Genomic DNA, 121,896 nt, shown 5'->3' on the forward strand with positions numbered 1-121,896 from the left:
CCAATAAAAAACTTAGACAGATAAAAGTAGGTATATGCCACCTATCTATGAGTTTTTCTCTAACAAAGAAAAGAATATCATTTACCAGAAGACTATCTAAAAATCATTCATATTGCGCTTCATCTATGTGAGCTCACACAACACTATAAGTCACTTGAACTGCAAAGTTCGCTTCATGTGACTAAACATAAGTAAATCCCAAATGATAAATTATTTTCCTACTTCATTGATCAGATAAAGCGCAAATCAAAACTTGAGTCATGCATGAATAACTCGGACATACCATTGCTAGTTTCTCGATGACATGGAGAATGGAGCATGTGCCCTATGAGATTTTTTATTATATTAATCATTCATTTTATTTTATTTTGCTACATTATATTTTGAGTAGGGTTCTGCTAAAATTTACTATTCCTTGGAGAGAAGAAGAGGTGCTTCTAGGAGGTTTGCGACAATTCGAGCCTCATTCCCTCAAACCTGTTTAGATTGACAATTTCAACCACGAATTGTGGTTCTTATTGTATGCCCTGTAAGGCAATGCAGGAGATAAGGTCAGCCAATTTCACTAATCTAGACAGGCAATTATCAGCAAGACCAATACTAAAAAACCAAACTTGATATATTCACCTCCAATCCCAAATTAACCAAACCCCATTCAATCTAGTCGCTCACCAAGATAAACGAAATCACAAAGAAACAATAATGAAAACCCAGATGCCATATATATTCTCCACTAGAGCCTCTCCCCAAGAAAAAAAATTACAAAAAGAACGAAATAGAAAAAACGCAGAAACGATCTATATAACAGAAAAGAGACACAAAACATAGACCAACCCAAAAACAAGGGTTGGGTGGTGAGGAGGTTATTGTATAGGAAACCCACCCGAATCAATCAATCGGAATGCGAGTCGTAGCTGTAGTCGTCATAAAAGACGGCGGTTTCGTTGTTGCTGCCGTCGTTGTCGGAGTCGAAGGAGTAGTCGAAGACGTAGGAGTAATAGTTGGAGTCGGGTGGGGGCACACAGAGGAAGGTCTAGATGAAGAGGGCGACGCGACCCAACTAATGGAGAGGGAAGCAGCGAACAAGATCGAGCAGCTGGTTGCTGCTCACCCGCTCCGCAATCGGAATGCAAACCACACTTTGCCATGCACGGGCGGATTCATACACGACCCTCAGTATTTGGATGGGCAAATATGTGCAACATCATTACTGCCAAATACGTGCAACACCCTTTTATGGCAATAATAAAGGAAGAAAGAAACTCAACACTTACATTTAAAAGAAAATGATCTAGATGGGTTCATCATCGAGCTTGAAATAGTTGAGACCCTACTCACCACCCGCACCCGCCGAGCACAAAAGCCAGAGATTCAAGGCGGCGTGGTTCGTCGGACGGCGGCCTCCCTCGTCCGTCGAAGGAAGAGCAAAGAGCAAAGCGGCAATGGAGCGCACCGAGGATCTCGACAGGCTCACCACCGAGCTCGAAATAACCGAGACCACCCTCACACCCACACTCGCCGAGCACAAAAGCTAGAGATTCAAGGCAGCGTGGTTCATCAGCCGGTAGCCTCTCTCGTCCGTTGGAGGAAGAGCAAAGAGCAAAGCGGCAATGGAGCGCATCGAGGATCTCGATGGGCTCACCACCGAGCTCGAAATAGCCGAGACCACCCTCACCACCCGCACCTGCCGAGCACAAAAGCTAGAGATTCAAGGAGGCGTGGTTCATCGGACGACGGTCTCCCTCGTTCGTCAGAGGAAAAGCAAAGAACAGAGGAGTTCGGTTCAATGGAGAAAGGGAGAGAGAGTTCCTGATGGCATTCAAAATTTTCGTGGGAATGAGATGTGAAGGAAATATTTGGTGAGCTTCCTTGCAAAGGTGCAAGGAGTTCAATCAATTTATTGACCAAATAATGGGACAAGACAAGACCTCTCGTGCAGGAGGAGAGAGAACTCGAGTTTTCACCAATTTCATTGCACTCCTTTTTGAAAATAAAAAGGACGAGCTCGGACTCCAGTGTGGCTGTTGGGCAACACGTGTCGCCCGGTGAATGGACTCGAAGGAAGCCACGCTAGAGTCAGAGCTGTGCCTAATATTTTCTCACAATCAGGGGCTAGGCCGGCAGGGCAACTGGCGATGGCAGGGGCCATGTGCGCCTGTTGGCCAGGCTTAAAAGCGAGAGAGGAGCGAGTGAGAGGGGGGCCTTGGCTGGTTTTTCTCTTCTTAAAGGAGCTAGAGACCAAAGCTGGGAGTGAGAGACGAAGAGGATGAGAGTTCTGAGCAATTCAGGAAGAGCGAGAGAGCTTAAGCTGACGCCTCAGCTGTGCATGGGCTCACTTTAGAGAGTGAGACCAAGAGACCAGGGGAGTAAGAGAGAGAGAGAGAGAGAGTAGCCTGCTCCACCATAGCACCTTGCTGGCCTAGGTAAGCCTTTCTTCATCTGTGCATGCCTTATTTTGGCCACGTCGGTCCGAAGTTTGTGGTCATTCAGCTCATGTGAACTCTAGCCCTGTTGGCTCCTTGTTAACATTGCTATGCATTCTGGCATAGTTGTTGTGTGTCCTACTATGCCTATTAAGAGTCTTGGTTCGGGCTTAAGTCACGAACGAGCTAGAAGCCCCTTGTTTCTCTAGTGCATGCCAATTGTTCGATGAATTGCTTCACTGGAGAGTTAAACTCAAGTCTCCAAACCGAAGCCTAGATCTTTGATATCTATGTGACCCATTATGATGCTATTGTCCCAACACTATCGTCGATGTTTTACTTGATTTCCAATGGCATATCTCGCATTGCTCAAGTCGATCATTGTGGGCATGCCCCTCGCAGGAATAGATCCGGCGATACTATAAACCTTCGACCAACTAGTGGCCGGTGGTGACTGGCGTTGGTCGAACTGAATGATCGACGCTAGACGGTGGCCTAGTGGTAGCCTGAACGCCAGTCAGTGCTTGTCGGAATATGGGGAAGAAGTTTCAGCGAGGAGATTACGGGGTTGGAGTTGGCTTCGGGAAGGAGTCATGGAGAAAAAGAGGAGAATAAGACAAAACATATGTTACAAGTGGGTGTATAAAATCAAATATAAGGTAGATGACTCCATCGAACATTCTAAGGCGAGACTAGTAACCAAAGGCTTCATACAACGAGAAGGTTTTGATTAGTAGGAGGCATTTTCTCCGATAGCAAAGGAAGTTATTGTTCGATCTTTTGTCTCTATTACAACTCCTCGTGATGGCATTTACATCAAATGGATGTCCATAATGCCTTCCTTCATTGGGATTTAGAGAAACAAATATATATGGATCTTCCACGGAGATTACGTAGACAAGAGGAGAATCAAGTATGTCATCTCCGCAAATCCCTATATGGACTCAAATAGGTCTCCTGTCATTAGTATGCTAAATTCACCAGGGCACTCATAGCTACTGGATTCAAACAATCAAGACATGATTACACTATTTTCACATAGAATTGAGGTACCTCAACCATTTATTTACTAATATATATTGATGATATACTCATTATGAGAAATGATGAATCTGTCATCAAAGAGTTTGAGAAGTATTTGCATTTCAGTTTTCACATTGAAGATTTAAGACCCCAAAAATACTTTCTCGGGATAGAAATTGCCAACTCGTACAAAAGAATTTGTCTCAGTAAGAAAAAATTTATCCTAGAAATCATATTAGAAGCGGGACTATCAGGTTCCAAGCTAGCAGTCATCTCAATCAAGCAAAATATCAAGCTGACAACATCTAAATATGACAAAGGATTGTCACCATTGAATGAGAATCCTTACTCAAGGATCCTTCTATATATTAAAGACTTGTTGGGAAACTTATTTATCTTACCATAACCAAACCCAATATATGCTACATAATACGAATTCTTAGTCAATTCATGCACAATCCATAATAGTCTCATATGAATGCTACACTGAATGTAGTGAAGTACTTGAAAGGATGTCCTGGATTAGGAATACTATTATCTCGAGAGAACAACATGGAAATGACAGCATGTTACATTACAAATTAGACCATTTGTCCTATGACTAGAAAATTCATCATAGAATTCTGCATCAAATTGAGAAATTCACTACTCTCATGGAAAACAAAGAAACAATCAATTATTTTATTATCATCTGCTGAAGCAAAATATCGAGCAATAGTGAAGACCAGCTGTGAAATTGTTTTGATAAGAGGATTGCTTTGAGATCTCTAAGTATGGGTAAAGGAACCAACAACTTTGTTTTGTGACAACGATGTTGCCTTTAAATTCACAGTGAACCTAGTTTTTCATGAAAAGATGAAGCATACAAAAGTTGATTGTCGCTTTATTAGAGACAAGATACAAGATGGAGTGACCAAAACAAAGGGAACCTATAGATATTTTTATTAAACATTTATGTCAGAGACAACATAGGTATCTAATGAGTAAGCTAGGCATTCTCGATATGTATAGATCACTAGTTTGAGGGGGAGTGTTGGAGATACCGTTACCCATGATTTGATGTGATTAGGAGTTGATTAATATCGTATATTTGATATGATTCCCTTTGATCAATACTGTATATTAGGGAATCATCTTTTTCTATACATTTATTGCTTAAACTAGTCAGACCTTATGAATAGGCTTGTACACATTCATCTTCAATATGAGAAAGCAATATTCATATTCCTATTCCTGTCTTATTGAATAGTTTGAGAGTAGTAGTCCTAGTAGGCCCATAACCCATAGATCCTAGGTCTATATATTTTGATAACAAGTACTAGTATGATATAAAGAAAAAGCATATGTATGTATTAGACGCATGCAACTTTCTTGTATGATGTATGGTGACGTATTTCGTAGTGCTTCTGCAAGCGTAAAATTTAAATAAAAATGATGTGTGTAGCACGTGACTTACTTGGGGTGTCATATGTATAGACCACTAGCTTGAGGGGAAGTATAGGAATAATGTTGCTCATGATTTGATGTGATTAGGAGTTGATTGATATTATACATTTGATATAATTCTCTATGATTGATCCTGTATATTGGGGAATCATCTTCTTCTTTTTCTCTTTTTTGTGCATTCATTGCCTAATTGGAGCTTATATATTATAAATAGGCTTATACACGTTCCTCTTCAATATGAGAAAGCAATATATTCTTGTCTTCCTCCTTGTTTTCTATCACCTCGTATTCTTACGATAATGCCGCCCAAATCGAGATGGCCACCCAAGTTCCTGGTGATGGCGGTCTCTGAGCTCAAGGTGCGAAGAGGGATCGCCATGCCGCTGGTCGTGATGAACTTGACCTGGTTCGCCAAGATAGTCATCACGACAGCATTCCTGGGCCAGCTTGGGGAGCTCCAGCTGGCCGGCGGCATGCTCGGGTTCACATTCGCCAACATCACCGGGTTCACAGTTCTGAACGGGCTGTGCGGCGCCAAGGAACTGATCTGCGGGCAGGCTCATGGGGCTCGGAACTTCAAGCTTCTCCACAAGACCCTTTTCATGTCGGTTCTGTTTTTGCTAGCGGCATCATCGCCAATCTCTTTCTCGTGGCTTAATGTGGACAAAGTCCTGACCCGTTTTGGCCAGCAAGAGGACATTTCACTCGTTGCCAAGAGCTACCTCTTCTATCTCCTCCCTGATCAGGTGGTCACCTCCTTCCTATGTCCCCTCAAGACCTATTTGAGATCGCAGGGCGTGACCATCCTGATAATGTTCAGCTCAACCCTCGCCCTCGCTTTCCACGTCCCAATCAACATCCTGCTGGCGAAAGCAAAGGGCCTCGAGGGCATCTCGATGGCGGTCCGGATCACTGATTTGATGCTGGTGATTCTACTCGCTCTGGATGTGGCGATCACCGAACATGGCAAGGATCAGAATCGGAAAGATGTCGGGTGGTGGGAACACGGAGTTCATGATTGGATCCAACTGCTCAAACTCTGCGGGCCATTCTGCCTCACCACCTGCCTAAAATGGTGGTGCTACGAGATCTTGGTGCTGCTAACCAGGCGGCTAGAGAACACCAGGTGGGCGGTGGGAGTGCTCGCCATCGTGCTCAATTTCGACTATCTCCTCTACTCTGCGATGTTATCTCTAGCAACGTGTGCATCTGCACGTGTATCAAACGAACTCGGCGCGAATCGGCCCCATATCTCTTACCGGTCAGCCTATGTCTCTCTTTTAGTAAGTATCCTCCCGGGTTGCATCAGTGCGATGCTCATATAATCTGGTCAGCCACAACCGGGGCATCATGGTGAGCGTGAAGATGATGCTCCTGATGGCCCTGGTGGAGATGGTGAACTTCCCGCTGGCAGTTTGCGGGGAACAGCAAAGCCGTGGCTCACGTTGTACTTGAACCTCGGTGGGTTTTACCTCCTAGCCTTGCCCTTGGGCTTAGTCTTCGCTTTCAAGGCGGGACTCGGGCTAGAGGGGCTGTTGCTCGGGTTCTTGTTCGGCGTGGTTTCTTGCTTGATGCTGCTATTGGTGTTTGTTGCGAGGATAGACTGGGACGAGGAAGCTAGGAAGGCCCAGGTGTTAGCCTCTAGTGCCCAAGAAGAACAATTCGACGGAACTCCGCCTGCAGAAAGAGAAAACCGCATGGCGGCATGAAGTAGCCCGCGACGTTGCGTCTATCGTAGCATCGCATCAACCGCGCCACAGCCACCTAAGCCCCTCAATCTTTGTGAAGTTAGTTGCACAGTTAGGCTTGGCTTGCTTCGCTGATTTTGCGCATATAGTTCCTATTCCTACTGTTCTTTCTAGTGAAAATCACTTTGGAGTAGTCTCTCAACTAATATAGAGAGAAATCCGTGCATTCGAGTCGAAGGTAATAATCAACGACCAGACCCCCTTAACTAAGTTCGAGATGCGATGCCGAGGTGTTGACCTGATTTTGGATCGGACGTTGTCTATGCGCCTTTAGATCACATAATTCAGCTAAGTTTCGAACCGCATAGATGGACGGACAAGGGACTGATAGCAGCAAACTTCCCTTAATCTTCCAAGCGTGAGGAAATCCACCCATCTTTACAAGTACTTGCGCGGGACCAATTGGCCATCATCATATCCCAGTTCATGTATGTCTTGGACCTTAAAGTCGAGAAATGCCAGCACTCCGGCTGTCTCGCGACCCAGATTTAGCAGGTCGGAAATTCCATCTCTTCATCCAATTGCTCTTTTTAGCCGAACGGGAAAACGCCGCGCCCCCACCAATTCATTATTGAGTCGCATTGATTTATAGAGGAATGAAATGGCTTTAACAGCCTTCGGAACATGAGTTCGAGTACTCTGACACGACTGTTTCGCATGAACGCGACCTCACGAATCGAAAGGATTGGGAGTTCGCTGGAAAAAAGAAGTTTGCAGGGCGGGATTAACTTCTCTGGGGTTCCCATAGAATTGAAAAACAACAGCTCCATCACCTGAAATGTGAGGAATCTGAGCAGAGATCCATCACCTGAAATTTTGGGGGTAAAAGGCAGAGTAGACCGGATCATAGGCCTAATAGCTCCGGATTCACCCAAGCCCATCAAGTTTGAAACGAAAATGAGATTGCTGGATTCAGGCCTGCAAGGAGATTGAAGCCGGCCCACTCAGCCGGCCCAACATGAAATCTCCTCCAACCTATGCCCCCACTTTTTCTTGGTGGACCATCTATAGTTTCTCTAATTATGACAAGGAAGCCCTCCTTAGGTAAGTAAATCCCTGACCCATCAGATACCCACATTATCCTCAGACCTAATAAGATGCGAGTTTAAAATCCAAGTAAGTAACCGCTCGATTATATTTAGCCGCGACAAATAACTTTTGATATGTACAACCGCCTTGTATTTTGCTTGTGAGATAATGGGAGGCGAAGGAGAGATAAAAAAAAGTCACATTTATAACAAATGAAAATCCTTTGCCAGACAAAATATTTAAATCCAATTTTCTCGCTTAAACAACACAAGTGATGGTGGGATTTGATGTTGGACTGGGTTGCATGAAATCATGCGCCGTGGAATCAATATTTTTAGTAATTTGTACGGTGTTGAGCTGACTCCTTTTGCTATGTATTGCGTTGACAAAAATTTCATTGGTAGTTTAACTAGTCATTATCCAAAAGGGGAACATCTTGCACTATTCTTCCGTATTTCGTTTTGACATTGAAAATTTAAATTCTCAAAGTATTCTTCTCTCGTGAAAAAGTTTTTAAATTCTTAATATTGATTTTTTCCCTGGAATATTCCTTATATGTCTCTTGAAGATCCATTATTACATTAACATAAAACTATCTCAAGTCTATGCATGTTTGACGCGTGTGCCATGAAAAGTTTCCCCAAAAAAAAAAAAAGAAGTAAATTCCCAACCCATCACATACCCACATTAACTTTATAGACTGAATGAGATGTGAGCATAAATCTGAATAAGTAACTGCTCAAATAACTTTTGATATATATAATCATCTTGTACTTTGCTTGTGAGACATTGAAAGGCGAGGAGAACGAGAAAAGATTAACAAATGAAAATCCTTTACCAAACAAAAGTACAGCCCTTGATTAAAACAGGATTGGAAGAAAAATACATGACTCCAATTTTTTTGCTTTCGTCCTAAGCAATACGTTAAAAGGTTTTGACATCCTGAAAAGACAGGATAGAGGCCGGGATCCGGGCCTCCATCCACAACCCCCTTCGGGGGATGGAGAGCCCCCACCGGACTGCCGCGATGCCTTCCCCTAGGCTGCCAGATGCGGTACAGCAGAATGATGGTGCCAGCCACAAGGCTGGGTGGACGGACGAAACATGATTGGAAGAAAAATACATGACTCCAATTTTCTTGCTTAAATAGCACATGGGATTTGATGTTGGGCTGGGCTATTTTTCCTCCCTTTTTTTCCTCCTAAACAATTTATTTATTTTTAATCATTCCTAAATACAAAGAATATTATCTTCCATCCCTTTAGGGTGCATGAAATCATGCACCGTGGAATCAATATTTTTAGTAATTCGTTTGTAAGCTGTGGCGTTGACTTTTGCCCGGGGGGGCGGGGGGTTAATTGCGTTGACTTTAATTTTTTTATAGTTTAATCAGTCATTATCAAAAACGGAACCTTTTATGCTGTTCTTCCATACTTCGTTTTGACATTGATATTTAAGAATATTCTTTCTCTCGTCCAAAAGTTTTTAAGTCCTTAATAGCGACTTTTTCCCACAAATATCCCTCATACGGCTCTTGATGATCCACTCATTACGTTAACATAAAATCATCTCAAGGTCATGCGTATTTGACACATGTACAAAGAAAAGTTCCCGCCAAAATAAAAAAGTGGGCAGGTCAAAAAATGTTTGAACTAAAAGTAAAAATAATGCCGTGTAAGAACTTGTTCGAATTGTCGTCTATTTATTTGGCATTAATATGAACAAATAACTCATGCAATTAGACTTCGTCCCTTCCTAAGATCCATCTAAAGAAAATATGATCTTCTCGCATAAAATATATGAGTACAAATAATTGAAAAAAAAAAGTAACGGTTTAATGTGATTTTATAGATGCATCAATGTTGAGTGATTGATATTTATCATCAAGAATAAGATCTGATGGTGCACAATTTCTTAGTGCTAAAAATTCCAATGGGGTCCCGCTGAGATCAATTACACACCAGGATTTCTTCTGAGCAATGTGTAAAGGAAATGGCGAGCATATAATCAACAAACACATCTTCATCGTTAGAACTTGATTATCAACTTCAAACCAAGAACTGAGTGTTTTCTTTTATGAGTAAATGGAGATGATTAAGCTTCATTATTAATATTCAAACCGTGGTCTAACCCTAATGGAGCAAGATTAGACCCTGCCAACACCATCTCCTTGTGCTGTAGCTCTCGATGATCGTTAATGCCCCGGTCGTCGGGGCACCTAAAGCTTCCGCAAGCAAGAACATCACATGGTGACCCCGAGACGAGGGGATCTCTCTTCTCACGCTAGACAAAAGCATGTGTTTAGGCAGCCATCAAGACGACGACGAAGAAGAAGAAGCAGTAGAGATACTGCCATAGCTTTTCCCCGGTCGACAAGTCATTAAATTTTCCTTGACCTTTTCGGGGAATCTCCCCCCTCTCTTTTAGAGGGAAAAATTAGGTGTACCCAACAAAACGGAAGTGGGAAAAAAAACGAGGGAAAAAAGTCAACAAATGTCGCGTTTTAGGACACTGTGCGTGTGAGCTGTGGTTGCAGCGAGGGCTGGGAATCAGCTCCTTTCTGCTATTTTCTAGCATTGATTGAAGGGGGGACAGAGGAACTCCTCGAACGAAAGCGAATGGTCGAGAGGACTTTCGAGGGTTGGAATTCCCAACAACGGGTGTAAAGCATTAAGGAAATTTTAGTATTTTTAAAATTAGCTTTTCTTGGCGTGGGGGAGGGGACGAGTACACGATGCATATGCCTCAACAGGTACAGATCCGGGCCTGGTTCTCGCCCCCTTCCCTTTGTACTTTGCACCTTCCATGTGCAGAAACAGGAAGAGGATTCATCCAGACATTATTGACCCTTCTCTCTCGGGTAAAGCCTTCGTTTTCAAATTCTTTTCCCCCTTTTGTTGCTTTCATGATGATTCATGCTCGCCTAGACTGCTTGACTTGACCCGGTTCGATAAACTGAGTGCATTACAATCGTTGATCTTATGAGATTCTCGTGCATAGCTTACATGAGATCCACAAAATCAATAACTGTGATTTGCTCGATTCTATTAAGAAAATAAAAACATTTTTCATTATTTTTCCTTATTTTGAACTGTGATTCTTGGATCTTTTTTATCAAAACGAAGTAAATACGATCACGTTTATATGTTAAATGGGTTTCGGAAATGGATTAAAGTTAATTGCCAAAAATACATCTCCTGAGAGAACAAGACAAAAGCTTTGCCTCTGATCGACGTCACTCATATGCAAGTATAAGTGCCCATGTCTGGAACCCCACTAATTAAAGGCACGGTTAGGGTAATTTTCTCCAACTTGGAAAAGAAGTATAGCACGATCCCTTTGATAACGGAAATCAAGCCGTGTTCACTGGGAGCTAAGGTGATGTCCAGTTGTCCGAGTCCCATGTCTGCCCTAATATGTTGACTTGGCATGCACGAATGCAAGACACGTGCCAGGATCGAAGACCGCGACGAGCTAAAAAGAACATAACCAAGAAATGATAGGAACTCTCCCACGATCTTCTCTCTACGTACATTAGAACTCATGTGCAAAGTACAAATATTCATCAATACAATACGTGAAAAAATCTCTCGCTCAGTCGCTGGTATGGACTCAACGTTTGACCACGCTCACATGCCTTCCTGTCCTCTGATTTCAGATAACTTTGCCTTTGAGCTTATCCTTACTCAGGACCGCGACATTCTTCGCATACAGACGAGACCAACTTCCTCCTCTGTCGATGTCTCTTTCGATGTCGCGAGACCGTCCATGCACATAAATCGCACCTTTCTGCATATCTCGATCCCCTCGTGGATATAAAATTGTTGTCGAGACATTGTTCGAGCAAATCACCTTTGTGTGACTTCGTCCTGCTTGGTCCCGACGGCCCTTTCTTGTTCCTTGCAACTAAAGCTGTCCGATGCTGCAAGTATCCTTGACAAAAACGCCCAGCTAAACAAAGTCCACAAGTCCGAAACTTTGGTATAACTCGTCGAGAAATCAAGGGCGGATGCTTGTTGTATGGGGCATCGTGATGGTCAACAAGTAATTAAAAAGAGATTGGACAAGCGTGATGTCTCGGGGAATTTGAGTAAAGTTGGATGAGAGAATAACAATTTCTTAGAAATTGAAAAGGAAATATGGATATATTAATGGATCTTTTCCAATGCATTGGATGAGATCAGGAATATCCCCCCAGGTGTTGGAAATTTTCAAACTGGACTGTCCAATTGTTAATATTTGTTTCCACAGGCAATTTGGTGTGGAATTGAAGCATTTTGCTATCGTCAAGTGTCATGCTCGAGAACGAGAAGCGTTCTCTCTCACGGCAAGTGAAAAGGACGTGAAAGCACAATCCTGAATTAACATAAAAAAAAAATAAAAAAAAAATTTGCCCACAAGGATACTATTTTCGCCTGATGAAGCCCGTTGAATTGTGAGTGTACGACATCGGCATGGAACGAAGTTGTGCATGTAGAAATTTATTATCCAGATCGACCCACCTCAATTATTGACTCTGTAAGTCTCGCATATGTAAGTCTCACGTAAAACCCCTAGTCAGCAATTAGGATGTCCTTGATCTGATGGGCCTGAATCTCGACTAGTATTTTATGCTGATTTGCCGATCGAGTTTTTGTCCTTGAAGTAAAACAATCAAAGATATATGTCCTCACTCTAGGCATATATTCTAAGAATGGATAATAACACAAATGGTTCTGAAGTGTAATGTGATTATGGATATTTTAATTTATTTAATATAGTCCATGAATTTTAACTCAATTTGTAACGTCATCTATAAACTTTTAATTTGTTCAATATAGTCCATATTTTCAATGTTGCCCGTGAACTTAAATTAATGAAATGACAATATCGAACATTTTTATGTAGTTCATAGACTAAGTTGAACATAAACAAAAAGTCCATAAACTATGTTGGACAAATCGAAAGTTCAGAGACCAAATTGTACATTGAATTAGAGTTTATGAAACACGTTGAACAAATTAAAAGTTTTGGAACTACATTGCAAAATTCAAGAATCATTTTATGTCTTTATCTATTTTAAAAAATTGATTAACAATCATTGCGCATGCAGTCATGCCATTTTGTAATGAATATGTAGCAAATAGCAACGGGAATGAAGTGGATTGAGGAATGCATAATTGTTCTGATTTGTTATGTTTATTTTCCATTTTATAAATGAAGTAAAATCCGTCAATTTAATTTGACCTTGGTTTCATTGTTCACGAGGAACAAGAGGACTCAATATGGCTTCTTAATCTTAACCGAAACATCTATAGGATATGCACGAGTCCTCACTCCCGAAAGTTTATCCCTCATTAGACCTGTCAAAATAGGTGTTAAACTCATTTCTTCATCTCTATTCAATATAATGAATTTTTATATGATTTAGTTATATTCAAGAGTGAAGAAAAGAAGAGGATTTAAGAAAACAACGATTTGAAGATAAATTTCCTAGGAGAAGAATGTTCTTCACCGAAAGTCATAATACACACTGTTATTCTACAATACATAATGCTATTTATATTAAGAAGACAACTAGATTCCATATTCTATATTCCGAATATCTAATCTGATAGATTGATCGAATCAATTTATCTGCAATTGGAATAATCGGAATCAAATCATGTCTACCACTCTAATCTAATATTTCGATAGCATAATCAAATCATACTCTAATCTAATCTTCCGATGACAGAATCAAATCATAATCAAATTATACTCCAATCTAATCTTCCGATGATTTACCAATAATATTATCAATCTTATCAACCTCCCTCAAACTAGGATTTGGTGGAAAACCTAGTCCCGATTTGTATCGTAGCCTGCAATGATCAAAGCGCAGTAAAGCTTTTGTAAATATGTTAGCAAGTTGATGAGTAGTAGGAACATAGCAAACTTCAAGTAACTTGAGAGCGATTCTCTCTTGAACTAAATGAAAATCAATCTCCACATGCTTTGTCCTTGTATGAAGGATTGCATTCGCTGTCAATGAAATGGCTAAGCGATTATCATTATAAAGCAAAGTCAGCCCCTTGAACGGAATACCCAAATCTCTCAATACAAAAGAGACCCATGTAAGATCCGTTGTGGCAGAAGCCAAGGCCTTATATTCAACCTCCGTTGATGATCTTGACACTGTCGCTTGTCTTTTTGTGGACCATGAAATGATATTTGATCCCAAGAAAGTGCAAAACCCAATTGTTGACCTTCGAGTCTCAGAACAGCCAGCCCAATCAGAGTCCGCATACCATATAAATTTAGTGTGCTTTTAGAGTGAAGATAAAGCCCCAGTTGCTGAGTTTCTTTTACATACCGCAACACCCGTTTTAACAGTTTGAAATTTAGGTGAATGCATTTTTTTTTACAAATTTGATTTGCTGAATAAGAGATTTTCAGTCTTGTAATTGTCAGATATTGTAATCCACCCGCAAGACTTCGAAAAGAGTGAGGATCATGAAAATGTTCCATGTGTGTACCGTTGGATGAGTTTTGATAGGCAATGGGGTCTCAATCGGCTTACTATCTTGCATTTCTACTTTTTGCAACAAATCACTGGCAAATTTAGGTTGTGTTAAAAATAGATTTAGACTAGTAAACTTGGCTTCAATACCGAGAAAATGGTGAAGTCGCTCGAGATCTTTCATAAAAAAATTTCTGCTTAAAGCTTCTATTAATTCCTGAAGTAGAGATGATGAACTACTGGTCAAAATAGTATCATCAACGTATAATAATAATACCAAGATGTGCTGACCTGTGTGAAGAACAAATAGCGACGGATCGGTAGAGCTGCAATGAAATCCCCATTCCAATAAAAAGTTGCTGAATTTTTCAAACCAAGCTTGTGGAGTTTGTTTTAAGCCATATAATGCCTTCTTGAGTAAACACACCGAGTTAGGCATCGTAGAACTCAGAAAGCCTAGTGGTTGTTCCATAAACACTGTCTCATTTAATGACCTATGAAGAAACGCGTTCTTCACATCTAGTTGATCGATAAACCATCCTTTAACAATTGCCACGGAGAGAACAATTCTCATGGTTGCCTATTTAACCATGGGACTAAAAGTTTTGACGAAATCAACACCTTCCTCTTGATGGTACCCCTTCACCACTAATCGTGCTTTCAGTTTATCAAGGTTTCATTTCGCATCCAATTTGGCTTTGAACACCCACTTACATCCGACGATATTCATATCTGAAGATCTCGGTACTAGCTCCCATGTTTGATTTAATTCGAGAGCCTCCAATTCATCTATCATAGCTTTCTTCCAACCCGGATAACTTAGTGCTCCTTTAATTGTTTTCGACTCCTTTGGAATCTCATGGGCTATGGAGAGAACATACTTTGGATTGGGCTTCCTAATTCTCGATTTCAACCTTGTTTGCATTGGGTGAGTAAACTGTTGTTGAGTGGATGGAATTGGTAAATCACTTGAGAAAAAGACTAATGTTTCTTCGTGTGTTTAATAGTCTATGCATGGTTCTTGTGAACCCAACTATGGTTGCTGCACGTTTGTCTCATTAGGTGGTTCATAATCGTGTTGTCCAAAGTTGTTATCATCAAATAGAAATCCCACGCTCGGGTGTTGTGATGTTTGCCCTTCACTCATTGTTGTTCCAAATTGTCTAATAAAGAATTCAATCCCCTATAACCAAGTCTGATACAACTGTGAATGCCCAGGAAAAACGATCCCCAATTTATCAGAAAATGGGAATCTCGTCTCATCAAATATCACATGACGACTTACATATACCCTTCTTGTTGGCAGATAAAGACATCGATAACCTTTATGTCTCTGACTATACCCAAGAAAAACACATGGTAATGAGCGTGAATCAAAATTTGTTGCACCATACGGTCTAAGGAGTGGATAGCACTCACACCCAAAGACTCGAAGAACCCATAGTTAGGCTTTTTACCAAAGAGCTTACCAAACGGATTACGCATTCCTAACACCGGTGATGGCAACAGATTAATGAGAAATGTGGCAATTAGAAACACATCGACTCAATAAATCAACGGTACACCCAATAAATCAATGGTACTTGTGCATGGTATAGCATAGAAAGACCCAATTTAATGATGTGCCGATGTTTCCTTTCGACATTTCCATTCTGTTCCGGTGTATATGGGCAAGATTCTATGAAAACTACATAGAATTTAAATTGCTGAAAAGATTCTACTGGGGGCAAGCCCCCCCACACATCACAATAGATTTTTTCAAGTGGTTTACTAGCAAGAGACTCCGAGATATTGAAAGACAACTTGCTACTTTTTCCAATGTGGCAACTTTCACATATTCTCTGTCACATTTGTTGATTTGATCTGATTGTTGTTCTCCATAAACTTTATTATCTAAAAGTTTGAGTGCCCAAGCCGAAGGTGCCAAACTTCACTACTGGCGATCTACTGTCTTTGAGAGTACCCCACCTGTGTTTGTGCCTAATTTATCTTGTAAAGGCCCCACATTTCTTTCCAAGATTGATTATTAAATTTGTCAGGTGGTCTTTAATAGATACACCAAGTTTATCAAAGATTAGTGAGCAGGGATAATCATCAGTTAACTTAGACACTTAAATCAAGTTTTTCTTAATCTTTAGGACCACTAAAACCTCATTTAAAGGAAATGAACGTAGTTCAGTAGATAAAGATGTTGAGCCAATATGGGTAATGGCAAACAAATTCCATTCCCTACTATTACCTTGTTTGAACCATAGTAAGGAGAGAAAGAATTGAGATCACCAGTCGATGATGTGATATGGGTTGTTGCCCCAAAATTCAAGAACCAATCTCCTCCTTGATCATCCTCCAAGTGAAGAGCAACTAAGGCATTTGGTATCAGCTCACTTTGATAAGAATTATCAAAGCGATGCCAGCAACGTAGAGCGTCATGTCTCGGCCTCTTGCATATCTGACATTGAAGTTTCGTATTATTCACATAAAACTGTTTGTCCAAAGCAGAATTACCACCCACAAGCAAATACTCATTTGAATCAGCAACCTTGGTCGGAGTGTTTGTATAGGGTCGAAAGCCTTGATTCTAAGAAGGTGAATTTGATTTGTAATTTTCACCAAATTGATAACCACCAGATGAATCACTAAAAGTTACTAAGGGTCCATAGTTATGAGATATGGGATAATTTCTTAACCTCCTTCCACAAAAACCATAGCCTCTTCCTCTATTGTTAAACTTGTCATTCCTTCCTTCAAAACCTCTATTAAAATTTCTTTGGTTAGCAAAAGCAAATGTTGAATTAAATGAACCCGAATCAGCCTCACTACTCAATTTCGACTGATCAGTCTTTTCACCAGTTAATGCCAAAATAGGGTTTATTTGATTCAACAGATAATTTTTATGTCGCACTTCATATCTTTCGAGCTGAGCAATAACGTCTTCGTAGCTTGGCTCAGGTTTGAGACAATATGTAGTTGTCTTAAACGTCTCATAGTCACTTTCAAGACCCTCTAAAACACCAAAGACCTTTGTGATTTTATCGACCGGTTTCCCAGTCACGTTTAACTGGTCACAAATCAATTTGAACTCACGTAAATACTCGGTTAATGGCCTATTACACTTTTGACAAGATTGAAGCTTACCCCTTAATTCGAATTCTTTGGCCACAGATCTCTGAGTAAAACTATTACATAATGTATTTCATACCTCAAAAGCCGATTCAAGACCGATTATGATTCCCAGCACATCCTTAGACATGGATCTAGTGATCCATGACGACACAAGTTGGTCCATACAATACCATTGCTGATACTCTGGATTAAGGACATCTTCAAAATTTTCCCCTTCCGTGTGTAAGATTCTGAATGGTGGAGGTTGAATTTGACCATTGATGAAACCCAATAGATCCTGACTTCTAATGAAGTGAAGAAATTGTGTTTGCCATAGAAGAAAATTTCATTTAGAAAGTTTGATAGTCACAAAGTTTGAGAGATTTACGTGTATCGGATATGGGTATCTCCATTTTGGATTTTCCGCCGTGATTGTGTAGACGAAGAATAGATGAACTCAAGGAAAATGATGAAGACAAATATGATAAAACTGGCTCTCAGTATCAAGCTCTAATACCATGAAGAAAATAAGAGGATTCAAGAAAACAACGATTCAAAGCTAAATTTCCCAGGAGAAGAATATTTTCACTAAAAGCCATAATACACACTATTATTCTATAATACATAATGCTATTTATATTAAGAAGACAACTAAATTTCCTATTCTATATTCCGAATATCTAATCTGACAGATTGATCGGATTAATTTATTTGCAATTGGAATAATCGGAATCAAATCATATCTATCACTCTAATGTAATCTTTCGATAGCATAATCAAATCATACTCTAATCTAATTGTCCGATGGCATAATCAAAGCATACTCTAATATAATCTTCCGATGGTTTATCAATAATATTATCAATCTTATCAAATAGATGGATTTAAAATTGTAAAGCCTGAAATAGTATGAGCATGAGTTCACTTAAACTAAACTCACTTATATGACTTTTTATTCACTCTCTCCCTTCACTGGATCTCACATTTGCTCACCCCACACTCTTATCTCAGTTTGGGTATACATTTTGATAAGTTAGATTAAAAGATGGAAGTATAGGTGAGGTTTGGTAAGTGTTTATTTTTGTATTGCATAAAAATAAATCAAAACAGATTAAATGGGTCAATTAAAATTGGACCATTTTCGACTCGACTCAATCTATCATTTTGACAAGTCTACTCCTCATTAAGAGGTGCCTCATCACCATTTGAGATTTCATTATCAACCCATATATCTCGATGCACTACTATGTGCACGGTTTGGCTTATGGAACTTGGGAACTAGGTCGTACGGAAAATTGACTTGGATTTAACGCTACATATGGATCATCACATACATATTGATGAATCGGCTACTTCTGCCAGTCTAGCTCACGCCTTCATGTTCATACACTTATGAACTAGACTGTTTCACTTTTCTGGCTTCTATAGATCGAGAAGAATGGTCAGACATTACAATTGCTACCACGAGCAATCAACGACGATTCCGCGCATGATGACATAAACGTGAATGTGATCATGGCTAACAACACTTCATGTTCTTGTTCCTGTCCTATAAATTTGGCGCCAGATGTTTACGAAGATCCCGAGGTGAAGAGTGAGATCGATTCCCTATCACTTAAAGAACGTTCCAAAAAGCCAAATTCCCGCCAAGAGCCCCTCCAAGAAAATCCGTCGCAAAGCATCTGGCGCCAAGATTTTCGAAGCCCCGAGAGGCGGCTAAAAACAGAGAGGCCACGTATGGAGCGACACGAGAGATGTCATTGGACCACCTGGATCTTTCCTGAAAGGGCGCGGGGCCCACCTCCAACGTGGGGACCGAAAGGCGTCCTATTTCAAAAATCTCGGCCGACTGCATTCATTCTTCGGATTTTTTTTTCTCACTTTGCTACTCAACATGCGACACGTGAACCAGATTAATGTCCGATTCCGCGGTTCCAATTTGAAAGAGGCTTGCCCGAACGCATGAACACATTCATTTTTTTCTCGCTCAAAGCATCGAGTTTGAATCGCCGCTCTCGCGAGCACCGCAATCTTTTTAACGCGAGAGCTTGCCCCGCGTGGATGGTGTGATCGAGATGCCCCGCCCTCAATAAGTAATTTTCGAGCACTCGAAGCTGCAATGAAGGCTTAGTTAGCAAATGAAACATAGTGCATCGGAACGTGAATGAAATTGTTGTCTGAACTATGATGAGGTTTGATGGAGTCAAGTTCTTCTTGCAACTCTTTGTCCTCCTGTCTTGTCTTGGCAAGCTAGTAAAAGGGTCACTTGTCTTTTCACGAGATCATGTATTCAAATCAAATCTCGAATGAACCTTTGAATAAACTGCATTACTTTGCATAAAAACATCTCGTGTGGAGAGATTTTTGGCTATAAATATTTTGATGGAACCATGATGGCCCGCTAATCTCGAACTTTTGGATGTATACTCATATATATTTTATCTGAAAATATTTTTGACTGTTAGTATCTTGATAAAGTTACGGTGATTGATTCATCGAATTAAAATATTCAGTAACAGTATTAGGACTTTTACTTTAAGGCTCGGAGGAAACCGACGGTTTCTAATCACCTTTTCCGTTCCTTTCATTATGGTAAAAAAGAAAATATCAAGAGTGGGAAGAACGTAAAAGAAAATTTGAATATTCAAGATTCAAAAAGAGAATAAGGGGGAGAAAAATCAGTGTGCTATCCACGTCAATCGAGTGGGGGGACCACAAGCAAGTCAAATACCGATGGTTTGACTTCTCCTCGGATCCGGATGCTTCGGGGACCAACGACACCCCGTCCGATGGGGCGGGAACATCAACGGCTTCCCGCCATACGAAGGAAGGACGGGCAACGTCGAAAGGGCCGGAGCTGGACGGCGGTCGAGGCTACTGGCTATGGCTAATGGCTACGGCTAATGGCTAATGGCTAGGGCACGCTTTCAAACTTCAACGCTGGACGAACTATTCTCTCCTTTTGCTTTTTGCGATCGACACGTCGTTCGTGGAATTTGGAGCCGCTGCGTTGATCGCGCAACAACGAGTACGGTCCAAAGACGACGAGTGCGCACCGGTGCGCACGGGGGGCCGTATTTATACGTGCGTGTTGAATACGCAATATGCTACCACAAGTAGGTTCAAATTCGTGACCTTGCCTTACGTCCGGGAATTTTAGCTCATATTACCAGTGAAACTCCTACCGTACTCGTCAAGCCGCGGTACTGAAAAGGAGGTCCTATTATGAAGACGTTGAAATCGAGGAAAAAAAGAAGTGCAGCGATTTTGTACGTCATTAGAAATCTAAGGGCGTGCGTGCTTGCTTGCTTTTTTCCTTTGTTAAAAAAAGTAATCTTTTATTTTCCTGCAAGAATTTACTATTTTTTTCAAAGTTTAACGAGCTTGGAAGAAATCTTATGTGAATCCATGGATTTAAATCTCCATGTTGCGAAAACTTGTAGGTGTTCCGAGCTAAGAAAGCTCTATTCAAAAAAGGGAAAAGTAAACTTGAATCCAAACGCTCTCTCTTTTCACTTTTTGAAGTTGTTTGTTACCCTAAAACAAAGATTTCTGTAGATAGTACGACCGAAATACTCGTTCAAACGACTGGCATAAAAAAAGTTGTTAACTTTTCATAGTGCATGCATCCGAAGGTTTCTTTTTTTCAATATTTCGGACAGTACGGCACCCGACCTTATTCAAGCACATCACTTCAGAATAATTAAATTTTTTTCTTTTTTATAAAAATAACGAGTGACGAGTACGAAACTTAATTGACATTTCATCCGGAATCATACCTCCATCCGACACGTCCCGGACTCGAAAAGATTTCGAAGCTCCGCCTCCCTCGTCGTACCACGCGCACCACTTCCGGGTCGTGTCCCCTACCCGACCAATTAAATGCGACCCCGACGGGCAGCTTTCGCTTGCGCAATGACCAATCTGCCCTCCGCGCCGCCGGCCCCCACAAACCGCGGAGGCTAATCGATCCCAGCTTTTAAACAAATGATATAAAATAACAAAAAGCGGCGATTTACAAATAAAAAAACGAATCGGGAATCGGCGACGGGGCGGATAAGTTGGGCGGGGCGGTCGGGCGGGCGGGGAATAAAGATCGTCGCGATCGCGATCGGGCGTAAAGAATTCATTAAACATGATGGAATAATGACGCAATTAATGCCGACCGAGATAGGAATATAAAGGTGAACCGACCCATACGACGGAGCAGAGGAAAAAATAGGGGGGAGGGGGTACGAGATGCGGGGCGTTCGTCACCTGCGGACGTCACCATCTCCCTCCCCGGTCGGCGCGTCAAAGACTTGATCAGCAAGCCAGACCCGACTCCGGCGGGCCCCACCGTCGGGGGAACCATCCCTTTCAATCCTCCCGGAGCAATCGCAGCCGCAAATCATACTGATCTCTCGCGACATGAGACGTCCCTCTAGTGTCCGGCTTCATCGATCGCTCGAGCTCCTGCTGCCGCCGCAGCCCGGCGATGATGAGGGAAGCCGGATCGCCACGTCGAACGCCGACGATCACCGTGGAAAAACTTTTTTATCCCCGCGAAGAAAAAATTGTAAGAATAAAAATTGTTTGCCGGCTGGAAAATGGGCCCGCGGTATAAACTCCGGCCCCCGTGAAAATTGACTTTTCGCCTCCGCGAGTCCCCACGCGAGTGGATTCGCCCGGCTTCTGTTGAGTCGAGACCACGCAAAGGCGAAGGCGCAGGTGGCGTCCGAGCTGGACGATTCGAACCGGCCCCTAGAACGGAGGCCCCGCCACCGACACGTGGCGGCATGGACGGTTGACCTAACGACTCCGCCCCCCTTCCCCCTTCGCGTTTTGAATCTCGTAAAGAGGGAATTCCGAGCGGGTCAGCACGCCCGGGCAGTCTATTCGGGCAGTCTCTCTCTCTCTCTCTGGAGTTAACGCCTCTTTGCGTGTGGGCGTTTTTCTCTCTCCATTTTCCCTTTTTTTCTTTTCTTCTGTTGATGAAAACCGAAAGGGAAAAAGGTTAGATTATAAAAATAAAACGAATAGATAAATAAGTAAAAAGATAATAAATATATATATCGAGAGGGGGGCAGATGGGGAGCGAGCTAAGTTAAAGACCGAGGAGAGAGGGCACGCTTTATGCGCTTTCAAACCAGAGGGAGAAAGAGAAGAGTGAGGGGGATTGGCGAAGCGAAGCGGCCTACTTTCATGGCGATTCCACCCAAGGCATAAGCGCGGACCGGCGGGAGAAGAAAGGAGCTCGTCCGGCGTCGTTCGGAGCTGTCTCGAGTTCTTCTTTGTTGCGCTCCGGCTTTTTCCTTATTCGCCGCCGCCGCCGTTGCCGAGTCGCTCGTCGTTTCGGCCGGCGGTTCGTTTTGGGAGGGGGTCGCTCGCGTTGCGCCCGAGGTGCTGCGGAGGCTTAACGCGAAGGCTGTTGTGGTGGTGGGTGGCTAGCTAGCTTTGACCGTGCGAGATGGAGTGGCCTGTCTTGGACGAGTACGAGAAGCTCGTCTTCCGAATGAATACTCCGAGGTTGGGTTTCTTCCTCTTCGTTTCCCGCAAGCTCGAAAGCTGCGTCCTGTTTTTCGTGCCCAATTTTCCTCCCCCCCGCGGAAGCGCGGAGGCTCTGGTTTCGTTGTTCAGTTTATTTTTTGCCGTGAAGATTTCTCAGGGTCCGTCGCTTTCCCTTTTGCGTTTCCAAGTTCCGCCGCTCGGGTCCTTCTCTTCCGGACAAGTGACTTCGCTTCTGGTGTTCAACTGCCAAATTTCGTTTCCTTCGCCGTGATTTTTGTGGGTCTCTCTTCGTTTTTGCTTTCTCTGCATAATCTCGTTCTTTCCGTCCACGGTTGTGTGGACGAATTCCATCTTGCGCCATTTTCTCGCACCGTAATCCCCATTTTCCTTTTCTTACTTCGATATCCGGGCACTCGTTGTTCTTCCCTTAATTATTTCGCCTATTTCTTACCGATTTGAGCTCATCTCGATATCTTCTCTCGTTTGGAAACTCTTATGACACCACGAAATCTCGCAACAACTCATGACCCTCCATGTCCTAAGTTACAATCTCCCTTCATTAATTACCTTTAATATTTTCTCCCTTTTTCCCCTTTTTTTCTTTTCGTTTTTCGCGTGTAAACTTTTCGGCGACGTGCTTCTTCGTTTGGGAATTTTGAAGTTTCAAAAAGCAAATTTTCCGCGAATTGACCTCTCCCGTGTTTTTTCCTTGCTCACAGGGTCGTGATCGATAATAGCGTTTGCTCCAGGGCCACTGTTGTTAAGGTATGCTTCCACGAAACCATTTAGAGGAAAAAGAGGGGACTTTCGGACAAAATAGACCCGTCGAGAAATGATGAAATGCCCTTCTTTTTCGTTGTCCTTTTTCGTCGGCTCGAAAACAAAAGCAAAACAAAAAAAAAAAATTTGACTGTGGATCGTCTTTTCGCTGGGGTCGTTCAGGTCGATAGTGCCAGAAATCATGGGATTCTATTGGAGGCTGTTCAGGTCATCACGGATCTGAACCTTTCGATCAAGAAGGCTTACATCTCCTGTGATGGAAGATGGTTCATGGATGGTGAGTCAAACTTGCTCCTTTTTTTTCTTTTTCTTTTTCGCTTTAACAACAGTTCGTTATGGAGTTCATTCTTGCTAATGTGCGCCTCAAAGCGTGTGTACTATAGTTGGGTTATTTCCTCGCTCGATGCTGTCATGAGAAACTTCTCTGACCCTTCTTGCCCCTTGGATCTTCTTTGTGCCTGCAGTCTTCCACGTGACTGATCAGAACGGAAACAAATTAACTGACCAAAGCGAAATTAGCTACATCGAGCAGGTGATTTGCCGAATCAAGTCCTGTTTAAGACATTTATGTTGCTGCTGCTTGATTAATTGTGGGTTATCGATGTTTCGCAAACTTGTCTTGGAAGTTGATTATTTTCCTTGTACGTTTCAGTCGCTCGGCACCATTTATTATAGAAGGGCCAATGATAACAGAAGACTGACAGCACTCGAGCTGACCGGAACGGACCGCGTTGGTCTGCTCTCAGAGGTCTTTGCTGTTCTCGCCGACTTGCAGTGTAATGTCGTGGAAGCAAAGGTGTGGACTCACAATGGAAGGATAGCTTCGCTGATTTACGTGAAGGACTGTAATTCCGGTTCCCCCATCGAGGACTCTCAGCACATAAATAGGATCGAGGCAAGATTAAAACATGTCCTGAAAGGAGATAATGACATTAGGAGCGCCAAGACTACAGTGTCGATGGCAGTGACACACACCGAGAGGAGGTTACATCAAATGATGTTTGCAGACCGCGATTATGAGAGGAAGCCGATCTTGCAGCTCACTGCTGATTCTCCCATCGTAACTGTACAGAATTGGGCAGAAAGGGGTTACTCGGTAGTGAACGTTCAGTGTAAAGATAGGACGAAGCTTTTGTTTGATGTTGTTTGCACCCTTACGGACATGGAGTATGTTGTCTTCCATGCGACCGTGAATACTGCAGAAGACAAGGCAAATATGGTTGGTGCATGATTGTCAATCCTCTGATATAATTTCCTCGAAATTATGATTATGGGTAGGTTGTTTGACTCTGGTTTCACTGATTTGGTCTCAGGAATTCTTGATTAGGCACATGGATGGAACCCCAATTAGTTCTGAACCTGAAAGGCAGCGGGTAGTTCAATGTCTACAAGCATCAGTCGAGAGAAGAGCGTCAAAGGTATTGTTCTTATTTCTCTCGTTTGCCTGTCACATCGACTTTCTTATCACTCTCTTGACTCTGGTTGCCTAATAAGTGCGCTTGTTATGCTTGATTGTTTTGCAGGGTGTGAGATTAGAGCTATGTACAGCAGATAGGGTGGGTCTCTTGGCCGAAGTGACGCGAACATTCCGTGAAAACGGCCTCAATGTCACCAGGGCGGAAATCTCTACAACAATGGACACTGTACTCAACATCTTCTACGTGACTGATGCGCTGGGAAACCCTGCGGATCCAAAGATCATTGAAGCCGTGAGGCACAGGATTGGGTTCGCTGATTTGCAAGTCAAGGAACTGCCATTACTGTATGATGAGAAGGCGGAGCGGGAAGAGGAGGCGGTTGGGGTAGCCGGGGCGGTTCTGTGGTCACTTGGAAGCATGGTCAGAAGGAATCTGTACCATTTGGGCTTGATCAGGTCATATTCTTGAAGTGAGGAGCAGGGCATAAAGGGCGAATCTAGTGGCAGTGGCGCATATTCTTTGCTTCTGAACTTTGATTGGGTTGGGGAGTTGGGGGGTCCATGTGCAGCGTTGTAAATAGTTGGGGAGGTGGAATTTGGTGATATAGTATAGTCGTTAGTTAAGAGTTGGGTTGGGGTTGGTTCGAGGGTAGATAGAGACCGTCCCCCATAAATATGTACAGTTCCATAGGGACAGCTCCACCATCTTCGAAACGATGGCTTTGTAAATCTGTGGGATATTTGAATTCCTTGAGGAGGGAGGGAGGGACCAAAACGGGTGGTGGGAAAAGGGCTTTGTCCTTTGTAAATAGGTTGTAATTGCTGGCGGGCGGGCGGGAGGAAGAGTTGTTGGATACCAGAATGATTCGGTACAGTCCATAGTTTGTACAGTTTCCTACAGCAATTTAGCATTGTTGGGCTGTCTCTGTCTCTCTCCCTGTCTCTCTCTCTGTCATGCTATGATTATTATACATTACGAGGGGGTATTAAAAGATTTCGGAAATGGACGATGTTTTGGCGGAGAAGTAAAGTAAAAGTCACTGCTGTTGCCGCCTCCGTGTTATCTAGCTGGCACTAATCTTTTAGGCTTTAGGTGTAAACGCGAGAATGTACGAGAGACGCGGGCGAATGGGACGAGACCGCAATGGTGCGGTGGTCCAGCCGAGGCAACTGAAAATCCTTGGGGTCGCCTCGGTTGACCCGTGTCATTTAGGGGGGAGGATGACTTGGGGAAAAAGGCAAAAACTCCCATCTTATAACCTAATCTTGTACCTTACGTTCTCCGCTTTGTTTAAGCGAGGAGAAGTAGTTCGATCCCCTTTCGATCGAAATTCATCTCCCAAGTTTTGCTTTTGGATCGTTCCTTTTTGCGTTCGGCCGCATCGGGGGCATACACTTCACTTTCATGTCGCTTTTCGCAAGGCATCGGCTAGTGGGTTGCTTTCCTTTGGGAGTGCCCTTTGAGATGGATTAATAGAGAAGCTATATCTCGGGTCGTTTTTCCCTGTCCGTTAAGAAAAGGGTAGCCTTTTTGTCAGCGAGCCGCCGTAGGAAAGAAAGCGCCGCCACCCCTGCCGCGGTGGAGCCTCGCTAAATAACTATACCTCTTTAAAAGAAGGAGACATGTAATTCTCGACAAGCCCCATGAGACTGAAATTCGAAGCGACTTGTGTGTGAAAGAAAGACTTGGACTTTCAACAACCCGATGACCCCCTCCAACCAGGAGAAAAAAACGCAATTTTGCTTTGACTCGGTACAACCTAAGACCCCGACAATCCTTTCCCTTGTTCCGCAACCGGAACAGAAAGTCTTCTTTAAAGCCGGTCGCTGGGGCATGAACAAAGGGCTATAATTGCAAGTTCTTTCGGAGGCTGCCCTAAATTCAAACACGAAATCTTAGAAATTCCACTAAATTCTAGAAGTAGAACATCGCCTCATCTGACTTTTCTTCGGTGGCTCCACTTCGGTGCTTGCGAATTGAATCGATTTGGAAGAGTTAGGTGACCAAGAACCATCATCTAGCCAATTGAATGCGCACCTTTTCAAATCTCGCGAAAGCCAACCATCGCATTCGATGACAATTATCAAATTTCACAAGACATCTGCAAAACCGACACACGTGGACTTTCCTTTCCTCCCCTCTTCTTTTCTAATGTTTTCGAGTGGTGGTTTGATTCTCGATGCGCAAAGCACGAACGCGTGATGATACGATCCATCTCCAGACCCTCCTAAATTCTCGACTCGTGCAGATTGGAAAATCAAAGACAAGGAACGTGGAGACGACGGCTTATGTAAGATTCGGACATTGGGTCCCCCGGTGCACGATCCTCCCCGTCGATTATGGTAGATGAAAAGCTCTAAATCTTTTTACCTACTTGATTTCTTTCCCGTAGTGGGATTTGAAATGTAACAAAAAGACTAATTAAATGGTCTCGTGCTGAGGAAATACGTTGGTTGACAGTTCCCAAGATTGAAGATCTTTGGAGTTGAAAATTGGTTGGGATTTGGCCCTTTTGAGGTAATCCATCCAATTTTTTTTTTTTTTAAATGTGACCAGACGAAGTTGTGGATGGCGATCTTAGCTTCAATGGATTAATTAATAATTGCCGGTGCCCAGCAGCCCTTTTGGTTGAAGCTGACCAATCGATGGATTGCTTAGGATAAGAATTCTTTTTTTTTTAATCAACTGTTGTCTCCAGCGACTCTTTAAACATCTACTTAAAAAAAGATTTTCATTTTCAATAAACAGTCTCTCTCGTGTTATTTGCAGCCAACACATTTTTTTTTTATTAAGCATGATTAATGGAGTTCAAACGGATTTCTTTATAAGATTAATTAGCGAGTGCTCGGAGAGAAAGCGGGTTTTGAAACGATTGGGTTCACATCATAAGGTCGGCAACACCATTAGAATATGCTGGTTTTTTTGTGGAAAATCCACCACTTTTGATAGCGTTGATGAATCCGTTCCATGTCCAAGACTCTAGATTTTAGTCGAAAAGTCACCAAAATTAGGGTTGTTTTAATCGCACGTGACGAACCTCCATTCTAATTGTGTTCACTCTATGGCTCATAAATAAATTTTAAGCAATAGTATTAATTTGGAAAAAGCATGATCGACCATATTGACAATTGCTAATTTCAAATAATATTTAGATATCCTAGAATGGTGTATATGTGTTAGTCTGTGCAATGTCAGCTACAAAGTTATATCAAAAGTTATGGCAAACAGACTAAAGGTTTGGCTTCCAAAGATAATAGAACTTGAACAAAGCGCTTTTGTTCAAGGGAGGCAAATTCAAGACAATATTTTAATAGTTCAGGAAGTCTTGCATCAATTGAGAATAGCAAAAAGGAAGAAGAAGTTCAAGGCGATATTGAAACTGGATATGCAGAAAGCCTATGACAGAATCGAATGGGACTTTTTGAGGGATTGCATGTTGAAAATGGGTTTCTGTGAGCTGTGGGTATCTCTTATCATGAAATGTGTGTCAACAGTGTCTCTAAGTGTGAAGATAAATGGGGAGCCTACCCCATATTTCACCCCTTCAAGAGGAATTCGACAAGGCGACCTGCTCTCCCCATATTTATTTATCATAATGGCAAATGTTTTGACTGGGATGATGAACAAAGCCCTCGAAGATGGAAGCATTAAGGGAATAAAGCTAAATAGGTTCTGCCCTACACTATCTCATCTACTCTTTGCTAATGATGCCATATTTTTCTTAAACGGGACTATTGTGGAATGCCAAAATCTAGCCAATATTCTAAACCAGTATTGTTTTGCATCGGGCCAAGCAGTTAATTTAAACAAATCAGGGGTATGTTTCAGCAGCAATTGTCCATTATCTCTGAAAAGAAATCTAGCACAGCAACTCAGGGTTCCAATCATAGAAAAAACAGGAAAATATCTTGGCATACCAACAGAGTGGGGTCAGTCCAAGAAGGAGATGTTCACTTGGATCTTAGCAAGAGTAAACTCGAAGTTAGAAGAATGGAAAGAAAAATTACTCTCAAAAGCAGGAAAGGAAATTCTAATAAAAAGCGTTGTGCAAGCTCTCTCGCACTATGCAATAGGGGTGTTCAACCGGACCGGGTAAACCCGGTTCCCGAACCGCCCACCCGGAAAACAGGGTTGGGAACCGGTTCCCATTGAAACCAGTCCGGAACCGGTTCCCAAAAGTCGAACCGGTTTGAACCGGTCAGGGAACCGGTTCCGAGGGATTACCCACACGGGGAACCGGATCGACCGGACCGGTTCGGGAACCGGTTTGAGAACCGGATTGTACGCCTTCTTGTCGACCTTGCGGCTTCACTTGGTTGCTGGTGTCGCGAGGAGCCAAGCGGCGGTGCTGGTGCGGTGGCGGCTTCACGGGGGCAAGGGCGACGGCGAAGCCGGGCGGTCGAGGTGTCGGGTCGTCGCGGCCACAGCGGGGGCGACGAGTGGCGGTGCGAGCTCGCGGTGAGGGGCTCCGGCGGTGGCACGGTGGTGCGGCCGCGCGCGCAGCGCAGCGGTTGGTGGCTATGGCATGCGGAGGGAGCCCGTGAAGAAGATGAACAATACACTGTTCTATTTCTTCTTTTTCTTTTCTCCCCGCCGGCTTGTCACGTCTCCCTCACGTCCCTCTCCACGCTGCCCACATCTCCTCTGCCTCCTAACATTGACCTTGACTCTCAAGCTTTTCCTCCATTTTTTTTTTGTTTCTTTTTTCCAAGGACCGAAGAAGGCCCCTGCCGAGTGATCCACAAAGAAAAACCTCAGTAGAGTTGCTAAATTATCGCGACTTAATCTCGAGTGAACAACTTAGGATTTGATTAATATATACGAAATGAGGTAGAAATTTATTTATTAATAACGCTTAATATTTCAATATAAATTAAAAGAATTATGTTGTTTTTTCATGTATTAAAATAAAATTCGAAATCGTATAGATGGACGGTTGCAAAATAGGTTCCAATATAAACAGGGTCAACCCTGTTCCCGGACCGGAAAAACAGGGTGGGCCGGGAACAGGGTCCAATGAAAAGGGGTAGGGAACGGGGTCCAAAAAAGGAGAACCGGTTATAACAGGGTAGGGAACAGGGTCCAGGTCTAGACCTTACCCACCCTGGACCCGCTCACCCCTACTATGCAATGTCAATTTTTAAATCGCCAATATCCATTTGCAAAGCTATAGAAAAGAGAATTGCTTCTTTTTGGTGGCAGAAAAATGATTCAAAAAGGGGTTTGCATTGGAAGAATTGGGAAACACTGAAAACCAGAAAAGATGAGGGAGGTTTGGGGTTCAAAGATTTGAGAAATTTTAACTGAGCAATGCTCGGCAAGCAAGCTTGGCGACTAGCCAAAACACCCTCAACTTTGTGGAGTAGAATATTGAAAGGCATTTATTTTCCAAATGGCAATTTGTGGAAGGCAAGAAAAGGGCAGCGACTGTCTTGGGGATGGCAAAGCATTTTAACGGGGAGAGAAGCCATAGAATCAGAGGTTAAATGGTCCGTAGGGGATGGCAAATCTATCAACATCGAGAAAGATAAATGGCTAAAGTTTGGAGTACTCGGAGGCCCTCTTAACCAAAATGAACCAGATGATGGTGGCCGAACTCATCAATGAAGACTTGCGGGTATGGAAGGAAAATTTAATTCTGAATTTATTTGAAGAACAAGTAGCGAACGAGATACTTGCGACACCCATTAGCCCGACTCCAAAAGAAGACTGTTTAGTTTGGATCGGTAATAAATTAGGGACATACACTGTGAAGAGTGGGTACAACTTGAACCATTCAAATGCCACAAAAACATAACAAAACAGAGCAACTTGTTCTTTCAAGCCGCCAAGATCCCTCTGGACAAGGATATGGAGCTTAGATATTCCCCCAAAATTGCGAATTTTTCTATGGAGTCTATGTCAAGATGCCATACCGACAAGGGAGAACCTGTATAAAAGGAAAATGCTACCCAACCCCTATTGTACACTCTGCGCCAAACATATGGAGACAATAGAACATCTCTTCCTTCTTTGCAAATGGACCAAAAAAATCTGGACAGACCCTCGACTCCAGATCAACAGCAAACCAAGCAACATAACAAGATTTGATAGGTGGCTACTGGAAGTTTTCGAAAGGAGCGATATCTTACCTGAAAAAGAACAAATTGCTGAAGTGCTATGGAACATCTGGAAAGCACGGAATGATTCGATCTTTCGCGGTAAGCCCCCACAACCGACAACCATGGTAGATCTAGCACTAGCACAACAAGTAAAATTTAGCAGATGGCAGACCAAGAAAGGGCAAAAACCCACTAATCGAAACCTACCCACCAGATGGAAGCCACCGGAACAAGAAAAACTGAAGCTGAACATCGATGCCGCATGGGGTCTGGGCGATTTCTTAGGATCAGCTGTCGGTATACTGCGCGACTTGTCGGGGATGGTGGCCGACGGCTTTGCGGTGCAGATCCGGGCGCTCTCTCCCAAAGACGCGCGAAGCCCTAGCTCATTGCGGGGTTGAAGTTCTTGAACCGAAGTGAAGCTATGCACGTGGGACAAGGCTTCGTCCAAAGCAACGGATGGATAGTTGAAAATGACAGTTCAAACACGGTGGATGCTGTGATGGGCCGGGCCGAATCCTCCTGGGACATAAAAGAAATTATTGAACAGTGCAAAGAAGAGCTTCATTTTATTAAATCAGTCAGGGGCATAGCTGTAACGGTCGAGCATACTCTTCGCGAAGCAAATCGAGCTATGGATTGGCTCGCAAACTCCCACAGGTCCAAAAATCTTCCTACAAACTGGGTGAATTATCCTCCTCTTTTCCTTTTAGAAATTCTATGTTCAGAATTTTACCCATCGTTGACTTGTAAGGCTCGTTTAGTATAATGAATGAATGCAAAACTTTGTTTTCGACCAAAAAAAAAAACTATGGAGAAATGCAGTATTCATGTGCCATTGGCACAAGCTATGCTACAAATCTAGGAAATTAAATATTCACGATTAATTAGTTTATTGGGGGATATACCTCTAATTAGATTTTGACATCCACTACATATTATTTCTCTTCAGGTAAATAGATCTTTTAATAGCTTCTCTTTCTTCTTATTTTATTTAATAACCGATAAATTAGAAACAAGTCCTACAGAATAAATTAGACTGCCTCACGTGTTTGAGGAACAAAGGTAGAAATTGCTCCTTTTGTTCTATTTTTGCTCAAATTCAAGAGTCACTACGATAAATTAGGTACTCATCATTGTAATCATTTTTAGTATTTTAGAAATACGGATTTTATTAACAATGTCTAAGTAAAAAAGGTTATCATTTTTCATACATTATCTCTTACGTGTCATGTACAATCAATCTATCAAAATTAATTTTTTTATTAAAATGCGATCAACGAATACTCATTAACGAGAATCTAAAATAATTGCAACAACCGCTCTTTTCATGTCTTCCTATTTTGAAATGAATGGGTTATACAAAAAATGTTTTTTTATTAATGCTCTATTTATTTAGTAAAAAATGAATAATTCAAAAAAATATTTTAAAAAAATAATCATTTGTTTCCACCATCGATAATAATTTGTATTTAAATAATTTCTTAAATGATGAAAATGTTTTTCCTTGATTCATTTTCATAACTAATATAGGTAATTATTTTTAAGAATTAAGTATTTTTTACGAAATAGACCCATATTTAAGGGTATTATCGATTTGCGGTTAGCAAAGGCAGAAGATCTCGAAATGTGAAGAAAAAAGGAGGAACATTCCTTCGCTAGGACAACGTCCTAGGCTTTTGAGTCCGTGGAAAAGCCGCCAAGTGCGCCGGCTAACGGGGCGAGCTGAGCTGGCAATCCTGCCGAGCCGTACGGTGATCACGTGCGGCTCGGCGTGGCTCCCCCCACGGCTGGGGCTCTGCTTTTCAGGAACCCCCTTCGCGACTCATTTCCAGATGGGAGAATTCATCCCGTCTCGTCAATCCATGCACATGGAGCTCTGAATCAGTCGATTCTCGTTTGCTTTTTTTGTAATTTAATAAAGAAAATATCCAGAAGCTGGTAATTTAGAGCTTAATTTAATTTCATTTGCGTCAATCAATCCCTATTATTTAATATATCGATCGACAGTCATCTTTCAATAAATTTGAGCCGCATATAAAAGTCGCCGTCGCTTCGTCACGCTGAAGAACCGCTGTATGGTCATCGAATTGGTCGCCACATATCACGTGGTCTGAACGAGTCGTCGTCATCGGTGGTACGTCGTAATTCTGAACGCGCCGGGTTACAACCGTAAAAAGCTTAAAGAATTGCATGAAACGGAGCGAAAATCTTCGGCAAAGCAGGAAGCAAATGGGCAACGGCATCCTGCTGCGCCTACAGAATCGTGGATGAAAGGCATCGAATCTGTGGGAAGTATCTCAACTAATTCGTCCTATGCTTGGTTATCTAAGTTTTTTCGATCTTAGGTCTCCTTAGGGCGAACGGGAATGTAATAATGGGAAAAAAATAATGCAAAAAGGGAAAGGTAATTTATGGTGTGAATGCTGCGATTGTAATTTAACACTACTAGAATCACACGATCAAATAAAGCACGGAATGGACGAAGTGGACATTTTGTTTATCATATGGAGATAATTACATAAATGATCCCTAAATTTCAGCTCAATTTGTAAAATAGTCTATAAAACTTTTAATGTATTTAATATGATTCATAAAATTTAGCTTAATATACAATGTATTTCTTAATTTTTTAATTTGTTCAATATAATCCTTTAATATTTTATACATGTTCGATGTAGTCCCTAATTTATATAGAAACGTTTAATGCCGTCCTTCAGTTAATTCAAGCTCAAGAATAACATTGAACTTTATCATTGTAGTTCATAGATCAAATTGAACATGTATCAAAAGTCTAAGAACTATATTTTAAATTAAGCTAAAGTTTGGGAATCACATTCGAATTAAAAATTCATGAACCATATTACAAATCAAGTCAAAGTTCATGGATAATATTTGCCCTATTGTATGTGATTAGTCATATATATTCAAGCCCACGGAGTAGTAGGTGCGAATGCCCATCGCCTTCGCTTCTCAGACAAAATGGTTTGGCATAAACATAAACTAGTCAAGTGGGGCTTAGATATTGAAAGCTATCTCATAAAATTAAATTTTATGTCCTTAGCCAAAGCAAAAATAAACTAAAGATGTCAAACCCCAGGAGAAGGAAACACGATGTTCTAGAAGGGTGGGCTACTCCCTCTGGCAACTGCTGCATTGATCACGCTTAAAAGATCTAAATTATACACAAAAAGGTATTGGGTTCAAGGATTTCTATTCGATTATATACTCCAAAACTACCACTAATCGCAGAAAGACCCCTATAATCTCTTATATTCTCCACCCCATTACTAGAAATGCCGTCCCTTCTCCAGAACCTTAGGACCAAAGTGTTCATCAATTTATGTAATACAAGAGTTCTGCTTGTCAAGGTATGACGTGCAATTATAAGGAAATTGAATATAAAAAGCAAGAAAGAAACTTTGAGACATAAGGTTTTATTCTAATTTAACTTTAAATTAAAGTTTCGTCTACCACAAAATTCCACTATAACTACCATATAGCCTCTCTTTGTTATATCTTTCAATTATAAGAAAAATAGATTATACATATCCAATAATTATTTATGGGCTTGAATCCAAAATATCAAGAAAATATAAACTCATATTATAAAAGCCATCTAACAGTTCGGAGGCACTATTTCTGCGACCGCTGAACCCTTGTGTTATCCTGTTGATAGAAGAACGAACCACACCTCAACAATGCCCTCTGGCTGGTAGCTAGCATTCTTGTAAGAGATGTGCACATTTTTCACTCACATATGCTCATTCCTAGCTGAAGCAGAATCATTGGTCTCTAGCCTTTGCAAGATCGTTGTCAAGAAGTTGACTCGACACCATCTGCTGTTTGGCAGCCAAATGAATGCACAAAAGCATCTTCTTAAATTATACGACCCTAAGAATAACGCCAACCAAGAAAGGATCCTTCTTTAAGGTCGAGCGACATCTTCCAATTTGGAGCGCACTTGCATCGCGAGAATCGGACTTCAAGTCACCTGTAAAGATTCAATTTCCCAAGTATGCAATTCATATATCTCATGAGATCGACAATTCTTGCGTGGAGCATAAGACGGTATGACCTTGCTAATCCGATAACAGTAAAGATCCTGCAATGCAAATCGCGAGGGAACATATTCAGCAGTTGAAAAGTAAATAGTCTCTTGACAAAAGTAAAAGGTTTTCTTTCTAATAGAGTTTATAATAAAGCATTAAATCAAAACGGAATCTTCTTTGCTAGGTGTTCACACAGCTTTAACTTCCTAATGATCCACAAAGGCGAATCTTCCCAATCGCTAACTTCCCCCTTAAAGTTCGGATGATCCTCTGTGCATCCAACTCGAAGAAACATTATCTCCTATTTCGTGTTGGATTTCTGATTGAACCCATGCGATTTTTGTGTACGGAAGAATAATGTAATCTTTTTCTAGAAGAGAAGTATTTACGAGCCGACATTCTCAAGAGGGACAAGAGGGATCTACGTAGATATGTCGCCATGCAGGATTGTCTGGTTGAGGACGCGAAAGGTTCACCTTCCTCCAGCGTCCCATCAAGCATTAATAGATTTCACATTTCGATACTTTCCTATCCTTGCAAGCTACCCACTTCGCCCAAATAAATAAAATAAACACGAACTTTCGTGCCTTTTCTAGACCAAGTTGACAAATTTTTTTAATTTGTCTAATCAAATCGACCTATAACTTTAAAAAGTATAAGAACTCACTTATAAAAAATATGAAAGTGCGGGGACAAAAGGTGGAATTCCTTCTAATGATATAAAGCACTCCCATCATAAAGGATGCATATTTCTTGGGCTTGTTTTTTCCGTGGATTTCTCACAATCGAGTAATTTCTCGCCCCCTCATTTAAATAAAAGCTGTACTAGGATATTGTTAACAATATATACGTCAGATCAATAAATTTGCATGCAAATAATATAGTCCAATGATGTATCGTCCTTCGTGCGTCGCATTATTTCAAGGACTTTAGTGTGATACCGCTTCCAATATTGATATGCATAAATTTGACAATAAAAGATGAGAATAGTCAGATTGTAATATAATTGTTATAATAATTTTTGTACGACGTGGAAGTCAACTTGATTTTGATAAACCTACAAACTTTCAAACCTACCGGTGCAAACCCACAGAAGGCATCCAACTTCCATGAAAAGATGGCATTTTTTGTGCACTCAAAACTCTTCTTGAGGACAAGACATAAACATCGTTGCATCCGACAATGTCGAGTGTCTACTCCTCTGTCCGTCACGAAACCAACACTGCATTATTATCGTTGCGTCATGAATAAGACCTTAGCATTCAATGCAACCCTTGCACCATTACAATGAAATCATCAACAAATATTCCTTAAATGAGCAAGCACAAACCCTGACATCCCACGCGCGATTCTTTAGTTAGGTGGAAAGCTCTTTTTCGCATCATTTCCATCCGAGTCAGCCAGCACGTCTCCATAAAACCCTAGGCAAGCTTCACTATTCTTCCTTTTGTGCATGATTTAGACCTAATCTTCCTTACTTAAAACCCTTAAAAAACAACAAAATGTGGCCGGAGAGATTTGACCACGATTGAAAACACACACGATACAATCGACCCGATTTCTTTTTGATGCCGCCGAACCCCACCATCATCTTAATTTCCTATTCTACTGTGGAATTAGGCCATCTTGCTCGATGCACCATTTGGCCTCATCCACATTTCATTAGCTGAGTTGATGTGGACATGATTTCCAAGGCAGAAGATTCCGTGCCACTGGACAGACACAGAAAAAACTTGGTATTATTTAATGCTGAAAAAGGATCGAATTGTCGTCATTCGTATCGGTAGTACATTATACTTATCTTCGTCTCTCTGTCCCTACCTTGTCTGCGATCCCCTCGACACCAGCCACATCATGATAAGGCCCCATCGGATGTATCCCTTCTAACGTTAATCCCATCCTTCAGTCTTGCTTTCAGACTTTTAAGGCCCAAAAAATGATTACGACATTTAATTTTTCTCTTTGTCTAATCAAATAGAGTGTCGAATTCTCCAATTTTGATTTCAATCATAATCAGAATATTATATCGAGATTTGTTTGTCCCTCCGATTTTCACAGACACTCCTTACTCTTTTCATTAGATTCCATTATAATTCTAAGAAATTAGATATTTGCAAATCATGCATGATGTATATATCGAAAAGTGGGCGCATGAATTCTTGCTTTTCCGTAAGGAGATGAGAAATTAGTGTTCTGCACGATTAATTGCTAAATAAAGCGCTATCTGAGTTAATCCCGACACTTCATTTTGCTTTCTCCAAGTCCTTACATTTTCTCAACGAAACAAATGATAACATTTTCTTGTTTTCCTTTAGGTGTTAAGAGACAAGAGTAAAGTGATACCGACCCAAAATCTGGATTCACGCGAACTTTAGTCGGCCTTAAAAACATGGGCCGGAGTATGGTTTTGGGCTGCTTGTTGTGTTCCATGGGCCTCTTGTCCTAATCTATGATTTTGGGCCGCTTTAAGTCCAAATGTGAAGGCCCAACAAACATGGCCGAGTCATGGCCCAAAGTTGTAAGGGGGAGTGAAATATAATCGCGTTAAGTCGAGCCCATATAGAGTTACCACAGCTCGAATTCGTCTCCGACTCAAGTATCCAAGACTCTATACTCGATTCGAACTTGGTCGGGGTTAATTCAGCCGACTTAGAACTCGACTCACCCATGAAGTTCTCATGCCTTAACTAATGCCTCCCACCAACTAATTCTCTCCTTCCTTTCTTTATGTCCATGAGACACGAAAATTTTTCCGATCAAATAGCGATAATGTCCAGGGATGTACGGATGTTGGCCATCTACATGCATTGAATAACGCTTTACCCACAAAAAAATTGGGTAACTTTTAAGGTTACTCTTATTGAAAGATGCCGTGATTTGAACACAGATTCTGCTGCGTTTGAAAAAAGTGATTATCCATTCAATCAATTCTCGTAATATTTTTCTTTCAGCCTTTGGTCACTTATAAACAAAAGCCAACCAGGGACGCAGATCCAAATTCAAAATAGGATTTCGTATCAACAACACACCCCCCACAAATAGCACGCACGAGTCTTCATAGTCATCTTACCTTGGACCAAAGTTTTCTTCTTGTTTTTTTTTTTTAAAGGAACTTCTATAGTGCAATAATAGTATATTTGACACAATACCGCAGAGCAATTTTTCACCCTCAACAAGGTATTAACTATACACCATCTAACCAGAATGCAAGGAGCTACATTACATTCTCTTTAAATTTATTTAGTTGAAAGGCCAATCCTTCTAAGATTTTGATAGTGAAGTGCTCCCCCAGAAAATTCAAATGATAATATATATTGTGTAATCATAAAAAAAAAAAACCAGCAACTTGACATGGATGGGCAATATAAGGTCTCAACCTTATTTTATTTGAAGGTCAAGTGGGTGCCATTTGATTTGAAAAAGGCCGTTTCCCTCCTTCAATAACTTATTTGTAGATAACAAACCCAAACATAAGTTAGGTCTGCTGACCGACCGTGGAAAATTATAAAGCTTATTCCATGCCTGCTCTCCTTTCTTTTTTCCTTTTTTTTGCGTCTAGAGAATTGATATAAGGCGGAAAGCAAAATTATTATAATATGTAGAAGATAATGGGCATTGGATTTATCACCATAATAAATAAAAAAATAAACAGGATGGTATTAAAATAATAGTCCCCAAAATTTATATAGAAATTAATGGTCAAGCATCGCATGAATAAAAGATTGTAGTGGGAAGCCAAATGGCGCAAGGCACATGCGATTCACTAACTTCAAGTGTACTCATTCAAGCGCATGTCTTGCCCTCATGGTCCCTCTCCAAATTTTTATTAATTCTAGTAAATAAAAAATGAAAGATAATATAGACAAAGAGTACCCTTTTCTTTTAACTAATTACTATCTCGTTTGAATTAGTAAATTGTAAGCATACACGTGTCGCTTGTCAGTACAAAATTAAGGCTGTCCTCCGACAATTTATATTTGCTCTCATGAAAGATTCGTATGCAAGTAAAGATCCTGTTTATCTACTGAGTAGGTCTCATTAGATTGACACGAAGACCATCATTAGCCAATTGATACACGCAATTAGCTTGGAATTTGGTGGATCCTTAGAAAATATTATGCATAAACATTGTTTTATAACTTATGTAATACCCATCCATCAAGAAAATTATTTAAAGGGTCGACAAGGGCGACCTCACCTGTGGTCATTTGCCAGCCATAGCCAAGACTGGTCAAAGGTGGAAAAAAAATTAAAAAAATTAAAAATAATAATAAAAAATTTGAAAAAAAAAATACATCTCCATTAATGCTGGCTATGCCACGTAGATGGCTGACACCAATTGGATAGCCACGTCAATTATTTTTAGTCAAGATTGATTAATATAAATACATTGTAGAGTTATCAAAAGGTTTAAAATTAGAGCAACAAAATTGAAAAATTTTAGAATTGAATAGACTTTCGTACATTATACTTAGGATTCTTATAGAGTTTATTTTTTTGCAATGCCTAAAAAACTAATGAAATTGGGTCTTTATAATTATTGGGGACCATTATTCCATATGGGAACGGGGAGATGGAGAATTTGAAATTCTCCTCCTCCATAGAGAGCGGATTTATGGTTTCATGAAGTTTCCCCAAGTGGGCCCACTGGGAGCTCTCCGAGGTCCTTGTGGAAAAGCTCCAAAGTTTAGGAATGCACTCTAATTATAGGAAAAAATAAAATAAAAATCGAGTCCCTATAGTTCAACCGAAAGAGTCCACGGGTATTTAACTTATATAACCACCGATGATGCAGCAAGACAAAAGCCAAGATTAGAATTCCGAAAGAAAGAAATATCATTTCATTTGCAATTCCATAACATAAAACAAGTAAAAACGGATGGAAGCAACTTGATTCTAGGCTGGATGCCGAAAATGGGTAATCATCGTGTAAATATTTTACAAGATCATTACCAATTATTCTAAAAGTTCGGGCCATTAAATAAAAACGTGATAACTATATAAATAGTTAGCACTCCTCATCATGTGTATTTTGAAATTTTTTACCACTAAAGCATCAATCTACATACCAAAGACACAAATAGTTGAGAAAGCTTCTAATACAAAAATTCCTAGTTTGATGCCATAAGAAATTTTGTGGAACCATTACCAACTGCTATTAAAAAGTTGATAGCTATATTATAAGTTTTCATAAACTAAATATTATATAACAAAATACATATGCATGCGGAGTGAAAAGATTATTCCTATGTTAATATTTCTTTTGAAGTTGTAAGCATTATAGACTTGTTGTATAAGTTAATCCTTCTTTAATTATGTCACATGTAATTAAGTATATACAAGCAGGGCCACCCAATTATTTTAATGCCAAAATTTAAGAAATTTACAATTTAATAAGTATACTTTATCAAATTTTCTTAGAATCCCCTAGCCTTTTCTTTCCCTTAGTTCGAGTATAAGTGAAAGGATTTAACGTAGAACAAGACCCTATTAACGTCTTAATTCTTTTGCCAAAGACTAAAATAACATTAATTTTTGTTATTTCTATTTGAATAAAAACCACAAAAATTCCAAATTATATCCGCCTCGATATATTTATCCTAGACTTTTTTGTGATACTAAAAATTCTAAATTTATACTTGTGTGATGCATTTACCTTTCCATGGAGATTTTGTCAAGGGACACTATTAAAACCCATTTCTATGAACGCTAGAAAGCAAACGACATTATTATAGCATTCGTGCAGTTTAAGTAAAATAAAAATGACGTTATTTAAAAAAAAAAATATCTGACTGAGTATTAATGGAAGGTAAATGTGTTATAACAGTACAAATTTGAAGTTTTTTATGAAGATAAATGTGTTATAATGAGTATAATTTGAGAATTTTGGTGATCTTTTCTCTTTTTTATTTTTTATTTTTAAATACCTTTGTACGTAGCTTTCAAGTTTGCACCTTTTCTCTCACAGTTGAAAAGCATCCCAGCAATTTTTTTACTATTATCTTTTTGGGCGGAAGCATCATACGAAATTTAATGAGCCCAAATATGTCTAAAATCCCAGCCTTCACGACAACGTCGTCGGTCATTTCCTTTTCTTGTTTTCTGGTGCTCTCATTTCTATTTTATTCTTTTATTTTTTTTCCCCGGCGATCTGAAATTTGACAGGTAAGTTGACCAAGTCAACCTCTTGAGTCCCAGACAGGACAGTCACATTTCTCCAATCTCTGCAGCGTGTCTGTCCCCGCCCACCCAAAAAAAATAAAAAGTTAACATGGGAAATATGTGATTTTTATCTAGTTGTTCCTTTTTCTCTTTGGTTTTTCAATTTTATCTTTTTGTAAAGTGGAGGAGCAAAATATCACGAAATCATTGCTACTTTTTCACAAGTGGAGTCTGCATGGTTTAATTGAATATAACCAATGCTATGTTTGTTTCCCTGTAAATCAACAGATTTGGAAAATATTTTTTTAAATAATCATTTGAAATAATTAATATATAAAAAATTTTGCATTATTAAAAATAATTTAAAATTTGAAATTTTCGTGAATAATGAAAATATTTTTATTAACTTATTTTTATAAATGATACAAAGCAATCATTTTTTTGAGAAAATAACTTCCAAATTATTAATTTTTCGTGGAATAAGTGAACCTTACATTTTTGTTAGTGCAAAAATAATAATTATGCGTTTACAACTAGATGAGTGTATGCGTGTGTTTAGAGTTGCTTTATAACCTAAATTCTTTAACATGTGAAGGGTCCATGAGTGAATGCTTAACTTGTGCTTTACACTAACATAGGGATTTAATAGGAGCCTAGTTATTATTAGCCTTGTTTGTATTATGTATTTTTCTTACCCGACGGGGAAAAGGGGGTTGCTTTGCTTTAGCGACCTTCCTTTATCCTTTTCTAGATCAACATTATCTCTCCCTCTCCCTCTCTCTCTCTCCCTCTTTCCTTCCTCCCAACTAATTTTTTATAGTTGGTAAATAATTACAATCATAATTACTTTCGTATTAAATATTTGATTAGCTCGGCTCTCCCACCTCCCCAGCATGATCCCAAATTTAACACAAAAAAAAAGAACAAGAAATTATTATTATCACTACCCACTTTTGGTTCCTTTTTTTTTTTTTTTTTTTAAAAAAAATGGTCTTTTTCCCCCAATGGATTCAAACCAAAACGCACATATCAATGCCCCCTAATACTAAATTATTTAATTCCAAATTGCCATATAAATTCAATGATTCCGGCCGTTTCATTAATATATATATATTTTCCCTTCTCTTCCTTCTTTCCTTCCTTTACCCAAATAAAAAAATATATAATGTATTTTTTTTTCGTCTTAGGAAAGTTAGGAAGCTGCATTAGCCAATCAAGAAAAACCGAGTTAGCTTTTCTCCCATCTGCATTTTCTTCGTTCCCCTTTGAAATCAACACGACATAAGCCCCCAAAAGTGCCCCCAAGATCAAAGAATTTTTTTGTCAATCTTCTCTCCAAATCAAGATCCTCCCGTTCCCCTCCCTCCCACTATTCGAAATTCACATTTGAAATTTTTGTCAATCTTCGCCCCCAAAATTCAAGCTTTGTCCGAGCTGACCCGCCTGTCTGTGATCACAGAAACTTCCCACCATAATTATCCCTGTGAAAAATTTCATCTTTTTTTCTTGACTGCTTCAAAGTTTCGATTTTCCTTTCTTTTTTTTTTTTGGTTGGTCACTTTTGTTTCTGTGTTTTGGAGTTTTGGTTGGTTTTCCATTTGGCGAACTTTCTTCTTTTGTCCGAATTCGGAGCTGCCTGGGGAAATTTCTGGTGTAAAATGAAAATGGGTCTTTGATGTCTAGCTCGTAGAAATTCTTGCTTTTGTTTCTTCTTCTTTTTTCTCTTTTTGAAAGCTTTCGGTTATGGAGGGAAGAGATGGTGTGACTGCTAGTAGTGGCGGAGGTGTTACAGTGGTGGGATCAGACGCTCCGTCGGACTACCACGTCGCCCCAAGAGCCGAGAACCCCACCCCGGCGCCCGGATCGGCGCCGCCCCCGGCGGTGGCCACGGCGGCCCCCCCGCCGCCTCCGGCCGCCGCGGGGACTCTGGTGAAGAAGAAGAGGGGCCGTCCGAGGAAGTATGGGCCCGATGGGCCGGTCGGGGCGCCGCTGTCGCCGAGGCCGATATCGTCGGCGGCGCCGCCGCCGCCGGTGATCGACTTCTCCACCCCGAAGCGCGGCAAAGTGAAGCCGGCCGGGTCGGTCAGCAAGCCCAAGTTCGAAGTGGAGAATCTTGGTAAATGCTCAGAAATGTGGACTCTTGTTGCATGCTTCTATTGTTGATTGTGATTTCGAGCCTGCACTGAAGTGGCAGCTCGATGGTTTTTTCTTTTTCGGTTTGATGTTCAGTACTGCCATGCCAAGAGTTCCAAGAGATTAGCAGTGAGAACTTTTTCTGTGTGTCAGCTTCATGTTCAGAGGTGTTTTTTCCTGTAGAAGTGGGACCTGGGATTGTTTAGATATGGAGATTTTAATGGCTGTGGTTGTTCAGCAAGAACGGTGAGTAAATATCGTTTCTTTTTTCTGCCTTTTCCGTGAGTTGGGTTAATAGTGAAATGTGGAGAATTTTGAGCTCGAAGAGTGGGGAAAGATTCTGGACGTGCAGTTGTTTGGCTTATCTGAAGCTATTATGCTATAATGTTCTTCTTGTTGATCTCAAGTATAAGTGATGAGAATTGCTGATGTTCTTGCGCTCAGGTCTGCCAGAAGTTTTAGGTCGAATCTCTCTCTTCTTAATTGACCACATTGCACAGAGTGCAAGGCTTTTTAAAGACTCTTTTTACGTTTGTAAAGGCTTTATCTGTTCCTTGTATCACAAAACATCAAAATCATTTTATGAATCGGATTATGGTTGATCACATCAGAACTTGATTTTGCAGGTGAATGGGTTGCATGCTCTGTGGGTACCAATTTTACTCCCCATATTATCACCGTTAATACAGGAGAGGTACGTAATAGAGAACAGTAGGAATTTGATTTCTCTAGTATGACTATCGACTGTCTTCTTTAAGGAAAAAAAGAGCTTAATTATGCCAAGATTTATGAACTAATATCATTTACTATTAGTATAAAATAGAAACCTAGTCACTAATTCTGCCCCCATGTTGCTCACCCTTAGTATGGTTGAGATAGAAATACTTGATTCTGATGGCTCCAATAATTATGATATATTAAGTTTGGGCTTGGTTGATAATACCTCAAGCTAATAATTATGATTTATTAAGTTTGGGCTTGGTCGATAATACCTCAAGCTACTGAAGTTAGTTCAGATTTTGTTTTGGATGATGGAAACGAGACTATTTATTGGATGTACCCTTAATTTGGAGGTCTCAACACTGTCCACAGTTTTATCCAAGTAGTTCGGGATGATGTTATTAAAGAGCTCATTGCACATCTTAAAAAAGAGATTGTTCCATCTGTTGACTACATCATCTTCCTTATTTCTTCATGAAAGATGAAGTCAGAAATTTTCTTATATCACTCTACCGTAGTCATTAAACATCATAGCAAATATCTTAGCTAGGCTACCATGTTTAATGCCAATATGCTATGATTTAGCTGATATTCTCCTCACAATTGTTGCTTCGTAGATCATACCCTTCATTTGACTGTTATACAAGTAGAAGACTGAATTTTGAGCATCTCTTATTTGGTTTAGGACGTCATGATGAAAGTCATATCCTTTTCTCAACAAGGACCTAGAGCCATATGCGTTCTCTCTGCAAATGGTGTGATCTCAAGTGTTACGCTTCGTCAGCCTAATTCCTCCGGCGGTACCTTAACATACGAGGTGATTTATTTCTGGTTCATTCTTTTTTTTTCTGAGTATGTAAAGATAATGCTTTGAATGGCTTGCTTCAAATAAATGGATGCCCCAGGTGCGGTACTTATAATTAGATTGTGAATACTGTGCCGGTGTTTAAACAAGTCTCCATCATCCATTGGAAAAATTCATTTAGCAAGTTTGTTCCCACACTTGTCCATTTCGTAGCTTTAGTCCCTCAGTTTTCCTAGTCCACTTTTGCTCCAGGGTCGTTTTGAGATATTATCCTTATCCGGATCATTCATGCCCAATGACTCTGGAGGAACGAGGAGCAGATCTGGTGGGATGAGTGTCTCATTAGCAAGCCCAGACGGACGTGTTGTGGGTGGCGGCATCGCTGGTTTGCTCGTGGCAGCAAGTCCTTTGCAGGTATTTTCGACATTTATATGTTTCGGGCACTGTCAGTAAGAAGATTGAAGTCTTGTCCTGTCATTTAGGTGCTTTCACGGGCAATTCTCGGGCTGAAAATTCTGCTTCCATATTTGGTTCTTTCTGTGTGCTTGTCATTTAGAGATCTCCTATAATGTTCTCTTGGAAGTGTTCCTGAGAAATTTTTATATGTTTCTAAAAATTGGAAAACCGTGAAAGCTTGCTAACTAAATCATATTCAAGGTGTGAAATCTAGTTCTAGACAAGCTTGCCTCTGTAAATACCCACATGATGTTTCTGGCTATTCTCACCATCTATTAGTCGAGTGTTAATCTTCCCCTAAAGGAAACAAATGAATAACTATTGATGCGTCTCAGTATACACTAATATACCTTATAATAAATTCCAACATGGAGTTATAATCTCTGCAAATGTCTATAAGTGATCTCATATTCATTCTCACAAGCATCTTTTAAGAATAATTTTCTGGGAGCAAATTTCGAGTGTGTGTTGTTTCTGCACAACCAGGTTGTGGTGGGCAGTTTTCTTGCGGGAGATCAGCACGAGCAGAAGACGAAGAACCCAAAACATGACATTCTACCTACAACAAACCAATCTGGGGTTCATCCGATGCCTCTGTCAGACCCTAGCGTAATTCTCTCGACAAGTCCATCTTATAGAGGAGATAACTGGTCGTCGCTCCCATCGGATTCAAGAAGCAAGACGACTGACATTAATGTGTCTGTGCCCTGAGGGATGTCCTATATAATCATGGGACTTATGTTCCTAGATTGCATTTTTCTTTTTACTTTTTTTCTTCTTTTATTTTGCAACTTAGTGTAGACGTACTTCTACGTAGTCCTGTGCTGCTAGATCTTTCTGTCGCTCATTCCCAGATTGTATGTCTGCTTAGCGAGAAAGCTGCCTGGTGTCGTCGCCTTTCTTGTAAACCATGCGATATAATAGTCTTGCGTAGAGTTATTTTCCGACTGTTGCAAGTTTGAGTTATATGCTTCGCTTTTTGTATCATCTTCATCAAATAATTCAATGTCATGTCCCCTTGACGGATGTGTAATTTGCTTTCCTGTTGCAAAAGCTGAAAACGCCTCATTTGTTAGTTTCCTTAAAAGAAAATGACCCTTTTCCCCTTATCAGCTTTCTCTTCATATGCGCATCCGATAAAAAATTATTGATGCTGTCTCTTTCTGGTTCATGTTGATGCTTTGTCCGACTGTTCTCTGGGGGAGGAAACGAACCACTTTGGTCAACTCAAATCACCATCCACTGATCATCAGAGAGAGAGACGGAGAGAGCAATTGAATAATGTTAATGTTTGGATTCTGGCTGTTGTGACTAACCAAGGTTGTCAATTCTCTCATACGGGTTCGTTTTCAAAGATTTTGGCTGGTCTCCTGCATGGCGAAAGTCAATGATGGAGACCATTTACACAAATATGTTACGCTTTGACATGTTTGTCTGGAGTTCGTCTGTAAACCAAACTGAATACGTCGGGCGCCCACGACAGGGATTCCGTGCAGAAGCTCCGAAAATCTCTCGAAACTGAAAACATTATTTCGAAGGCGGCGTACTCTTGTAGGATTCAACCATGCAGAAACTGTACAGAAATGCCACGACCCCGAAAGAAGGGGAAAAAGAGAGAAATTTAGTGTCTTGTGTGCACTGCAAGGAACAAGAAAGAGCCTGCTTAATTGTCGCCTGATCATCAGGGTTATGTGCTTAACCCGTTGTATTATGGAGATTTAAATTTTGCAAGAATTTCAAACTATGGAGTGCTGAGCACTTACCTGGTAATCTTTCCGTACAAGGTTTTCATTACTTGAGAAGGTGGACTTGCTCGATTTTCCGTTGTTTGAAACAAATGAAGCTGCTCCATCTCTACACGTACAATACATTTAAGCTTCTAAGTAAACCCATTTGTTTATTGAGTGACCCAGATTTTCCTTGACAAAGCTATAAAAAAGGGTTGATTTTCTCAAGCAATCATGGGTTTAAAGCACTTTGAATTGCCAGCGAACGTCAGGATTTCCTCGCCAGGGCATGAAGTTTGTCTTGGTACCTATACTTGCATCTTTGTTGATATTTGTTGCCGTGCTTCTTCTGACCTTGCTGACGACTTCGAAACTCGAACGTACCAATTTTGTTGATCTGTCTTCGAGTCCTGTTTTCGTGTTCTTGGTGATAAATTTCATCGTTCTGGCGATCCTCCTCGGGAGCCTAAGCCCGACCGATCATGAAGTAGAGAGGCGCTTCTCTTTGCCTTTCAATGAAGAAGTTTGGATTAATGATGCTGAAGATGATGAAAATGAGGTTCACATTGACGACGGCGAAGATGAAGATGACGGTCATCCAGATAACGATGTCACTTCTGATGGTTACGAGGAGGATGATGATGACAGCGGAAGCGATGGCGAGATTGGATGGTACAATGATGAAGATGGTGACGAAGCTTCCGAAAAGGATGAAGACGGGGACAACAACTTGGAGAAGAGAAGTGAAGACTTCATTGCTAGGGTCATGAAAGGATGGTGGGAAGAGAGGATGAGAGAAGATTGAGATCAAGGCACAAGGTCAATGCATCAAAATTCTTTGATTCTTATAGCAACGCATTCTTAATTATTGTAAGGTGAAATAGCATGCCATGCCTCGAAGTTCGACGTTTCTAGTTTTGTTTTCATGGGAGATTTCCGGATGTAGTAATTTAGTTAATTCTGCTTCTTCTCCTTCCCTTTGATGCCCCACGACCCAACAGAATCAACGAAAAGTCCAAGGTTTGGAATCATTTATTTATTTGTTCAGGGGACACTACACTAATCATTGAAGAAAGAATTGCAGAGACAATCTCACCAAAAGAATCTCAAGCACCAGGCTCAATTTTACATCAACCAAAAGCAAGCATTTTCAAGAAACATTTGAAGATTACATATCTAACAGATGAGAGCCAATGAGCAAGCTTTGCCAAATCTGCTGTCCAAGCGCGCAGCTCCATTCAGTTTTTGTTGGGGCATTGGCCTTGCTATGTGACGGACTATGAGATCCATCAGACCGTATCCAAGCGGCTCTCAAGCATTGAAGCGTTTTACCAAAGTCTGCATAAATCTGCATAGAATAGCAGAACTCTTTATGACAGAATCCTCATATGGCTAAAGCAAACACTGCAAATGCAAGCTTGCGACAGGATAAGTCGACAAAAGGATTCGTAAGAAAAATGTAATGAGGGCTTGGTCCAGAAAATTCACCTTCTCAGCCGGTTGTCCAGTCTCTAGGCCAACTCGTTGAATAATGGCTCATTTGTTTTCTCATTAATATCATCAGCCTGAAAAGAATTACCAATTACCCATTATCACTTGATAACTTTAAGACGTGTGGAAGAGATTCAATAGTTATGTCTAACCATAACAAGCAGCTCCAAGTAGAGATTGAATGGCAATTCTTGAGAGCGAGACTGCAAAAGAATTGCCCTTATGCAGCAATTAATGGATAGAAGAGGGATATAAATAGGGAGGGATCTCAATTTCAATCTTTGGTTCAGGCGAACCTTCTGCCAGAAGAATTTTCATGACGCATTGCGATTGCAAGCTTTTGATGTCAACAAAGAATTATATCAAAACTAATCATTGAGATGCATTTAGATCAATGGCCCACGCAAACAACCTCTGTCAGAGGAAACCTAAAATTCCTTATACATATATCTTTTGCGTAATCCATTATTTATTCATGGCAAGAAAAGGACTATGAAAAAGTTCATCTTTAGCACACTCCAGATTTGCGAGCCAGGATCTGCTTGAAATATGAGAATCTCTTTTTGCTTGTAATCTGAGAACTCTCAAGACTACATGATTTGAGAACCCAATTTAATATTGAAAAACATTCAAAAGCAAAATCGTGCTTCATCTGATGGAGCAACAATGAATCCAAAAGTTGCTGTTGCTACCATTTGAGGATGAGCAAGTGCACGAGCAGCATTAAGCCCTAAAGAGAAACAAACTTTGCCTGTGAAATTAGCATACCTAGATGCCTTGGCATTCTGATGGGCATAAAGGTAAGGTGCTGATCCTTCAGTATTTTCAAGACCCAGAATCTGTTGCTCATAAAGCTTCTTAAGAATGCAATGCCAGAGTCTATTAGGATGACTCTTAAATATTTTCTAAAGACAACCCATGAAATTCCCATGACTCCATGCTGATAATTCACATCTATTCCTTGTACAAAACTTGCACTAAAGTCAGAGTCAAAACTCTGGCTTGGTTTGCTTAAGCTGACTTAGACTGGCTTCTGACTCGAACAATTCATAAACAAATCAAGTCATCATAAATGCCGGAAATCTGAGATATGTGAGACTCGTGATAAGAAAGATGGTGGACACCCAACAAGAGGTGCTATACTTGGAGTCGACGGCCTACAAGCCTCCAATGAGCAATACTTGAGGCATGGATGACCTAAGTGGACTCCACCCAACTATAGCCAGGAATTTTGGCTGATGCCTTCTCCTCCACAGCCTCTCTCATTTGCTTCACATCAGTCCACCTCCCAACGGATGCATAAATGTTGGAAAGCAGAGACTGATAACCAGCTCTATCTGGGTCCAATTTAAAGCAATGCCGAGCTGCAATCTCACCTATCTCTACATTGTTGTGTAATCTGCAAGCAAGAAGCAGAGCTCCCCAAACACCAGCATGGGGCTGCATAGGCATGGTCTTTATTAGATTATATGCATCTTCTAAATGCCCAGCCCGGCCCAGTAGATCAACCATCATTCCATAATGGTCAGCTGAAGGCACAAGACCATAGTTCTTCATGGAGTTGAAGGATCTGTATCCCTCTTCAACCAAACCGGTGTGGCTATAGGCAGTTAATAATCCAGTGAAAGTGACTGAATTAGGGCATATATGGGCATCCGCCATCTCTTCAAACAGTTGTATTGCATCAACTGCCTTACCATTTACAGCATATCCTAGAATCATTGCTGAATAAGCAACCACATCCTTCTTCTTTAAGCTGTTGAACAGCTCGTATGCCTTATGGATACTTCCACACTTAGCATGCAAGTCAATCAAAGCTGTAGCCAAATGGTCATCCTTCTCTATACCAAGCTTCTCCATCTGCAGTTCAATCCATGACCCAAGCTTCAAATCTCCCAGCTGTGAACAAGCTGATATAATGCTGGAAAACGTAATTTTATCAGGAACAATTTCCAAACCGCACTCAATCATGCCATTGAATATTTGAAGGGCTTCTGTGGGTCTGCCATTTTGAGCATAGCATGCTATCATGGCATTATATGAAAGCAGATTCTTCTTTCCCAATTGGTCAAAGAGAAGACAAGCTGACTCAACATCCCCACATTTCGAGTAGCCACCGATCATTGCAATCCAAGAAACCTTGCTTCTTTGGGGCATAGCATCAAAAAGTTCTCGAGCCAATTCAATGTTCCCACAATCAACATATCCACTAAGCATAGCATTCCAAGAAGCTGAATTTCTTTCGGGCATCTGCTGAAACAATTCTCCTGCGTGCTTCATATCCCCTGCTTTGGCATACCCAGAAATCATCGAGTTCCAAGATATAACATCCTTCTCCGGAATCTCACTAAAAAGGTTTCGTGCCATATCAAGATTTCGCAATCTCAAGTACCCAAACAAAATCGAATTCCAAGAAACAACATTTCTTTCGGGCATTTCATCAAATACCTTCTGGGCGGTTTGCATTTCGCCCAATCTCGAGTACAAATCCACAAGCGCTGTCTGCACGTAGACGCAGCCACTGAACCCATACTTATTGACCTGGGCATGAACCAACCTCCCCCCCACAATATCCTCAGTCCTAGCACATGCTCTCAGAGCAGAAGAAACGGCGAACGTGCTCGGGCACAACCCAAGCGCCTGCATTTCGCAATACGCAGAGCCGGCCTCTCTGAATTGGCCATGCTGAGATAGGAAGCGAATCAAACAACCCCACGAGAAGGAATCCGGGCTTCCCGCGTGACGAAGGATCGACTTCACGTATTGAAGCAAATCGAAAGAGTAACCTCGAGAAGAAACGAGAAGCTGATGCACCAAAAGAGGCTGGAGGTGATGAAACTTGCGGACGAGGACGGCGGCGTGAGTTTGTCGAGCTTGTTTTAGGGTCAAACGTTGATTCAACAAGAACTTCAGTTCGGACACGATCATCCGGTCGATCATCCGATGGACGCCCCTGAATGGCACAGCCTCTGCTTCTGACGTCTAGTGCAGATAAAAATGTGATTTTTTTACCGACAGAACCAAGCATGCCTTAATAAAGATTGCTGCCTAGAAGAACAAAAGTAACTTTGCAATGTTACAGTCGATTGGAGGATGTGTTGCTCGATTTTTGCTAATCAATTTCCTTGTAATTTGCCAAGCTCTTGATTTTTTATGTCGTCAAATAGTTGATCCACGAAAAATAGGCAGTGAATGCCCGACCGACTTGATCTGAGTTGTATAAGAATAAGGTTCAAGTCTATCGGTACGATAAAATGTCGCAGCTGCATGCATTGCTGCATTTTCATTTGACAATGATCAAACAGCTCATCTCGTGATTGAATTCTTGGAACTTATCCGTCTCCGTTGGGCCTAAGAACTCATCACTGATCTCCAAGCACATCGTAAATCATCATCGAATAAACTTACCTCGACCCATCCCGGTTAGTATTGTGACATGGCCCACGGACGAAGCATGATCCAAGACCGTCCGTGATGGGGCCATGTCACGCTCAAGGAATTGGCCACGAGCAGCCCACGACCGATCCAAGAAAAGAAAAAGAATAAAAAGAAGTGGAGTTGTCGTACGTGGTGTGTGCGTCCAAAGAGAGGAGAGAGAAAAACGAGAAAAGAAAAATTGCAGCAAGGGAGAAAGAGAAGAGAGGAAGAGCGCTGCAATTTTGCGGCTTTGATTCGAAGGCCAAATATTGTCGGAATTTGCTCAAATTTCAGTATGTTGTTCGTGAGACCGAGGGCTATGAGTTGATGGTTTTTGTCCGTCGAGAACCGTCTCCAAATTCTCCAGTTGCGGTTAAGGTTTTCTTGCTCCAAACTTGTTTGTCTACCTATGTGGTGAGAAGAAGATGATTTTAATGTTGATGTTGAGCCTCTAGTGTGTGACTAGAGAAGAATACTTTGTGTATCCTGCTATTCTTGGTGATTAGTGGATGTTTTTGGGCGGTCCGTGATTTTTCCCGCATCGGGTTTTCCACGTTAAATCCTTGGTGTCGTTATTTGCTTTGTCTACTTATCATTTCGGCGTTATATTTGCATTTTGTGAGGCTATACATTGCTGGTTGTTGCTGGGGGTTAAGAAATTTTAAGTTGATTTAGCTTCGGGGGAGAAATTAATCCTGGATTGTGTTTGGCCGTGGTGAATTGTTGTACCCGAGTTCTCCCCAACATAAACAACTCATGATTAGCGCACGACCAGCCCATGCGCAATGCTGACAAAAGTCCATGACCATTTACCTACTCCATGTCAGGCTGCCCTTAATTCTAACACAAACCCTTGGCTTTCCCAGGCTTAGAGCCATGGAGTGGCCTAATATACAGACTTGTAATGATGATGTACATTCAAACACAACCGTTGAATCCGAAGGAGGATCAATGAATGAGATGAGATCTGAACTTATATAAATAGGGGACCCTCCCCCTCATTGTATACAGCTCATTTACAAGCAAATACACTCGTCCATTTATTCATACAACCTTGTGTTTGTGCGCGTGAGGCTGACTTGGGAGTAAAATCCTAAGGCCACATGGATGTGTAATCGTTCAGAATCGACCGACCCTTGACAAATGGTATTAGAGTGTTCGTTCCAAGCGAATGGCTGGTCCTCATGCTGATGTGATGTCTTGGTCGTTCAAGGCAATGATCGAGAGGATTGTGGATGACCAGCCAAGAAGACCATCCAATCAAAGAAAAACTATGTTGTCTCGAGCTTGAGGGATCTAAAGGGGGATCTAGAGAATCGAATGATGGTCCTAAAGAAGATCGTCACAAACGTCCAGGCAATGGTGGACGACCTGAACCAGATTGTCGAAGGAGCGAAAGTCACTAGGGAGGAGTTCTTGGCTGAAGTGCAAGAACTCAAGGCTGGCATGGGAGAGCTTCGTGGCGAGGTACTGGGGTCCCTCATGCATGACCTATAGCAACGGGATGAGACTTGGGAGGCCGTGATGGCAACCATGCGCGCGGAAATGGCTGAGTTGAAATGCAAGCTCACCAAGCTTAAAGCTGCAAGCGTGAACGAGGTAGTCACTGTGCATGCAAATCCACGAACCAAAGCACCCAAGCCAATAGAGTTCAAGGGCTCGTGAGTGACCAAGGACGTGGACAACTTCCTGTGGTACGTGGAACGATACTTCTAGGCCATAGGAATCAACAACAACGCATTTCAAGTAGACAACACATTTGGGGTAAACACCGCATCAATATATTTAGTTGATTACGCTTTGTTGTGATGATGTCGTCGATCGGATGATAGGTGTGGCGACTCCTATCACAACATGGGCTTGATTCGTCAAGGAATTTCGACGGAACTACTATCCCACATACGCGGAGGAGGAAGCTCGTGATGAACTCAAGTGCCTAAAGCAAAAGGGCGGAGTCCGCAACTACGTGAAGCGATTCTCGAAACTGCTACTCCAAATCCGTCCATAAGCGAGACAAAGGCGTAACACCAGTTCTTGAGCGGACTCAAGTCATGGGTCAAGGAAGAGCTAAAGAGATGCCATGCAATGGATCTCGCAACATCAACATCCATGGCCGAGTCCCTTGTGGAGTACAAGTCGTCATCCACGACGAAATCTGACTCTCGTTCGAAGGACAAGGCCAATGGTGGGGGAGAACAGGGAAGATTTAATTAATTGAATTGAGGCAAACCACCAGTGGCTGCTCCTAGGACCCAACCCAAATCGAGTGGATGGGAACAACAAAAGGTATGTACATACAAAATGTTTCTTCTATGATGGTCCTTATATGGCCCGTGACTGTCCCAAAAGGGATAAGCTGGCAACCCTATGTAAAGAGGATGAACCATGAGAGTAGGCGCGGTTGGGTTCGTTGCATATTCTTTAGGGGTGAGCGTGGTTTCCGGGTAGAACCGAGAACCAGAAAACCGCACCGGAGGGTCCGGTTCGGTTCCCAATTCTAATGAGACCGGTTCTAGTTCTCGGTTCCCTTTTTCAAGGAACCGACAGTTCCCGTTACCGGGAACCGGAACCGGCGAAACCGGTTAGAGTAAATAAAAAAAAAAAAAAAAAAACCCTACCTTTTTGTTTCCCTCTCCCCCACATGATTCCCCCCTCTTTCCCTTTCTTTCTCTCTATCTCTTTCTTTTCTCCCTTTTTTCCTCCTCAAGTCACTTCCTACCCCCCAACTTTTTTCTTTTCTTCTCTCTCTCTCCTCTTTCCCCTTCTCTCAGCCAAACCCCCTTCTCTTCTTCTTCTTCTTCTTCTTCTTCTTCTTCTTCTTCTTCTTCTTCTTCTTCTTCCTTCCTTCCTTCCTCTTGTTGGTTGCTACTTCACCCACCACCACATCGCCGCTCCACGCTCTACTCACCACCACTTCTTGGCCACTGAACCACCACCACCCCGTCGCCCCACACTTGTCCGACGAGCTGTCTCGCCGTTGAGCCCGACGAGCTGTCGCGCTATTCGCGCCCCCTCACCGCCGTGAGCCACCACTGTCGTACCCAAGCCACTGTCACCACCTCTTGCCCGCTCGCTCGACCATCCGAGCCGCCGTTGCTCAGAACCGCCACTGCCTCCGCCAAAACCAAGCTCTTCCCCCTTGGCCGTGGGCTGAGCCACGACCGCCGTCGTCTTCGCCACGCCGTCCGTGCCGCCGTTGGTGCCGCGAGACTCGAGTCTTCTTCGCCGTCGCGCCACCGTCGCCATGTGCTCGCAGTCGTCGGACCTCCCTCGACACCCTCAAAGTTCTTGGGGTTCATGTGGAATCCCTTGTCCTGGGTCATGGAGCTTGCTACTATCATGGCCATTGCACTTACAAATGGAATGGTTGGTGAATTTTTCCTCTATTGTTCTATCTCTCTTTCTGTTTTAGGGTAAAATTTGAGTTTTTGTGAAAGATGGTATCCATTTGTTTCTGATTCTTCCTTTGCAGGGCAAGCCTCTAGATTGGCAAGATTTCATAGGCATCGTCACTCTTCTGTTTATAAACTCCACTATTAGCTTTATCGAGGAGAACAATCCTAATAACGCTGTGGTTTGAAGAGCTCGTTAAATCAATTCTAACCACTAAAGTCGAGGTTATCTAATGAACTCAGAGCATGTGCATTGCTTTTTTGGCTTCGATAGTTAGTTTAAAAATGGCTTATTTTGCTTCATGTTGCATTCTTTTTTTTTTATAGGAAACAGAGTGCTAATCATAATATAGAAGAAGCCAAGAAATTGACCCATTAACTTCATGCTTCAACTTCTAGGCATCCCTTAACCGAGTCGTTACTGTACTTTGGATTAATTGGTTAGTGCCGTGCTGGCGCACTTCATCTTGAAGGAGAAACTACACAAGTTGGGGATGTTGGGCTGTGTGATGTGCATTGTCGGTTCTGTCATAATTGTCATCCACGCACCACGAGAAAGTCCCTAGTCTGCATTTTGTGTATACCGGTTGATTCCTTAACCTCATGAGCTGTGCTTAGAACAATCAGGAACTGCAGAGGAATCTGCCTTTTTTTGCCCTTGGGTCTATGATAATTGAGGACTCCAAGTGTCTGAATCTTGCAATTCTTAACTAAATTTTCACCTGTAAACTTGAAAATCTATGTTCCTGTGACCTTTTGGCAAGGTTATTGCCCTCCTTTTCATTGCTAGATAGAGTGGTCTCCTTTTCATTTACCTATGTGGCAATTCTTTATGTCGGGATTGGGGAGTCAAATCTCTTGCTTCAGAAACTATTTACAATCGTTTTTTATTGCAAAAGGTTTCTTTGGGTTTTGTTTACCTATGATGATATAGTGTTTGATGAGAGCTTATCTTAAGAGCTTTTCTTAGTCTGCGTGGTTTCTCTTTGGTTTATCTCTTTCCTTCTTTGTTATAGTTCAAATCTGAAAAAGAAAAAAAAAAAAAAAAAAAACCTGTTAGAACCCGGAACCGACCCTGGAACCTGTGACAGGGTAGGTTCTAGATTCTTGGTTTTGACGAGTAGGTTCTAGGTTCCAAAAATTGAGGAACCTATACTCGAGGGTAGATTCCAGTTCTAGACGGAACCGAACCGGAACTGGGAACCGCTCACCCCTAGTATTCTTGACTCAATCAAGACCAAGAAGGCGAAGGAACCCAAAGGCATGATATTCGTGAATGTGAAGATCGGTGATACCACGATGGATGCACTCGTGGATACTAGGGCGTCCGACCTCTTCATATCTCAAGAGGCTGTGAAAAAGCTAAATCTTCCGGTCAAGAAAGGGAGAGCCGGCTGGCTCAAAACGATGAACTCCAAGGAAGTCTCGACTAGCAGCATGGCTAGGGACATGGAGCTCCACCTTGGCCTGTGGACCAACAAAGAGGACATCAAGGTAATCTCCCTTGATGATTATGATTTCGTGCTTGGTCTCGGATTCCTCGACAGCATCAACGCGAGTATTATACCCTTCACAGATTGCATATGTATCCTAGACAAGCGGTGCCAATGCATGGTCCTAATCTACCGCGAGTTGAGACGCGATAGGAAGATGTTATCGGCCATGCAGCTATCAAATGGAGCAAAGAAGAGCGATGTGACCTTATTAGCAGCGTTGAAGGAGGAGGGCATGAAAGAAAGTGAGGTACCGAAGGAGGTGACCCAAGTCCTTGACGCTTTTCAATATGTGATGCCGTCTGAGGTGCCTAAGAAGCTGCCCCCTTGGAGAGAAGTGGATCATCAGATCAAGTTTGTGCCCAATGCTCAACTGCCGGCCATGGCATTTTATCGCATGGCCCTGCCAAAGTTAGAGGAATTGTGGAAACAACTTAAAGAGTTGCTCAACATGGGATACATTCGGCTGTCCAAGGCCCCATTTGATGCCCGATCTTGTTCCAAAAGAAGCATGACGGATCCCTCCACATGTACATAGATTACTGGGCATTGAATAAGCTCACTGTCAAAAACAAGTATCCGATCCCCCTCATTGTAGACTTGTTCAATCAACTCAAGGAAGCTCAATGGTTCTCCAAACTTGATTTTCGATCAGGATACTATCAAGTTCGGATTATCGAAGGGGATGAGCTGAAAACCGCATGCGCGACCCGCTATGGATCATACAAGTTTCTCGTCATGCCTTTTGGCTTGACAAATGCGCCGGCATCGTTTTGCACTATTATGAATAAGGTACTCCATCCGTTCTTTGATCGGTTCGTTGTGGTTTACCTTCATGACATCGTCATGTATAGCCGGACGCTCGAGGAACACGTCGAGCATTTGAAACAATTTTTCCAAATCTTACGAGAGAATGACTTGTACATGAAGCGCGAGAAATGCGCTTTCGCACAAAATGAACCCCATTTTCTTGGGCACATTGTCAAGGGCAAATGTGTGTGGATGGACGCTGCTAAGATCCATGCCATCATTGAGTGGGAACTGCCAACCAGGATGATGGAATTGAGATCCTTCCTTGGTCTCATGAATTACTATCGGCGCTTCATCCGAGGATATTTGAGTCTCACCATATCTCTCACAAACATGCTGAAGAAAGAAAAGCCATGGGAGTGAACGGATCAGCGTCAAGAGTCGTTCAATCGGTTGAAGTGAGCCATGATCGGAGAGCCAGTGCTCGTGCTACCTGACCATGCCAAGCCATACGAGGTAGAAACCAATGCCTCTGATTTTGCTATCAATGGTGTCCTTATGTAGGATGGGCACCCAGTTGCCTTCGAGTCTTGGAAGTTAAACGATACTGAACAACGATACATGATTCAAGAGAAAGAGATGACCGCAGCGGTGCACTGCCTTCGTATGTGGAGACACTATCTCTTAGGATCTTGGTTCATTGTAAGGACCATGTGGCCACGAGTTATTTTCAAAACCAGAAGAAGCTCAACTCGAAGTAAGCTCGGTGGCAAAACTTCTTAGCTGAGTTTGATTATGTGTTAGAATACAAAGCTGGAAAGTCCAACTCCATGGACAATGCCTTAAGCCAAAAGTTGGAGTCTGCCAACATGATGAGTCGACCTGACCATCCATGGCTTGATCGTAACAAGGAGGGGCTGAATCACGACCGAACAGCCCAAGCCCTCCTTCGGTATGCCCAAGATGGCAAGACAAGGTGATTCTAGTGTAAGAATGACCTCATCTACACCAAAGGATGGCGACTTTACATGTTGCTCCACGGGAAACTCAGGAAGGAGGTAATGCACAAGTGCCACGATTCTAATAGGCGGGTCATCCAGGAATCCACCGCACCATGGCGCTCGCCAAGGATCAATATTATTGGCCACACATGCGGGACGACATCGAAGCCTACTTGCGGACATGTCTTGTGTGCTAGTACGACAATATAGCACAAGAATCACCGGCAGGGCCCCTTAAATAGTTGCCTATCCCAGAACGTCCATGGGAGAGCGTCACCATGGACTTCATCGTGAACCTACCAAAGTCGGAATGGTATCGGACCCTCATAGTCGTGGTAGATTATTTTTCCAAGTACATGACATTTGTGCGGGCCACAAAGGATTGCCTAGCTAAGGAAGCAGCCAAGCTATTTCTCAAACACGTCGTCAAGTACTGGGGCATACCACGATGATCGCGATCCTCGGTTCATCAGGCGGTTCTGGATGGAGCTCTTCAAGTTGCTGAGGATGAACCTCAACTTCTCCATGAGCTTGCATCCCCAAACCGATGGTCAAACGGAGCGGGTGAATGCGCTCTTAGAAATCTACCTCTAGCACTACGTGAGCAACACGCAAGTGAACTGGGCACGGCTGATCAACGTGACCCAGTTATCCTTCAACTTGTAGTGGAGCGAGTTCACGAACCAAAGCTCGTTCGAGATCGTGACCGGACAACAACCGCTTACACCAAGTGCGATTGCCTCGGGATATCGAGGAAGCAATCCCTCTGCGTACAAGTTCGCCAAAAAATGGGACGAACATGCGGACTTGGCGCGGGCATGCTTGCATAGGGTTGCAAAGCGCACAAAGAAATTGGCCAACAAGAAGCGACGGCATGTAGAATTTTAAGTCAGGGATTTGTTATTGGCCAAGCTATACTTGGTCTTTCGGTACCGTGACGTGCACAAAGGACTGGTCTGTCGTTATGAAGGCCCCTTTTGAGTGTTATAACGGATCGGGAAGGTTGCATGCAAGCCAGCCAAACTCAAGGTACACCCCGTGTTCCACATGAGCATGCTAAAACCTTTCCATGCAAACGAAAAAGACTCAGATCAAGGTGAATCACAATGAGTGCCCCTTGAGCGAAAACCTCCTATGATTGGGACGTTGACCGCATCATACAAAAGAAGTAGCATGCGCCAAAGAATGAATACCTCGTTCGATGGAAATGGCCTTCTTGAGAGTAAAACGAGTTGGGAACCATCCGAGACTCTGTGGCAATTCAAGAAACACATCAATACCTTCCATGCCATAGACGCGACGAGGGTGTCGCCTAATTAGGTGGGGAAAATTGACACGGCCCATGGACGAAGCATGATCTAAGACAGTCTGTGATGGGGCCATGTCACACACAAGGGCTTACCCATGAGCAGCCCACGACCGATCCGTGAATGACCCATGATTAGCGCATGAGCAGCTCATGCGTAATGCAGACAAAAGCTCATGACCGTTCACCTACTCCATGTCAGGCGGCCTTGCCCTTGCTTTTGACACACGCCCCTAGGCTTTCCCAAGCCTAGAGCCTTTGAATGGCTTAATGTATAGACTTGTAATGATGATATACATTCCATCACAACCGTTGGATCGGAGGGAGGATTAATAGAAAATATGAGACCCGAACTTGTATAAATAAGAGACCCTCCCCCTCATTATATTTAGCTTGTTCACTAGCATATACACTTGCCTCTTTATTCATACGACCCTTGTGTTCAAGCGTGTGTGCGTGAGGTTGATTTGGGAGTAAAATCCTAAGGCTGCATGGGTACATGATCATTCGAAATCAACTGACCCCTAACAATTGCGCAAACAACACATTGTACTTCGCTTCACCTTCTCTAATGTCGTAGGTTGTCTAGAGTAAAAAAGGACAGCAAAATGTTTTGATGGACCACTTCAGGGACGAATGATTCAACTCTTGGCCAAATAGTAAATTTTTCTAGAGCATCCATTCTCATTCCAAGTATGCACCTGAATTCCGTGTATAGGGCGGCAAAGATACAAAAGTCAGCAGTACAGTCCTACAGCCTGAAAAGGAGGAGGAAGAACTACCGCAACTTTCCTGGATATCTAACTTCATATATTTTAACAGAACACCCTAAAATCCTACAGAGTCCAAACTCCCCAAAAGTTCCAGCATCCGCAGTTCCCTGTAGTGATGTTAAAACAGTAACGCATGAGGATTGCCGACGCAAGCCCATTCGAAATCGAATAACTTCAGACAGCAAGTGATTTCCCAATCAATCATGTTCATTCAGTGCGCCCATGATCATCCTGAGGGAACAAACAACGAGTCCATTATTTCAATCTTATATTAAGTAAAGCAACTGTAAGTTCCTTTTGGTAAGGATAAAGGTGGAAGCTGGTGATGATACCAAAATATGGAGAGAAAGAGCAATATAATCAGATAAGCCAGTTTGAAAAGCCGCTGTTTCTTTTCCCACTTGAGCATGTTGTATATCTCTGTCACATCAACAAGGTGCTCCCTTCGCATGTATCTACAAGTGGAAAGGAATAAGATGAGAAGCTATTGCTTGAATCATATTGTAGCATCGAGAGATCTCACAACATTTGATACATTTAATTGGCAGTAGACTTGATAATGCAGAACAAGAGAGTGACATTTCCGAGCCTGATAATCCTTTTGGCAGCTAAGTTGCTTTTCGCAACTTCTTAAACCCCGTTCTGATAGTTAATAGCTTCACAAGAGAACTCTAGAGTTGGCACCTGAAACTCAGTAACATGTTCACAAATATCCTTGAAATCTTCCCTAATGTTCTGAGTTGCGAAAGAGGACATTTTAAACAAACAGAAGTCTCAGTCGTGTGCATAACTAAACATAGAACATCTCTCTCAGATGGAACATAATTCTCTGCAAGCGTCAAAGGTATTTATGTCTTGTTTATGCATGCAAACCTAATCATACCAGAGCGCTTGGAAGCCATCACAGAATTAAATAAATTTCTCAAACTGGTCTTGAAAGCAAGACCATGTATATATCCATTCATCAAACAAAAAGGACATGCACGCATTCTAACTAATTAGGAAGCCTATGGTGGAGTGGACTGTAGAAGAAAACTTACGATTGCACATTGTGGTATAGATACGGAACGCATAATAGGGACATAAACCAATGCCCTGTTACAAGATAGAAGAAGCATAACACTCCTTGTCCAATAAACTCTGGCATCACCACGCTGTTTATTCGCGATGAGGAGTCGTAAGGATTTATGTAATCAAACTCCAGATCTGCCAAGCACATGAGCTGCAGGCAATCCAATAAAAGATATGAATTTTAGAACATGAAAACACAGCCAAGCACGCACCGAGTAGCTGCACATGTAGCATCCAGATGGCATGAAGAAGATATGAGCAAGACTAAATATATGGACAGTAAGTTTCTATGCAGAGTAACTGTTTTGTAACCTCGACTCCACAATCTTGTACTGGACTGTCACGCAGGGTAAGCAAGCAAAGTGTATAACTAGTCTCGAGGAATTAAGGTGTATCGAATAGCTAAGAGCTGCTATCTTGACCTAATCCTCCTGCCACATAAGCATAACAACCCCAAATTTCCAAAGCCAAGAGTGCTTCATGAAGCAATGGACTTAAGGTCACCTTCTCCACCTTATGCAATTTGAAGGACTACTGCAATGTAATGACTGTAAAAGCCAGCACCCAACCCAGGATGCTCAAATTCACACTAATCAGATTTCAGTATACAGTCCTAACTCAACGATGCACAGAAACCTCGGAACAATCAAACCCACAACTCTGTAAAGCTTACAAATCTATTCTACCAATGCAGCAAGAATATACTAACGGTACCAATGTCCAATGCAATTCTCTCTGGGAATAAAAAAGGGCACTTTCTCGTGCTTTCTCTAGCAAAAACTTTCTGCTTTTCCATCGAATTTCAGCATTACTTCCTTAAAAGCTCCTAATTCATCTCTCCATTCACTAACACAGCTTCAAGGAGCTAAACCCATCTTAATTCCTTATCATATCCTTACATTTCTCAGTCTTTTTGATCCCCCCGGAGGAGGAAACACATATTCCAGATACTGTACAGCGTGTTAAGGTGTAATTAGGAGAAAATTCAATAGCCCCCAAACATGTTCTTCGCTCTTCATTACAGCTGGTGCAAAGTTCCCAGACACTTTCGATCAAAAATCGAAACTTTAGCACGGAGAAGGCCCAAAAAGGAAGCAGGGAAGGTAGGGTTTAAGGCTTTGACCTGGAAGACGATGACGATGAGCAGAGCTATGATGATGAAGAAGGCCCCGAGCCATGCGTAGAGATCCCACATTTCCCGCGCCGTCTTCCGCTCCCCGTCTCGAGCTCGATCGCTCCGTCTCTCTCTCTCTCTCTCTCTCTCTCTGCGCGAGAGACTCGAGAGAAAACCAGAGAACGAGGACGAGTGCGCAAGATAGCAATCCGAGCCCGGCAGAGGCCTGTCGATGCGCCGGGGTGTGGAGTGCGCCACTCGTCCTGTTCTTCGACGCCTCCGATGTGGAATGTCAAAGTCAAAGTCAACAGTTTCAGCGCAGAGACAGAGGAGCGGCGGGACTTTAAAGCCCTAGGGTTAGGTGGGCTTGGGGCCTTTTGATCTTGTTTGAAGTACTATGGAGTTGGTCATGAAAGAAGAGGCAAAGGAAGTAGTTTTCCTTTCATTGAGCTACCTAAATCACAAGATTTTTAAAGTGTGTTCTAAGTATATATCATTGATGCATGTTGTCATTTGCACACAAAAAAATAATGAAATTTCTCGATTTATGTAGATAGAAGAACCTAATGAACATAGGCTGCGTTTAATTCTCGAGATTATTAATCTAATATGATAAGGTAGGTAATGTGCATATAGTCTTGTCATCTTCACGTATGTAGATTGGGGCATGGTCTACGTCAATTCTAACATCTTATGATGGCATAGCCTTAGAGTGAAGGGCTCAAACTATTCTAAGGGGATCATACAATGGGAGTTCATCCCATTTTTTTATGAAATAGACATCTATAAGAATTAGCTTATCGACTCTTTGAACAGTACCATATCAATTGGCATTGAACATCCTCCCTCTTTTGCTTCTAGATGGTGAAGTAAGATCAAGTTATGAGCTTATTATCCTAGGTCGGAACAAATCGTTAGATGATGTGTATATAGTTTTGTAATCTTTAGATTTGTGCCTTATTAGATGCACGGGAAATTTCAAAGAAAGTGAAAAAAGAAGAAAATAGTAGATTCAAAATACTAAACGTTCATATACTTGTTAAGTATTCGATAATAGTGTAAAGAATCACATGATAAATTTCTAATATCTAATTGAAAGAGGAATATACTTTCCAATTGCCACGATATGTACATTTGATCAAATGGGATTTAAAGATCAGTATACACAAGCTGATGCAGGGATTTTTTTTTTTTTTTTTGGGTGGTGGGGGTCAGAATGCAGGGCAATTCAAAGAGGCGAAGGGCGAAATGAAGCAAACAGATGAATATTGCTGTCTTGTGCTCCAATAAATGTATCTCCATGACGCTCTTCATCATTGAAAACAAATGAAGAACCTCCAAAGCTTAGGCGTCCTCCGGATGATTTTCCCGATCCTTCGGGCGACGAAGGTCGGCGCTAGGAACAGAGAAGGTGGGATCGGCGGAGAGGCCGACTTCGCCAACGCAACTTCTGGGACCGAAGAAGAAGCGGAGGCTTCGCTCGTCCCGCGACCGTTGCCGCTCCTCCGCAGGTAGAAGCTTCTGCTGCCCACGTCTCCGATCAGTTCTGATCTGTCCAGACCTGTATAGAAGCAGCAGATCGACTTCATATTGCAAACGATTTCGAATTTCGCGGCTTCGAAGAACTATTTAGCTTAAAGTAAATTCTTTCGACGAGGGCTAGTTTCTCGAATGCAATTCGGTGGCGGCATACCGTGGAGGCTGAAGTGAGACGGATGCAGCTCGAAAGAAGCCAGGGCGTCATGGGGCAGCAGCCTGGGAGCCCGGCCTTCTTGGCCGTAGCGGTCCATGACGAGCCGGATGGTGTCCTCGACGCTGGACCCCAGCCGCACCATGGCCCGGATCGGCCCGGGGCTTCCTTCCACCGTCACGTTCACCACCACCTTCGCGTCTCCCTTCGGTCCCTACACTTCCCCACCACACGAATCGTCCGATCCAATTCAGTCCTCAGAATCAAAATCAGTCGTTTTCTACTGTTAGCATTAGTGCCTTATCAATTAGGTGGGCAATTCCGCTTTGAAAGCTATAGGCCCCTGCTTGGCACGGACCGCCTAAGTATGAATTTTGGCCCCATTACTCGGTATGGACCAGCCAAACTCATGACTAGGTCCGATCGAACGCTCGAGAACAATGGTAATTGCCCATTTTGTTGCCATTGCATGGAATGTTACCGTGTTCAAGATCTCGAAGGTCGAAATTTATAATGGTAAAAAAATAAAGAAACATAGAAGACCTCAAAAGGCACAAGTACCTACCTCGTAGCTCGGCGGAGGAGATGCCATGCCCGCTAGAGAAGAAGACGACAGCGACGGCGCCAAGGCCGCTGCATAGACGTCCGTGCACGTCTCGCGCCTGGACACGCTCCCTCCGCGGTTTGACCTCCTGATGATCCTCCTACCGACGCCATCCTCCGCCTGGGCGAATCTCCCCAGGCTTGGCTCCGAAGACGATCTCTTCAGGAGGCTCTGGGCAGCCGGCTTCGGTTGCCTGTTGACCGATGATCGGCGAGGCGGTGGGGTCCTCCGAGGGGAAGGCGACGAGGACGGCAGGCGGTGAGAATCGGGTTTCCGGGCACCGGACAATGGGGCTCGCCGCGGGTGCCTCGGAATCCTCTGCGACATGAGGTCGGAGACGAGATTTTGCCTAATGGAATGCGTCGAAAGATGTGGAGACGGAATAGAAGGAGGAGGAGGGAAGGAAGGAAGGGAGGGAGGAAAAGAGAAAGGTCGTTGGCGTGGAGCTTGCTTGTGAAAGCAAAGCAAGTCTCTCTGTCGTTTGCCTTATTGCTTTTGGAAGTTGCCTATCTACTGTTCTCCCTGCCTAAGTAGTCAACGAGTTTTTTTTAATTTCAAGAACCGAGTTTTTATCCCACAAGAAAAGAATTTCACTGCTTTATTCTCTAAAAAAAAATCTTGAATATATTCCTTTCCATCCCTTAACTTTTTTTTTTTTTTTTTGAGTTTAGAAACCCTTGCTATGGTCTCAAATCTGCCTCGGGTCAACAAATCACCACTAATTTTTACTATAAAGATTGGTTAAAGGTTTGTTGTTTGACTCTGAGTATTCATCTATACCCTCACTTTTGTATAAAATCATAGTATTCTATCATAGTTGATAATTTTTAAAAAATTAGTGGCGATTTTTTTAGGCAGGCTGGGTAAATTTCGAATTAGAGGAAAAAGTGGTGATTTTTAAAACTAAAAATGTTAGAAGCAGAATGAACTTGAATTTTGAGGTTATTTAGGAAATTAGGTTCAATAATCACGCGATTTAACTTATCAAATTCCGAGGGAAAAAAAAAAGCTATTGAGTTCGCAAAGCTTCCATCCGGAACCCACCCGCAGCCAGCATCCCCTCTCCTGCGTAAAGCAACATCAAATTATATATAAATAAATAAATAAATAAATATATAAATAAATATATATATATATATATATATATATACACATAGCGCAAACAATTGGAATTTCACTTCCTTAATGCGCGGCGTGACTCTTATGTCCCAAAATAAATAAAAAACGTGCGGCGTGACGTGGAGCATCGCAGTTTACTTACCGACATATTTTCTTTTTTTTTCCTTCTCCAGCCACAGCCACACATATTTATCAATTATCAAAAAAACTTGTCCTTCTTATTAATATTACTTTAGAAAGTCGGCCAGAGATGGGAATAGAATATCTTATTTTTTGGGCTTAATCACGTCATCCGACGTGGACTTGGAAAAACTAATTAAGAGGCCGATTCAAGGGATTAGGTGCATCTGCACAGGACTCCATGAATTTAAAGTGACCATAGTGCATATTGCTCTCGCTTTACTATTTATATATATATATATATATAGCAACAACGCTATAGAGAAATTGGAAGGTTCCGAAATTCTTTGTATCCCATTAGAAGATTTTTGCCGTTTGACCCATCATTTTTTCCCTAAAAATTTAATAAAATTTTAGGAAATAACCTTACTTTCTTTGTGATTTCATGAGGCAATACGTGGTACGTGCTTATTTAATATACATGTCTCGTCTCACATGTGAGATGCAAGATATAGAATCACATCAGATCTATGGTCGAAGGCGATGCAACGAGAGTTGGATAAAAATATACATAAAAGGACAGTGTCGAGACTAGAGTGCATAGCATGTCGTGTTCTATAAACTGTTTTTTTCTTATGAGTTTTTAAAAGGGTTAATATAACGAAAAATCTTAAATTAGTACAATTGTAAAGGAATTTACTCAAACTGACTTTTTAACTATAAAAAATAGTAAGTTGGTACATTTGTGACAAATTTACTTCAAATTAATTTTGTGATTGCAAAAAGCTTTAAAAGTGATATATTTGTGACAAATTTACCCTCAATTAGTTTATATTAAATTGGATTAATGTCATGAAAAATTATAAACTGAAACAGTGGGTTTAGTACACTCATTAACTATCACGTGTCATCTAATTCATCAATTTAATAGTAAAATTTAATAAAAACTAATATAAAGTAAATTTATTATAAGTGTACTAGTTTGAGATTTTTTTGTGATCAAAAAAATTATTTTTATATAAAATTATCATGATTAGATTAATTTAAGGCTTTTCGTGACGTTAACCGTTTTTTAAACCTTTGAGCACACGAATGGCGTTTCAGCACTTACGTCATCAAGATCGACCACAGATGATCGCGCAATAATCATGTTCGATCTTGGGGGCCCGCGTACGAGATGTAGGCCCAAGCCCAACAAGTGATTTTGTAGGATGGTCCTCGGCGTGGAGTGATGGGCCTCAAATACTATGTCCGGCCCAACCTCGAGTGTCCATAGCACCCCTCCGGAGTCCCCATCATAAATGATATATGTGCTAAGAAATCTAATTAAACTCGTTTTACTTGCTCCGTTGATTTCGTAAAATTTAATAATTTGAAACTTTTTCCTAGTTTCGATTATTGTTATCGCTCACAAAAACGAGTCAATTAAGAATATTTCCATTGTGGATAACAACCCGCGCATAAACATCCTCGTTGACAATGCTAATATGTTCGGTTAATCTTTTTTTAAGAAATAAAAGTAATCAAGGCTCCATTCGTTTCACAAAAAATAATTTCCAAGAAAAAGTTTTCTGGATTTTTCAATATTTGTTTTATGAAAAATAACTTAGTTGGGGAAAACATTTTCCATGAAAGGAAAATTTTTCATAAAATATGGGAAAATATTTTCCACTTTTGAGAAAGAAGAAAACATTTGCCAAACCTTTTTTTTACCTTTTTTTTTTTTTATCAAATACATTTTCCTTTTCCTTTTTAAAGTTTTCTAAAAAATCAATTTTAATTTTTTTTTCTTTTTCATAGTCCGACGACCGGCCACGGGCCGGTAAGGCTTGAGTTTGCCAAATTCAGGCAAAGTCGAGCTTCACTTGATCAAGCAAGGTCAAGCTCATTCGACACTAGCGAGCTTGAGCCTTGCTAGATCCAACCACCTAAGTGAGGATTATGGTTGACGATCGGCCACAAGCAAGCTCGAGTCTCACTGACCTATGGTGAAGTCAAGCCTCACTTGATTAGGTGAGGTCGAGCCCGCCCAACACTAGTAAGCTCAAGCACTACTAGATCCAGTCGCTTGGGCAAGGCTCATCGCCGACGACCAACGATCAACCACAAGCAAGTTAGAGTCTCGCCACTTGCTCAAAAAATTCGATCCCATAGGAATTTGGCGAGCTCTACCCTCACCAATTGCTACCATGGCCGGCAATGGGCCAATGAAGAAGAAAAAGAGAAAGAAAGAAAAAAAAAAAATAAAAATAAAAAATATCGATTTATAAAATATAATAAAAAAATTATAGAAATTGGTGCATGGAGGAAAATATTTTCCTAACTAAATAGCAAAAATATTTTCTAACTCATTTTTAAGTTTTAGCTGAATATCTAAGAATATGGTTATTTTCCTGAAAAATAGCTTTTTAGAAAACATTCTCAAAAATGCTATATTTTTCACAAAACAAATGAGACCTACGATTAGGAAAATATTTTCTAACTTATTATTTTTCACTAAATAGACGGAATAGGTGATGTGAGGATTTTCAATTGGCTGTTGATCGTTCAATGTACGGTGCCACTCGTTTGAACACATAATAAAAATTTGCTATGCCAATTAGTAATTTTTTTTTTTTTAATTTATTCAATGTGGCTTAATTCCTATACTATTTATAAATAAATATATAAGCCTCGGATGCATGATTTTCTTTGGCATTGCGACTCTTGCTTAAAATTTTTATTGGGCGTGAAAACAAGCAAGTCATAGTTGATATCAAATTATATAATTTTACCAATGATAGACTCACCAAAACACCATTATGGCCGGTCTCTTAATAATGCCGTGTTGGAAGATATGCTCGAGTATCTGTAAGATATGCCGAGAATTTGATTTGATTATAATCGTGTACTAAATCAATTAGGGATTAGATTGGGATATTAGATTGATTTGTAGAATATTTCATTGCATTTTCTTTTTATGTACATCTTGCATTATAATTACCGAGATCTGTACATTGAATACAATTGAAGAAATACAAAAAAATTCTCCCTAAACTTCTTTGCTTCTTGCTTCGCTTTCTTCGCTTTCTTTCATGGTATCAAAGCAATAGGCTCTTGATCCAGCTTCCGCACTGATTGCCTTCCAAAAACTCTGATCTACAAAACAGATTAACCTTTCTTGCGTAGGAATCAATTCCACTGAAGGAAGAAGAAGCAGACAAAAACCTTTACCATGACTCACCCAGAGAATGTGCCTTCTGTCACTAACGACTCACCTACAGGAGACGTCACACCACAGTCCTCAGAAAATCAAGGCCACCCTGGGACAATTCCCATGACCCAACAACAGTAAGCTCAGGCCTAAGGAGTGCAATGGCAGCTTTTCCCGGCTAAGTCAAATTTGGGGCAGCCCATTCTGAGCCATCCTTACTAGTGGGTACCCTATCCATGGTACGTTGGGCCAGGCCCAAATCCATCTAGGGATTACGGGCTACCAGAGCAATGCCCAACCTGACGGGAGCCCACCAGCCACGAGTGGGGCAAGCCCAATTGCTAGACCAGAATAGATTAGTGGGTCGGGCAAACTAGGTTTGGAGTCAAATCCCTACTCGGGAATTTTTAATGCGAGTCGTGGAACCGAGTCCAGCGAATCGGGTATATGGACAAATCCCTACTTGAATCTATCACCCAATTTTTTGCTTTTTCGATTGTGGCTGTTGACACCTAAATTTTGGCGACTTATTTAGTCATTTATCGTATTAAAAAATTATGGGTTAATTTTACCCCTAAAAAAATAGTTAATTGCATAGCATATAGTTTTTTAGGTGCATTTATTTTTTATTTGCATTTACATTGGGCCGGTGATGGATTGATTCGAATTGATGGTTCAAAAACTTTAAGTTGATAAGTCGGGCCAAGCCCACGAAAAAAACAAATCAGTCCAAGCCCGTATCCTCGGAGATATTTTACGGATTTATTTTTGTGAGATTTCAATTCAAAAGCAAATATTATGTTTGGAAAAAACAAATATTGCGTTTCGAAAAGAATTCTTCATGGGTATGGATTTGGAAAATTTAAAAACCTAGTCCATGCCCTATAAATAAGTAAACATACGTAGGGTTTAGGGTTTAGAGGGCCACATATTGAATATACGGCCGCACAAGAGGGGTTGTCACTTTTTAGGGGATCAGCAGAAGAAAAGCCAGCGACGTGAGGGTGCTTCGAAAAAAGAGGAATTGGCTGGAAGGAAAATAATCTGCGTTGGTCATTGGAGGTGGCTGCGACCTCGGATCTGGCCGCCGTTCGTCGTCTTTCATCGTTCCAAATTCAGCCCAGCGTCAAAAACATTGCGGGAACCACACACGAATAGCTAAAAGACAAGCCTCAGTCCGATCACGTTGCCGTCCAGTCCTTTGTTCATTATTTGCAGGTTTCTAGTGATCCCCAGCGCTTCTTAGTCCTTGCTGTGTCGAGCATCGCTGTCCTCGACCTAGATGATGCTGCTGCCCTAGTCTCACCTGTCGATCACCATGCCGGAAGCCACGAAATTCACATTTTTACGGCTACAAATTGAAGAATTCTTGGCAAGGAAGAACACGTGAACTTGGTCAAAAGCACCACGTCAGTTTGGAGTCTAGGAGTCTTCCTGAACCAACCCCATCTCTTGAAACTTTAGGCATCCAACAAAATTCATGCCTTGCACGCAAGCACGCCCTTGTTCATGTTTGGGTTTTGCTGCCACGCGTTGCCACTTTGCCCACTATTACGATTCAACGTCCCAAGCGAATCCCGGAGTTTCTTGGCCCTGAGTCATCGTAAGCAAACACCACCGCATGGAGCAATATTGACGAGCACAAATTTTCTCACATATATTGTCTAATATTGCCTGTTTTGTTTGAAGGAAAAATCCAGGGCAAGAGAAGGGCACACAATTTTTCGGTAAAAGAAAACATGGAGAGAGTTCTTGTCTTCTTTCTCTGCAGGTCTGCAGGTCAACAAAGGACATGCACAAAGGAGCTTGATACCCAAAGAGAGGAAGCAAAGCGGAGATTTTTGGCTTGGTCTGCTTAGTTCTCACAGTAAAATCAGAATCTCCAGCAAGCCTTGCGGTGACACCTTGCCATATGCTCCAGTCACGCCCAGATCAGCAAGGTCGATATCATCGCAGGTTCTTGTCTCTGTGCCAAACTGCTCTTTGACCGACGTTCAACTATTGCGACGAGCCCCTAGTTCCGAGTCACCATCGTACCGTCCTTAGCCGTGCCAAGCCCTAGGAAAAAAAAAAGGAAAGCAAAGTAGGTAGTTTTTCTTTCTATTTATTTATTTATTTATTATTTTGTTTTTTTAGTAGAATTATTCCTTAGTGTAAGGATGAGAATTCACGACATGAAATTGCCTCTTAAATTTGTGATTGACAGTTCGATTTTCGCGCCCAAAATCCGACTCACAATCTCTTGTATAATCGTCAATCCGATCTCATGTCCGGGATTCGATTCGCAATTTAATTTAAAATTGGTTAACCCGATCTCATGCGCGAGATATGGTTTGCCAATTTTTGAATATCAATCTTATCCTGCTTGGTTTGATGTCATGGCGTTTGAATCAATTTTATTTTCGTAAAAGGAAAAATCCAAAAAATATTTGAATTAGGATTAGGTTGGTTTTAGAATATCTCTTGTTATCTTGCATATTTAGAATAGGGATTTATTTCGAATTTGTTAAAAAATAAAAAATAAAAAATGCATTCATTTAGGATGTTAGTTTTAAATTTGAATTGCACGTTTAATTATTTGGTAGTTTTAATTTCGAATTTCATAAAAGAAAAAAAGAAGAAAAATTAGAATTAGGTTAATGAAATGCATGTCATTTAGTGAATGTTGTTAGGTTCATTAGAAATTACCCGTCATTAGATTATATCATTTAATAAATGTCGCGTGACATATAGCTCGCATATTAAATTGCATGTTGCATGTCATTTTAGTTGAAATAATTTTGTACGTCATTGCATTGCATTGCATGTCATTAGAATTAGGTCATTTTGGTTAATTTAGATTGCATATCTAATTGTTGCGTGTTCATTAAGAAATCATTAGTTTTTTTACTCATTCATATAGTTTAGGACATATTGCCATGTCGTATTATTTCATATTAGAGTAGAAGCATTGCATTGCATATGGACTATATTCTTGTTGAAAAAGAGAAAGCAAAAATTGAGTAATTGCTTGTTAGGTTGTTAATGTGGATTTTAATTTAACATTGCGGACGCTTTCGTTGCTATGAGATAAGTCCTGCAATTTATTTACTGCTTTACTTTGGTGTTAAATTGATGGTTTGCGCATCCGCATGATAATCTCACATGTTAGGGAAATAGTTCAAAATCAATTCAAGCTGCTTACAAAACCTTTTTTTCAAAATAAAAGAAATGGTACCGAAAGAACGTTAGAAAAATCTAGCGTAATCAAGTCCCCATACCCAAATCTCTGGTTCGTAGGAGTAAAGTGAATCTCCCGTTACTTTACTTGGGTTTCTAATCGACCCACAAAAAATAAATTAGTGGCGACTCCTAATTGAAAATCATTTGCATGTTAAGAATTTAAAGCTTAAGTCACGAATTGGTATGGGCTTGGGAGAGCCCGCGTTAAGTCTAGGCTTAACAATCCATTAGCCAAAACTCTAGGTGGTTCAAACCCCGAAAATTTTGGTCGCGACAGTGGCCGTCACCGGCCGACTGGAGCTCGGTGATCCTCTGTATGTGTCAATCGCCGATGGCCCAAAACTACGACTAATCAGCCTACAGCTGATCGGGCCGGAAAACTATTCCAGATGGTCATAGGATTTTCAGCGAGCCCTCGTGACGAAGGACAAAGATGATTTCCTCGACAAGATTGTATGCATCCCTTCGGACGAACAATTGGCCTGACATTGGAGAAAGTGCAATCACCTCATCCAAACGTGGATCGATAACTGCGTTTCTCTAGACATCGCAACCGATCTTCCACCAACGGAAGACTTGAAGAGAATGTGGGACAACATCAAAGAAATGTACGGGAACTAGATCGAGCCAAAATATTTTCTCTCAAGCAGGAACTCAACGAACTCAAACAAGGAAATATGACAATCATAGCTTGTTACAACAAGCTATTGTTGCTTTGGAACGAGCTCAAAGCCACGGAGGAAAAACTCAAGGGACCAGCAGAAATCCTCGAACAATATAGATCTATAAAGGAGAGGGAAAATGCCACTTGTTTTCTTTTGATTCTGAATGAGACATACCTAACCTTCCGTTCGCAGATTCTAGTGATGGATCCGGTGCCTCCCCTTGGGCCGATTTTCCAATTAGTTGTTCAGGAAGAGAGCCAACGGCTTGCGGCTCGGGAGCATGCGCGAGGAAGTGATAACATCACTCTCACATTCCGTGGCGAGCGGCAAGATTTGGGAGGAAAACCCTAGCCCGAGAGAGAGAGAGGGGGGCTAGGGTTTCACGGAAGCAACGAATGATACCTTAAAAGGGACAGGATCAACGGCCCAGATAATCCACGCCGATCCGACGATCTACAGGGGTTTATCTATCGGCTGAATCAAATGGTGGATATAATTCCATGACCAAAGCATTCGATGATCAGATTTTTTCCTCATCTTCAAAAAATTTTGGCCAAAATTCAAAAGGGAGAGGTAAATTATATTGCAAATATTGCAAACGTTCGCATCATACAATCAATAATTGTTGGAAATTACATGGCAAGCCAGGAGAAAAAGAAAAAAAAAAGAATATTATGCAACTTACCAAGTCATTGGGCCTACTGGTTTAAATAGTAATCGGCCCATTACCTATGGGCAATATCAACAGTTGATGTAGGCATTACAACAGGTTGACACCACAAACAAAGGAGGAAGTTTTTCAGGTAAATATCATTGCCTGATAAATTCTATTTCGAGAAAGGCTTGGATAATCGACTCAGGAGCAAGTAATCATATTATTTGTTATAAGGGATTTTTTTCTACTATGCATAAGAAATTGGATATCCCTATTTCTGTGCAACTGCCAAATGGGAATATTACTCATGTCACCTTATAGGCACTGTTAAACTGAGTCCTCAAGTTACCCTTCAAAATGTCCTTTATGTCCCACAATTTCAATTCTTTCAAAGTCTGCAAAGAAAATTCTTGTTGATTATTTTTCGATTCTGACACCTGTTTTTTTCAGACCCTTTCGACTGGCAAACTGATGGGCTTAGGTAATCTTTCCGAAGGATTATTTTTTTGGACCTGTTTTCCAAGTCATTTTGTCATCAATTCCCTTGATAAAATATCATTGTGTAATGTGACTGCCAATGATAATTTTCTTATACATTCAAGAATGGGTTATAGTGCTTTTTTTTCCTTACTATAAATGTCATATATGCCCTCTCGCAAAACAGTCACGTACTCCTGTTTCTTCCGGTAAGACTTGTTCTAGTCATATCTTTTTATTAATTCATGTAGATGTTTGGGGACCTTATCACACATCACATCGTGATGGTTCACGTTATTTTCTCATAATTGTGAATGATTACTCTTGTGCCACATGGGTTTTTCTGATGCAATCAAAGGCTCAAGTTCCCTCTCATCTAAAGATGTTTATTATTTTGTCAAAAAATCAGTTTGGGAAGTCAATTCAGCGAATCCACACTGATAATGGGAAAGAATTTTTCAATCATGACTGCAATTCCCTTTTTTTATCCCATGGCATCTACATGAAAGCTCCTGCAATTATACTCCACAATAGAATGGGGGTAGTGGAGTGTAAACATCGTTATCTTTTGGAAGTTGCACGAGCACTAAAGTTTTAGGAATCTATTTCAGAGAATTATTGGGGAGATTGTGTTATTATTGCAGCCTATCTCATCAATCGTATGCCCACTCGGATACTGAATGGCAAATTGCCCTTCGAATTACTTTATGGAAAGAAGCTAGCATCGGATCATCTAAGGATTTTCGAATGCTTGTGCTATACTACAACAATAGGCCCTCGGGACAAGATGAGTCCTCGTGCCAGGCGATGCATATTCATGGGCTATTCCAACTTACAGAAAGGATATTGTGTTCTTGATCCATTGATAGGAGAATTTTTTGTTAGCAGGGATGTTATTTTTCACGAAAATGTCTTTCCATTTCGTGAAGACATATCTTCTAACGAGGATTTGAGTGTTCCAACCAATTCCCATCGTTTCTTGAATGAGGAAGATACATCTCTGAATATGTTCTCACAGCACCTCCGAACAAGTTATTCATCCAGCTTCAACCTCACCTAACCATTTGCCCCTAGAGAATGTTATGGAAAGTGTGCCTACAGATACATCCAACATGGAGAATAGAGTATGTCATCTCCGCAAATCCTTTTATGGATTGAAACAAGCTTCCAGGCAATGGTACGCCAAGTTTGCTAATGCTCTCACAACTACAGACTTCAAGCAGTCCAAATATGATTACGCCTTGTTTACATGGACTAAAGGTATGTCATATATTTACTTAATAATATATGTTGATGACTTCCTCATCATGGGAAATGATAAAACTACCATAGAGAGCCTTAAGAAATATTTGCATACCACATTTTATATAAAAGACCTGGGAGCACTAAAAATATTTTCTTGAGATTGAGATTGCTCGATCCGACCAAGGAATTTACCTTAGTCAACAGAAATTTGGATTGGAGATTATATCAAAAGCCGGTTTATCAAGATGCAAGCCAGCAGTTATTCCAATCGAGCATAACACCAAATTAACTGTAGCAGATTGTGTTGGAGGAATATCTCAGGATGATGATCCCGTACTCAAACATCTAACGAGTTATCAGAAGCTCATTGGAAAAATCATATATCTGACTATGACCAGGCTTGATATATCATATGCGGTGCAAACTCTCATTCAATTCATGCATAGTCCTAAGGAATCTCACATGAATGCTGATTTGAAGGTTGTAAAGTATTTGAAGAAATGTCTAGGACTCGAAATACTTTTATCTAGAAGATGCAACATGGAAATGACGGCATATTGTGATGTGGATTATGCAACTTGCCCCATGAGTCGAAGATCTATTACTGGTTTTTGCATTAAACTGGGAGAATCTCTTCTTTCATGGAAAACCAAAAAGCAGGCAACGGTTTCATTGTCTTCAGCCGAAGCAGAATATTGAGCCATGGAAAAAACTACATGTGAGATTGTATGAAACAAGGTTTGCTTGGTGACCTTGGAATACAACTGAAAGGGCAAACAAAGTTATTTTATGATTATGATGCGGCCCTCAAACTTGCAGCAAATCCCATAGTACACGAAAGAACTAAGCATATAGAAATGGATTGTTACTTTACTCGAGAGAGAAGTCAAGAAGGGATAATCGAGACAAGAGAAATTGGGACCGTTGAACAACCTACAGATATCTTCACCAAATCTCTATGTCAAAGACAACACGCATATCTGTTAAGTAAGTTAGGCGTCTTGGATATCTATAACTTACCAGCTTGAGGGTGAGTGTTGGAAGATATGCTCGAGTATCCGGAAGATATGCTGAGAATCCGATTTGATTATAATTGTGTACTAAATCAATTAGGGATTAGATTGAGATATTAGATTGATTTGTAGAATATTTCATTGCCTTTTCTTTATGTACATCTTGTCTTTAATTACTGAGATCTATACATTGAATACAAATGAAGAAATACAAAAAGTTTCTCCCTGAACTTCTTCGCTTCTTGCTTCACTTTGCTTTCTTTCATGCTGAGGCCGCCATGGTTTGGCACAAGTGTTGTAGTAAATTTGACACTTATTTAGTGTCCGGACATCAATTAACTTATTCTTTGGACAGAGTTTTAGTATACTTCACCATTATTCTAAGTTCATGAGATCCGTTGGGGCCGCGCGGACCACGTCCGATCGAAGAAGTTTTGTCGTTGTCCTCCTTTAAAGAATTCAACGCCGTGCACCCTCACACCTCTGTTCTTCATCGGTACTTTGCTAGAAGAGTCCACCAGACTCCCTGCCAAAAAAACTAAAAAAATCGAAGCGTGCTTTATCGGGCGAAAGAGATCTGTGCAAAAATTTGGATAAAGCCGGAGATTCACTCATCTAATATTTCTGATTTTTTATTTTTTTAATAGTAGTTAATTACACCAATTATTGATCTGATTCCAGAAGATTCCCTCAAATTGATGACAGCATCTCAAGTGCTGTATTCTTTTGTCCAATTAACAAGATTTGTCAGAGATCTCACGAGACTAGATTCACGAGAGTGTGTAAGATTTTGATGGAATAGATTATTTTTAATTATTCTAAAAACTTAAATTGTTAGACGAAAATATGATTTAATATTTAATTATTCTAACATTCGCCATTACTCTTAGATGGGGCTTGAAAAAATTAAAGTTAGAATCTCTAAATTTGATACCATGTAATATTTTGGTGGAACCACAATAATTTATTCTAAAAGTTTAAGTTATTAAACAAATACGTGTTTAATATTTGATTATTGTAATAGTTTTCACATCGTAACTCCACAAAAGAGCAAATTTCGCGGCTATCGATTCGCATGACCGGACCCTTCTTCTTAGATTGTGTTTGTATTGCATGCTCGAGTATGAAAACCATCGCTTGATCGTCTACAACATAATGTAACTATGTAGATTATTCTGGGCAGGTGCTTACTGATTCACGTCATGCCAGGGCGAGTTGTTATGGAGGCTTCGACTCTTTTGATTCGAAAGGCGCAGCAGGAGATGCAAAATTCAAAGTTAGGCGAAGCGACTTAAGAGACCTTTCTGGCAAAATCACGAGCAAAAACCCCCTAAATTTCACCATAAAAATTCAAACGACGTCCGCACCTTGACAATATCAATCCTTATAAGGACTTTTGGAGTTAACGCGTTGATTTATAAGCAAAGCTTGTCATTCAATTTCTTTTCCCTTTTTCTGCCTCAGCTATAATTATGGGATTCGGAGAGAGAGAGGTATCTATAATGTTGTCTTGAAGAAGGTGAAAATGCCTTGTCACCTACCATTACGCTGTAGTGGCAATTAGAAAACTACGACATCTCAATTCTTAATTCTTAAGATTTATATTCTAATCCGATCAAATCAAATGAGATCATACAAAAAAAATTCCAAACACTTACCGTTTTTGCTGTTTTAGAAGTACTTAGCACGCTCTAGGTATAACAGCAAAGGTCATGAACCCTTTTCGAGAGAATAAAGTTGTATAAAGTACAATTAAATATCAGAAAATTATACTAAAATTCCTAAACGTTTTATCTAAATGGAATTGAATCTTAAACGTTTATTCGATCTAATGTGCTAAAATCTTTTCAATGACGTGTGAGTCAAATTTGCCAATTGTAGCATGATTGAAAGGTCCATGCGATGTTTTCCAATATATTTGAACACGAGTGACACGGATGTGACGTTGATGTGCCCCTACTTTCCAAATAGGCCAAATACAAAGCAACATGGCCCGCCCTCTCACGTTGCCCCCATGTTCACAAGCCCACGTTGGATGGATGCTAGTTGACCATGTTAGCTAAAATTGCTAGCCACCACTGCACGAGGGCTTGCAAAGATTGCCTAGTAACTTGATGAGACCACGACTGAAGGACCCAAACCAGTATCATTCTCTATTTTTCTCTCTTTCATTCCTTCTTTATTTTGGGTTCTCTTTTCTTATGTTTGAATTTTTGTTTTTACTTTTTTTTTTAACATAGCTCCACATCATTGTCTTATTTAAAAAAAAAAATGTGAAAAGAAGCATCACGCTGGATTCTTGTCATGTGACGTTGGTAAAAATGGATAGATTGTCATTGAAAGGACTCAATTGTATTAGATCAAAACGTTCTAGATTTTAAATTATTCATTTTTCACAAATATCTATGATGATGTTTCGTTGTTTGGATTTCTAATTATAATAGGACTATATATAATGAGATATGAAATATAAGGATTTTGTTATATTTTATTCATTGTTTGATAATTATATAATAAAGTTACATATATTCACACAATCTCATGTACATTATTTAGTATAATCGACATATTAGTATAAATAAAGCAAAAGTTTCACAAATAAAGATAATAAAAGTCTCTTGTGACACTGTTACCTTATTTGCTTTATTTTATGTTATTTTCCTCTCTTTTAAAATAATTTCTTTCTTTATTTCTTTCTTCCCCTTCCATTATTCTCTAGTTAAATTTTATTAAATAGTACACTGTACTTTTGACCAAAAAAATAGTAAATTGTGCTAATATACCTAAAATACTAAAATATATGAAACATGTAATAAATAAGTATATTGAATTTATATTGTAAGATATAATTAAATCTAAATATATAAATAACAAATAATATTAAGTTTTAACTTTTTTACTGTGAATATTAAAATCTCTATCTACCTTTATCTCACTATTTTTATGGGATATGTCTAACTTTACCCCGTATTAAATAAGCACTAAAAGTAGGGGTAGAATAAAATTTTATATTAACCGTCAAACGCACTGTCGAGATAATCTGAACAGCGACATAAAAAAAAAGGAAAAAAAAAAAGGAGAAATCGGACGGAGGACCTTGTCCGTATTTGCTGTGCGACCCCGTGGCGTAAGCCCCCATTAAAAAAAAACTCCCGCACGACCCGCCAGCTCATCAAATTCCACTTCCGCCCCTCCATTTCCATTTCTAGCGACCACCTCCTCGCGCCTCTCCTCCTCCTCTCTCTCTCCACCCCTCCCTCCCTCCCTCCGCCTCCGCCGCCGCCGCCGCCGCCGCCGCGCCGCCTCGGCCGTGCCTCCTCCGGCGAAGCAATGCTGCCCTACCGGACGACCGCGGAGGCCGAGGCGGCGCTCGGCCGGGGCCTCACGTACGCCGAGTCGCTCTGGTTCGACTACTCCGCCGCCAAGTCCGATTACTTCCTCTACGGCCACAACCTCCTCTTCCTCTTCCTCGTCTTCACCCTCGCCCCGCTCCCCACCGTGCTCCTCGACCTCGCCCGCCCCGCCGCCGCCGACCGCTTCAAGATCCAGCCCAAGGTCCGCCTCTCCCCCGCCGAGATCCTCAAGTGCTACAAGGACGTCATGAAGATGTTCTTCCTCGTCGTCGCCCCTTTGCAGCTCGTCTCGTACCCGGCCGTCAAGGTGAGGGGGCTTTCCCCCCGGCCTCGCGGTAGCCCGCCGGGCGTGCTTCCGTGAGGCTTCGTTTCTGGGAGTTGGATTGGTTGGGGGGATTGGGCGTGATTTACGTGGCATTGTAGAAATCTGGATTCCGATCGTTACTATTGCGGATATCGTCGCATTTTGGCCGCAAAGGCGATCGTCGCTTGCCCTGATTTTCAAAATTTTGACTTTATCCGTATGATGCGATTGATTTGTCTGACATGCAGTATTTACGCCGCCTGCCTCTTCGCTGACATTCGTGGGTGGTTCATTTCTGAGAAATTTTTGCTCCTTTTATTTTCCTTGCAGTTGCATTTGGCCAGGCATTTTCATGTTATGTCACCCGCGTCTGATTTTATTTGGACATTTTCAAGATTTCTGACCATTTTTTTTTATCATTTGCTCTGACTTTCTATGTCGTAATCAGTATCGATGGATACTCCGAGCGCCGAGTTCGTGTAATCGCGGATCGGTGTTCGATCTCTACGCTGGGCGTACGCACAGATTGAGATGTTCTTGATCGTCAATACGTTGCAAAATGAATTTTTTTATTCTCTTTTGTGTATGTATAGATGGTTGGGATCACGACGGGATTGCCATTGCCATCATTGTGGGAGATTCTGGCGCAGCTCCTGGTCTATTTCTTGATTGAAGACTACACCAACTACTGGTTGCACAGATTGTTGCACTGCAAATGGGGGTATGAAAAGATCCACAGCGTTCACCACGAGTACAGCGCTCCGATCGGTTTTGCGGCGCCATACGCGCACTGGGCTGAGGTTCTAATCCTGGGGATTCCTTCTTTTCTTGGGCCTGCGATTGTTCCTGGGCACATGATCACGTTGTGGTTGTGGATTGCTTTGCGGCAGATTGAGGCCATCGATACTCACAGCGGGTACCCATCCTTTTCTAGGCCATTTCACTATAATCATTGCGCTTTCACGGGTTGTCTTTTTAATCTTTTGCTGGTCAGTTTTCTTTATAACGTGATAAAGATATGAACAAGTGGGACGGAATGATGACAACTTTGAAAGTCCTTGGGTCCCTTTCTTGATTTTACAAGAATTCTCACTGAAGTGGTTAGATTTGGGGAATCTTCCCACGTAGGCAGCCTTTAATTGTTGGAAAATGATATCGACACGTCTCTTTTGGTAGGCTTTGCGATTCACGTCGCAGTACTCTAACCTTGTTGTTATTGAAATAGTGACTTTGGACCGACACCACAATAAATTGTTTCCATTAAATGGGGACACAAGTAAAAAAGTCTCCAAGTCTCAACTCATAGCAGTTTTCTAGTTATTCGTGTTCGTGTGGTGTCAAATTCTAGTTTCTCTAAATAAATTTATTTAGGCTCTAATCATGTTCTTTGTGTTGTGTCAAAATTGCCACCGTGAAATTCTACTGGGAATGTTGAGCTCCTTTTGCCTCCTAAGAGCTCTTTTTTTAAACTCTCTGTTTTAGATCTAACCTAGCTGATTATGTAATAATTTGGTTCCCTTGCTTTCGGTGAGTTTGGAATATTTTTAATATCGCATCGTTCATGCTTTATTAGTGCAGCTTCTGTGTGACGTTGGATAGGTTACTGGAAAAGCTTTAAAGTAGTTGTATAGAACTATAAGTTGCAGGTAAGGATGAAGAAATGGTAACTTAGAGAAAAGAAAGGATGTAGTCTATGGATGTTCTACAGGTGGATTTCCACTCTAAAGAAATGTTAGCGTGAGGGAACATGATCATCTGTCCATTTGCCAAAGCTTGGTCCATTCGAAAACTGTATGTCATGATGTTGAAGTCTGGTATACTTGATGAGTATGAGCGAAAGAGATTGAGCACCAAGTTCAGGATTAGCCTTAAGTGACACATTCTCTGACGGCATACCTAGTGGCCATTCTTCAATGACTTGTAGTATTATACATCTCGAGCAATATGAGCTATATGCACTAGAATGTGTCCAAATCAGAGCAAGCATCTGCTCAATGCTCTCCTTGTGAAATGTTCTGAAATTCAGGCCATATTTCTTAAAACTAGTTGCCTCATAAGTTTCTTTTTATTCTTAAAGAAAAAGTATTAGTACAAAGGTAGACAAGCTTTTCGTGAAATCTAGCAAGGTCTTGTATGTTGAACTTGAATGGTGCATAAGAATAACTGATTTGCTTATATTTTCTATTTTTGCCATAAAGAGGTTTTGCTATCTGATTGCTGCCTTTTTCTTGCTGAATCATGAATAAGGTCCAAGTGTTACTCATCTGCATGTTGCCATTTGATAAAGATATTGTCTCTGAAATTGTGTGTATGTGTTCTTTTTTGGGTAAATGCATCCACTTGTCTGATTATTGACCTTTGGTGGGACATCTGGGATGTTGCTTGAGTAGAGCTTTAGAGAAGTTATGTAGTCAGTGAAGATCTTCCTGACATTTGCTATATTTTAACCTCTAAACTATGAATGCCATGTATGAGTTATTTTCTTTTATTTTGCTCATACCTTTTTGGTCTTCCGTGCAATTTTTAGTGGATGTGGAACTTCATGCGCAGATTAGATTGTTCTAGTATTGTAAACAGCATAAAAGGTTTATGATGGTAGGTCGTAAGATAATTGCTGCTCTCTCTCTCTCTGTCTCTCTGTCTCTCTCTCCCACACGCAGTTAAACTACGTCTCTTACGAATTAAGATTTTATGCACCGATGAATTTAGCTATACCTTTATCTCATTACAGGAGACTGTCAAATAAGGGTTTCCATATTTAATTTAACCCTGCATGGAAATTTCTCTGATCATTGGAGACATTTGACTGCAATGCAGAAAACAAATTTCATTGTAACTTTTTGTGTCCCTGAGTTCTTCAGTGAGGAGCACTGGCCAATAACCACTCTAATTCATGGTTCTATTGTCTGAATTGAATTTTTCATGATACCCTTAGTGCTTAATTTGGCTAATATCCTGTTGCACAGGTACGAATTGCCTTGGAGTCTTACGAAGTACATTCCATTCTATGGTGGCGCAGAATATCATGATTACCATCACTATGTGGGCGGTTTAAGTCACAGCAACTTTGCTTCAGTGTTTACCTATTGTGACTTCATTTATGGAAGTGATAAGGTGAAGCATTTGTGGTTTGGTAATACCTGTTGTGCTGTCTGTTAAATGATTGATTTGCTGATTTCAATTCTGTCATGTTCGCCAGGGCTATCGGTATCAGAAGAAACTCCTCGCGAAGGTAAAACACTTATTTGCTGCTTCTTCAATAGCTTTATCTTCGGCAATAATATCATCTTCGTGAAGTATACATAAGTACATCTGGACATTAGGGGTAGATATTACCTGGTATTTTGGCAAGTGGTAAGTGATCCATTGCTTTGAAGCCCTCAGATTATTAGCTACCAAAAGATTGTATCATATGACACTCAAAATAGAGCTATTATTTAGATCTACGTAAATTTCTTTTAAATCCTTTTGGCATCCCTCATCTTCTGCCGGAATTTGCTTAATCAATCGAGCAAATGCATCTCTAACCTTTCCTGTATCATGTTTTTTGTACTTATCTTTTCTTTTTCTGGATCAGATGGAGGAATTGAGAAGTGGCGATTCTACTCGAGATCTTAAAGCTGAATAGCTTAGAGGAACCGCTGTATTCGTTCTTTGGTGGTGGTCCCTTATCGCGTTGACCGCTTATCATTTTCCCAAGACTACTGCAGTTGAGCCAGCATCTCATGCGAATCCGGCTATAAGTAGAGCCAATCATGGTTTAGGTGGTGATTAACTTGGTCTGTGTCTTAAAAAATGTGTTTATTATTGGGTAAGCTTCGAGAGGGGATGCCAAACTATCTGGGGACTGAAGAAGACTTGAGTTTCTGTCTGACATTAAGGAACAGAAACGGTTTTCATTAAGGGCATCGTTGTTACTTCAGGCTCGGAATTTTGGCCCTCGTGCACGCGAATTCTGCTTCTCGTGAATACACGAGGTTATGCCCCCCCTTTCCTTTCCTGTCTTCCTCGATGTACAGCCTCTAAATAAAAAGACAATCCCGTGTTTTGATGAGCCTGTATTGTGTTGCGGGCAACTTCTAATCCATATGGATGGTAAAGCTTTGTGGACTAAAGGTGAGATGGATTGTCTTTCTGTTTATGCAAAAAGATGCAACAAATGTACTGGCGAAATGATCGAAAACAAAGATCCCGATGAGCGACTTGAACTTTCGACCTGTTAATTGTGCTAGTCCATCTATGGGTTCGATGCAAGGAGGTCTTTTTGCCTGATCAGAATGTCAACCAACAAAATCGAAAGTTAGTGGGGGATCTTTGTGAGGATAAAGAATAAAGGTCCTGCACTAGCCGAAGGAAACGTGTCAAAATGCAGGAATTGAAAGCGAAGCTGAGTAGGAGAAGGCCGAACAGGTGGTCGCGGGCTGTCATTTCGCTGTTGAAAAGGATGGGTGGACGACCGGTTCCTATGTCTTTGGTCCGAGGAATCACGTCCATATCTTTTGAAATCATCGCTGTCGTCGTTTCGCTTTCGCACTTAATTTAGACACAGTCAAGTCAAAATCTGGCTAAGACGACACTTGCCAAGCAGCCCGTCTAGCTCAGTCGGTAGAGCGCAAGGCTCTTAACCTTGTGGTCGTGGGTTCGAGCCCCACGGTGGGCGTCTCTCCCTTTTTAATATTTTTTCCAACCCAATATATTAGAATCAGCCTTTTTGCTTGGGCTTCCACTTTCCAATTAGGGCCAAGCCCAACATGTTCATGCCAGCATTCCCATTTTCAGTCAATTGTCCTTTTCTTAACCATCATCATGTGACATTTCCTAGGGGGTTTTTCTGTTTACACTCTCTATTTTGTCATTCCGACTGGAATTTCTTGCTTCCTAATTCCCTCGAGCACGACCAAGTTCTAGGGACTTGACCCGATAGATCATGGGCCGGGCCGGGCCGGGCCCGGTATCTTTGGCACTGACCTAGTAAAAAACTAGATGCTGCCGAGGAAATATGCTATTTCCTTTCTCGTGCTAGGAGGACCGAGAGGGGTAAGCTCCACCCAAGATGTGCCCCCCACACACAATTACCTCATCCGTTCAAATTGGCTCGCGCATTGTACTGCCCAGATGCAACCATAATTTTGAAAGCGCCCCCTCTCTCGCGCTTTGAAAAGTCTTCGCCGCCTAGACTCAGGTGTTTGGTTGACTCGACATTAAAGCCACGTACCTATCCCCGATTCCTTCCCCTCGTTTGATGGCTCGACTCAGCTCGCGACTCGAACCAATCATCGAAAGAATCAAGAGTGTAAAAATCCCTGGAAAAAAAAAAAAAAAAGAGGCCAAAATTCGACACTGTGCTCTCCAGATGAACTCATGATTGGGGGCAATATCGTCATATAAGCCGAAATACAGCGTCCACGCTCTTTTTTCCACGAGGAAAAGTCCAGACACGGTCTTGATGCTGACGGAGAGCTAAAATTTCAGGCTCCCCTCGGTCGACCAATTAAAGTTTAAAAAATCCGAGGTGATTTCCTAGGTGGGAAAATACATGTAATAATTGAATATAAAAAAAATTGAAAAAGGGAAGGAAGAGGCCCTCGCTAATATTCTCCACCAAACGTGGGGTCAGCAATTATGGGACTTTTGATCTAAATTATGACCACCTGTTTTTCTTTTTTTTTTTGGGCTGAGGGTTTTTTTTCTCTTTAATCCACCGACGGCTAATATTTCCTCTTTCCCCCACTTTTTCCCCCCTACTTTTTCTAAAGGAGCGTTAAATAGCATAAAGTCATGGTCATTATTCCTTGGACGTATTTTTTACTTTGAGGGATTTTCTTCGATAGTTCGTAGAATAAACCGGAAAAGGAAAATTCGGGATTCTCCGATTGCCGCCACCGTGCGCCTTGGGCGGCGGCCGTCCGACGGTTATCTCCCTAGCCCAAGCCCCTAATGGGCCCGGCCACCCACCGTTGCCCGACCCTGATTTCATTGTATGTGTGCGATCTGCAAAAAGGGCGTTGGGACAAGCAGCCCAAGACAAATGGAAGTTGCTTGTACTATGGAAAAAGAAGAGGGAGATTTATATATTTTGTACAGTTTTTTCAAGATGTTTGGCGAAAATTATCTTATTGCTGCTAATACGAATAGCATGATCTGCCTTCTAGACGATATTGATGCTTTGAAGATAGCATGAATCCAAAAAGACTAATCGTCTCGTACGACCTACTATCAATTCGATTGAGATACAATGAATTTAATATACGATCTTGTTCTTTTACTTAATTAGGAAAAGTTATTTTCCTTGGATGACTCATATGAGATTGGCAAGGGCCTTTACTCTGCCCCACATGGGCACTGTGATTGGACCTAGTGTGAACATTTGATCGGAAAAAAGCGAGGATGTAGAACTTTCGAGTATTTCGATAATTGATAGCTTCTATTAAGGACGGGTTGTGCCGATGATCGAGTACAAACGAAGCAAATCTTAACAGCGTGCCTTATGTGAAGGCACAAATACGAACTCGAGATATGCCTAGCACCCACCATTTGAATATTTTGAAATCGAGTAGGTCAAAAAGGCTCTTTATGGTTTACCAAGATTTTGGGTTGGTATTGAATGCTACTTACTTTAATTCACAGGATTATTATGTGCTCTAGGTTTACCTTTATCCATTATTCTTTAAATTCCCTCTCCCCTCCTCCAAAAGTCACATATTTTCAATTTTCAGTTGCTTCTGTTTGCAAAGATAAAGAGTCAGACAAGTGACACTTGATAGGTGAATGGGTGACACATACAATCTATAGTATATTACGTGTTTCCTTGCTTCACTTTGATGATGCTTGCTCCCAAAATAGAAATCTCTCCGAACACCGAGTTTCGAAACCCTAGCTCCTTGAAATTCTTATTCCACGCATGACATATGTGGAAAACAAAAGGGTTGCATAGATTATGTACCGGAGATAGATCACCTCCTAATAAATGCGAGTGTTGAGTTTAAAGAGAGAGAAGAGTGAGTGAGAGAGATGGTTGATCTTTTGGGGGCGGGCGGTTGTATTAACTATGGCAAATCAAAAGGGTATTGCTTGAGGACAAAGACAAGGTTAGGAGCATCTCTTTTAAAGGGATAATAAGCAACAGCTAATAGCTAACTAATGTACTTTTGTCCTCCCAACCGTGTAGCTTCTCGTTGGTTTCGGCAGCCTCAAGCAATTCAATCCCACCATTTCCTCATATATATAATAAATAACACCACACAGCATTGATCATGCAGGGAAAAAAATGTCCCTTGGACTATTTTCGACTTGACGGATAATGGAAATTCTGGTTATATAATAGCTATCCTCTAGATTGCTTGAATTTCGAGTTGTATGAATTTCTAGGTCGCACTTCATGTTCGAACAATGGAAAGTTGCTCAAGTAGATCTGATGTTTAGCACAAGCCAAAAAAAGTCAGAGGAAGGTACTCATAAGAACGATGTGACTTGAAGGTGGAAAGCTTGGGATTGAATATAGCCGAATTTGTGCCCACTTTCATACCCGACCCGAAGGACAACGTTCGTGGGCGACGTGGGTTCGTGATGAACGAGCTTGAACTGTATGCAAGCAAAACATAAAGTAAGCCAACAATGAATTCCCGAGCCGGTTCAAGACCATAAGGTAATCTCTTCTCAGAGTCATTCTTTCTAAATTTGGAGCACCGGACTAATCCCAGATCTGTTACGACAGGCCCTCCATACCATATATACCATATAATTACTAGAGATATATAGACCTATTCTTCTGAGGTAGACCCTACAAGAATGTGCATATATGGTAATTCAAACCCGTCTTAACTGAGGAGGACAAATATGTTTATTACTTGAACAACTCCTTAGAATAAATTCCTTTTGTGACCCATTTTCCCGAGCTTTCCTAGTTTCTAATGTCCTAGGAATTTCATTTTATCCCGAACTTTGGTCCATACGCGTGCATACTTTTTTCCCATCATATAGTTTAAGGTTTTTTTTTTAAGACATATGGAGGAAATGCAATATGTGAAGTGAATTGAGCTTCTCCTTTCTCGCTTCCTTTTTCTTTTCTTTCCCAGATCATCCTTCGAAACCTTCAGAAAAGCTTGATCACTCTTATTCTCAATGTATGCAAACAACCAAAGATTCTTGGTAATCAATTCGTCCATGAATACTTCACGGGTCAGGCTTGAGAAATATTCCACCACGGAATCCTTGATGTCATTGAAATCGACCTTGCACAAAGTACCACTCGTGTATCTTTAAAAGAAGTCCAGAAAATAAGAAAAAGAAAAACGAAAAAAGAAGCTTGTGCCGTACATATTAGTTGCCCATAAAGCTTTCGAGTTGAGAAAAATATGCTCTATGACAAAAAGAAATTTTGTCCCATAAAGCTTTCGAGTTGAGAAAAATATACTCTATGATAAAAAGAAATTTTGTCCCATATTATTGGAAAGTAATCAACTGATTAGGTTACTCTTAATATAGTGAGTATCGATAATTTTTGGATATTAGATATTTAAAGTACTTTACGAGTTATAGGTAGAAGTCCACCTCTTATCAGTGGATAACATCGCATATAAGTACAGTACTCTCATATATCTGTAGTAGATAATTGAGTTATGATAGCTGAATCTATAAAGCATACTATGGAGCCAATGATACCAACTGAGCAAATGGCAGCAGTGGTTACTCTACGAAGGCCTTGATTCCAACGCTCTCGATATGATATCTCTACACTTGGTCAAAACCCTAGCTACCTGTGGACATGATCTGGTTCAAAGCGTGGTTTGAGGAGGTAGGGCGTTGCGACCCTTAACCCTATTCGTTCCCTCATGCTCACGCATGTGAAGTCATGGAGTTGGAGATGGTGGATTGTGGCATCCGAAGCTTCGACCGGTTTGAGATGAACAAAGGTCAGTCAATTAGTACGAATTCATGGTCATTTCGAAAACTCTAATTTACTTACACTGCTTGATTTGCAGCACTATAATGATGCAAGACACAGAATTAACATTTTAGTGTTCTTTGAGAGAGAGAGAAGTTGGTTGATTACATAGCTTTGGTTATGGAGAATATTTTATTTCTTTTTTGTGTAATTCGGCATCAAAAATTGATAGCGTGGAAGAGTAATAGTCAATTTTAGATGAAAGCCCAATTAGACATCTCCATTTAATAAGTTCTGTCTTATTAGAAAAAAGGACTCCTAGCATTTATGCTTTGAGCTCATTTAATATCATAAAACTAAAGAATCTAAGGTATGGAGTACATGCGATAAACTTATCAAATTCTAAGGACGACAAGACAAAGGAAAGTAAAAAAGGTAACAAGATAGTTTACTTTGTTTTACCCCCTGCTTGCTACGTGTCAAAATATGAGAGGGAAAACCAAAAACTATTATTTTATGTAGTTGGGTCATAATCAGGACATACCAAAAAAAAAAAAAAAAAAATCCCTCAGAAACCCTAATCTCCTTTGTGTACTCGGTTTTTCACAACTCACAATCTCTAAAAGAGCGAGGGCACACATTGCAAAACCCTAGGAATGAGGAATTCTTGTTGACCTCACCGTTCTACATTTGAGATTTTCTTTTGACATATTCAAATGTAGGCATTCACAATTGTATGTACTCTTTTTTCATAATTTTCCTAAAAAGAGGATAATATTATTATATCCGAATTATGGAAAAAGAGAAAGCGATAAGTAGAATTCAGAATAATGGATAAACGCAGGCAAACAGGCCATCAACCCTAATATCTGCATATAAAAGAGGGAAGCCCTTCTTCTCTATCTTCTTCTTTTTAAAATATCTTTTCCGGGTTTTTCTTTTTCATTGGAGCTCAATGCAAGACACGGGCGCTCTAGAAATTAGTTCTTTTTCCTGGCCTCCATGAAAACGTGATTCTCGATCCACCCAAGAAGGGAGAGGTGCGGTTTGTGGGTGTGGGGAACACAGGCCATGATGATACTGAATTTAGGGGACATTGCTTGAAACCGAGTTTATATCAGCAAAATCGAATATCTCCCCCCTTTTCGTGACTTTATTTGTTGCAAAGATTACGATGTTTTTCTTATGCTCTGCCCCCACCTAGAGAAGAGAATTCCTTCAATAGGGCAATGGCCTCTCACCCCCCCCTTCCTAATTCGATCAAGTTTCACACTCGCACATGTCACTTTCCAAGGCACTGTAGTTTTGGATCTATATCCGCACTTAGCCCGGGGATGAAAATGGTTGGTCCAGGAAAACGCTTCGCCTGTCGAAAACCTAATCTTTATTATTTTTCAGACGATACACATAGTATTATACCATATCATATTCGAAACCGATATCTTTATGGACCCGAAACTTTAAAAACAGTATTTCTTCCTGGACGTCCTTGTAGATTATTCGAGTGCCTTCTTGTGCATACAGCTGACTACATATTTTACTGCTAATCATTTTCAAGAACATGCATATTTCGCACCTTGGGTCAAAAGTGACCAACGGTGTTCTGTTCGCATAGATTTAGGAGGTAAAATATATACCATTGAGACTATAAAATCAGTCCTTTACTGTGAATTTAATACTATAGTTTCCCAACAGTATCACTTCAACATCCAATGGAATGGCTTCTTGATTCGGTTTTTATTCATGTGATGTCGATATGCGATTGACTGGGGCGAAATATTTTAAGAGATTAGGACACATAGGGAAGTATTAAAAGATGTGGCCGCGGTGTGTGTTATCAATAGTTTAGTGCTAAACGTCATTATGTACTCCACTTGATTGAAAATTAGAAAAAAGCTCGATTAGTTGGAATCCTAATTAGTCAAGCAAACCACCCAATTCGTTTGTGTTAACCCTCACAAAGATGGGAAATCATAAAAATAAATATATACATAAATATGTGTATATATTATATGGTTGTGATTTTATGCGCGTCGAAGTTTTTTCTTTTTCTTCCTAGGGTTTGTTGGTTCAGTTGAAAAGAGAAAGAACAACAACGGACAAAGGACTTTTCAAGCAAGTGCTTTAATTATGGGATTAGGAAAAAAGAAATCTAGAAAACCCTAAGTGTTTGTGTGTGCGTGGGCATAAAAGTAATCGAAAAGGACAAGAGCAAAGCTTTCCTTTGATTTGTCGATGTAGCTTCTAAGATCTGCCCAAACGATTTTCTATGCTATTTTCTGCTGGAGCAAAGAGCAAAGAGCAAAGAAGCTAATCCCTCCCCTTTTCTTTCTTCCCAATCCTGCTGGCGTACCTCTCCATCTTTTACAAAGATATGATGCCTCGTGGAACCGTTTTTCTCGGTGAATATAGCGAAGAGGAATGAGAAAGTTTGCATGCGATCAGCGATATAACGACAACCGTTAATGCAGGAAGATTATCCAAAAAATCCTAAGTTTATTGTATGGTTGCCAATTCAGTTCTAAACATTTTAACTGTGTCAATTTAGTCTTAAACATTTTGACAATTTGTCAATTCAGTTACAAAACCTTTTGATTGTACCAATTTTGTCATAAATCTTTTGATGTTTTGTTAATTTAATGGTAAATTTTTTAATGATTTTCCAATTACTCATTTCAACTAAACATCTGAATAATAAGTTTATGATTAAATGGACAAATTATCAAAAATTTTAGAAATAAGTTAATACAATAAAAGGTTTAGGACTAGAATTGTCAACATGTTTAAGAGTAAATTGACATAATTGGAAGGTCTGAGATTGACTTGGCCACCGTGTAATAGATTTAGGACTTTTTGAACAATTATCCTCTAGTTATGCTAATGTGACTTCATCAATTATCGGATCTCCTCAAATTCAAAATCCATTATCTTGATAGTTGTTGATCAAGTTTATATATATTTATGAAAACGAAGAGACACAATAGATCAAGCAGATTGAGCATCGTGTACATCATCACCTTGTACAAGGATTTTCTTTGCGCGTGCCTTATCATCGCTAATTTTCCATTTAATCTATAAGCTAAGTGTCATTCCTAAAGGAAGATTGGTCATTTTCATTTTAAATATAGGGTCTGTTTGTTCAAAGGAAAACTATTTCCGAAAAATTCTTTTCCGACTTCTCGACTTTTCAGTGTTTGGACGACATAGAACATTTTTCATAGACCAAAAACAACAAGCTTAAATAGGAAGGAAAACAACTTTCTTTTCTGACAAGAAAGAAATCATTTCCCTAAACCAAAATATAAATGGAAATTATTTTTCTTTATCATAAAGTTCATAATGAAACAAACCCATCCTTAGGTACTTATATGTCCATCATGCACCAGGTAAGTCACCAACTCAAATTTAAACAATTTAGTTTTAAACCTTTCTATTGCGTTAATTTAGTCCTAAATCTTTTAATGATTTGTTAATTCAGTTATAAAACCTTTCAATTGTACAAATTTTGTCCTAAATCTTTTGGTGATTTATCAATTTAGTCATAAACCTTTTGATGAATATGCAATAATAGGTTTAAAACTAAATTAGCAAATTATCAAAAGATTTAGAATTAATTGACACAATGAAATGTTAAGGATTAGATTCGTCAAAAAGTTTAGAATTAAATTGACATCATTGGAAGGTTTAAGATAGAATTGGCTACTGTGCAATAGGTTTAGAACTTTTTGAACAAATATCCCTAGTCATACTAACGTGACTTCATCAATTATTAGATGTCCTCGAATTCAAAATCCATTATCTTGATAGTTTTCGATGAAGTTCATATATATAAAAGAAAATGAAGAGATGCGATAGATCTGGCGATGTCACACAAGCACCGTACGCGTCATCACCTTATTGCATGAAATCCTTTTGCTTTTCCTTTATACGAGAATTTTCTTCGCGTGTTCCTTACCGTCGCTGATTTTCCGTATGACCTATAAGCCAAGTGTCTGTACTAAAGGAATATTAAGCATTTTCCTTTTAAATGTAGGGTACGTTTCTTCGAAAGAAAACTGCATCTGAATGATGTTTTCTGACTTTCCGGTGTTTGAATGACAGAAAATGTTTTCCTCGGATGGAAACAATAAGTTTAGCTTGGAGAGCGGGGGAGGGGAACACCTCTCCCCAAACCACCATATAAACAAAAACTAACCAGTTTTCATAAAAAAAAAACAATTTCCTAGAAAAATATTCTCATTATCACAAAGTTTTTAGCAAGACAAATGCACCCTCAGATGCTTATATGTCCTCCATCCAAGTGCATCGGGTAGTCACCAACTCAAGATTAACCAAATTTGGATTAGTTAGCTTTTCCATTAATGATCAAAGGGAGCCAAAGCTAAAATTAAAAAGAAGAGGAGAAAAGAAAGAAAGGGCCATCCTAAAATTCGGTGCTTTGTACTATATCTACGTAACGAGAGGGAACGGCAGGGCCTTTGTAAAAGCGGGGAGTGAGGGGCAGTTCGATGTGAGCTGGCATCCGTGGGGGAGGAAAAGTCTCACGTATCCGACGGGTCGTTTCCCAATTCCCATTTTCGTGTCTCCCCCTCTTGGACAATTTTCCCGTCCTATGAATGAACTCATGTTCACGTATGCATGGTCTCCCCCTCCCTCCCTCCCTCCTCCTCCCCACCCTTCACTCCGCATTTTCTCCATCCCTCCTTGTAATTACCCCCAAATTTCTGCCCCGGAAAAGGAAGAGAAAGAAAGAAAAAGATGATGAGATGCATCAACAAGGACGACATGAATGGGTCCCGCGATCGATATTCGGTAAAAACATCCGGCGGTGTAAACCCGTCACTTTCGATTCGACGCGATTGCAAGACCTTGTGACATACCACCGAGAGAGTCATTCAGAGTTATTACGATGTCCGTAAAAACTTTTGAGAGTTACTTGACTTTTGATATCAATCTTTTCCCCATATTTCGATGCGCTTTTTCTAAGTCTTCTTGAGCGGCAGTCAATGACGGGGCGACAATTTTCGTCTCGACCCATAAGAGGGTCTAGCCCGTCATAGTTTGATCTCTAGGAAAGAAGAAAAGAAGAAGAAGAAGAAGAAGAAGAAGAAGAAGAAGAAGAAGAAGAAGCTAACCTAATCCGTCTGAAAAAGGACTTGTGTCGTTTGAATTTTTAGCATGGTGTACGAATTTAACTTAGGCCTAAGCTTTAGTTATTTAGTTGCGACATAGGGCGTTTTCATCGAGACCTCATGTAATATATCAATAATGATTTTTCATCGCTTCCATTGTCCTCATTGCGGGGTAAAAATTCGAAAGAAGACAAACTCACTTTTGTGCGGGCGCGTGTGTAAATTTAAATTTAATAAAATTAAATATACGTCTGCGGTGACGAGGATTAAATCCTAAAATACAACCCTCCTCATCCTCACTTTTGTCTTAACTTAATATTTTAAGTAAATAAATTAAAAGGAATTCAGGTCATGTGTAAGAAGGCAGGCCTGGAACACGAATGGCGCAATGGGCCGACTCCCTTCGAGGGAATTTTGTTGGCTGTTTTGGTCAACACTGGCGCTGCTCTAGAGAGAGAGAGAGAGAGAGAAGACGATTAATAAATCGTCATTATTATAATAGTAAAGAAATAATAGTTCAAATTTGATTTCCTAGGTTACCCTTTGTTTTGTCTCCGTATGAATACCCACATGGACAACAAGTCACATTAGGAAATTCATGGGGGAAGGAGAAAAAATTAATAAAAAAGAAAAAATCAAACCCGGCAATCATGAAAAAGCAAATCGCCCCGGATTTTTTTTTTTTTAAAGACAATAGTAATAAAGAAGAAAGAGAAAAGACTCCGCCCAATAAAATCGATTCGGAAAGGGGAAGAAAGGAGGAGGGGAGGGGGAGGGGGAATTAATATAAAAATACGAAATGGGGGATTTTTAGGGGAAACCGGACAGAAACAAAAGTCTCACCCACAACAACAACAACAAAAGACGCCCCCAAAAAGAAATGTTAAATTAATCGTCTTAAATCGAATTGATTAATTAATTGATTAATTAATTAGTTAATCAATTAATCAATTATCGATTTTTTTAATCCGGTAATTAATATAATTATTAATTTCGGGGTGAGGGCAACGGAGAAAAAGGGGGACGGGGAGGAGAGAGAGAGAGAGAGAGAGAGCATGAAAGGAGTGTCAAAACAGAAATTCTCCCCACTGATTGCGCGTGACTATCACTTTCCATAAGGGAGCAAGTGACAGCCCGGTCTCTCACGTCGCGCGAGTCTCGTACGTGGGGCAACGCTCTCTCCCTGTTGATGCCATCCCCATCAACGTCCAATGATCCCCCTCCCCCACGCGCGCCCCCTCCCCGCGCGTGCGCCCCTGTTCCTCCCCTCTGCTCTTCCTTCTCCTGCTGCAACCCCCCAACACATCACTCTCGCTCGTACACGCCCCAACCCTCCTCTTCTCTCTCTCTTCCCCCCCTCTCCCTCTCATGTCGCCTTATTTTCTCTCTCTACCTTCTTCTCCTTCTTCTCCTTCTCCTTCTCCTTCTTTTACCAGCGCTCCTCTCTCTCTCTCTTCTTGCCTCGTTTGCAAGTCTGCTCCTTGCTTCCACTTCCCTTCCGGAAGCAGCACCTCAATTGAACCCCGTCGCTGACGACCCTACCCGCCAGATCGCCGGAGCCGGCCATGGACGCCCGCCGGAGACCGAGCTTCCGGCGACCGAACCCTCTCTAGCAAACGAGAAATGCCAGCTCCCACGCTCCTCTAAAACTCTCCCCACCCTCGAACGCCCGGAAATTTTTTGTGTGTCTTTTCCCTTAGCCCTTGTTAGCCGCGAGTGAGAAAAGCGAGGAACGGGAGGTTCGGACGAGACCCCGTCTCTGGTTGAATGGCGGCCACCACGAACACCTCGCAGCCGCCGCCGCCGGCGGCGCAGGCGGAGTCGGTCCCGGTGTCGCCCTCGGCGGACGAGCTGACGGCCAAGGCGGTGAACAAGCGCTACGAGGGGCTGGTGATGGTACGGACGAAGGCCATCAAGGGGAAGGGCGCGTGGTACTGGGCGCACCTGGAGCCCATGCTCGTCCACAACGCCGACACGGGGCTGGCCAAGGCCGTGAAGCTCCGGTGCTCCCTCTGCGAGGCCGTCTTCTCCGCCTCGAACCCGTCGCGGACGGCGTCCGAGCACCTCAAGCGCGGCACCTGCCCCAACTTCGCCTCCGTCCCCAAGCCCATTTCCTCCATCTCCCCCTCCGGCACCCCCGTGGTCACCCCGCCGCAGCCGTCGTCCTCGGCGGCCGGCCCCGGCGGCGGCGGCGGCGGGGGGCACCGCAAGCGGAGCAGCTCCGCCGCCCGCTCGGTGCACTCCTACGAGGTGTCCCCGCTCGCGATAGTGGATCCGACCCGGTTCTGCCCCGACTACAGCCCCACGACGACTGTGGTCCCTCATCATCATCAGCATCAGCAGCAACACCTCCATCAGCATCATCATCAGCAGCATTTGGTCCTGTCAGGTGGGAAGGAGGATTTCGGGGCGTTGGCCATGTTGGAGGACAGCGTCAAGAAGCTCAAGAGCCCGAAAACCTCGCCGAGCCCGACCCTCAGCAAGACCCAGATTGACGCCGCCCTCGATCTCATGGTGGACTGGGTGTACGAGTCTTGCGGGTCGGTCTCCTTCTCGAGCTTCGAGCACCCCAAGTTCCGAGCTTTCCTCGGCCAGATGGGCTTGCCTCCGGTCTCGAGGAGGGATTTCACGGGTTCGAGGCTGGATGTCAAGTACGAAGATGCCAAGGTCGAGTCGGAAGTGAGGATCAAGGACGCTATGTTCTTTCAGGTGGCGTCGGAAGGGTGGAAGTACCGGGATTACGGAGGGTTTAGCGAAGAGAATTTAGTGAATTTGACTGTTAATCTGCCTAATGGGACGAGCGTGTATAGGAGGGCGCTGTTTGTTAGTGGCTCGGTGCCTTCTAAGTATGCAGAGGAGGTCTTGTGGGAGACGGTGACTGGGATTTGCGGTAATGCACTTCACCAGTGCGTCGGGATCGTCGCCGATAGGTTCAAGGCCAAGGCGTTGCAGAACCTGGAGAATCAGAATCCGTGGATGGTCAATGTTTGCTGTCAGGTTCAGGGATTGAGTAGCTTGATCAAGGACTTCAGCAGGGAGCTTCCTCTGTTCAAGAACGTCACCCAGAATTGCTTGAAGCTCGCGAAATTCATCAACAACAACGGCCAAATTAGGAAAAGCTTCCATAAGTATCAGATGCAGGAGTACGGCCACGGCGGGTTATTGAGAGTTCCGTCGCAGGGTTACGAAAATCTGACCTTTGGCATTGGCCCTGTTTACATAATGCTGGAAGACATATTGAATTCGTCTCGGGCGTTGCAGTTAGTTTCGATGGATGAGCCGTATAAGATGGTGGCCATGGAGGAACCCGTCGCGGCAGATGTCGCCGAGATGATTCGGGAAATGGGGTTTTGGAATGAAGTGGAGGCAATGCACTCCTTGATCAAGCTAGTGAAGAGCATGGCAAGAGAGATTGAAACAGAGAGGCCATTGATTGGGCAATGCCTCCCGCTCTGGAATGATCTCCGTTCCAAAGTGAAAGGTTGGTGCTCCAAGTACCACATTGCGGAGGGACTAATCGAGAAAATAATCGAGAGACGGTTCGATAAGAACTATCACCCGGCTTGGGCTGCAGCATTCGTTCTCGACCCCCTGTATTTGGTTAGGGATACTAGTGGAAAGTACCTCCCTCCCTTCAAATGCTTGGCACCTGAGCAAGAGAAGGACGTGGATAAGCTCATAACTCGGCTCGTGTCGAGGGAAGAGGCGCACATTGCCTTAATGGAGCTCATGAAGTGGAGGACGATGGGCCTCGATCCGGTATATGCCAAAGCAGTGCAGATGAAGGAGCGCGATCCTCTCACTGGAAAGATGAGGATCGTCAACCCTCAAAGCAGTCGTTTGGTGTGGGAGACTCACCTCACCGAGTTCAAGTCGCTCGGGAAAGTCGCGGTTAGGCTAATATTTCTCCACGCGACTTCTTGCGGGTTCAAATGCAATTCGTCCTTCTTGAGATGGGTGTCCTCCCATGGGCACTCGAGGGAAGGCATCGAGAGGGCTCAAAAGCTGATATTTATCGCGGCTCATTCCAAACTCGAGAGGAGGGATTTCTCGAGCGACGAAGATAAGGACGCGGAGCTATTTGCATTGGCAAATGGTGAGGATGATGTGCTAAATGAGGTTCTTGTTGATGCAACATCTGTGTAACATTTTTTTCTCCTTTCCTTTTTTTAGTTACACCTCTTAGAATCTTGAAATTGTAGGATTTATTGAATTCTTTCCACTACCCCTTTTTTCTTCTGTGTAATTGTTCACCTAGAAAAGTTCTGGCAGTTGAGTGGGAGGAGAAAATGACATTGATAGGGTATTGAGTTGAGCTTCTGTATTTCTCATATTGCATCAAAGAAAAAAAAATTATGGAAAGTGGTTGCTCAGTCTTCTCCATAACTTGATTTTGGAGTTTCTATGTGCTTGTACTTGCAGAACAAAAAATTTCTCAGCTCTTCATGCTGTAAAAACAGAGAATGCTGCTCTGAGGGTTTGATCAACATGGGGATTCTTGTAAATTTGTGGTTCCTTGAGTAATTCGATCCTTTAGCTCTCCTTTGGAATTAAAATAATGTTTTCCCTATTTGGATTCCATCGGAATTCGAGTGAAGTACCCAGCGAATTGTGATTGTGATACACTATGATCTCAGGGCTGCTACATTTACCCGGTTCACCAGAGTGGATGGGTGTAGAAAAATCAGTTCAATTCTCCAACTGTAGGGGAACTTATTTTTTTCGCGCCCTTCCCATGTCGATCCCTCAGACATCGAACCGATTCATGCGATCGCACGAATTCTCGAACTGGGAAGAGATCTCACCAATTTGACTTTCTGATTCAACTGCTCATCGATGTCACTTGACCACTTTCACAGGACAAATGAAGGAGGGGGTTTTATAGTTATGCCCATTTAGGCAATATCTTGCCGTGCCTGCAAAAGTCTGTCCCACCCTGGTTTGAAAATCCATTCCAGAGTCAATGGAGCTCTTAAATTGGACTCGGGATTCTAGCGCACGAATCATGTCCAATGTCTTTGCTTTGCTCAATCGTGAGTTTGTGGCATCTTCTTCTGTTATTTTCCTAGTCCGAGGCGAACAGGCACGGGGGACGGTTTCGTACATATCGATGCATCTGGATATATGAGTTATAGGAGCGGAGCGTGTGCTAATTATCCTTTTGATTTCAAATAAGATCTATGGGAGGATGCATCTGGATTTATGAGTTATAGGAGCGGAGCGTGTGCTAATTATCTTTTTGATTTCAAATAAGATCTATCAGAGCGTCTCGATCTCGAGAAGTCGAAGCAGCAGTCTGCTGTACTTACCGTTCAAAAAACGGTTGTTAAGGGTTTGAAAACAAATGCTTGAAGCCTCATCATTGTGCCTTTGAAGTGTTACAAAAGCCCCTGTTCCTAGTAAGCACTTTTAAGTTGTCATGAAAGATTCTGATGAATTTAAGCCGAATGACCATGAATGCTGATAAAACCCAACTCCCCCCTTCTTCCTTTTTCTCTCTCTCTCTCTCTGGTGACAAAGCCGCTCGACAAAGATATCGTGGTCGACGCGCTGAAGAGACCGCCACGAGAGGAGGTTGTTGAGCCAGGGAGTCGTCGGATGCAATGATTAGAAGAGGATCCAAGGATTTGGGTAATTCTTAACTTGGGCAAGAAACCAAAGTTTGTTTGGTCAACTGCACTTGGAAGGACCCCGAGGCACAGAGCAACAGAGCTCTCTCGTTCTATCTCTCTTTTTTTTTTTCAAGCTGGAAAAACACTCACCAACTGTTTTTCCCCTCTCGTCGTCATCGTCCACATCGGCCATGGTTCTTGTGTCTGTGAGAGAGCAAAGGGGCCCGCCACGAAGAAGTGCCGGTCTTTGTCACCGAGCTCTGGTTTTGATGGAGGGAGAGAGAGAGAGAGAGAGAGGACTCGCATAGTACAAACACTTCAGTTTTTATTGTATGCGCGATGGGTGAATGCGATGCTAATGACTCGTTAAGCGTCCTTACAGAGAATTCTCGACTAAAAAATGGTTTGATAATGGCATTATTAGCACCACAAAGCCGGGGAGAGGCAAGGGCCGTCGGCCCCCCTCTTTTCAAACTAATTTCAGTATTAACTTCTCATTTTTATGTAAAAATCTATAAAAAAAATTCTGCTAATTACTTTATTATATTGATAATCAGATAGATTGAAAACATTTTTCTTCTTAATCTGATTGTAGCTACACCTTATGAAATCACTTTTTTTGTTGTTGTTAATTTCTGATATAGTATTAGGATGAGAAATAACCTGTGACGTCTTTAAAAAAAGATGAAATTTCATAAGTATTTTCTAAATCAATCAAAAAAAGAAGAAGAAAGAATCCTTTGTTATTTTACTTTTGGGAGTGACTCTATTATGCGATACTCTTTCACATGTGATAATAACAAAAATTGATCAAAGTTTTAATCCGAGAATATGTTGAACATTTCACCTCTCCAACCCCTCTATTTAGATTCCTGGTTCTTCACTTGGCATGACCACCATATGGTGTCGAAATTCACTTGGAACAATACTTACATGTTGAAGAAATAACTTATACGATTGTCAACTTTTGTTCATTCACACCATATAATCTTGTCGATAAACACACTCTTGTTTGAATCAATATAATGTAGATAATTTTGAGATCTTATCTCAATGCATATATCGATTTTCTGTGGTACGAAAAAGGGAAAAGCAAGCATCTATAAAATCAATAGTAATTAAATTATTCGGCTCTTCGTGAATAACGTTAATTGAGAGGCACACATAGTCATCTGGCTTCAACTACCATAGCTCTTGTAAGTTGTAACTAGTTAGACTTTCCTCAGCCAGTCGACGAGGATTAGCAAAATGCCAGAGAGAGAGAGAGAGAGTCCAATAATCTTGATAGTTACTGCACTAGTTAATGTCTACCTACGATCCTCCCCCATCGAAACCCTACTCTTTCCTTTTCAAATGTGGATGAACAGTATAAATTCTTCTTTCTTTTTTCCTTGTCAAATCAACTTTAAGACGAGGGTAACTTCTCATTTAAACATTCTCATTAAAGGCTCGTGAGAGAGAGAGAGAGAGAGAGGAGAGAGGGAGAGCTCATGCAAAGTCATTGGGCAACGGGTTAACCCATGATTGAGAGAAAGGGGGTTCTTGAGAGGACCCCAACAAAAGAGAGCCTTGTCGGCATGAAGCACCACACACTCAAAAGATGCTTCAGTTCGAGAGCGATTCTACACCCAATTCCCTCTCTCTTTCTCTCTCTCTCCCCTATTCCCTCAAGCCTTTTCAATTTCTTCTTGTTGTGGGTGGTTTGGTCCATCTTTCGTTCAAGATAGGTCTAGGGTTTTGTGAGATCCTCAAGAGAGAATATAACATAAAGGAGATCGCTTTTTGAGAGCTTCATTAATTCCAAAGCGAAAATTAATGGCGGAAAAAGGGTTTTTGAGATATGTACTAATCCTGTTTTCACAAGAAAAGCATTGGTCGTACGATTTATCTAGGGCCTTTACAATGTTCAAAGGATTTGCCTATGGAAAAACCAAAAATTGAATTTGAGAAAAGGTGATGCAGTCGCTCTAGAAAATGAGGCGGTGAACTCATTCAGTCGCAAATTCAAAGTCTGTGCCCCCATCTGTTCATCATATTCTCCTTCATAGCAAGGGAAACTAATATTTTAATGCGGAGGCTTTTAGGATTATCATCCGGAAATTCAAGGTTTGCCCCGGCGTCAAATTTTTCGCATTGACTAGATCTTATCATGACATGATTGCGTGTAGAGCCTTGGAAATGATCTAATGTTTTTTTGATGTGATATGGTCATTAGCTCAAAAGCCTCCCTTTCATATAGTGCTCGTGAGAATCTGTGTCGCCTTCTAAAATATATTGAAACTTCATCGCACTTGTTTGGACTTAGTTAGTGATGCTTTGTGGGGGATCTTAATTATTTAAATAGAAAATCATGCTCGAGCACCCCTCTATGTTATTTAAAATTCCTCACTCTGAAGCTTCTTTGCAGTATCACATATATATACATAAATATAGCTAGCTTTTGATATATTAGTCCTTTAGGTAGAACTAAATCACCATATTTTGGAGCCACATGGCTATAATTATATTTGTTAGAGAAAATTTAAACAAAGTATTTGGTAGATATATTACGTGCCTTTGTCTTTACTCATTGCTAGGTACCTCATCGTGAGTTCATACATATGGGAAACAAAAAGCAAAAGAAAAGAAAAAACAACCCCATGTATATATATATATATATTTTGTAATGACGGACATTATTGGCGAAAAAGAATAACCCCACAAATGGTGCTGACCCAACAATAAGATTGTGCAATTGTGGATCTCATGACCGCATATACATCGCCCTCTTGACTCTACACGCAAAGCAATCGATTAGCGCCGCAAGTTGTTTATGCAAGAAAGGTCCGAACGCACAATTTTCAAATATATTTGCTATCATTTCAAAGCAAGAGGGTGCTCTCAGAGGCATAGAATTGAATCGAAAGGGATCCCTCGATTGTTCTTCTTTTCACTTTCATTCATGATCGATATAGCCGGAGTCTACCAGATGGGGAAAGCCAGACGACCCGTTGATTCGGGACCCCCTTCTCTCATGGGTAAAACACCAAAACGAGGACCCTTTTCAAGAACCATCCTAACCATAATATAATAATTTCATCTCATTATGCCGCACCTGATAAAGCAGCTTCTCTTGCATAATTGTACATGGTGTATGAAGATTTCGTCCACACAAACCCACACGCACCTCAACAAGAACAGTGAAAAGGTGGGGAGAAAAGGAAAAAAGGGCGAGGGTTTGGTCCATTACTTTCAAGGGGGGTCGTAATAATGCGCGTAGAAAAGCGGTAGGAATTGAGTAGTGAGTGAGTGAGTGAGTACAACAGGTCACACACACATATTATCAGCCTCAACAATGTGTACTAATTGCTAGTTTAGTGGGGGAGAGAGACAGAAATTCTTGTCGGCAACGCGGCCCCAATGCTGACCGCTCACCAACCATTTTAACCAGTCTCTCTCTCTCTCTCTCTCTGGTTAACAGGAGAATTTTTCGAGGGCTCGGCCATGCTTAGTTCCGTCCACTCGTCTTTTGGCAAAGAGGAAAAAAGAAAAGGCGAGCTATTCTCTAATCGTACACAGACGGTGTAAAAAGAGTTTTACACGGACGATGTCATTCACCTCTGATTGGATAGTTTTTAACAACTCACTCCTCACTATCTCATAATCAATGATAGATAAAATCGATAAAGATATGCCCTAATTTTTAAAAGAGAATATGTGATCATTTTGTTGGAGGACGACCACCACATCTCTGTCTCCTAGAGAGTACAAGAATCTTTGGCTCTTCCGATGCTAGCTCCTCTCATAATCACGTTACTCTCTCCTGCTGGTAATAATTTGATGGATCCTGTTTGCTGTGTACTGTTACTGGTGATCTCTTTACGAAATGCATTCGTGTAATCCTCTCTCCATAAAGGAAGAGAGGGATAAAAAGTTCTCGTTGCTCTCGTTTGCATGAGGGTGGGGTTATAATGATACTCTCCCTCGTTTGCTGCCACATTCTCACGGGAAGATCTCTCAAGAATCAAATGATTACAAGCCCCTTCGCTGCATCATATGCTTTACAAATGTCAGTGATGTATCTGCACTATGGTAACAGCAAATGTTCCACTTAATTAACCTTTTGAGCTTTAACCCTAGTGGATTATACCGTTCAGTACAACTAGCGGGTTGCTGTTCATTTACCCCCCGTTTCTTTTCACTTTTGGGGGAGTCTTCAAGAAAAGCCATTGGTGGGTCAACGGACACCTAGGTAGTCAAAAGAACTTGCCGTGAGTTTCAACCAAAGCACGGACTAGAAAATCTTTTGGTGATCTCAAATTAAGTTTCGCATCAATTACAGGGATGGATTAGTGTACTGGGTTATGCCACTGAGCGACTAATTAATTGTTTTCATATGGCATTTAACGTTTAGTTTATTGCCCATGCATCTATATGTGCTGTTAAGCGTTAACCCTTAGGTTTTTATATATGTTAAGGTGAGATAATGCGAAAAAGCAAGTGCCTTTTATCATGGGGAAGATAAAAGATACGGTCTATACGTTAACTTTTCACTGTAGCTTCACATGATACATGCTTCTTTATGGCCCTAAATATCCAGTAATCTCAGCTCTCTCTCTCTCTCTCTCTCTCTCTCTCTCTGTGGCTCTGCAAAATGCTCGGGGAAAAGTCTTCTCACTTTATGTTTTATCACCAACCACCAATGCACCAAACTTGCTTTGTTTGTTTGTTTGTACTAATACATCATTATACTTGTTCTCTCTGAACCCTCGGGGTCCTTACCTAAAAGAATCGCCATGATGTATAATTTTAGATCATGCTGATCAAGCTGTTTACTTTTATGTGGAGGTTGTACCTTGCTAATATAGGGTTAGGGTGGAATTAAGGGCTAAGTTAGATTTTTGCGCATCTTCACTTTTGACGAAGTAAGATGCTGTGATATAATGCCAACACCGTTATTTTGTGCCGATATCTCCTAATCCCATCGAAAGAAAAGGGGTTAGCTGGCTGCCTCTAGTCGCTAAAAGATAAAATCTGATAGAATGGGATTTGAGTAGATCAACTTGTAGTAAATATCCTATGATATTAAGTATTTAGTTGATGTATGATAGGATTGGATAGAAATGTTTTAAATAAACGAGAATAGAAAGAAAGAAATCTTAATTTGCCATTGTTTAGGGTGTGATCGCTTGTTAATAGCAGCCACATATCAGTGACAGTTTACACTATGATCGCTGCTCATAGGTGACTATCATTACAGGGATCGCTTCATCTCTCTTTCTCTCTCTCTGGGCGCGCTCTCCAACAATTTGACAGAGATTAGAGGGAGAGAGAGAGTCAATGAGAGAATGAAAAACAGATAGGATGTATGGCTAGATCAAGATCGACAGACGTTAGTAGTGGCGGGAGTGTAGGTATCGTTGCTTGACTATTAGAGGCAACAATTCAGATAGTTGCCGGAGGTGGAGGGTCTACCGACAAAGGTAAGGGTGGTTGGGGTTATGGTGGCCCTCCGCTAGGGTTTCCAAAGTCAAAGTAGGAAAAAAAAAAAGAGAGAGAGGAAAGATCTAAATCAAAAGAGAAATATATATCATCAAAAGCCGGTGTGAATGTAGAAACGCCATCCATATAAAAAAGGTCAAATCAAAAATATCTGATTTGTCTCTTAAAGGGTGTTAGTCCTTGTTAAATGTGGCTATGATGCATAACGAGACACGATGCAAGTCCTAACTCGTGTCACTGCATGTTGCCTTATTCCTCTTATTCCCGTTGAAACATGAGGAAAAAGCATCTTCAGTCATTTCTCGTTTTATTGAAGCCATTGCCTTTGCCTGTGCCCGAAAAGAGAAAATGCAAGTGAAAAAGAAAGATAGCCGTTAGCTCTGTCGCGAACCTTGCTGGAACTTAGGTCGCATTTGTTTTTTAATCCAAAGGCCAATCAATTGACAAGTCAAAGTGAGATTCTAAGGAAAGAAATAACTAATGCGCAACACCGCTTTCTCTTATGGTATAGATAAAAAGTGAACGAAAGAGTTGACATAGGTGAACTTTATACTCTAAAATGCCTTTAGCAATGAACTTGACACGATAATGCATAATAAATTACCCACTTGGCCGTAGCAAGTGCTCCATGATTTGGATGTCACAACGCCTTAAAATGGTAGTTCATTTTAAATAAGAAAAAAAGTTTATTTCGTCGGCATTAATTTTTTTTCATGTTGCTCTTTTAGAAGCATAAAATTCCCTTGTGCTTCTCACTTTTCCCCGTAGCCCTTGTCTCTCAAGGTCAACATCGGTTCATTTCGATGCTATGAAGTTTTTCTCACATTTGGAGTTCGTTTGTTTGAAGCAAAAATATTTTTTGAAAATTATTTTCAGACTTTCTGGAATTTGGGTGACAGAAACTAATCGATTTATAAAAAGCGTAACTTAAATTGAGGGAAAACAACTTCTCCTTTTGGTACGAAGGAAATCATTTTCTTTAAACTATGAGACAAATAAAAACTAATCATTTTATTTCATAGAAAATGTCTTCTTTTATCAGGAAATTTTCAATTAAACAAGCACACCCGAAATTCAAAAATGAAATCGAGCACAAGTCCGTGATAAATGAAGGTTACTCATCAAAACCAACCCCATTATTAAATGAGCGCATTGTTGTAATATAATTTACGTTCCTAGATAAATGGAAAACAGCATTAGCTTGCTATATTAATCCAACCACTAGAAATTGCTCTTTATCAATATCGAAACGATTATTCAATCAAATCCTCTAGAAATTCAAGATGTCTAAGAGTACAGTGATATTAGCGATATGTAAACCGGTACATGAGATTAAGCTATGATTCATCGTCATAGGTTTTTTTTTCCTAATCATCTGATTTTCACTACAACTAGCTCATTTAAATATTTTTTTCTTCAACTCGGGATGTTGCGTCACCGACTGATTTTAGTATTTCGATCTAAACAATACTATTCCAAACTACTGCATTCCACTTGATCAACTGATTTTCGTACTTCAATCTCAAAACGCTGGAAAATTATCGAACCATGCACGCACGCAAACGTTTCTATTGGGGCGGGCTTTTTCATTATCGAACCGCTAGTGGCTCGTAATTTATTGAGATTACAATGTTTTCTTTTTTCTTTCTTTTTTGGACTTGGAGAGGGGGGGAGTTCATGGCGATTAAGCAAATTGCTAATCACAACAGATAAACAACAATAATTAGCACAAGTGCATTGAAAGTCCCAAGATTCTCTCTCTCTCTCTCTCTCTCTCTCTCTCTCTCTCTACTTGATAAGATTAGTGGGGGTGGAGTAATCGAGGCACGTGTCTCATTCATGCTCCTTTAAATTATGTCTACAGACGTACGGTGCGGTCCACCTCCTCGAATAATTAGGTGACACTTTATTTGAAAAATCATCATAATACTCCTATAGGCCTACTATATATATATATATATGCGATCATACCCCGAAGGGCCCCACGCCCTATGGGGGAAACGAATTATAATATAAAATCAACTCAAATTATTGATTCTTTTATTGTTCGTATCCTCCCCCCCTTCTCTCTCTCTCGGTCTAACCCCTTTTTTCTCCGTTGACCATATCGTTTGTACTCTTTAAGAGGTAATATTAAGAAAATTGGCCAAGTCATAAATTTATTATATGACAGTCTATTCGGCTTTAAACATTTTAATTATGCTAAATTTAATCCTAATTTTTTTAACAATTTGATAATTCGATTTTAAATCTTTTAATTGTATTATTTAATCATGGGCCTTTTAAAATTTTGCCAAGCTAGTTCAAACTTTTTTAATGAATTACTAGTATAGTTCTTCCAACTACTTTTAACTGGAAATCACTAACTTAGATTTTTTTTTTTTTTTTTACTTTTCAAAATTTTCTATATGTTATTTCCTCTTTTTACACAATGTTGGCAGGGACATCAAGCATTGGATAGGGGTCACAACCTTCACTAGATCCAATGGGGTGTCGCGCCTCTTACGCAAGTTCTCATTGGTCACAGAGAAGGCGAGCGAGGGTCACGATGCTCTCATTTTGTGGACGATGAGGGCTTGTGATGCCCTCACCGCCAAGGGCATTGAGGCCCTTGAGTGAGTTCTTGTTGACCACAGTGAGGGCAAGCAAGATTCTCAGCCCTCGCCTAGGGGGTGGCCGAGGTCGCCAATCCTTGTCTGTTGGTACATTGAAGGAAAAAGAAAAAGAAAAAAAGAAAGAAAAAAATCAATAAAAAATTTGAAAAAATTACAAATTTATGAAATTGTTCATATGACATGGGATAGCCGACACTGATTAGATTGCCACGTCAGTGATTTTTGATCAAAATTAACCGAAAAATGACTACATTGGTAATTCATTAGAAGGTTTAGGACTAAATTGATATAATTAAAATGTTTAGAGTTGAATTGGAAAATTTCAAAAAATTTAAGACTAAATCGGGAAGATTGAAAAGTTTATAATTGAATTGGTTGTCGTGAAATAAATTTAGAATATTTTGGACAATTTTCCACATAATATTTTGGGAGCTAATTCCTTAAAAAAACTCTAAACTTTTAGTTCATCCCAATTTTTCCTTGAATTTTATTTATTTTAAAAAATTATAACTTTCCCAAATCTACTCAAGCGTCTAAAAATCGTCACTAGTTTCTTTAAGGTTATCAACATAGAGAGATAGACTAGATGAACTCTTCAAGGTCAATAGAGTTGGTTAGGGCATTAAGGGATTTCCAGCTCAAAAACTAGAGATGGATTGGTTTTGATAGTTTTGAGAGCATTTGTGGGCCCTAAATGCACTATGCATGTAAATGTGGTTTCGAATACAAGAAAAAGAGGGAGGATAAGTCAGATCTATTGAACCTTGTTAAAGCGATCCAATAATGCCTTAAAATGACACTTGAACTTCTTCCAACTTCCACTACTATTTAAAAGTAGAATTTTGAACATGATCCATTCGAATAAAAAAAAATTGAAGATCCAATTCCAACTCACCAAATGTTAGCTCGTCATAAATTATCGAGCTTACAATAGAAAAATGGGTACTTTGGAAAGAGTAAAACGAAACTGTATTTAAATTTTCATTGCAATAAAGAATGAGAGTATTCGCACGATCAATTATAATAGAAGGTCGGTGAAGATACATTAATTTTTGCACATTTATTAATTAGTATCGAGCACACTCTACGCATGTGTACTGAACTAAAAAATACGAGAAAAAAATAGAAAAAAACTATTCCAGAAAAGTTAAAAGATACTCCGAGCTAAAGAACGGTGGAGAGGAGTAAAATTTTTGGTGGATGAAGTAGGTGTCGAGGGGTGGAGGGAGTAAGTTTTTGTAACTTTTTCACTTATTACTTTACAAAAGGGTGATTTTCGATGGCAGAGAGGGAGGGGAGATGAAAAGAGGCTTTTTCTCGCTAGACCTTTAGATTAAAGATAAGACGAGGGGCGCTCGTGGGAATTTCCAAAAGTAGGAGGGGCACGCACTTGCAAATATTCACCGGGGGGGCGTCTTTTGCAATTTATTTCAAAAGAGGAAGGAAGAGAAAGAAAAGGTCAAAAAAAGAAAAAAGAAAAAAGAAAAACATCAAGATGAAGGGGAACGAAGCAGCGCCGCGGGCAGAGCACGCGCCGGGTTGCACGCGCCAGAAGGGAACGAAGAACACACGAGCCCCGCTTTGACCGAACGCCCTTTGACCAGACCCGAGCTTCGGACATCGGACCGGCTGCGGGAGGGAGGGAACGAACCTTATTCTCCCCAAGTCACGTGCTGAGATACTGTTTCGGTTTTATTAGGTCAGGAGAAGGGGATCTCCAGTTCCGTACAACCCGATGACGCAAGCATCTGCCGGGAGGTGACGTCACTCGCCAGGGCGACCACCTCCTCCCGCCTCCTCCTCCTCCTCCTCGATTTTTTTTTTTTTTTTGGTTTGGTCCCCTCGCACGGTCCTTCCCAGAAAAGGGGGCGCTTCTATCGAGGCGAGCCTCGTTAATCAAATGCAATTACCACTTGAAATTTCTAATCGTATTTTTGTCGTATTTACTATCTCTTTTTTCGATTTCTATTTTCTCTTTTTTTTTTTGGCTTGGAGGGCCTTTGGTGTACTCCGAAGTGTCGTGTATCCATAGCCTCCACGAAATATATATATTTTTTTAAAAAGGGGAGCCGAAAACATTCACGTGTTGCGAGTGTGTAGAGGTGGCGGTAGCTGGCGCTGGTACAAGGTTAGGTCGGGATGATTAAGGTTTGTTGAGGATCAAGTGGGTTGATTTATGCTTAATCTAATCGCGAATTGATTAAGGGGGAGATTTTTAATAACATTCCCTACATCGTGGGGTGGTGGCGGGTTCGTGTTTTCTTTTGGCTAGGGGTGTTTTTGGGCTACGCTGGGCCTTGTTCGTCGAACAACGGGGGGAATGGACTCGATGGGGCAACTAGCAAAGCCCCTTGCTCATTGGTTTTCCCCTTTTTCATGTCCATATTTTGAACCATGTATGTAATGTTATATGTGTGTGTGTGGCTATAAAGCCCTAATTATTAGCTCATTGTGGTGATGATGACAACAATGAGGATGGGGGCACCAACGAACTTTCCAAAGCTGTACCGTGACTTTTGAAAAACCTAAGGGAAGAGTAGGTCTCTCGGTTGCCACCGGCGGAGATATAGAGGTTGTTATATGAGCGGCGAGAGAGATACCGGATGCGCTAGAATCCTCTATTTTTAGCACTTATCTTTTTTTAAATTACTAGCAACAGCATAGCAGTAAGGAGTTGCTATGCCTATTTGTGCAAAATGAGGTCGTTTTACCATACATTATACTTCTCTAAATATCTTAACAAATCTCAATCATCGAGACACCAGTGATTGAGATTGATCGAGATGCCAAAGAGAGCAACTTGTGATTATTAAAGAGTCTTAACTTTATCATTTTTATTTTTTTTGGGTCGACCCTAATTATTTTTAAGAGTATGGTCCAATATTATTAAATGCGTATTCATTTAAAATTAGAATTTTGTTTATTTTCACCGGTAGCCGACAAAAGAGTTCACGAAAATTACTGTTTTGCTACATGATATGTGCAATGAGTTTTTTACGACAATTGAATCTCTATAATGGTCATGTCATGGATTGCATCTTTAGAAATATCTATCCCTTTGGACGGTAAATATATTGGAACCCCAATTTCAACGAGCAATAGTACATGGTCATCTCAAAAAGTTACCTACTCATATCATGTCATGTTATATGCTCGCTCTCCCTTTCACCAAAAAAAAAAAAAAAAAAAAAAAGCAGAAAGAAGTGGCAGCATCTTGCACATAGTGATTGATATGTCATGAATTCCACTTTCATGATGTCTTATTCCTACTTTATCCAAATATAAATGTAGATTCAGTTAAAACTCATCTTTCATGGACAGCCAATGGAATCATTGCCACCATTACCCCCCTCCCTACCTTTTTCAACCATGTATTCATTATGAATTCCAAATGAGCAATCTGTAATCATCTCCTAAATTGTCCATTATTACATTATCGTACGAGCAGATTCTCTTTACAGACACCCAAAGAATGTGTGCACGTTGTATAGTATCATTAGCTTATTCGAACCCCAAGCGGACACTGCCAAAGCTTGCACCTCACTCTTGCTGGTTTCAGCAATGGCCGTCCACGACTATCAAGCCAAGAAGAACAACATTAAGAAAATACACATGTATTTAAAAATGGTTGGTTATGACTTGCTCGTGGCCCCTTTTTGAGTGTTAGTTCGGGCAGAATCAAGGGTGAACATGATTCGACTGTGTAGGATTAGTTTATACATCACTTTTGTAGGCTTTAAAAGCGGTCAATCGGGCTTTGAATTGATTATATGTTCTTTTAGGGTTTATAATACGCGTATTAGGTGCTTAAAGTATAGAATTACTTTCTAAGGCCGGCGATGTCAACACCCTACTATCTTTGTTACCTAAATGCAACTCCCCCCCCTTCTTTATTTGCCCACAAAAGAAAGCTTTTTCAAGAAAGTGAATCCGACCTAATATAGAGTTAAGTGGTTGCATTAACAACCCCTCATATTCATTGGGGTTGCTTAAGACAAAAGAAAGTTGTCGCGGTTGGTAAATTGCATCTTAAAGTCCAACACATGTTATAATTGCGAATACAATCTCTTTTGCGCGTTGCATAAATTGCTGAATTAGCTAGGTGGCATATGCGTATTAGACCGCAGCACGTGCAGGATACATGATTAGGAAATTGAAGTGGGGTTAATCAGCTGGATGAAAGTAATGTAATCTCTTTTTCGCCAAGATGTTCTTTAAAGGTTGTCCGGCCTTTTATGATGCTTTTTCTTCACCATATTCCTTAGACAAACAGCATTTAAAATCCATAATGAATTAAGCGAAGACATTTGAAGAGGGGAGGGTTATACTTTGGTCATCATCTCATTTATAATGTTTTAGGGACTAAGGAAGAGATTTACATCATGTGTTTGAGAAAAAGAGTGGCTTGAGAAATGAATAGTTAATGATGGCCTAATTAGCTAGGGCTGTAATTTCCCTTCATTGCTCCTTCGCAGCGGATGATGAAGACATTATTGTAATACAAAAATGTAGTTATAATGTTCTTTCCTGATTCATAGATTTTACTTAATCGTATTATCACTGCGACATCATAAATTTAACATAATCTTGGCACATCATGGTGCTATTTAGCTCTGTTGAGCTGCCCAAGCTCCAAAGCATGATATTAAGTTTGCGAGACTATTCACATATACGACATATACGTATCCACGCACGTATACGTAATGCATGCAAGTTATAACTATTTCCCACTGCATGCTAGTTGCGGCTCACTGCATGGAAACCCTAGTTAAGAGTGCAAATGCCGCAACAGCAGCAACAGGTTCACGAACCATGAGATTCAATTTTCTCCCCCCTTATATTTCGTCTTTTTTTTTTCCCGGGTTTCTCTTGTTAGCTTTCGTCATGATCACTCTTCAGTTGGTTGTGTGAAAGCAAAGAAATTCGTCACGGCTCGATGCGTTCTCTTTCTCATGGCTTCGCTGATCCGAGTCAATGAAGTTAGGTTTTACAGCATGAAGGTTACATTGCGTTTGGACTTAGTTTGGATTAGACCATTTACATGATGCTTTTACAGTTTAGACTGTCCTTGTCCATCTCTCTTTTCTGCCTTTATTTTCCTGTTGAAGATAATACGATTGCAATGGAAACGGAATCAGCACGAATCGTACTAGCTGAAAGTAGGTAAGCCCTAGATTAACGGGTAAAATCTTCGGAAAAAGAAAAAGAAAAAGAAAAAGAGAGGGTAAAATCTGAAACAAATACCAGATAACAGATGAGCTGAAGGTATGACAGTCAATAGATTTGAAATACACGAAAAACTGTCGATTTCACACGGAGTCCCTATTGGCGATCACAACACAACACTCTGAATGAGTTTCCCAAATATATATTGTCGACCTCATGACTTTTCCCCGATTGAAAATGTAAGGCGTGTTCACCTCATGCGTGACTTCTTGTACGAATACTCCGTAAAGTCTTCAACAGCAGTTGTGCACGCATCAAGTACTGTCGCGGACTAGGCAAATAGACTGGTGACTTTTAAATCGTCAACCTTGCGGGCCATTCGCAATTATGTTAAGATACTATTTAATTACCGACAAAGATAGAACTCGCATTTTCAACACATTGATGAGTAAAATCCAACTTTTTTCATACGTTGTACCGTTTTCGTTCCGTGACAGTGCTTGCTTAACCACATCCCTAAAATTCTAGGGGACTCCATTTTACTCATCTAGCTTGATGCTGAACATTTCCTTTGAGCAGCATCTATATGTATCCGATAATGCTTCATCTCGTCTAACCAGATTGATTTTAAGATATCGCTTCTAGAATCTCGATTTACTATGTCCTTTTTTGCAAGGAACCAACAACTAAAGTACCTTTTGTGTGGTTTTCTAGAGTTTGAATCACAACGGCATGTCTCTAGACTTGGGATTTAGGCTCCATTTATTTCATGAAAAATAACTTTAAAAAAGATTCGAATTTTCTGACATTTGATTCACAAAAAATAAATTAGTCAAAAAAGATATTTTCCATTAATAAAAGACACCTTTAAAAGTAGAGAAAAATAATTTCCTCTTTTTGAAAAGAGAAAATCATTTTCCTTACTCTTTCTTTCACCAAAACCAAGTGCGTTCTCCCCTGTGCACTCCTTTTGTTTCTGTTTTTAATTTATCCTTTTTCCTTCTTCTTCGGTTGGTCGCTGGTGATCGGCCATAGGTGAGGGGCGAGCTCACCCAAGGCCACTAAGGTTTGAGCCTCACTAGATTTGGCGATCACCAACCCTGATGATTGGTCGAGAAAGAAAGAAAAAGAAAAAGAAAAGAAAAAGGTAAAAAGAAATAAAATGTTTGAATATTTTGGTAATTTTCCCCATGAAAATCACATCCGGTTTTCCATACAAATGGTGGAAAGTATTTTCCGGTTCATGTTCAAGGTTTAACGAAACACTGGGAGATATTGTTATTTTCTTAAAAAATGGTTTCTTGGAAAATATTTTTTAGAAATATTATGTTCTCTATGAAACAAACGGAGCCTTAATTTGAGTTTTAATTGTTTGATGAGGTCGTTGTGGTATTTGATGGGTTCGGGATTTGCCTACTTATAATGCGCTTGTTTTAGGGAAAACTCCATGAAGGAAAATTATCAATTTTCCTTTTGGTGATATGTGATCGAAAGTGTTTTTTGGTGTTTGGACATTTGGGAAATGATTTATGATTTTTTTAGGAAAACACATCTCAACTATAGAACAACTCAATCGTTATTTTTTCCTTTTCTTTCTTTACCTTTTTGACATTTTCTATTCCCTCTTCTTCAAGCCACATGAATCTGCCATTCGCCAGCCACTGTGTCGCCATCCGACCATTGCCACCATGAGCCCTCCCCATCCCACCTTCATTCGCTTCGGACACTAGCCTCTTGTCATATGGAGTCATGCATTGCCGCATATCTCCCTCTCTTTATCTTAGTCACTATGTGCGAAGTTCGCAAGCCCCGACCATAAAGGTCATGACCTCCGTCAATTTGCTTCAATGGAGGTCGCCAGCCTTGCACGGCCACATTTTTGGGTAGCACGAGGCCGATGACCTCTATGGCCTTGGTGGTATGGTGGTGTGGCTCAATGACTCCATGACCTCCGTGATATCCATGGCTATGCTTAAGTTTTAGAGAGAAGTTTGTAGGAGTAGTGCTCAATCAATTTGCTACAATGGAGGTCGCTAAGCTTGCTAGGGGCAAGCATGACCCGGGTTAGGCTGATCCAACGACTAACCTAGGAATCAACAGGTACAATGTTGGTCTCAATTTTTGGGATCAAGGATTGACCCCGTTGAAGCTGGAATCGAGGACCAAACCAACCCTATGGGTCTAGTCTGATTCCAGGGTCAATCTAGAGCCAATTTTTTTTTTTTTTTTTTTTGTATTCCTTAAAAGGACAAACATATTATTTCATATTACATATCCATCAACAATGTGACATTAATTAACCAAACTATGAACACTAGTACATATCAAATATAAACATAAGATTAGGTAACAATAGAAATTTCACTTTCTAAAAGCAACAAACCATAAAAATAAACACGTGAAGTGAGTGAAGAGAGGCAAGAGGCAAGTAGTAAGGTGAGTAAACAGAGGCGAGCAGTAAGGCTAGTATGGCAAGAGAAGAGAGGCAAGCCACAAGCAAGGCCGAGACAAGTGAAGAGGGTTTCTATTTTTATATTTTATTTTGGTCGAATTTGGGCTGGGTCACTTTCTACTTTATAATTGAGGAGGCGCTAAGGTTTAGAGTAAATAAAGTCATACAATATATAATATATTAGATGTATTATATAAATATATAATTTATATACAGGATTAGTTCGAGTTGAATCAACCCTAAACTCCTAAAACCGAGGATCAACCTGCATAATGCAAGGTCCAAGGGTCCTAAGACCAAAGACTAACCCAACCCTCCTAGGAATTGGACTAGAATTGACTTGATTGGGCTAGTCTAAGGTTGACCCTGGACCGATGTTGACCCCTATGGCTCACGCTATCCAAATATGTGATTGTGTGAGGCCGGTGACCTCCATGACAGTGATGGTGTGGCACGGTAACTCCATGACCTTTGTGACGTCCATGACTACACTCGAGTTTCAGAATGACAAAGAGAGACATTTGAGGAGCAGTGCTCCGTTGATTTGCTTCAATGGAGGTCATCGGGCTCTCACTACTTGGAGTTGTGGTCAAGCGAGCTTGCTGACCTCTATGGTTGTGGTGGTGTGGCTCGATTATTCCATGGCCTCCATGATGTCCAGGGCCGCGTTTGAGTTTAAGAGTGATCAAGAGAGACGTTTGTAGCAGTGCTCAAATGTGCGAAGAGGGAAGGCTATTAGCAGATATGCTTGAGATTCAGAAGATTTATACCAATTGTAATTGATATATTTAATCGGAATTGTGATCAATCTAGGATTAGATTTTGATATACCAAGATTAGAGAATATTTTCTTTCTTTTTTATTGATATTTCTTTGTACTATATATTTTCTCTTGTACACAATATATACAATGAATGAAAAGCATACAGTTCTTCTTCCCAAAATCCTTCCCTATGTTTCTTTCTACCCAGAATCGTGACATGGTATCAGAGCCATTGAGCTTTTGATTTAGCTTTCACTTCCACTTCGATTGCCTGTCAAGGAACTCTAACCTGCAAAATAGAGTTGCCACTGGCGTAGGAATCAATTTTGAAAGAGAAATAAAAAATTTTGTCATCATGATCAAAACACAGAATTTGAACTCTACCTCTGACAACTAGCCTGCAGGAGAAGTGACGTCACAAACCTCACATAATCAAGATCTATCTGTGATAATTTATGTGTCCAAACAATAGCACAGTCAGGCCCAACACGTGTAGTGGCAACCTATCCAGGTTTAGTTTAATCTGGGGTAGCCCTTTTCGAGCCATCCTTACCTATGGGTACCTTACTTATGGTACTTTGGGCCAAGCCCAAATACATCATTGCTAGGAAATCATGGCTACCAAAGCAACGTCCAATCCAATGGAGGCCCACCAACCAATAACGGGGCAAGTCCAACCATCAGTTTGGAGCTGATAGATGGGTCGGGTGAACCGAGTATGAGAACAAATCTCTACTCGGGTTTTGTCAATGTGGGTCATGGAATCGGATCAAGCAATTCGGGTATAGGGGCAAATCCTTACCTAAGTTTTTTGCTTGGATTTCTTGTGTACCAGATCCTTGTTACCGGTGGCCGGCCAAAGCCCCGCAACCCCCTTTACACGATGAGCGCTGACGAACCGAAACTAAAGCTTATTGCCCAACAGTTAATCGGTCCCGGCAATTACTCAACTTGGTTGCGGGAGTTTCGGCATGCACTGGTAATAGAAGACAAATAAGGTTTTCTCGACGGAACAATTTCGATTCCGTCTGACGAGCGGCTGGTGCGACTTTGGAAGAAGTGCAATCAACTCGTCTAAACATGGATTGAGAATTGCATCGTCCCTGAAGTCAGGGTCAGACTTCCCCCGACAGAGGACTCATGAAAAATGTGGAAAAACACTAAGAAAATGTATGGGAAATTAGATCAAGTTAAAAAAAAATTGTTAACTCAGCAGATCTCAGAACTAAAGCAAGGCAACATGACTATTGTTGGTGTTTACAATAAACTTTTGGCTTTGTGGAACGAGTTAGAAGCAGTCGAAGAAAAGTTTGATTAGTTGGAGCCCATTTTGCAGCAGTACAAGAGCATGAGGGAGGGGGAGAAAGCAATGAGGTTCCTCCTCATCTTAAATGAGACTTACCTCTCATTTCATTCTCAAATTTTGACCATGGAGTTCATGTCGACACTTTGTCGAATCTATCAACTTGTCATCTAGGAAGAAAGCCAACAGAGGGTAGTGACAGACTACGGCAAGGGCGGAGAAGGAATGGTTCTAATGGTGACGACCCATTTTCGCCCTCCACCAAGAGCTACAGTAGGGCAAAGGACAAAGAGAGGCGCATCTAGGGTTTTCTAAAGAAGCCTCGAGAACCTTCAAGAAGATGGCGGACGGCAAAGATCTTGTTGGGCGATCGGACAATCCATGATCTTTTACACCCTCAACTAAATCCGATGGCCCATGCAACAACAATCCGACGGGATCAAACGGCCCACGTGGATTCAGTCCTTATGGATCGGATGGCTCATATGGGTCAATGTTGGCTTTGGTTTTCAGGTCGTCAAACGGCCCTTCCTCGGCCACATGAATAAGAAATAATGGTAAAAAATGAAAAGGTAAATTATATTGTGAATATTGTAAGCATCTGCATTATACGATTGATAATTGCTAAAAATTGCATGGCAAACTTGGAGAAAAAGGAAAAGGGGAATTTTCAACCGTTTTTCAAGTTTCGGGTCAACAAGCTACCAAGTCAATTAGCCATGAACAATATTAAGAGCTGATGAAAGCTGTGGAGAAATTGGATGCTTCTGATAAAACTGAGAGTTTTACAGGTATTTCTTATTGTTTGATTAACTCAATTTCAAAGAACGCATGATTGATTTAGGTGCTAGTGACCATATTATTTGTAATGAAGGTTTCCTTTCCAATATCAATAAATTACATTTTCCTATCTCAGTACAACTCCTAAATAGAAATACCACACATGTTGCAATGACTAACACTATGAATCTTAGTTCCCTTATCACATTCCGAAATGTGCTTTATGTTCCTGATTTTCGCTTTAATCTCATATCTGTTTCTTGAGCTTGTGAAGAAAATTCTTGTTGTGTCCTGTTCAATTCTGATAAATGTCTCTTTCAGGCCCTTTCGACTGACAAACTGATGGGCTTGGGTAGAGTCTTTCAAAGCTGTATTTTTGGATCGATTTTCTGGACAGTTTTAAATTGTCTTCTATTGAATTCAATAAATCATTGTGTAACGCTATTACTAATGACAAGAATTTCCTTAATCATCAAAGATTGGGTCATTTCACTTCATTTCCTTATCCTCACTGGCTTATTCGCCCTCTAGCAAAACAGACATGTGCTCCCTTCCAAAATAGCAATTCCCGAGTAGACAATATTTTTTCATTAATCTATGCTGATGTTTGGGGACCGTACCACACTTCACATCGTGATCGCTCTTGTTTTTTCTCACCATCATAGATGATTTCTTACGTGCCACATGGGTATTTCTCTTGCAATAAAAAAATCAAGTCATTTCTCATCTAAGGACCTTCCTCTCACTGTCCAAAAATCAATTTGGGAAATTAATTCAACGCATTTGCACTGATAATGGAAGCGAATTCTTCAATGGTGAATGTGATTCTTTCTTTTCTTTGAATGGAATTTTGCATGAGAGTTCTTGTACTTATGGAGTCGTTCAGCGAAAACACCGTCATCTCTTAGAAGTAGCATGTGCTCTTAAATTTCAATGGTCTATTCTTGAGAATTTTTGAGGAGATTGTATGGTCACAGCAGCCTATCTGATTAATCACATGCCATCACGCATTTTAGAAGGGAAAACTCCATTGGAGATATTGTATGGGAAGAAACCATAACTAAATCATCTCAGAGTTTTTGGGTGCTTGTGTTATGTGACTATGGTAGGGCCCCGGGATAAAATAGGCCCTCGTGCTCGTCAATGCATAGTTATGGGATATCCAAGCCTGAAAAAGGGATATCGGATTTTTGAACCGTCCAAAGGAGTCTTTCTTGTGAGTAGGGATGTTGTTTTTCATGGGGACATTTTTCCTTTCCAAGATGCGGCTTCTTCGTCTAAAGATAGGAGAACAATGAATCATCAATTTCTATCAGAAGAGGATTATCTTATGGAGAATCCTATATTATTGTTCCTCCTCCAAAGCATCAGACACTAGCTGTTGTATCGCTTCCAACATCTGATAAGACTTCTATTGTAATGGGTTATTCAATTAAAGATCCTCCCATAACAATAGAAGAGGAGCCTTAAATGACAACTCCTTTAGTACCAACCACCATTGAAGAATCATCCTTGATATTGCAACATGAATTGCCATGATGATCTGGTCGTGTCACTCGCCCACCAACCTGGACGAAGGACTATGTATGTGCCACCTCAAATTTACCAAGTACTCATTATCCTATCTTCTCATATGTTTCCTTTGATTGGCTGTCATCAAAATATTTATGTTGCATTAGTTGTATCTTTAAGGAACGAGAACCCTCTAGTTATAATGAGGTAGTATGTGATCCACGTTGGCAAAATGCTATGGGGGCAAAACTACAAGCCCTAATAAAAAATCATGCTTGGGAAATCGTGCCAATACCTAGGGGTGTGCATGGTCCAGGCGGGCGGTTCCCGACCTAGAACCAAGAACCGGCCGCTAAGGACCGGTTCCGAAAAATTGGAACCGAGATCCACCCGTTTGTTGCATGGATCTACCCAGGAACCGGACCACCGGTCGGGTCCGGCTCTCGAGTGGATCTATGAAACCGATCTTGATGCGAAACAATTTTGGTTATTAACATAGAACGGTCGGGTCTGTGAGTTGAGAAGGAGGGGAGGAGGTCTATGGTTGGATTTTCAACATAGAACGGTTGCGGAACAAATTTCCGCGGCTGTGGCGGGTGGCGGCCGACGTGAGGGGGCAAACAACAGAGACGGAGGAGCAGTGGTGGCGGCGTCGATGCTCGAGGAGGAATCAAAATGGCGATAGGATTAGGAGGAACCGAGGAAGAGACAAAGAGAGAGAGAGAACCGAAGACGAAGGAAGTGAAGAAATGAGATCTAATTTAGGGTTTCTTTTAGTAATTTTTTTTTTAATATTAAAAAGGTTCCAGTCGGGTCCAGGTGGGCGGATCTGCCCATGGAACTGGGAATCAGATCGGTACCCACCGATTCCAAAAAATTAGAACCGGGAACCGGACCGGTTCCCTCAAGAACCGTCGGTTCTGGTTCGGTTCTGGGCGGTTCGGGCGATTCCCGGGTATTTTGCACACCCCTACCATTACCTCCCTATTGTAAACCAATTGGATGTAAATGGGTATATAAGATTAAATACATAGCAAAGGGTTCTGTTGAAAGATACAAAGCTCGATTAGTGTCCAAAAGCTTTACACAGTGAGAGTGAGAATGATTTGATTACCACAAGACTTTTTCTCTTGTGGCAAAGGATGTTACAGTTCGTTCTTTTTTATCAGTTGCTGTTTTTCGTGACTGGCTATTACACTAAATGGATGTTCATAATGCTTTCCTTTATGGTGATTTGGATGAAGAGATTTACATGGATCTTCCACAAGGATTACAAAGACATGGGGAGTTTAAAGTATGTTGTCTTCGCAAATCTCTTTATGGTGTCAAACAAGCCTCTTGATAATGGTATGCTAAATTTACCAATGTACTTGCAGCTATCGGATTCAAACAGTCCAAATATGATTATGCTCTATTCACATGGACAAAAGGTATGTCATCTATTTATTTAATGATCTATGTGGATGAGATACTTATCATAGGAAGTGATGAATCTATTGTGAAGAAGCTTAAAGAGTATCTACATTCGACTTTTCACATCAAGGATTTAGGGTCACCTAAATATTTTCTTGGAATTGAGATAGCTCATTCAAATCAAGGAAGCTCTCTTAGCCAACGAAAATATGTGTTGAA

At 41.0% G+C, this 121,896-nt stretch overlaps 7 protein-coding genes, 1 non-coding gene and 1 pseudogene across 8 annotated transcripts; 6 read left to right on the plus strand and 3 right to left on the minus strand.

Annotated features, from left to right (window-relative positions):
* Positions 1-5,191: 5,191 nt before the first annotated feature.
* LOC104443153 lies at positions 5,192-6,601 on the plus strand (annotated as a pseudogene).
* Positions 6,602-22,317: 15,716 nt separating this feature from the next.
* LOC104441845 (ACT domain-containing protein ACR8) lies at positions 22,318-25,864 on the plus strand. The gene is made up of 7 exons (XM_010055090.3): positions 22,318-22,760; positions 23,462-23,507; positions 23,685-23,799; positions 23,987-24,054; positions 24,175-24,741; positions 24,836-24,940; positions 25,046-25,864. Exons 1-7 carry the CDS (start codon positions 22,702-22,704, stop codon positions 25,406-25,408), a joined length of 1,323 nt encoding a protein of 440 aa, XP_010053392.1. The 5' UTR covers positions 22,318-22,701; the 3' UTR covers positions 25,409-25,864.
* A 16,582-nt stretch (positions 25,865-42,446) lies between these two features.
* Positions 42,447-46,411, plus strand: LOC104441846 (AT-hook motif nuclear-localized protein 1). Its single transcript, XM_010055091.3, has 5 exons — positions 42,447-43,371; positions 44,015-44,082; positions 44,794-44,925; positions 45,166-45,327; positions 45,856-46,411. Exons 1-5 carry the CDS (start codon positions 42,999-43,001, stop codon positions 46,078-46,080), a joined length of 960 nt encoding a protein of 319 aa, XP_010053393.1. The 5' UTR covers positions 42,447-42,998; the 3' UTR covers positions 46,081-46,411.
* Positions 46,412-49,481: 3,070 nt separating this feature from the next.
* Positions 49,482-51,767, minus strand: LOC104441848 (pentatricopeptide repeat-containing protein At4g22760). Its single transcript, XM_010055093.3, has one exon. It carries the CDS (start codon positions 51,525-51,527, stop codon positions 49,785-49,787), a length of 1,743 nt encoding a protein of 580 aa, XP_010053395.2. The 5' UTR covers positions 51,528-51,767; the 3' UTR covers positions 49,482-49,784.
* Positions 51,768-60,586: 8,819 nt separating this feature from the next.
* Positions 60,587-63,211, minus strand: LOC104441849 (protein cornichon homolog 4). The gene is made up of 4 exons (XM_010055094.3): positions 62,914-63,211; positions 61,760-61,941; positions 61,052-61,174; positions 60,587-60,950 (listed from the first exon to the last, which is right to left on the minus strand). The coding sequence occupies exons 1-4, from the start codon at positions 62,983-62,985 to the stop codon at positions 60,917-60,919; spliced, it is 411 nt and encodes a 136-aa protein (XP_010053396.1). The 5' UTR covers positions 62,986-63,211; the 3' UTR covers positions 60,587-60,916.
* Positions 63,212-63,911: 700 nt separating this feature from the next.
* Positions 63,912-65,696, minus strand: LOC104441850 (uncharacterized protein At4g22758). Its single transcript, XM_010055095.3, has 3 exons — positions 65,160-65,696; positions 64,598-64,808; positions 63,912-64,465 (listed from the first exon to the last, which is right to left on the minus strand). The coding sequence occupies exons 1-3, from the start codon at positions 65,523-65,525 to the stop codon at positions 64,218-64,220; spliced, it is 825 nt and encodes a 274-aa protein (XP_010053397.2). The 5' UTR covers positions 65,526-65,696; the 3' UTR covers positions 63,912-64,217.
* Positions 65,697-80,140: 14,444 nt separating this feature from the next.
* LOC104441851 (very-long-chain aldehyde decarbonylase GL1-10) lies at positions 80,141-84,618 on the plus strand. The gene is made up of 5 exons (XM_010055096.3): positions 80,141-80,567; positions 81,158-81,480; positions 83,531-83,678; positions 83,764-83,796; positions 84,142-84,618. Exons 1-5 carry the CDS (start codon positions 80,238-80,240, stop codon positions 84,190-84,192), a joined length of 885 nt encoding a protein of 294 aa, XP_010053398.1. The 5' UTR covers positions 80,141-80,237; the 3' UTR covers positions 84,193-84,618.
* A 533-nt stretch (positions 84,619-85,151) lies between these two features.
* Positions 85,152-85,224, plus strand: TRNAK-CUU. Its single transcript has one exon. It is a non-coding gene; the product is annotated as a tRNA-Lys (tRNA).
* Positions 85,225-95,932: 10,708 nt separating this feature from the next.
* LOC104441852 lies at positions 95,933-99,067 on the plus strand. The gene has a single exon (XM_010055097.3). It carries the CDS (start codon positions 96,348-96,350, stop codon positions 98,724-98,726), a length of 2,379 nt encoding a protein of 792 aa, XP_010053399.1. The 5' UTR covers positions 95,933-96,347; the 3' UTR covers positions 98,727-99,067.
* The last annotated feature ends 22,829 nt before the right edge of the window (positions 99,068-121,896 follow it).

The sequence above is a fragment of the Eucalyptus grandis genome, chromosome 4 (genome assembly GCF_016545825.1).
Source record: "Eucalyptus grandis isolate ANBG69807.140 chromosome 4, ASM1654582v1, whole genome shotgun sequence".
In the NCBI taxonomy this organism is placed as follows: domain Eukaryota; kingdom Viridiplantae; phylum Streptophyta; class Magnoliopsida; order Myrtales; family Myrtaceae; genus Eucalyptus; species Eucalyptus grandis.

Bases quoted from the DNA above. Each gene is read 5' to 3' on its own strand.
- LOC104441845 (XM_010055090.3), top strand. From the start codon at position 22,702: ATGGAGTGGCCTGTCTTGGACGAGTACGAGAAGCTCGTCTTCCGAATG. The intron at 23,800-23,986 runs GTGAGTCAAACT...TTGTGCCTGCAG, and splicing joins TGGAAGATGGTTCATGGATG to TCTTCCACGTGACTGATCAG. The intron at 24,742-24,835 runs GTTGGTGCATGA...ATTTGGTCTCAG, and splicing joins CAGAAGACAAGGCAAATATG to GAATTCTTGATTAGGCACAT.
- LOC104441851 (XM_010055096.3), top strand. From the start codon at position 80,238: ATGCTGCCCTACCGGACGACCGCGGAGGCCGAGGCGGCGCTCGGCCGG. The intron at 81,481-83,530 runs GTACCCATCCTT...CCTGTTGCACAG, and splicing joins GCCATCGATACTCACAGCGG to GTACGAATTGCCTTGGAGTC. The intron at 83,797-84,141 runs GTAAAACACTTA...TTTCTGGATCAG, and splicing joins AGAAGAAACTCCTCGCGAAG to ATGGAGGAATTGAGAAGTGG.
- LOC104441848 (XM_010055093.3), bottom strand. From the start codon at position 51,527: ATGATCGACCGGATGATCGTGTCCGAACTGAAGTTCTTGTTGAATCAA.
- LOC104441846 (XM_010055091.3), top strand. From the start codon at position 42,999: ATGGAGGGAAGAGATGGTGTGACTGCTAGTAGTGGCGGAGGTGTTACA. The intron at 43,372-44,014 runs GTAAATGCTCAG...TTGATTTTGCAG, and splicing joins GTTCGAAGTGGAGAATCTTG to GTGAATGGGTTGCATGCTCT. The intron at 44,083-44,793 runs GTACGTAATAGA...TATTTGGTTTAG, and splicing joins TCACCGTTAATACAGGAGAG to GACGTCATGATGAAAGTCAT.
- LOC104441849 (XM_010055094.3), bottom strand. From the start codon at position 62,985: ATGTGGGATCTCTACGCATGGCTCGGGGCCTTCTTCATCATCATAGCT. The intron at 61,175-61,759 runs GTAAGTTTTCTT...TTCCACTTGTAG, and splicing joins CTATACCACAATGTGCAATC to ATACATGCGAAGGGAGCACC. The intron at 60,951-61,051 runs GTATCATCACCA...TTGTTCCCTCAG, and splicing joins CTCTTTCTCTCCATATTTTG to GATGATCATGGGCGCACTGA.
- LOC104441852 (XM_010055097.3), top strand. From the start codon at position 96,348: ATGGCGGCCACCACGAACACCTCGCAGCCGCCGCCGCCGGCGGCGCAG.
- LOC104441850 (XM_010055095.3), bottom strand. From the start codon at position 65,525: ATGTCGCAGAGGATTCCGAGGCACCCGCGGCGAGCCCCATTGTCCGGT. The intron at 64,809-65,159 runs GTAGGTACTTGT...GGGGAAGTGTAG, and splicing joins CTCCTCCGCCGAGCTACGAG to GGACCGAAGGGAGACGCGAA. The intron at 64,466-64,597 runs GTATGCCGCCAC...GCTTCTATACAG, and splicing joins GTCTCACTTCAGCCTCCACG to GTCTGGACAGATCAGAACTG.